Genomic DNA, 144,179 nt, shown 5'->3' on the forward strand with positions numbered 1-144,179 from the left:
ATCTATCAGAGGCAAAGGGTAACGATTCTTTACGGTGATCTTGTTTAGACCTCTGTAATTAATACACGGTCTAAGACCACCGTCTTTCATTTGTACGAAAAAGAATCCGGCCCCGGCCGGTGACCGGGACGGACGGATAAAACCCTTTGCCAGATTTTCCTTAATGTACTCCCGCATGGCCAATTTCTCTGGTCCCGACAAATTATAGAGATGTCCTCTAGGGGGCATACAACCAGATCTTAAGTCTATGGGACAGTCAAAACTCAGATGAGGTGGAAGTTTATCTGCGGACCTAGGGCAGAACACATCAGTAAACTCAGCGTATTGTATCGGGACTCCCTTTACCTCTAACTTGGTGGTACAAATAGCAATTTTCTCCAGACAATGGCTATGACAATGAGGTGACCAACTGAGCAACTGACCTGAGGCCCAGTCTATCTGTGGAGAATGGAGTTGTAACCATGGCATACCGAGGACAATAGTAGAGGTTGCCATGCACAGTACAAGAAACTGTAAATTTTCCTTGTGTTGAACGCCTATAATGCAAGACAACATCGGAGTCTGAGAGAGAGGCTGTCTGTACTGTAATGGGGAGTCATCAATTGCGGTAACTACTACTTGCCGATCCAAAGGGTGTAGTGGAATTCCCAGATCCTTCACAAACTCGTAGTCTATAAAGTTGGCCGCAGACCCTGAGTCTATGAAGGCCTCGGTGCAAGTAGTCAAATTCCTCCAAGAAATGGAACAAGGGAGGAGTAAACGATTATTCTTATTTAGAGGTAGACTCTGCTCGCCTAGGGTATTACCTCTGACTACACCTAGACGGCAGCGTTTCCCGACTTTTTGGGGCAATTTTGAGCAATGTGACCCTCCTCAGCACAATACAAACAAAGCCTCTCAGCCCTTCTGCGTTCTTTTTCAGCCCGTGTCAATCGGGAATGTTCGATTTGCATCGGTTCATCAGTAGGCGGGGTAGGTGAGGAGGACGCATAGGAGAGTGTCCTTACTGCATTCCTTCCTCTGGATTGACGCTGATAACGTAACCGGCGGTCTGCTCGCACCGCCAGTGAAATAGCGTCATCAATTGACTTAGGTTCAGGATGACCTAACATTAATTCAGAAACTGCGTCTGATAGGCCTGAAAGAAAGCAGTCTAACAAGGCGTAGGACCCCCACCTAGATGACACAGCCCACCTTCTAAATTCTGCCGCATAAACCTCAACCGTATCTCGACCCTGCTTGAGAGTTTTGAGCTTCCTCTTAGCAGTGATCGAAGCATCTGGATCGTCATAAATGATGGCCATTGCTTTAAAAAATTACTGGACTGAAGTTAATGCCACATCTTCAGGCGGGAGACCATATGCCCAGGTTTGTAAGTCCCCGGACAATAAGGTCTTTATAACCGTCACCCTCTGAGGCTCGGTACCCGACAAGTTGGGTCTCAACTCAAAATAAGACAACACTCGGTTGAGAAAGTTCTGGAAGTCAGACCTGTGTCCTGAAAATTTCTCAGGTACTGACAAACACAGATCTGTGACTGGAGGGGATTGCATAGTAGCAACAGCCGTCTGGAGGACCTGCACAGATCCAGACAGTTGAGTGATCTGGGTCTGTTGCGTATTAACCACCTCGATGAGGTTATTTACTGAGGTGGTTAAAGCCTCAACCTGGCTGCGTAATGCTTCCATAATATCTGGTCTGCTGTTCTGTAAGGATCAGTGTCAACAAACAGAGAGATATCGCACTAGAAAGGGCAAGCACCATCAACCAAACACCTAAAATAGGTAATCCTTGAGTGTGCAGAAGGGGAACTAAATTGAATACTACACAAAACAAGAACAGTAATTCCCTTAGAAAACCGCACCACTCAAAATGTAAATAAATGCAATTCAACTTTATTAAAAAAAAACCGATAAAAACACTTAAAAACAGATGTGGTGGATAGCCATGACAAAGGTTCATGTAATCAATATAGTTCCCTTACATGAGAAGGATCATAAATACATCATTGTGTGAATGCAGGGAATCATGGTACAATAAATAGTTCCTTGCAGGTAGCTCTGCCTAGCAAACTACAGTACTCAAAAACTAAGGTGCATTAAATATAGTGCAAATCAGTGTATGCATGAATAGCAACCAGTAAATGGAAAAGGAATCCAGAACGGATATAAAGTGACAAGTGCAACAGGGTGAGATATAAGGTGCAAGTAGTGCCAAAAGAAGTGAAATAAAGAGAGCACCGAGAACTTACCAGGGCAGAGAGCTGGATTAATGAGTCATGGCTAGTAACCGTGGGGCCATCGCGATTCGCCGCTCTGCACAATGGCGGCTTCCTCTGGGCATACAATACCCCAAGTGTCAGCGGCTAATAAACGCTCCGGCCGAGGAGGACAGGAAATAAGTGGGCGTGGCCTAATGTGATGTGCGCGGCCGCGCACAATAGGGGAAGAAAACTGCAGCGCTGTTCAGCGCTGCATCACTTCCCCTTCCTGGCACTAGGGAGCTTGGGAAATGTAGTTTGCCGCATTAAGAATAGTAAAAAGAATAAAGAAGAAATTGCTGGCTAAAGAAGCCAAAGTAGAAGAATATTTTGTACAAAGTATCAGATATTTAAATAAATTCAGCCAAGGCTGATCAAAAAAGGGGAAAATCTAACATGCATCAATAGTATAATCACAGAACTAGAACGTAAGGGTATATCGCCATCATGTGGTGAGAATTTATAGCAGTTGTCAACTACATGAGATATCATTAAATAAATAAAATGAATTGGAACTACAGGCTAAATGTTTGTTGGCACCTGTATAAACAAATACATAAGGAGACATCCCAAAAGGTAGGAGAGTCTCTAAACAAATACATAGACACATGCCACACATGAGGGAACAATCTATCTGTAGACAACAGAAGTGCACTCTTTGCACCCAAGATGAATAAATAAAATGTCACAGTTGCCACAGAATCTTCAATATGTAATCCGAAGCTCCATCCATGGAAAAGAGTAGGTTGTTCCATTTTTGAATGCAAATTCAAAAAGGGATGGATTACTGTATAGCAAAAGGAAAACAAACGATAGTGTGGTGAGGATGTGCACCCCATACAATTCAAATTGGAGTGATTTAAGGAACATTCTATCTAGACACTGGTCGATATTACGTACCGACCCAGTCTTGAGAAAATTTACAATGGTAAAACCTTCATTGACAGCAAAGAGAGCACCTAACTTAAAGGATCAACTTTGTAGGAGCCATTATCAGGGACCCCAACCATTAGGGCATGGAGTAAAAGGAAGTTATCCTTGTGGTCGATGTAATATCTGCCCTTTAATGAGACCTACGAAAGAAGTCCTCAGTCCCAAAACGAGTAAGATTCATCAAATTAATGAATTCATCAACTGCCAAACGGAGGCAGTGGTGTACTTGTTGAAATGTCCCTGTAATCTGTATTATGTGGGCCAGACCAAAAATAAACTCAAAACTAGGATACAAAAACATCTATCCACCATACGGTTGGCGGAAAGAGATTTTGAGGAGGGAAAGGCCCTGACACCTGTGGCTGAACATGGTCTGAAGGCACACGGGGGGAGTACTTATGGTTGGACCGTGTGTGGCCTCAAACATGTTGTTTTATCTTCCAGGGGAGGCAACGTAGTACCATCACTCTTGAGACATGAGACAAGATGGATCTATGATCTCGGCACTAAATCTCCAGCAGGTATGAATGAGGATTTTTCGTTTGTAGGCTTTCTTCATTAGTCACCTGGTATGGCACCCATGGAATCTGTGGTAAGGGGTTCCTGGGGATTTGTTGTATACATGTTTGTGTGGGGGGCTTTCTGCTGTGTGGTGACGGGCACAGCATCGGATATTATATCACCTCATCCTACCACAGTGGATTGGGTGAGTAGTCCACTGTTTTGTTGTTGTTGTTTTTCCCTCTCTTTAGTGTCTCATTTATCCGCGTACACATATATCCTCTGTTTTTTGACGTAAGATATGTGGTGCAGAGGATAGTGTGAGTAGTCCTCTGCACACAACTATCATTTTTATACTATATATGGTAGTTTGTACTTGTATGTATTTGTAATGCCATTGGTCCCCACACCTGAATTATCAGGTTGTGAGGTCTCCTGCTCCTGTTGATTTGACATACATTGTTCCTAACATATATTGTTCATAGTTTTCCGGGGGCTGTTTAATCAGTTATTGACTGTCAATGTCTATTTGTTGTAGTGGGCCATCAGCCTAGGTGTCCAAGTGCTCTGAGAGCTGTGTGCAGGCTGAAATGGAACAACCTACTCTTTTCCATGGATGGAGCTTCGGATTACATATTGAAGATTCTGTGGCAACTGTGACATTTTATTTATTCATCTTGGGTGCAAAGAGTGCACTTCTGTTGTCTACAGATAGATTGTTCCCTCATGTGTGGCATGTGTCTATGTATTTGTTTAGAGACTCTCCTACCTTTTGGGATGTCTCCTTATGTATTTGTTTATACAGGTGCCAAAAAACATTTAGCCTGTAGTTCCAATTCATTTTATTTATTTAATGATATCTCATGTAGTTGACAACTGCTATAAATTCTCACCACATGATGGCGATATACCCTTACGTTCTAGTTCTGTGATTATACTATTGATGCATGTTAGATTTTCCCCTTTTTTGATCAGCCTTGGCTGAATTTATTTAAATATCTGATACTTTGTACAAAATATTCTTCTACTTTGGCTTCTTTAGCCAGCAATTTCTTCTTTATTCTTTTTACTATTCTTAATGCGGCAAACTACATTTCCCAAGCTCCCTAGTGCCAGGAAGGGGAAGTGATGCAGCGCTGAACAGCGCTGCAGTTTTCTTCCCCTATTGTGCGCGGCCGCGCACATCACATTAGGCCACGCCCACTTATTTCCTGTCCTCCTCGGCCGGAGCGTTTATTAGCCGCTGACACTTGGGGTATTGTATGCCCAGAGGAAGCCGCCATTGTGCAGAGCGGCGAATCGCGATGGCCCCACGGTTACTAGCCATGACTCATTAATCCAGGTCTCTGCCCTGGTAAGTTCTCGGTGCTCTCTTTATTTCACTTCTTTTGGCACTACTTGCACCTTATATCTCACCCTGTTGCACTTGTCACTTTATATCCGTTCTGGATTCCTTTTCCATTTACTGGTTGCTATTCATGCATACACTGATTTGCACTATATTTAATGCACCTTAGTTTTTGAGTACTGTAGTTTGCTAGGCAGAGCTACCTGCAAGGAACTATTTATTGTACCATGATTCCCTGCATTCACACAATGATGTATTTATGATCCTTCTCATGTAAGGGAACTATATTGATTACATAAACCTTTGTCATGGCTATCCACCACATCTGTTTTTAAGTGTTTTTATCTTTTTTTTGAATAAAGTTGAATTGCATTTATTTACATTTTGAGTGGTGCGGTTTTCTAAGGGAATTACTGTTCTTGTTTTGTGTAGCAAACAGAGAGAATCTGATTATTGGTGATCTGCAGTATCACCAATAATACAGATGTCACCTGAATATTGATCATCTGCAGAATCACCAATAATACAAGTGTAACTAACCACCGGACACCTAATACAGTAAATGACAATAACGACAGTAATAATTCACAAGATCGTGGAAATGTCCACCACACGGCAATTCCTCAGAGGTGTGCTTACCTCTGAATGGGAACCCCGTGTGTGAGATCCTCAAACCAGGCAAAGAGAGGAATCTCGGCCCTTGGCAGTAATCGTCTGCTAGGGCAGGCGTCTCGGAGAGGCAAGCCTCAAAGATAACCCTACAGTGGGAGACGTTCCACTGAAGGGAGAAAGGTCAGACAAGCAGAGGTTCGGCAACAGAGAAGGCGGCAGCAGTACAGAAACGGAAGGCTGATTCAGAGTCGGTAAACAGGCAGGGTCGGCAACTTGAATCAGATAGGCAGAAGTACAAGAGCGATAAGAGTAAAGAGTAGTCAGGGATAGCCAGAGTCAAAACACAGGTAAATATACAAATACAATCCTAATCTATGGTGTGACGTCTTTGGTATCAACACCTAGGAAACTGGACTAAGGTCTGAGCGCTAACACAAATGTATTCACGACAGCAGACAAGGAGCAACTGACATTCAGCTCCTTACATGCTGAGAGTCACTCAGCCAGCCCGCCCAGAAGCCCAGCCAATCCGGAGACCTCCTGGGGTCAGCTGACTGGAGAGTCAGCTGATCCTCTTACGTAGGAGGTAAAAGTCCTGCCGCCTCGAGCGCGCGCGCTCGCGCGTGACCCTCTGCCTCTGTATACCAGAGAGGCCAGGCCCCAGGTCAGCGCACGAACGCGCACTGAAGTCTGCCGGCTGGGTTTGCGGGATCCGCCACCATGTCACCAGCCGCGGCGGCGGTGTCCCCACCGCTCTTTGCCACTAGCTCCGCATGTGTGACGGAAACCGCTGGCTGGGAAGCGGAGACCGCCGCCATGCTGCCCAGCGCGGCGGCGGTGCCTCCTCTAAACCTTACACTGCCGCCTTCTCTGTTGCCGAACCTCTGCTTGTCTGACCTTTCTCCCTTCAGTGGAATGTCTCCCACTATAGGGTTATCTCTGAGGCTTGCCTCTCCGAGACGCCTGCCCTAGCAGACGATTACTGCCAGGGGCCGAGATTCCTCTCTTTGCCTGGTTTGAGGATCTCACACACGGGGTTCCCATTCAGAGGTAACCACACCTCTGAGGAATTGCCGTGTGGTGGATATTTCCACGATCTTGTGAATTATTATTGTCGTTATTGTCATTTACTGTATTAGGTGTCTGGAGGTTACACTTGTATTATTGGTGATTCTGCAGATCATCAATAATCAGGTGACATCTGTATTATTGGCGATACTGCAGATCACCAATAATCAGATTCTCTCTGTTTGCTGACACTGATCCTTACACACATGCTCAGTAATTACTTGGAAACATACTTTTCATTGCCTGTATGCTCTACTGTATGCGACCGTAATGGGGCATTGTGTTGTAATTTGCGTTGCGACTTTAATGTCGCATCAAACCGCAAAGTCCTACTGTGAAAGAGGTCTTAATGCATTTTGACGGGAATAATACAAAAAAAATGGACCGTAATAAAAATCCACACATTTTATTTGCCCATTTGTTCTGGTTATTGCAACATTAACATTATATCCCTAGTAAAATGTATGGTTGCCACATCGTTACTAGCGAAGTTGCACAGATTTCAGTGGAAGCCTGCATCACAGGTGGGCTGCGGGAAGATTAATGTTCCCATTCATAAATCAGACAATCGGGTGGCGGAAATTATCGCCGGGAGGCAACGCGGCGGCTCTATTTAAGAATAAAAACTGTTTTCAAACAAAAATAGCGTTCATTCTCGGCGGATATGCTCGGATTGGCACAGGGTACTTTTGTCCCCTGAAGGCAATCCCCCCTGCACTCGGAAACATTGCGATCATGGGCATTTGCCCGCACGATCGCCCGCACAGCCCACCAAGCTGCAGGGACGTGACTATCGCAATCCTGCGGCTCTAGCAGCTGCCGCTGCAGACGTGAAGCTCACGTCCTCATGGCATAATTGGTTAAAATAACTTTTCAGAATTTTGCAATTAAAAAGTACCCAAAATTAAGGTAAAAAAATTATTGTCAAAAGTACTTTTTTGCTTGCTAGTGGCTTTTAAGACATTTTTATTTTTAGGATGTAAAATATCACCTAGAAGATCGGACCCAAAGAGTTTGTGGCATTTTTAACATGTCTAAAGCTGTGTTCATTAGTACTGAGCAAGATGTACACATAAATGTAAATGGGTCTATAAAGTATGATTTATTAAATATAGTAATGTCAAGATACAGTAGAAAAGAGGGCCCTGTCCATATAAGCTAGGTTAATTCAATTCCATCTTAACCTCCTTTAGGGTTGTACGACTGAAAAGGGGACATGATTTGCGGGTAGAGGAAAAACGTTTTTGCCATCTATTTAGAAAGGGGTCCTTCACAGTAAGAGTGGTTAAAATCTGGAACATCTTACCTCAGGAAGTAGTTATGGCAAACTCTATATCTGAGGGCTTGGATGTTTTCCTTGCATCGAAAGGCATCTAAGGCTATAATTTTTAGGTAATTCCCGGAAAAGTTCATCCAGGAATTTATCTGACTGCCATCTTGAGTCGGGAAGAATATTTTCCCTTTTAAGGCTAATTGGCCCAGGCCTTGTAAGGTTTTTTGCCTTCCCCTGTATCAACTGGGATATGTGCAGGTTCAGGATGGTGTTTTATTTTTATTTGTTTGTTTGTTTTCTGGTTGGACTTGATGGACGAATGTCTTTTTTTAACCAATCTAACTGTGTAACTGTGTGTCCTTAGCGGTAACCCTAAATCAGGCTCAGGCTCTAAATCCGCAACTCAGAGCGGTAAATACAAACTGGATCCATGGTAGGTGAGTAATGTGCAGGACTGCCGCAAATCTACCTAGCAGTATGATTTTTAGGATCTAAAAGTGTGTGAAAAAATTGCACTGCATTCACACACTAAAATCCAGAAATAATTATACCGCCAGGGAGGTTAATGGTGGTTAGTGATGGCCTGAACATCAAATTTTCGGTTAGCGAACTTCAAACGCGAATTTACGCAAAAGTTCATGAACAGGCGAATCTGGCGAACCACCAAAGACTTCAATGAGCAGGCACATTTTACAACCTATAGGGACTGTGTCTGGCCACAAAAGTGATGGAGATTGGTGAAGTTGTTTCAAGGGGCCTAGCACCTGGAAGAGAGATCCATGGCAAAAGTCCCACCAAGAGTGGTGTTTTAATCTCTAAAGGGCAAAAATCACAGTTCATTCCGAATTTGTGGAATTAAGTGCTTTAAAACGTCCGGCATGTGTACACGTCCATCAGGTAGCATACGAATTAGGCCCGGTTCACAGTGGTAGATGAAATGCCGCGTTTAATGCACCACAAACAAACGCAAAGAGTTTTAGTGATAACGTCAGGTGAGCAAATCATTGTTTTTGCTAGTTGACACCTCCAGGACATAAATGTTAGTCCTCTCAGTGGCAATCTTTGTGTAATGGTGTGTAGTGGCTGCCGCGCTTGTGCGCAGGATCATAGGAGTACAGGCGAAGGTGGTTTTCCAGCCTCTATGGTCAGGCTGAGGTAGTTCATTGACAGCTAAGTGACCCCAAAAAAACACAGATTCTGCACTGAGGCCTTATACAGGGGGCAGTAGTGGATACTAGATGCCAGTAGTGGTGGTGAATCATTATTGGGTTATGGTCAGTAGGGATGGTCGCTGCATTCCGGATGGAATTTGGTGATTCCGGTGCTGATTCGACGGAACGGAATTGCTATAGCCCTAAATCTGAATTTCCACGGAACAAAATGAAATTCAGCGGAATTTTACGGAATTCAATCTCCCCCCCCCCCCCCCCCCGAACTGATTTCTGCCTAATAAGAAGGATTTCTACTCGATAGACTCCCCTCGAGTCTCGTCTTCCAGGGAATTGTAGGATTTCAAAAGCCAGCTTACATACCTTGAATGGGTATTGAACCCAGGTCTAGTGCTTGGTATGCTTGGTAGGTAGCTCTCTTCACCACTATACCACCACCAACACTACATGCTGAAACCAGCCTAGCATGTACCATTATGATATATCCAAGAGAAAAATGTGGTAGCATCAAGAATCTGCACTGAGGACACAGAACACAGGCCTACCCAATGCTCTCCCTGTCAGCAGCACACTCTCCCAGATCTGCCTAGCACTGAAGCCAAACACAGACTGCAAAATGGCTGCTGTGCTGGCTCTGATAGGTGGGGGGAGGGGACCCAGGTGGGAGGGATAGCTGATTGGCTGCCATGTGTCTGCTGACTCTGGGGTGAGTGGTAAATTTTTGGCTCCATTGTATAGGGGGCAAATCGAACACACCAAATGTTCGTCTGCCGATATGAATGCGAACACCCCTTGTTCGCCATGAACTATTCGCCGGGCGAACAGTTCGGGCCATCTCTATTGGAGGCTTTAGTCACTATGCATAATTAAATTAAAATATAGTAATCAACAGTAAAAAATATTTTTTACGTAATGATGAGTAATATAATCGGAAACTCCTACTCTCTCTATTCCACTCTCCACTATCTGCCCTTTATTTATTTTTTCTTCTTTCTTGTTTCCCTTTCCATCTTTCATTCACACTTAAAATTGTCATACCGTAGGTTTCTTTTCTAACAGACATTTTACATATTCTACTGTGGAGTGATACATTTGAAAGTAAGTTATTTTTAAGTTATTTAAGTATATATATATTTCTTATGAGTTATTTTGATGTACAGTATGCAGTCTGTATATTTTTTTGTTTGTTTGCATGCATTTCCTTTGGGTGCTTTAGTTTCTTGTTCCAAACCTAAAGCATACCAGGAGGTTAACTGATGAGTGCAGTTGTGCTGGCCACACCTGTTATTGGGGTGGGGGGAGATATGCTGGCCACACTAGTTAATGAGGTAAGGTTGATATGCTTGCAAGTGGTTACACATCATACTTGTTATGTGAGGATATACTGGATCCACGCCTTATTGGGTATATGCTCGCTCATCATACTAATTATGGGAGTAAGATATTCTAGCCACACTAGTTATTGAGGGAGGGAATATGCTAGACAAACTTGTTGAAGAGGAAGGGGAATGATGACTGCACTTGTTATGGGAGGACTTGCTATGAAGCAGAAAGAAGAGGTTGGTCTAGTCCAGGCATGGGCAAACTTGGCCCTCCAGCTGTTACGGAATTACAAATCTCACAATGCATTTGCTTTTATGAGTTATGACTGTGGCTGGCAGACTACTGCAATGCATTGTGGGACTTGTAGTTCCTCAACAGCTGGAGGGCCAAGTTTGCCCATGCCTGTTCTAGTGGCTTATAGTAAATGTTATCAGTTCATTATTATCAAATATATATTTTTTTTTTTAAAAGTTCACATATTTCACCTTTTTTCAAAGTGGCACAATTCGATGAAAGATGGAACTATCTAATCTCGCTCACTCATCCATCCCTACTGAACACTGTGAACCCATTAAATTGTTTTATTTGCAACTGAGTATATTAAAGGGGCCCATACACCTAACGATTTTCCCGCCGATATACAGCAGATTCGATCACTGTGATCGAATCTGATGTAAAATTGTTGCGCAAACGCTGACAGAACGATCGATTTCCATCCGAAATCAATCGTTCTCATTGATTCCCGTTGATCCATCCGTGCGGAAGATTTTTCTCAATCGCCGGCGGGTCGGGAGTGCATTGATAGCGACAATCGAATGCCCAACGACCGACGCAGTACAGCAGAGATACATTAGACCTGTTCCAGCCGGCGCGACTCCCTGGTCTCCGCTGTCTTCTTCTCCGCTCTGGGCTCCAGAGCTGCAGCCTCCTTGAACTTCCTCTCCCGGCAGGAAGTTTAAACAGTAGAGCGCCCTATACTGTTTTAACTTCCCCTGGACAGGAAGTTCAGTGAAGCAAGCCAGCCGGACCAGAGACCAGCGCGGAGAAGACAGCGGAGACCGGGGGAGTCGCGCCTGCCAGATAAGGTAATGTATAGCTAGCGGGCAGGTGGGCGGCAGCAGCGGCAGCTTCACAGATTGTAATCAGTTTCATGCTGAAATCGATTCACAATCTGTTTGCAGTAAAGGCAGCCATACGATCCCTCTCTGATCAGATTTGATCAGAGAGGGATCTATCTGTTGGTGTGTTGCTATTAACTGCTAAAGTCGGCGGGTGATAACCAGCCAGCGTTATAGGGGTGCAAAAGTGCTGAATTTTGCCATTGGTTTTCATTGGGCTCCCTATTTTACTTTCAAAAATCTCAAATCTTTTCCTAGGCCAAAGAGGTAATAGCCTAGGGTCACAAAAGCTTGTGTTTTTGGCAATGATGGCGGTGACGAACGTAAAACGCCGCCATGTCCGTTAGCAAGCTCACGACATGTCGCATGCAGGAAGAAGGCATATTGTTGTACTTGCACTCCAACGTTGGGTTCCCTACATCTCTGCAAACCAAAGTTATGGGGGTGCAAATGTGCTGAATATTGCCATTGGCTTTCATTGGGCTCCCTGTTTCACTTTCAAAAATCTCAAATCTTTTCAAAGGACGATGGCTCAGCAGTGGAAAATGTTCTAGCATAGTAGGGACTTTTAGGGGGCTCAGGACTGGTGAGTTTGGGGTCCCTAGGCTGAAGAGGTCAGAGCCTAGGGTCACAAAAGCTTGTTTTTTTGGCAATGATGGCGGTGACGAACGTAAATCGCCGCCATGTCCGTTAGCAAAGTCTAAAGCTCACGACACGTTGCATGCAGGTAGAAGGCATATTGTTGTACTTGCACTCCAACGTTGGGTTCCCTACATCTCTGCAAACCAGAGTTATGGGGGTGCAAATGTGCTGAATATTGCCATTGGCTTTCATTGGGCTCCCTGTTTCACTTTCAAAAATCTCAAATCTTTTCAAAGGACGATGGCTCAGCAGTGGCACATTTCTAGCATTGTACGGACTTTTAGGGGGCTCAGGACTGGTGAGTTTGGGGCTCCTAGGCCAAAGAGTTCATAGCCTAGGGTTACAAAAGCTTGTTTTTTTGGCAATGATGGCGGTGACGAATGTAAATCGGCGCCATGTCCGTTAACAAAGTCTAAAGCTCACAACATGTTGCATGCAGGTAGAAGGCATATTGTTGTACTTGCAGTCCAACGTTGGGTTCCCTACATCTCTGCAAACAAGAGTTATGGGGGTGCAAAGGTGCTAAAATCCCCCACAGGCTTTCATTGGGGCCTAGGTATTGAGGGTACAAAAGCGCAGGTTTCTGCCGAATGATAAGGCAAGGGCCCGAAACTCACCAGCCCCGAGCCCCCTTCAACTCCGTGCAAAGCCTGAAAATTTGGGCCGCTCAGCCGTACCGTTCGGCAGAAACCTGCGCTTTTGTACCCTCAAACCTAGGCCCCAATGAAAGCCTATGGGAGATTTTAGCACTTTTGCGCCCCCATAACTCTGGTTTGCAGAGATGTAGGGAACCCACCGTGCAAGTACAAAAATATGCCTTCTACCTGCATGCGACATGTCGTGAGCTTCAGACTTTGCTAACGGACATGGCGGCGATTTACGTTCGTCACCGCCATCATTGCCAAAAAACAAGCTTTTGTGACCCTAGGCAATGACCTCTTTGGCGTAGGGGCCCCAAACTTACCAATCCTGAGCCCCCTAAAAGTCCCAACAATGCTAGAAAATTTGCCACTGCTGAGCCATCGTCCTTTGATAAGATTTGAGATTTTTGAAAGTGAAATAGGGAGCCCAATGAAAGCCAATGGCAAAATTCAGCACTTTTGCACCCTCATAACTCTGGTTTGCAGAGATGTAGGGAACCCAATGTTGGAGTGCAAGTACAACAATATGCCTTCTACCTGCATGCGACATGTTGTGAGCTTCAGACTTTGCTAACGGACATGGCAGCGATTTACGTTCATCACCGCCATCATTGCAAAAAAACTCTGGTTGGTTATCACCCGCCGACTTTAGCAGTTAATAGCAAAGGCCCCTTACATCCTAGCAACACCAAATTTGCAGGATATGTTAAAAAGATAGCAGGAAACAATATTTAAATTTTTTTAAAATTATTTGTATGTGCTGAGCGTGGGAAATCTGAAAAAAAAATGATCTGAGGTCCCCCTACCGAGCTCTCTGTAACCCCTTGTCCCCATGGCAGGCTAGGATAGCCAGAATGCGGAGCCCCGGCCGTGTGGGGCTTCGCACCCTGAGCTATACCAACCCACATGGTCCATGGTATGGGGGGCTCCGGGGGAGAGGGGCAGCCAAGCCTTCCCCTCAACCCCCTAGCCCTTGTCCAATCCATGGACAAGGGGCTCTTCCCAACCTCCGGTGCCCCAGGAGGAGGTGGGGGCGATGACTCCCTGGGGGGGTTCAGGGTGGCATCTGGGAGTCCCTTTTAAGAAGGAGACCCCAGATGCCCAACACCCCTCTCAGGAGAAAGGAGTATAGGGGTACAAAGTACCCCTTACCCATTTCCTCAAAGGGTTAAATGAAATAAAAACCCGACGACGAAAAAAATCCTTTAATGTTCTTAATTAACCAGAAATACTTACCTGTACCTACATACTTAAAAAATTCCCACGCCAATACAATATCCTCGGTAAATGATCCCACAAATACAGTATCCTCTTATCTTGCAATCTTCAATTAAGTTGATTGAAGATCTCCGCCGCCCCCCACATAGCAGAGAATGCGTCCTTTGGGACGCATAGCTGCCGGCTCCCACTGTCTCTCCCCAACTACATTCACCTGTCACCCTCACCTAGACTGGCACCTGGTGCACCCAGAGGGGCTGGTGAGGTACTATCGGTTCACTGACCGTATACTAAATACAACCCCAGCAAGCTGAAGATACTGAAAGTGAAGGGATAGAATCTCCCGAGGAGCGGGTGATTCAGATAGTACTGCAGCCTAGTGATCACCTGAGGGATAGGTTATTGAGACAGTACTGCAGCCTGGGAACAGGGGATACAACTAATGATCGCCTGAGGAATAGACGATTCAGACTGTACTGCAGCCTAGGAGCAGGAGCAATCAGTCACAAGCAAATAACTTCACCAGAGGAGCTGGTGAAGCTAACACCTCACCAGTGGTGAGGGCCCACTGGTGAGTAGAATGGTCATACAGGCAAGGGTTGGCAACAGAGAGGACAGTATCAGAATAGAATCGTAAGGCGGAAGAGCAATCAGTAATCAGGCAGAGGTTCAGCAACGTTAGGCAGATAGGCAGAGGTACAGAATCGATAAACTAGAGCAGAGTCAGAGTAAAGCCAGAGTCAAACACAGAATATCAATCACAATATAAATAATATCCTAGTCTAGGTGTGAAGTCCTTGGTTTCAACACCTGGGATCTAGTCTAAGGTCTGAGCGCTAACACAGGATGTATTCACAACAGCAGACAGGGAATCACTGACTCCTCTGGGCTTAAGAGCCCGAGGATATCCCGAGACACGCCCCCCTGCCGCCAGCCAATCAGTAGCGCCGGACGCACAGTGAGACGTCAGCCGACCCTCAGGTCAGCTGATGCATCTCCTGGTCGCATAAAGATCATGACGGTGCGCGCGTGCACTCATCAATGCGGCCCTATGTGCGACCGAAATACCAGTCCTCGGCGTGCTAGACGCCCGAGGCACGGGACCAGCCCTGGGCAGGAAGCTGGAAGCAGCTGCGGCGGCGGTGTTGTTCGCCGCAGCTGCCAAATTTGTTACACGAGAAACCCTCACTCGACCCCTCGCTACCCTCCAACTACCATCCTATCTCCCTCCTCCACTTTGCCTCAAAACTCCTTGAGCGTCTGGTTCACAAACGCCTGACCCAGTACCTCAATGCCAACTCACTGCTAGACCCACTCCAATCTGGATTTCGGCCTGCCCACTCAACCAAAACTGCTCTCACCAAAGTTGTCAATGACCTTGCCTTAGCTAAAGCTGAAGGTAAATACTCCATTCTCCTCCTCCTTGACCTGTCAGCAGCTTTTGACACAGTAGATCATCCCATACTCCTCCAGTCCCTCCAGTCCTTGGGCATTCACAATCTCGCCCTGTCCTGGCTTTCATCCTACCTCTCCAACCGCTCCTTCACGATTGCCTTCAATGAGTCCTCGTCCACCCCCAACCACCTCTCGGTGGGAGTCCCCCAAGGTTCGGTCCTTGGCCCCCTACTGTTCACCCTATACACATCCTCCATTGGCAAGGTTATCTCTTCCATGGGTTTTAACTATCATCTGTATGCAGATGACACCCAGATCTACCTCCACACCCCTGACATATCCACCACTACCATGGACAAGGTCTCCTCCTGCCTATCAGCCATCTCCTCCTGGATGTCTGCTAGGTTCCTGAAACTAAATCTAGACAAAACGGAATATATGATCTTCCCACCCCGTCCATCCACGAACCTCCCAGATGTGCATGTCACTGTTAACCACACTACCATTCGCCCTACCTCTCAAGCCCGCTGTCTTGGTGTCACCCTGGACTCCGCACTCTCCTTTACTTCCCACATCCAAAATCTCACAAAGTCCTGCAACTTCCACCTTTGTAACATCTGTAAGATTCGCCCTTTCCTGACCTCTGCCACCACCAAACTCCTCATCCATGCCCTCATAATTTCCCGCCTTGACTACTGCAATGCCCTGCTGTCTGGTCTCCCTATGACCCGAACAGCCCCACTGCAGTCCATCATGAATGCGGCAGCCAGAATTATCCACTGCTCCCATCGCTCCACCACGGCAGATCCCCTCCTAGAATCCCTCCACTGGCTTCCTATCCAGTCCAGAATCAGATTCAAGATACTGTGTCTGACCTACAAATCTGTCCACAAAACCTGTTCAATCTACATTTCCGATCTTACTCAGAGGTACACACCTAGTCGCTCACTCCGCTCTTCCAATTAACTTCGCCTAACTGCCACCCGCATCACCCAGTCCCATGCACGCCTCCAGGACTTCTCAAGAGCTGCTCCAACACTATGGAACTCCCTTCCTCCACCCATTAGGGCAGCCCCCTCCTTCAACATTTTTAACCCATTCAGGTTCCGTCGTTTTCACGTGAGAAATGTTCACCTCCCATTCATTAGCCTATAACTTTATCACTACTTATCACAATGCACTGATCTATATCTTGTTTTTTCCGCCACCAATTAGGCTTTTTTGGGGGGGTACATTTTGCTAAGAGCCACTTTACTGTAAATGCATTTTAACAGGAAGAATAAGTAAAAAATGGAAAAATTCATTATTTCTCAGTTTTCAGCCATTATAGTTTTAAAACAATACATGCCTCCATAATTAAAACTCGCGTATTGTATTTGTCCATATGTCCCGGTTATTACACCATTAAAATTATGTCCCTATCACAATGTATGGCGACAATATTTTATTTGGAAATAAAGGTGCATTTTTCCATTTTGCTTCTATCACTATTTACAAGTTTAAAATAAAAAAAATATAGAAATATTTCATCTTTACATTGATATTTAAAAAGTTTAGACCCTTAGGTAAATATTTACATGTTTTTTTGTTTTTTATTGTAATGTTTTTTTTTTTTTATACTAAACATTTTATTTGGGTACTTTTGGGAGGGTGGGAGGTAAACAATAGATTTATAATGTAAATGTGTGTTAATTCTTGTTTTTTTTTTCTTTCAGGTGTAGTATTACTTTTTGCCCACAAGATGGCGGCCATGAGTTTTTTTACATGACGTCACTCTAAGAGTAGCACGCGCTTAGAGTGACGCATCGGGAAGGAGACGGCCAGAAAAAGCTCAGCTTCCGAGAGAAGCTGTCGCTTTTTCAGCGGGGGAGAGGAATCAGTGATCGGGCTCCATAGCCCGATACATTGATTCCTTGGCTACCGAATCCGCGGCCAGGAGTGCGCGTGCACGATCGGCTGCGGGGGCGCGCGGCAGCGCGCATGCTTTCTGGACGTAGAAACTACGTCCAGGAACCAAAATAGGTTAAGAAAGCCCTCAAAACTCACCTTTTCACTCTGGTCTACTACCCCTCACAGGTGCTCTAAACCTACAGCTGAACTCTAGTCCCCTACAATTCGTGTCCTTACCTCTCCCTCTAGATTGTAAGCCTTTGGGCAGGGTCCTCCTCCTTTTGTGTCCTACCTGATCTTGCACCTCCATTACTGTGAACCCATGCTATGCATCTGAGTGAACCTAACTTGCCTAATCTCCATGCTCCATCCAGTCACTGACTAAGCATTACCTGGTACTCATATTATGGTGTGTGCTCTGGTTTTCTTGTATTCCTGTATTGTCATATTGCTGTATGTCACCCCTAAATATTGTATGTAACCTAAATTAATGTTCAGCGCTGCGTAATATGTTGGCGCTTTATAAATACAATAAATAAATAAATCTGTTATGGAGGGCAAGTCTGACATCCATTCAAGTGAAAGGTATGCACTGACTTGACTAATACAATGTGCAGTCACACAGGTGCAGTTAACAGGTATGCATGGAGTGGTATATCACACTCATGTAGGTATGTGGGTGCAATGAACACAACAGGTAGGTATATGCAGTGATGGGTATTACAATGTCCACCTGTCACACACAGACAGGCAGCTGACAGGCACAGTGACACTGCGTGCGCTCAACTCACGTAGGTAGGTGGGTGCACTGTGTACAACAGGTAGGTAGGTATATGCAGTAATGGGTATTACAATGTGCACCTGTCACACACAGACAGGTAGAGGACAGGCACAGTGACACTGCGTGCGCTCAACTCACGTAGGTAGGTGGGTGCACTGCGAACAACAGGTAAAAAGGTATATGCAGTAATGGGTATTACAATGTGCACCTGTCACACACAGACAGGTAGCGGACAGGCACAGTGACATTGTGTGCGCTCACGTAGGTGGGTGGGTGCACAGTGAACAACAGGTAGGTATATGCAGTGATGGATAATGTGCACCTGTCACACACACAGATAGTCACTGAATGTGCTGGGCCTGGGCACACACAGTATGAATTATCAAGGCTGTCTATGCAACACAAGTGTCAGTGGGACACACAGAAAAAAAAAAAGATCTCAAGAACAAGATTAGCTCTCAAAAGAGCTGTTGTGGGGTGCTATTTTAGCAATAAGAATCAGCGAGGAGCAAGCTAAGAAGCCTACAAGAGCCTAACTAATCTTTCCCTATGAGAGAGTCTGCAGCAGCTGTCCCTTCTCTATTTACTGCAGGCACACGAGTGAGTAAAATGGCTGGCGATGGCTGCTTTTTATAAGGGGGGGAGTGGCTCCAGAATGGAGTATAGCCTGATTGGCTACAATGTGCCTGCTGACTGTGATGCAGAGGGTCAAAGTTGACCCTAATGGTGCACTATGGGGGTGAAATGAACTTCCGGTAAAGTTCGCAGTTCTCCGTGATCGCAAACCCTTGGAAGTTCGCCGGCGAACCGTTCGGGCCATCTCTACCCCTAATATAAGTGTACCTGAAACCACTTTGTGTAGCTTGGTAAGGAAAGATGAGAGAAAGGATATTTGTTGTATATTAGGTACATATATATTAGCCACTAGCCAGAGTAAGGAGTTTACCAGCTAAATAGCCTATAAGTATCAGGTAGAGGCCTTTGGGGCCTTGGATAATTTTAGTGATGTGTAGAGGGAGCTTTTTTAAAAATATAACAACTACTCGGACTCCTGCGAGCTTAACAGATCCAGAGACCAAATAAACCTCAGAGTAGTGTTTATTTCCAAGCCTTATATTGTCTTGGGAATGGAGGTGTGTCTCCTGAAGCATGGCCAGATCGACGTCTTGTCTCTTAAGATCACGAAGAAGGGATAGCCTATTCTGAGGGATATTAAGGCCCTTTACATTTAGAGTCAGGATCTTAACCATGATCTACAGGAAGGTGATAGTTGCCATACGAGAGGAGAATCAAACAATGGACCCAGGGTAAAGCTACACAGTAGATAATAACAGTAAAACAACATGAGAATTTCAAAAAACAGGAACCAAAATATAAAATTGAGCAAAGTTAAGCCACTGTAAATAAGGAGGCCACATATAGAAACAACCAATAGGGGTTGTTTAGATGAAGTCATCCTGGGGGTACCTGGGCCTCTAAGGGTCCAGAAGGCCACAGGCATGGGTCTCAGGAGGCAGATACTGGAGCGACTAAGGGGTATTCGAGAGACTAGGGTCAGCAAGTAGCAAAGCAATAATCAGGAACTTAGTAGATAACATCTTAAAGAGATACAGTAGTAGGTAGTGACATCTAAAAGGATATTAGTATACGACTTAGAGTACAGAAGTGTGGAAGTCAAAATGTGGATGTTATGAGGGGGTGGGAGATAAGAGAGAGTTTATTGAATGATCAGCTGGGTAAGGCCTCCACATCAGCCGCTTCTTGAGGGTAGGTGAGGCTTCGGACCGGGACCCTTGACTACTCAGAAATGTGTCTCATCTTTCTCGGAGGGGAAAAAGCACTAGGTGAGCGGAGATGTTGAGGAGCAGGCAGAGGGGGCAACTTAAGGCCCATTTGCTTAAGAAACATGGGGGCATTGTCAATATAGCAGAGTGTAAAGGTCATGCCATTTCTGTTCACGATAAGGCGAAAGGAGAAGCCCCATTTGTAAAAAATGTGAAAGTCTCTGAGAAATTGGGTTACTGGCTTAAGAGCTTGCCGTTTAGCCAGGGTGATGAGAGATAGATCGTTATAGATATGTAGCTCGCCCCCTTTAAAAGTGATTAAGGGATTCTTCCGGAGAGCCTGTAAAATGGCTTCTTTAGCTAATGGAGCCTTATATTAATGTCCTTTGGTCTTGGGGGGTCGACTGGCGTTCACCCAGGGATCTGTGGGCTCTATCCATTCGCCATAGTTAATCTGGAATATCAGGAGCTACGGTTTTAAAGAGTTCAGTGAGATGTGACACAATCTGTTCTGGCTTAATCGTTATAGAGACCCCTTTGATTCTGAGATTTTGTCTTCTCTCCCTGTTTTCAGCATCTTCCTGGGCTGTGTGGAGAAATTTGAGGTCAGAAAGCCTAATCTGATGCTTGCCTTCCAAATCAGCCTGCTTTTGAGCTAATCAATCAACCTTTTCCTCTAATGCATTTGTGCTTTCTGCCAGCCCTGTAATGTCTGCCCTCAGCTCCTGCACTGCTGTCAGCATAAGCTGTTGTAAGGATTCGTGCATGGAGCGGTAGTGCTTTTCTAGAGTCAGTTCTAGTAGTGAGGCAGTGATAGGGGCATTAGGGTCTCGTATGTTACTGGCCTGTAAGACTGGAGAGGATTCAGCCTGGTCCTGGACACCGGTGCCATCTTGGGATCCGGCAGGGTGGACAAAGCGGTCCATTGTGCCTTTCTGCATAGCAGTTTTAACTGCTGGTTTGGGAGGCATCAGCTGCAGGGGGGGGGGGGGGGAGAATCGGAGGATGTTCCCGGTGCAAGCCGCGTGACAGACGCTAAGTAGGAGCGGAAAGCGGCTTGTTAAAGAGTGGATCGGGCTGGAGCTCCTGTCTCAAACAGCCATGCATGCGCCTCGCTGTCTATTTTTTTCCTTGTCTGCCAGTAGTAAAGATACCTACAGGCTTCATAGTGCATCAAACAACATGAACAAATTACATGGTGATTATCAATCATTTCTTGATCGCTCTTCTATTTTTTAACTTCTTACTTTGCAATGTATTGAAGGCTTGAAGTTTGGACATCATGGCATTGCTCTGACAACAGGGAAGGTCACGCCAAACCTGATTGCATAGGGTTAGGTGCATTGGGATTAGTAGATAAGTGGTGGTACCCTTTTAGACTTGCTAATTTTAGACCCTATAGTTTTGGTCTAATCATTACAGGTAAACTTCTTGCCTTCCTTTGGGCCCATTCACACTTGTGCGTTTTCAGAGTGATTTCAGCTTTGCTGAAAATCGCTAGCGATTTGAAAAACGTGTGCACAATGAAAGTGTATGGAAGTGTTCTCATCTAAGCGTTTAGCGATTTGCTGAAACGCAAACGCATTGCATGCAGCGTTTTCTGAGCGATTCTGGAGCGATTAGCGATTCAATAAAAGTATTTGAATTGAACTAGAAATCGCAAAACGTTAATCGCTGGAAAAACGCTCTCTATACAGTGAAAAATCACTAGGAAAAAACGCCAGAAAAACGCTGTTAGCGTTTAGCGATTTCTAGTGTGAATGGGCCCTTTCTGTTGATTGGTAGTGAGCATGAAATACAGAGACTGTACTCCAAAGGATTTTCACTGGTGGTGGAGGTGTTTGTGTGTGTGAATTATTGTTCCACTGAACCACAGTCCCCCACAACATATGATAAAGCAGAATGTACATTTTATTTCCTCTATCCTATTTTTTAAAAAGGTACAGACCAACCAGCAAGCTCATGGTGACCCAGAACTCATTGGAGTGTGGCTCTGTACAAATTAACAAGCTGACACATCGTTGCATTCCAGCGGTTCTGGAGGTGTGTTTAGCTTCTAAGGGTACAATGGTTAATTTGCATATATTCAGCAGTGGTGCTCTGGGAGACATCTCAAGCTCACTCCAACCTGAATTATCGCAAATTTTTTTCTGTTTTAGGAAAGCAAACTTTTGTTTTTCTATTTTTTAAACTTATTATAATTAGTCATTAGTGTGCACTGTTTTAACTAATACTGTTCACAAAAAAATTTAATTTTTTCATTAACAACTTGATCTGCTTATTAGTTTTCAAGCTTTTGCCTGTGAATATGAAATCATATTAGTTGTCTATACATTTGATTCTGCATTGCAAAACTTATACGGATCATACCATACGGATATGTTTAACAGTTTTGGACTGCTGAATGCAAGTTACCATATTTTATTAAGCATTATCTGGTCTGATTATAATTCCCTTATACTGTATGCTTTGACGGAAAGAGGGAAAGAACTTTTCTCTGCTGCCTTAAGTAATCCCAATTTGTTACATGGCATTTACAGGATAAAAGCTTTCCAAGCTGCACAACAGCTTTATATCTACGGCTGTCTTTTTTTCCCTTTACTTGCCCTACATGACTATGCTTCCATGAAGTACAAAATATTGATTGTAAATGTGCTGAGATTGCTCTGCACAGCCATCTAAATTATGGCAGACCGTACATGTTTAATTTTCTACCTACAACAATAAAAATGATTAATCCCGTAGTTTCAAGGCACAGTTTCCAGCAATCAAGTAAATAAATATGTTCCTCCGTGTAGCAGATTATAAATATATATATATATATATATATATATATATATATATATATATATATATATATATATATATATATATATATATATATATATACATACACATACATATATTATGAACAATATTAGTCCATTAGTCTACTAAAGAAGAAACATAGCAAACTGCTCATTACTTTGGCATATGATCTTTTGTTTTATTTCCCTTCCTCCACTTACTTTTTGTATTTTTATTAAGGATCTGCCATTCATTTCCACTTCTGACAGTAAAATCCCTTGGACGTAGTTGTTGTGAAGAGAATTATCTTTTAGATCAATGCTGAAATTGATTCCAAACCACATTATTTATCAGCCTGCAGCCAAACCACTCAAAGCTAGGAAGCATTTCCTGCCTTTCCAATCCATTCTTATTTCACTGATCGTAGGAATATTACTCTTCACTCTGGTTTAATAAAGGCTTTTTTTTTTTTAGATTTCTACTGCAGTTAGAAACTTTATTGTAAAATTCAGAAGTTCCTAAACAATAGTGTTGATTGAACTTGCATCAGTTCAATTCAGGGGCACAGAAAACCAATGTTAGCAAATCCTGAGCGCACGTATCATCCTGCCGCCGGTGAGGGTGCAGGGTGAGCTGAATGCTCAAATTCCCAGCAGCATTAAATATTATTCCCCCTCTGAATCATAACAACTCGGAGGGAGAAGTAATTCAGGTTCTGGAAATTGCTGGTACCCCGAATTACGCTTATGCATCCCACACACTATACCATTAGAGCTATAGTGGCACCCAGTATTGGTGCTCGTCGCTGATCGCCAAGTGCCAAACATCTTGCTTTGAAACCTGAACCTAATCTCCTTTTAAATCATTGGAAATCACAATCAGGCATGTGTTTTGACTTAAAGTACCCCTGAATCGGGCTAAAAAAATGAAAGAAGCCCATGGTGAACTAGACTACCTTCTTCTTAGTCTCCTAAAGCTGCTTGCGTTTTCTTTGAGGTTTCTTCTGGTCCCAGGTCCACTAAGTATTTTAATGGATCCTTCTATCAAATACTGTGAGAATCTGCTGAGCTGCCTGTGTAAACAGGCAGCTTTTTGACCACTGCAAAAAAGAAAAAATTCTGCAGGTCTCTTTAAGAGAGACTTTTTGTCTGTATTGCAGTTTGCTGCTGAGGAATTTGCATACATTCGTTATGCAAATCCCCTACCTGCCTCCTGTGATGACTGGCAGTATAAAGGTTGGGATTACCCACAGTCCTTTGCTGGTCATTCCTTCAGGGTTTGTAGTACACACTCCTAGAGAGTGTCAGCCATGCTCTTGGTTTGAAGATCAGCTTAGAGTAATTCCTGGAAACTGTGCTAGGCAGATTTCCCTAGTGCAGTTAGGATTGTTTATCTGTTTTGTTTGTCTGTTGTGATTGTCCTGTCCCAGCGGTGGTCGATAGGAAGTCGTTTTGATCTCTGTTCTTGGAGCATAGCTGGTGCAGCGGTTGCTACCAGCTATCTCTTCTGTTCTGCCTCTCTGGATCGCGCTAGCCACTTTTCGCTAGAGCTGTGGATCCTTCTGTTCTGTCTCCTGGGATCGCGCTAGCCACTTTTCGCTAGCGCTGGGGATCCTTCTGTTCTGTCTCCTGGGATTGCGCTAGCCACTTTTTGCTAGCGCTGGGGATCCTTCTGTTCTGTCTCCTGGGATCGCGCTAGCCACTTTTCGCTAGCGCTGGGGATCCTTCTGTTCTGTCTCCTGGGTTCGCGCTAGCCACTTTTCGCTAGTGCTGTGGATCCTATGGGCTTGATTCACAAAGCGGTGATAACCCAGTTATCACGCCTAAAAGACTTTAGGCGTGATGACCTTTTCACCACTGAGTTATCACCGCTTTTTCCTGCTCTTCGCGCGAAGTTACCGCGCGTACGCGCGTTCGCGCGTGAGAGCACGCGCAGAGTCCCATAGGGCTTAATGGGAGCTTCGCGCGAAGCGTCGGGTGCTGCGCGCGCACTTACGCGCGTACGCGCGGTAACTTCGCGCGAGTTTCTTCTTATCATGCCTAAAGTGAGTTTAGGCGTGATAAGGGCCTTTTCACCAGCGTGCAAACACTTTGCACCGCTTTGTGAATCAAGCCCTATCTCTCGCTTGTCCCTGTTTTCGTGTGTCTGTCTTGTCTGCTACAACCGCTTACTGGAGGCTCGGTGAGGTAACCGTTAAGCAAGCGTTCGCGTCCTCTGTTTCATGTTTGTCTGTCGATGGTTAGTTAGGCGTGCTTTTCTCTATTGTGCTTATCACGTGGAGACCGCGCATAACCGCGTGCACTGTTGCGAATGAGTGCGGTGTTCGCGGTTAGCTAGCGTTTGTTCTTTTCCGTATCTCCTCATTGTATGATTTGCTGTGCCTTTGCTACTCTCGTGCTCCGCCTTGCTGTAACCTTGTGTCACGTCTGGCGATCGCACCTCTCGCGATCACGTTCCTGCTTCTTATCTGCTGTGGTGTGTGCACAGTCGTGGGTTGGCGACTAATTTTATGCACACACACACACAATCTGTCTCTGTGCTCACTCTCAATCGCTTCTCTTGCGATTGCGTTTCTTCCCTTCGTACAAGTCCTGTCTGGTGTGCGTGGTAGGGCAAAGGAGCTGTTCCTCTGCACTCCACAGCTCCACCTGCCGACAGGAATTTCCCTCTGCAGGTGCATAGCACCTAGCCTGGGTGTCCTCTATTATACGCTTGTGGAAGAAATCCGCCGCGTCAGCGCACGTCTGGTGCGCTGACCACGGAGACGATTCCGCAATCGTTACAGAATGACCAGCCAAACCAAAATTCCCAGGGCAGAGGGAACCTTTGATTTGATTCAGATGTCATTGCCTGAGACAAAAGCGTATGTGGATCCTTTTATAGGTAGGATCGCACACTATATAAAAGCAGTTAAAAAATCGGTGCTCGTCCCTGATCCCCACCCATATGGGGATTATCTCAATACCGGGCTATTTGAACCGCCATTTGCCTCATGGGAAATTGGGGCCTTGGTGGAGGAATTTGATTTGGATTGGAAGGCCTTTTGCGATTTTTATATCGCAAAAAGCGAGGATATCCTGAATGATTGTCTCGACTCTATGTACCTTTTGATTGATTCTGGTGAGTGTGACGAATGTATTGTGGATCTGGTGATTTATGTGTGGGAAACCATTTTGGACGAATTGCACACACACCAACCAATTACTTTCAATAAAGAGACACCATTGTCACACGATCCTTCCTGTCTTCCTGGGGTAAAGCAAGTGAGTTTAAGCACTGTGCGACCTGAGATGAATGAGTGTGCCTCGTTTGTGGACACCTGTGTGAATTCTGATGAAGTTTCTTCTGTTTGTTTGGAGGTTGAATCTGTGCGATCTGATGCCTGTTTCTCAGATGTTCCTGCCGATTGTGATCGCCGTGGGTGTGTCAGTTTTGTCAATGATATGTGGGATCCCTTGTCTTGTAAAAACAGATCTTCTTCTCCCAGTACTACTTTAAGATCCTCCCTCTATGATCTTGCTATGGGGAAAATTCCCAAACTATGCAGTTTCAAGAGTAAGGGTAATGCGATTAATAAAGTTTCTCATGTTGTTGTCACAACTCCTTCTTCTAATATTGTTCAGTATGTATGCTCAGATCAAGTCAGGTGTGAATGGGAGCCCCCGTTCCAGAAAAAGCAGCTCGAATCGCTGGTGTACGAATTGGAAAACGATTCAAAGTCGTTTTGTGAGTACTACATTGCCAGAAGTGAGTCTGTCTTGAGAGCATGTATAAGTTCTGCTTCTGCCTTAAGAAAAGGAAAGGGGTGTGAATTTGACTTTGTGAGTCCGCTGATTTGTATGTGGAAAATGATTCTCAATGAACAACGTGTACTTCATTCAGTTGATGTTTGTAAAAGCACATTGTCAGCTGGCGTTTCTGAGATCCAGCAATCCAGCCTGGAGACCTTTGAATCCCTGTCTTCGAAATGTCCACTTTCGCAATCGACTGCGATCTTGGATTCGCAAATTTTGCGTTCTGACTCCTCGGATTCGACATCGTTAGCCGAGTCTAAGAGTGAGACAGCACTTTGGTTTTGTGAACCTGATACTGAAGCACCTTTGCTCTGTCCAGAGAAGATGTCTCTGAACCTGCCCTGTATCATGAATAAAGACATTATGTCCACTTGCATTGACATTTGCGAGTCTGATTCTGAAGAAAGTATTGACTCTCCACCCAGTACTCTGGATGAGTCAATATTGCCTTGTACAATATCTCCTGCAGTGTCCCTAGAGGCTCGTTTAGGTATTGCTGCTATTTTCACCTGTTTTTCTGCAGTTTTGGAATTGCAAGCTAGTTTGACTGCTACGCAGAATTCTGGGTGCAGTGAGATTAAAGTCAGGGAGTCAGTGTGTGGTCCAGTGAATATGCCTGTACATTCCCCTCATGATTATGAAATTCAATCCCAGTTGATGGTGGAACCTTCCTTGGGACATCTGCCCTGTCCACAAGATAAAGTTCCAGTTTTGCCCTGTAACATGGATAGTTCAGAATCCTTCCTAGAAAACTTGAAAAATGATGTTCCTGAGGTCTTGTTTGATATTCTGGAGGTCTCCGAGTTCCTCCCAAAGGGTGCAGAACTTGTAGGAGATGTCTCCTGCCCCCCAAGTCCTTCTGAGGTGTTACCCTCTTCCGTAGGCATTGCTGCCTTGCTGGCTACCTTTCAGCTCTGATGGAGCTTCACTCATATGTAGTCAATGATGATATTATTGTCACAGAAATGTCTGAATTTGTATCCGAGTCTTCTGTTGAAAGTCCAGTGCCTGTGACCTCCACTCATGATGATTCTCTGCCCGGTACTGGTTTTGGTCTTGTCGTGCCGGACTCTGAGGTTGGCAGTTCCCCAACATGTCCTGAGGTTTCTCCTGTGCTGGTGTACCCCAGTGTGCTCTGTGACCCAGAAAGCCCAAGTGTGCCTCGGTTACCAGCGTACTCAGATGCTTCCTCGGTGGAGACATGTTCTGATTTAGCCTGCCTGCTTGCATGCCCAGAAGTGGTCCCTGAAAGTCCTGATCTTGATGGGTGTCCTGCTAATTCTGAATCTGGAACTGTCATAGGTTCCATGGGTTTGCTTGGTAGCTCTCCATGTGAGCCTGGTGAGCATTCTGGCTTCTTGGAATCTCTGCGGAGCTTCAAGGCGTTCTGGGAGATTCCGAGAGAAGTTTTGCTTGGTACCCTGAATACGATCAACAGAGGCTTTTGTTTTGAAAGAGACACTTCGAACAGGTTTTGTGGCAGATTTGGTATTTTCGGACGCTCCTTGGAAGGTGGTGGGTATTGTCTGGAGGGTGTCGATGGCTTCTTCTCTGGGATCCACAGTCCTGATAAGTGTTACGCTAAGACTTGTAGTGCTGATAGCCATGTTTCAGTGGCTTCTGTTTCCGATGAAGTCGGTTTCGGGTGGACTGACTCTGGAATTGGACCTTGTCGGGCTGTCCCGACCTTCATGAGTCTTCTGTTAGAGTTGTTTGAAGATATCACTTTTGAGGGTCGTCTGGAATTCGACCCTAGAAGGGGGGGGTACTGTGAGAATCTGCTCAGCTGCCTGTGTAAACAGGCAGCTTTTTGACCACTGTTCAGGTCTGCATTCTGCAGGTCTCTTTAAGAGAGACTTTTTGTCTGTATTGCAGTTTGCTGCTGAGGAATTTGCATACATTCGTTATGTAAATCCCCTACCTGCCTCCTGTGATGACTGGCAGTATAAAGGTTGGGATTACCCACAGTCCTTTGCTGGTCATTCCTTCAGGGTTTGTAGCACACACTCCTAGAGAGTGTCAGCCATGCTCTTGGTTTGAAGATCAGCTTAGAGTAATTCCTGGAAACTGTGCTAGGCAGATTTCCCTAGTGCAGTTAGGATTGTTTATCTGTTTTGTTTGTCTGTTGCGATTGTCCTGTCCCAGCAGTGGTCGATAGGAAGTCGTTTTGATCTCTGTTCTTGGAGCATAGCTGGTGCAGCGGTTGCTACCAGCTATCTCTTCTGTTCTGCCTCTCTGGATCGCGCTAGCCACTTTTCGCTAAAGCTGTGGATCCTTCTGTTCTGTCTCCTGGGATCGCGCTAGCCACTTTTCGCTAGCGCTGGGGATCCTTCTGTTCTGTCTCCTGGGATTGCGCTAGCCACTTTTTGCTAGCGCTGGGGATCCTTCTGTTCTGTCTCCTGGGATCGCGCTAGCCACTTTTCGCTAGCGCTGGGGATCCTTCTGTTCTGTCTCCTGGGTTCGCACTAGCCACTTTTCGATAGTGCTGTGGATCCTATCTCTCGCTTGTCCCTGTTTTCGTGTGTCTGTCTTGTCTGCTACGACCGCTTGCTGGAGGCTCGGTGAGGTAACCGTTAAGCAAGCGTTCGCGTCCTCTGTTTCATGTTTGTCTGTCGATGGTTAGTTAGGCGTGCTTGTCTCTATTGTGCTTATCAAGTGAAGACCGCGCATAACCGCGTGCACTGTTGCGAATGAGTGCGGTGTTCGCGGTTAGCTAGCGTTTGTTCTTTTCCGTATCTCCTCATTGTATGATTTGCTGTGCCTTTGCTACTCTCGTGCTCCGCCTTGCTGTAACCTTGTGTCACGTCTGGCGATCGCACCTCTCGCGATCGCGTTCCTGCTTCTTATCTGCTGTGGTGTGTGCACAGTCGCGGGTTGGCGACTAATTTTATGCACACACACACAATCTGTCTCTGTGCTCACTCTCAATCGCTTCTCTTGCGATTGCGTTTCTTCCCTTCGTACAATTCCTGTCTGGCGTGCGTGGTAGGGCAGAGGAGCTGTTCCTTTACACTCCACAGCTCCACCTGCCGACAGGAATTTCCCTCTGCAGGTGCATAGCACCTAGCCTGGGTGTCCTCAATTATACGCTTGTGGAGGAAATCCGCCGCGTCAGAGCACGTCTGGTGCGCTGACCACGGAGACGATTCCGCAATCGGTACAAATACCTTTCCAAAAGGACTCCTGAGCAGCACTGCACAATTCAGAACTGTGCAGGTGCAATTTTGAACAGGGACGGATTTAAGCCAAGGCCACCTAGGCCATGGCCTAGGGCACCACAGGATGAAGGGTTAGTGGGCAACTGGGGTCACCTGGCTACCTATACTTATACTAGAGGGAAGGGGGGGGGATCATCGGGCTTCCAATACTGAAGGAAAGGGGGGTCATCAGGCAGTCTAAACTGGAAGGGGGAGGGTTATGTGGCTACCTTTACTCGAGGTGGGGGGAAGGGTCATCTGGCTGCCTATACTAGAGTGAAAGGTCAGTAGGCTACCTATACTGGAGGGAATAGTGGAGCGAGGGTGAAGGGTCATCTGGCTACCTATACGGGGGGGGGGGGGTAGTCAACTGTCTACCTATACTGCAGGGGAGCGGCTGCTGACAGTGGCCTTGGGTGGTAAAGAGTACAAATCCGGCCCTGATTTTGAAGTGCATGTGTACAGCAAAAGAAAGATACTGCATGTGGTTAGAAACTCGCACATGCAGTTTAGAATCATGCACTCATTGCAACTTCCAGGAGACAGGAGAAATCAGGACTGGGATGGGGAACGGGACGGACCCTGAAGACAGCAAGCAATTTCTGGAAACTTAGAAATAGATAATCTAGCCCACCATGGGCTTTATTCTGTGTTTTTTTACACAAATTCCAGGGGTGCTTTATGCACCTTAACAGCAAATACACTTCCACTGAATGGCCTTTTATGTTAGTAAGGGTGGTCCCTGAGTTATACAGAGCCTCTGGATGGCTGCCTCCTTGCAGGCGGAGCCAAGATCAAACGTTTTGCTTACTCATCAAAGGCAAGCCACAGGGTTGAGGTTTAGCTGCATCATTTATGTGGGCAATGAGTCTGTGACCACGGTCTGAGTGTAAAGAAAGGCTCAGTTGTTAAGTAGAGATGGCCCGAACCTCCAATTTTCGGTTTGTAAACCAGGTTCGCGAACTTCCGCAAACGTTTTTGCACACATTGAATGCTAAATTGCAGGCCTAAAGTGCTTTAACCACTTCCCGACCGCCTAACGCACAGAGGCGGCCGGGAAGTGGACCCCGCAAGGACCGTCGTATAGACAAATGGCGGCGGTCCTTGTAGGGGCATGGGCGGACGCGATCGCGTGACGCGATCCTCCGCCTGGCGCCGCTCACCCGCCGCAACATGTTAACCCGACGATCGCCGCATACAAAGTGTATAATACACTTTGTAATGTTTACAAAGTGTATTATACAGGCTGCATCCTGCCCTGGTGGTCCCAGTGTCCGAGGGACCACCAGGGCAGGCTGCAGCCACCCTAGTCTGCACCAAGCACACTGATTTCCCCCCCCCCTGCCCCAGATCGCCCACAGCACCTATCAGACCCCCCCCTGCCCACCCCCCAGACCCCTGTTTGCACCCAATCACCCCCCTAATCACCCATCAATCACTCCCTGTCACTATCTGTCAACGCTATTTTTTTTTATCCCCCTGCCCCCTACTCCCTCCTGATCACCCCCCCACCCCTCAGATTCTCCCCAGACCCCCCCCCCCCATGTACTGTATGCATCTATCCCCCCTGATCACCTGTCAATCACCTGTCAATCACCTGTCAATCACCCGTCAATCACCCGTCAATCACCCCCTGTCACTGCCACCCATCAATCAGCCCCTAACCTGCCCCTTGCGGGCAATCTGATCACCCCCCCACACACACCAATAGATCGCCCGCAGATCCGACATCAGATCACCTCCCAAATCCATTGTTTACATCTATTCTCTCCTCTAAACACCCACTAATTACCCATCAATCACCCATCAATCACCCCCTATCACCACCTATCACTTTTAGCTATCAGATCAGACCCTAATCTGCCCCTTGCGGGCACCCAATCACCCGCCCACACGCTCAGATTGCCCTCTGACCCCCCCTTATCAATTCACCAGTGCTTTAATTACATCTGTTCTTCCCTGTAATAACCCACTGATCACCTGTCAATCACCTGCCAATCACCTATCACCCATCAATCACCCCCTGTCACCCCCTGTCACTGCCACCCATCAATCAGCCCCTAACCTGCCCCTTGCGGGCAATCTGATCACCCACCCACACCATTAGATCGCCCGCAAACCCGCCATCAGATTACCTCCCAAATGTATTGTTTACATCTGTTATCTTCTCTAAACACCCACTAATTACCCATCAATCACCCATCAATCACCCCCTATCACCACCTGTCACTGTTACCTATCAGATCAGACCCTAATCTGCCCCTTGCGGGCACCCATCAATCACCCCCTGTCACTGTCACCCAACAATCAGCCCCTAACCTGCCCCTTGCGGGCAATCTGATCACCCACCCACACCAATAGATCGCCCGCAGATCCGACATCAGATCACAACCCAAGCGCAGTGTTTCCATCTATTCTCTCCTCTAAACACCCACTAATTACCCATCAATCACCCATCAATCACCCCCTATCACCACCTGTCACTGTTACCCATCAGATCAGACCCTAATCTGCCCCTTGCGGGCACCCAATCACCCGCCTACACGCTCAGATTGCCCTCAGACCCCCCCTTATCAATTCGCCAGTGCAATATTTACATCTGTTCTCCCCTGTAATAACCCACTGATTACCTGTCAATCACCTATCAATCACCCATCAATCACCCCCTGTCACTGCCACCCATCAATCACCCCCTGTCACTGCCACCCATCAATCACCCGCTGTCACTGCCACCCATCAATCAGCCCCTAACCTGCCCCTTGCGGGCAATCTGATCACCCACCCACACCAATAGATCGCCCACAGATCCGACGTCCGATCACCTCCCAAGTGCAGTGTTTTCATCTGTTCTCTACCCTAAACACCCACTAATTACCCATCAATCACCCCCTGTCACTGCTACCTATCAGATTAGACCCCTATCTGCCCCTAGGGCACTCAATCACCCGCCCACACCCTCAGAATGCCCTCAGACCCCAGCCCTGATCACCTCGCCAGTGCATTGCTTGCATCTATTCCCCCCTCTAATCACACCTTGAGACACCCATCAATCACCTCCTGTCACCCCCTAGCACACCTACCCATCAGATCAGGCCCTAATTTGCCCCGTGTGGGCTCCTGATCACTCGGCCAAACCCTCAGATCCCCCTCAGACCCCCTTCCGATCACCTCCCCAGTGCATTGATTGCATCTATTTTCCCCTCTAACCACCCCCTGAGACACCCATCAATCACCTCCTGTCACCCCCCTAGCACTCCTATCCATCAGATCAGGCCCAATACAACCTGTCATCTAAAAGGCCACCCTGCTTATGACCGGTTCCACAAAATTCGCCCCCTCATAGACCACCTGTCATCAAAATTTGCAGATGCTTATACCCCTGAACAGTCATTTTGAGACATTTGGTTTCCAGACTACTCACGGTTTTGGGCCTGTAAAATGCCAGGGCAGTATAGGAACTCCACAAGTGACCCCATTTTAGAAAAAAAGACACCCCAAGGTATTCTGTTAGGTGTATGACGAGTTCATAGAAGATTTTATTTTTTGTCAAAAGTTAGCGGAAATTGATTTTTATTGGTTTTTTTTCACAAAGTGTCATTTTTCATTAACTTGTGACAAAAAATAAAATCTTCTATGAACTCGCCATACACCTAACGGAATACCTTGGGGTGTCTTCTTTCTAAAATGGGGTCACTTGTGGGGTTCCTATACTGCCCTGGCATTTTAGGGGCCCTAAACCGCGAGGAGTAGTCTAGAAAACAAATGCCTCAAAATGACCTGTGAATAGGACGCTGGGCCCCTTAGCGCACCTAGGCTGCAAAAAAGTGTCACACATGTGGTACCGCCGTACTCAGGAAAAGTAGTATAATGTGTTTTGGGGTATATTTTTACACATACCCATGCTGGGTGGCAGAAATTTCTATGTAAATGGACAATTGTGTGTAAAAAAATCAAACAATTGTCATTTACAGAGATATTTCTCCCACTTAGCATGGGTATGTGTAAAAATACACCCCAAAACGCATTATACTACTTCTCCTGAGTACGGCGGTACCACATGTGTGGCACTTTTTTACACCCTAAGTACGCTAAGGGGCCCAAAGTCCAATGAGTACCTTTAGGATTTCACAGGTCATTTTGCGACATTTGGTTTCAAGACTACTCCTCACGGTTTAGGGCCCCTAAAATGCCAGGGCAGTATAGGAACCCCACAAATGACCCCATTCTAGAAAGAAGACACCCAAAGGTATTCCGTACGGAGTATGGTGAGTTCATAGAAGATTTTATTTTTTTGTCACAAGTTAGCGGAAAATGACACTTAGCGGAAATTGATTTTAATTGTTTTTTTTCACAAAGTGTCATTTTCCGCTAACTTGTGACAAAAAAATAAAATCTTCTATGAACTCACCATACTCCGTACGGAATACCTTTGGGTGTCTTCTTTCTAGAATGGGGTCATTAGTGGGGTTCCTATACTGCCCTGGCATTTTAGGGGCCCTAAACCGTGAGGAGTAGTCTTGAAACAAAAATGACCTGTGAAATCCTAAAGGTACTCATTGGACTTTGGGCCCCTTAGTGCAGTTAGGGTGCAAAAAAGTGCCACACATGTGGTATCGCCGTACTCGGGAGAAGTAGTATAATGTGTTTTGGGGTGTATTTTTACACATACCCATGCTGGGTGGGAGAAATACCTCTGTAAATGACAATCTTTTGATTTTTTTTACACACAATTGTCCATTTACAGAGGTATTTCTCCCACCCAGCATGGGTATGTGTAAAAATACACCCCAAAACACATTGTACTACTTCTTTAGAGTACGGCGATACCACATGTGTGGCACTTTTTTGCACCCTAACTGCGCTAAAGGGTCCAAAGTCCAATGAGTACCTTTAGGATTTCACAGGTCATTTTGAGAAATTTCGTTTCAAGACTACTCCTCACGGTTTAGGGCCCCTAAAATGCCAGGGCAGTATAGGAACCCCACAAATGACCCCATTTTAGAAAGAAGACACCCCAAGGTATTCCGTTAGTAGTATAGCGAGTTCATAGAAGATTTTATTTTTTGTCACAAGTTAGCGGAAATTGATTTTAATTGTGTTTTTTCACAAAGTGTCATTTTCCGCTAACTTGTGACAAAAAATAAAATACTGTCTTTTAAATGCGGGAAATGTCTGTTTTCTTTGCACAGGTAACATGCTTTTTGTCGGCATGCAGTCATAAATGTAATACATATAAGAGGTTCCAGGAAAAGGGACCGGTAACGCTAACCCAGCAGCAGCACACGTGATGGAACAGGAGGAGGGTGGCGCAGGAGGAGAAGGCCACGCTTTGAGACACAACAACCCAGGCCTTGCATGAGGACAAGAAGCGTGCGGATAGCAATTTGCATTTTGTCGCCATGCAGTCATAAATGTAATACAGATGAGAGGTTCAATAAACAGGGACCGGAAACGCTAACCCATCACAGATGTTCATTGTTCATGTTACTTGGTTGGGGTCCGGGAGTGTTGCGTAGTCGTTTCCAATCCAGGATTGATTCATTTTAATTTGAGTCAGACGGTCTGCATTTTCTGTGGAGAGGCGGATACGCCGCCGATCTGTGACGATGCCTCCGGCAGCACTGAAACAGCGTTCCGACATAACGCTGGCTGCCGGGCAAGCCAGCACCTCTATTGCGTACATTGCCAGTTTGTGCCAGGTGTCTAGCTTCGATACCCAATAGTTGAAGGGTACAGATGGATTGTTCAACACAGCTACGCCATCTGACATGTAGTCCTTGACCATCTTCTCCAGGCGATCGGTGTTGGAGGTGGATCTGCACGCTTGCTGTTCTGTGTGCTGCTGCATGGGTGTCAGAAAATTTTCCCACTCCAAGGACACTGCCGATACCATTCCCTTTTGGGCACTAGCTGCGGCTTGTGTTGTTTGCTGCCCTCCTGGTCGTCCTGGGTTTGCGGAAGTCAGTCTGTCGGCGTACAACTGGCTAGAGGAGGGGGAGGATGTCAATCTCCTCTCTAAAGTCTCCACAAGGGCCTGCTGGTATTCTTCCATTTTGACCTGTCTGGCTCTTTCTTCAAGCAGTTTTGGAACATTGTGTTTGTACCGTGGATCCAGAAGGGTATAAACCCAGTAATTGGTGTTGTCCAGAATGCGCACAATGCGTGGGTCGCGTTCAATGCAGTCCTAGGCCGAAGAGGTCATAGCCTAGGGTCACAAAACCTGTTTATTTGGGCAATTTCAATGGTGGCGAGTCTGACGTACATAAATCGCAGCAATGGCCGTTAGCAACGTCTGAATCTCACGAAATGTCTCATGCAGGTAGAAGACATATTGTTAGACTTGGGCTCCAAAGATGGGTTCCCTACATCTCTGCAAACCAGAGTTACAGGGCTCCAAATTTGGTAAAATCCCCCATAGGCTTTCATTGGGCCTCCTATTTACAGTTCCAAAATCTCACATCTTTTCAAAGGGCAATTACTCAGCAGTGGCAAATTTTCTAGCATTGTAGGGACCCTTAGGGGGAACATGACTGGTGAGTTTCGGGCCCCTAGGCCAAAGAAGTCATAGCCTAGGGTCACAAAAACCTGTTTATTTGGGCTATTTCAATGGTAGTGATGGTGACGTACATAAATCGCAGCCATGGCCGTTAGCAACGTCTGAATCTCACGAAATGTCTCATGCAGGTAGAAGACATATTGTTAGACTTGGATTCCAAAGATGGGGTCCCTACATCTCTGCAAACCAGAGTTACAGGGGTCCAAATTTGGTAAAATCCCCCATAGGATTTCATTGGGCCTCCCTATTTCACTTTCCAAAATCTCACATCTTTTCAAAGGGCAATGGCTCAGCAGTACCACATTTTCTAGCATTGTAGGGACCCTTAGGGGGATCATGACTGGTGAGTTTTGCCACTGCTGAGCCATTGCCCTTTGAAATGGTGTGAGATTTTGGAACGGTAAATAGGAGGCCCAATGAAAGCCTATGGGGGATTTTACCAATTTTGGACCCCTGTAACTCTGGTTTGCAGAGATGTAGGGACCCCATCTTTGGAATCCAAGTCTAACAATATGTCTTCTACCTGCATGAGACATTTTGTGAGATTCAGACGTTGCTAACGGCCATGGCTGAGATTTATGTACGCCACCATCACTACCATTGAAATAGCCCAAATAAACAGGTTTTTGTGACCCTAGGCTATGACCTCTTCGGCCTAGGGGCCCGAAACTCACCAGTCATGTTCCCCCTAAGGGTCCCTACAATGCTAGAAAATTTGGTACTGCTGAGTAATTGCCCTTTGAAAAGATGTGAGATTTTGGAACTGTAAATAGGAGGCCCAATGAAAGCCTATGGGGGATTTTACCAAATTTGGAGCCCTGTAACTCTGGTTTGCAGAGATGTAGGGAACCCATCTTTGGAGCCCAAGTCTAACAATATGTCTTCTACCTGCATGAGACATTTCGTGAGATTCAGACGTTGCTAACGGCCATTGCTGCGATTTATGTACGTCAGACTCGCCACCATTGAAATTGCCCAAATAAACAGGTTTTGTGACCCTAGGCTATGACCTCTTCGGCCTAGGACTGCATTGAACGCGACCCACGCATTGTGCGCATTCTGGACAACACCAATTACTGGGTTTATACCCTTCTGGATCCACGGTACAAACACAATGTTCCAAAACTGCTTGAAGAAAGAGCCAGACAGGTCAAAATGGAAGAATACCAGCAGGCCCTTGTGGAGACTTTAGAGAGGAGATTGACATCCTCCCCCTCCTCTAGCCAGTTGTACGCCGACAGACTGACTTCCGCAAACCCAGGACGACCAGGAGGGCAGCAAACAACACAAGCCGCAGCTAGTGCCCAAAAGGGAATGGTATCGGCAGTGTCCTTGGAGTGGGAAAATTTTCTGACACCCATGCAGCAGCACACAGAACAGCAAGCGTGCAGATCCACCTCCAACACCGATCGCCTGGAGAAGATGGTCAAGGACTACATGTCAGATGGCGTAGCTGGGTTGAACAATCCATCTGCACCCTTCAACTATCAGCCATTGACTTCCATTATGTTCGGAGTTCGGGTCGAACACCCGAACATCGCGGCCATGTTCGGCCTTTTCGGCCCGAACCCGAACATCTAGATGTTCGCCCAACACTACGCTCATGTAGGTAGGTGGGTGCACTGTGAACAACAGGTAGGTAGGTAGGTAGGTAGGTATGCAGTGATGGATATTACAATGTGCACCTGTCACACACAGACAGGTACCGGACAGGCACAGTGACACTGCGTGCGCTCACGTAGGTGGGTGGGTGCACAGTGAACAACAGGTAGGTATATGCAGTGATGGGTAACGTGCACCTGTCACACACACAGGTAGTCACTGTGCTGGGCCTGGCAGTGGCACACACAGTAGGAATTACCAAGGCTGTCTATGAAACACAAGTGTCAGTGACACACACACACAAAAAAAATAGATCACAAGAACAAGAGCTCTCAAAAGAGCTATTGTGGGATGCTTTTTTAGCAATAAGAATCAGCAAGGAGCAAGCTAAGAAGCCTACAAGAGCCTAACTAAGCTTTCCCTATGAGAGTCTGCAGCAGCTTTCCCTTAAAGAGAACCCGAGGTGGGTTTGAAGAATATTATCTGCATACAGAGGCTGGATCTGCCTATACAGCCCAGCCTCTGTTGCTATCCCAAACCCCCCTAAGGTCCCCCTGCACTCTGCAATCCCTCATAAATCACAGCCACGCTGCTGACAAACAGCTTGTCAGAGCTAGCTGTGTTTATCTCTATAGTGTCAGTCTGCTGCTCTCCCCGCCTCCTGCAGAACTCCAGTCCCCGCCTGCATCCCTTCCCTCCCTGCTAATTGGAGGAAAGGGACGGGGGCAGGGACCGGAGCTATGCAGGAGGCGGGGGAGCAGCTGAGACTGACACTACAGATGTAAACACAGCCTCACAACACGGCTGTGATTTATGAGGGATTGCAGAGTGCAGGGGGACCTTAGTTGGGTTTGGGATAGCAACAGAGGCTGGGCTGTATAGGCAGATCCAGCCTCTGTATGCAGATAACATTCTTTAAACACACCTCGGGTTCTCTTTAAGTAATTAATGCAGGCACACGAGTGAGTCCAAAGCTTGACGCTGCCTGCCTTTTATAAGGGAGGGGGAGTGGCTCCAGGAGAAAGTGTAACCTGATTGGCTACAATGTGCCTGCTGACTGTGATGTAGAGGGTCAAAGTTATCCCTCATGATGCACTATGGGGGCGAACCGAACTCCCGGAAAAGCTTGCAGTTCTCCGCGATCTCGAACCCCGGAAGTTCGCCGAGAACCGTTAGCCAGAGAACCGTTCGGGCCATCTCTATTGTTAAAGCAATTTAGGAAATCCTGGTAAAGGAGAGATTGAGACAGCCCCTTCACATAGTGGAGGCAGTTATCTAGGAGCCCCCCAATCTTTCTTTTGGCTTCAATAATAGGGAGGACCAGGCAGAATTCCTGAACTTGATTTTGCAGTGAATATGACCGCGAATATGAATTTTTTCTTAGCGAAAATCTCACAAAATTGCAGCCAACACGATATCGACACCAAATTTGATATGTATATCTAGGACAACCCATGGAAATGTCCCTGTGAACTTAGCCTTATAGTTTTTTGAGAAAATAAAATACGGAAAAACGCATTTAAAAACCAAAACACAGAGCCAAATATTGTGTAGTATGTACTGGTAGTTGAAATGAAGTATGATAGAGTAAAAAAGCTATACTCACAAAGTAAACCCACAAAGGGAACCACTGTATAGGCAGGTGGGGAGATTAGACCTGAATGCACTTAGTATTAAGAAGTCGTTCTTCGTAGAGAAGGAAAAAAAGGGGTAACACCCAGGGCCGGGCCAAGGCATAGGCTGGAGAGGCTCCAGCCTCAGGGCGCAGTGTAGGAGGGGGCACAGAATTCATTCAGCTGTCATTCCTAATTGTGTTTGAAGCAGAAAGAAATAAGAAAAGGGGATACATGGCAGTGACTGCAAGCCATATAACTAGATATTAAGGTGTTGGGGAGGTTGTGGGCCCTGTGGCCCTCTTAGTCTAATAGCAATCAGTGTTTGATGGCTGGTGTGGCAGGGATGGAGGGGTGCACTTTGGTGTCTCAGCCTTGGGTGCTGGACAACCTTGTCCCAGCTCTGGTAACACCCCTCCACCAGAGGTGGACTTGATATAGCGTAGTATGGATATAGAGGCAGCAAAAGGATAAAAGTATCTAAAAAGTTTATAACACGAGGAGGCAGTGGTGGACTTACCTATCCCAAGCAGACACAAACATTGCTAATGTGTTTGTCAAACAGAACAAGTTTATTTACGTACTCCAATGGACAATGCAACGCATTTCGCAGGTTTGATCCTGCTTTATCAGGCAATAGCAACAGAGTAATAGCTGTAAACAGAGATAATTGGCTTATAACCCATGTGTAGTAATACAATCATTAATGAAAAAATAAATAAAGTTATAAATATTAAACATTAGTGGTAAACAGGTAATAAGGTATTAAAGGGGGGGGGGGGGGGGCTTGAAGAGTTTGAATATGGTTACTAGTAATGAGGATACAGACACTGGAAAAGGTAATTGTGAGCTGTGATGAGCAAAGCTGCTACTATTATTTTCGCATTAATTTACGCAAAAATAATGTTATATTCGATTTTCAAGCGAAAATTCCAGCGGAATAAAAGTCCCGTAATCTTGTGTGGTTTTAGCGTCCATTGCGAATTTTCACAATAAAAACACCAATCTTTCATGCTAAAGTAGACACTGTAAAAATATAGTTTTACATGTTCTCGCAATAAAAATATTGATCTCCCGCATTTTTGCAAAAATTCAAGAAAGCCCTCGCAAAAAATTCCTTGCATTGAAAACTGAATTCTTGAAGCAAACAGTGACAGTAATCGATGAAATTATCATAAGGAAAGCTGGGACTTACCATATGTGGTCAGTAGAAGAGCCAGGCACCTCTGTGAGGGCTCTCTTCCAGGAGTGCTTATTTATCCTACTTTAGGGGTTGATTGACCGATCCCTGTGCTTGGTAAATGTGCGGAGTCATTCTGCACATGTGCAAAAGCAACTAGCAGTCACTGGCACCATTTTGGAATAGGGCAAGAGTAAGGGCAAGTTCATTTTAGTGATGCGGTGTAGTGTCCTCTAGTGGTGAATTGTGATATATACACAAAAATGATTGTATGATAAAGTGCATAGCAAAGTGTAAATAAATGACAACAAAGTATGCCAATAAAAATGTTAGTAAAAGCAAAAAAAAAAAAAAAAAAACCCATACAAACACATTGAACATGTAAATAATGAATATGAAAATAAAATAAAGAATCTTTAAAAAATAAATAAATAATGAATACAAAGATAGAAGCAAGCTTGAACAGAATATAATGATTAAATTAGGATTATAAACCTGATTGCAAGAGTCTTTTAGGTACAACCAAAATGTATGTGTGTATGTAGGGGGACTATGGATAGGTGTATTAACAGAATATGAGACCTAAAAGGTGGGTGTGAATGGTGGAGGTGATTGTGGGGAAGTGTATAAGGGAATGGTGTGCAATCTGGTGTGTTAGTGCCATCTAATGGGTGCAATTGGAATTGTTGGAGTAATTAAATTGAACTAAGCATCTTGATTCAGTTGTTAGTACATAAAATCACAACAAGAAGCAAGGATAAGTAAAAGATACATGAGGTATTATAAGAGAGTACGTTACAATGGAGTTGTACATAGATTACAATACAATAAAAATAATCATAACAAGATGATAAAATCATATAGTGTATAAAAATGATGATGGTCATAAAACAATAAAATGAAAAAACATCACGATAATAACAGTAATAATGAAGAAATAAATAATAATAAAAATTAATAATAACGTGGATAAAAGAGAGGATAAAGATAAAATCATATTGAAAGTAATTGTATTTAGTAAATCTTTTCCAGCTGTTCATTCAAACCGCCTGGAACCAGTGTTTTGAGTACCTGAATCCAGTACATCTCACGATTTTGCATTTTGTGTAGTTCTAGGTACCCCATGGCTAGGTTTGCATAGGAAGCCACAAACTAGCTCCCCATTGCAGTCCCACTGGTCTGTAGGTATACTGTATCTTGAAATGTAAAAACATTGTGGTTTAGGAAAAATTTGGTGCACTGTACTAGGATGGTTTGTTGAGAGGGGGGCATAGCTTTTTTTCCGCTGGAATTTTCACTTGAAAATCAAATTTAACATCATTGTTGTGAAAATGAATGCAAAAAGAATATTTGCAGTTTCGCTCATCCCTGCTCACAATTACCTTTTCCACTGTCTTTATCCTCATTACTAGTACTCATACTCAAATTCTTAAACACCCCCCCTCCCCCCATTTAATAATACCTATTTTACTGCTAATGTTTGATATTTATTTATATCTATAAGTTTATATATTTTATACTTAATGATTGTATAACTACACATGGGTTATTAGCCAATAGTCTCTGTTTACAGCTATTACTCCGTTGTTATTGACTGATGAAGCGGATCAAACCTGCAAAATGCGTTGCATTGTCTCCTGATGTATGTAAATAAACTTGTTCTATTTGACAAACACATTGGCAATTTTTGTGTCTGCTTGGAGGAGGTAAGTCCACCACTGCCTTCTCATGTTGTAAAGTTTTTAGATACTTTTATCCTTTTGGCGCCCCTGTTTCCATACTACGCATTTAAAAACCAGTGCAATTTTGGATTGCAGCAAATTCAGCCTCAAAAATTTTGCTATGGTTTAATCAGTTTTCACACTTATCCAGGTGAGTTCCACATGCATTCCACTGAACCATACATACAGACTGGTGACAGCGCTCATGGATGCATCCGTTTGCAAACCTACAAACCCGTGAACCAACCCATTAAGTTAATTTACATGAAAATTGCATTTGCATTTTTGCTAAAAATAGGATTTTTCTGCATTTCCATTGACTTGCATTAAATGTGATTTTCACTTCACCCACAAAAAAAGCAGTCCTGCAGAGCTATTTTAAAACACAGAATAAAAGCAAAATGTCACTGTAACGATTGGTGTCAGCACAAAGAGAGAATCTGATTATTGGTGATCTGCAGTATCACCAAGAATACAGATGTATACCTGAATATTGATGATCTGCAGAATCACCAATAATACAAGTATGACTAACCTCTGGACACCTAGTAATGTGTAAGTGTTTTGGTGCAACAGTAGGCTATCTCCCGTGGGGCGGGAGACGCAGAACTATGAGCATGGACCACCTGAGGAGCAGGTGGCCCTTGGCTGTGTGGGAACTATCTCCTAGGAGAGGGGATAGAGATAACCTGGGAGCCAATGATTCCCTGCTATACTGGGAATCAGACTATACTGCAGCCAGAGGACTCCTAAGGGATAGAGCCCTTGGCTGTACTGCAGAGAGGACTCTCTGAGGAGCAGGAGGTCCCTGCAGCTAACTGACACTTGGTTGAATAGTGCCACAGGTAGTACAGAGAGACTGGACACTCCAGGGATGAGTGACAGTCAGAAGGGTCAGCTAGGCCAGGTCGTCAACACACAAGCAGATAAGGTACAGAGACAGAAGGCTGATTCGGTAACCAGGTACAGGCAGGGTTTGGCAACAGGTAGACAGATATGCAGAGGTACCGAATCAGAAAGCGAGAGAGGTCGACAGAGCAAATGGTCATAACAGATATAGCACAAGATTCTAATCTAGGGTGTGAGGTCCGTGGTCTCAACACCCAGGAACTGGTCTAAAGAATAACACAGCAATGGCACAGTATTCCTAAGCTTGGGTGTGAGGTCCTTGGTCACAACACCCTGGAACTGGTCTAAAGTATAACACAGCAATGACACAGTATTCCTAAGCTTGGGTGTGAGGTCCTTGGTCACAACACCCCGGAACTGGTCTAAAGTATAACACAAGCAATGACACAGTATTCCTAAGCTTGGGTGTGTGGTCCTTGGTCACAACACCCCGGAACTGGTCTAAAGTATAACACAAGCGTAATCTGGCTAAAGTGTGAAATCCCAGGTCCACCTGGTTCTAACACACTGTGGGATCTGACTATGGTCTGAGTGCTCACACGTATGTATTCGCAACGGCAGACAACCTGAGACTGACCAGCGAGATCTATATATAGTGCAGCGCTCCTCAGCGCCACCCAGCGCCACTCAGCCAATGACATTCTGCGCTGGGATCAGCTGACCAACCTGATCAGCTGATCCCTCTTCTCCTGGCATAAAGGCCCTGCCTCCCAGCGCACGCACGCGTAGCTCTCCATCTGTGTGCACTAGAAGGCTCAGACAAACCAGACGCATGCTGCTGTGTGGAAACCGCCGGTCTGAATGCGGAGACAGCTGCCCCGCCGCCAGACCGTGCGGCGGCATCTTCGCAATCCCTTACAGTACCCCCCCCTGAGGAGTGGACTCCGGACACTTCCCACCAGGCTTCCCAGGATGTGAGTCATGAAACTCTCTTTAATTCTTCCGCATGCATGCGACAATCTGTCACCCAAGTTCTTTCCTCTACCCCATATCCTTTCCAGTGAACCAGATACTGCACCGAATTCTGTACTAACCGAGAGTCCAGAATCTTCTCAATCTCATATTCAGGTTTGTCATCAACCAACACGGGGGGGGGGGGGGGGGAACTACGTGCACTGCCGGTTTTAACAGAGACACAGGGAATGATCTCATACCTCGCATGCTGGCTGGGAGATCAATCGCATGAGTGACATTATTAATTTTCCTGGTCACTGAATAGGTCACTGGCCTATGAATCTAGGACCCAGTTTGGGTGACAATTGCTTGAGGGCCAAATGCCGAGTGGACACCCACACCAAGTCCCCTGGAGAGAATTTCCACTCTACGGACCGTCTTTTGTCTGCCTGTTTTTTCTGGGTCTGGAAAGCTTTCCCCAAGTTTCTCTTCACCATTCCGCAAATCTCCTTTAAAGCCCTCTGCCAATCCTCCAGGGCCGGGAATGGTGTAGACGCCACTGGCAATGGGGCAAACTTGGGTGATCTTCCCGACACCACCTGGAAAGGGAAAAACCCTGAAGAGGAACTTTTCAGGTTGTTGTGCGCAAATTCTGCAAACGGCAAAAATTTTACACAATCGGATTGCGCATCTGCAACATAACATCTAAGAAATTGTTCCAGGGATTGGTTAACTCTCTCGGTCTGGCCATTGGTCTGTGGGTGGTAGCCTGATGAGAATGCAAGATCCATGTCCAGCTGATGGCAAAAAGCTTTCCAGAACTAAGATACAAATTGGACTCCCCGGTCTGACACTACATTTTCCAGAATGCCATGCAGCCGGAAAATGTGCTGGATGAAGAGATCAGCTAATTCCTGGGCCGAGGGGAGTCCTTTCAAGGGGACAAAATGAGCCATCTTACTGAATCTGTCTACTACCACCCAAATGACCGTCTTGCCCTCAGACCTGGGGAGTTCTTCCACAAAATCCATGGACAAATGGGTCCAAGGTTCACTCGGGACTGGTAAAGGTTGCAAAGTACCAACAGGAGCCTGACGAGAAGGTTTACTCCTAGCACACACCGCACACTCTCTTACAAACTTCTTACAGTCTGTTGCCAACGTAGGCCACCAAGCACATCTGGCCAGTAAATCCTGGGTTCTGGTGGCCCCAGGGTGATCAGCATTCTTGTGAGAATGAAACAGCTGTAAAAGTTGCAGACGGAAAAGTAGTGGCACAAACATAACCCCATCAGGCTTCCCCTCTGGAACATCCTGTTGGTAAGGACTCAGAGTGACTTTCCAATCCTTCCAGGTCTCAGTAGCGGCCAAAACCACCTTCTGAGGTAGAATGGTCTCAGGGGCTGAGGGCTGTACTGTCTCGGGCTCGAAACACCTGGACAATGCGTCGGCCTTGATGTTTTCACTACCAGGGGTATACGTAAATACAAATCTGAATCTTGAAAAGAACAAAGACCACCGGGCCTGACGGGGACTAAGTCTCTTGGCACCCTCTATGTACTCCAAATTTTTATGATCTGTATAAACTGTGATAGTATGTTCTGCACCTTCTAGCCAATGTCTCCATTCCTCAAAGGCTAACTTGATGGCTAAAAGCTCCCGGTGCCTTTATCGTAGTTTTTCTCTGCGGGTGAAAACCTACGAGAGAAGTAGGCGCATGGGTGGAGTTTACCCTGTAAACCCGAACGCTGAGACAATACAGCCCCCACCCCCACTTCTGAAGCATCAACCTCCACGATGAAGGGGAAGGTGACATCCACATGTCTTAATATGGGTGCAGAACAGAACAGTTTTTTCAGTGTGGAAAAGGCAGTATGTGCCTCTGCTGACCAGTGGTAAGTATCAGTTCCCTTCTAGGTGAGACTGGTGAGGGGCGAGCCCACTGTAGAGTACCCCTTTATAAACCTCCTGTAGTAGTTGGCAAAGCCCAAAAATCTTTGGAGCGCCTTCAGACCCACAGGCTGAGGCCACTCCAAGACAGCAGAAACCTTTCCAGGATCCATAGAGAGGCCAGACGTAGAGATTATGTACCCCAGGAAGGCGACAGTGGTTACTTCGAAAAGACACTTCTCTAGTTTAGCGTAAAGCAAATTCTGTCTCAACTTCCCTAGGACAAACTTGACATGCTTTCGGTGTTCCGAGAGATTGGACGAAAAGATCAGTATATCGTCCAGATATACTAGGACAAAATTCCCCAACACCTCCCTGAACACCTCATTAATCAACTCCTGGAAGATGGCCGGGGCGTTACACAACCCGAAGGGCATCACCAGTTACTCGTAGTGCCCGTCGGGTGTGTTAAAGGCTGTCTTCCACTTGTCACCGTCCCTAATTCGAACAAGGTTGTATGCACCTCTCAAATCCAATTTTGAGAAAATCTTGGCGTTGGTAACCTGAGTGGACAAATCGTCAATCAAGGGCAAAGGATGATGATTTTTCACTGTAATCTTGTTTAAGCCTCAGTAATCAATGCAAGGACGAAGGCCTCCATCTTTTTTTTTTCACAAAAAAGAATCCTCCCCCTGCTGGTGAACGAGAGGGGTGGATGAAGCCCTTAGCCAGATTTTCTTTGATATATTCCTGCATTTCCAGTTTCTCAGGCCCAGATAGATTATAGAGGTGACCTCTAGGAGGCATACAACTGGATCTTAAATCGATGGGGCAGTCGAAGGCACGGTGGGGGGAGTTTATCTGCTGATTTGGAACAAAACAAGTCTGCAAATTCTGCGTATTGGCTTGGCACACCTTTAACCTGAATCTTGGTGTTACCCACGGTTACTTTCACTAAACAGTGATGATAACAATGGGTAGACCAGCTCGTTAGCTGACCTGAAACCCAATCTATCTGAGGTGAATGAAGTTGTAACCATGGCATGCCAAGAATGACGGTGGAGGTTGCCATTAGAGGTGTAGCGAACGGTTCGCCGGCGAACGGTTCCAGGCGAACTTCGGGGGTTCGCGTTCACCTGCACCAGGCGAACTTTTACGGAAGTTCGATTCGCCCCATAATGCACTATGAGGGTCAACTTTGACCCTCTGCATCACAGTCAGCAGGCACATTGTAGCCATTCAGGCTACACTAAGCCCTGGAGCCCAACCCCCCCCTTATATAAGGCAGCCTCCGGCGGCCATTACAGTCACTCGTCTGCCTGCTATTAGACAGACTAGGGAGAGCTGCTGCAGACTTGTTCTTCTAGGGACAGATTAGTTAGGTTCTTGGCTGCTTAGCTTGCTCCTGGCTGATTGTTATTGCTTTTATAGCACCCAGCAACAGCTCTTGTCAGAGCTCATCCTGTACTTTTGTTGCATGCACAGCATTGCTAATTGATAGTGTGTGTGCCTGTAACGATTGGCCATGCAGATCGTGGTCGTGACTGGAACCTGACTGGCAGATCCACGATCTCTGCATGGCAATCGTTTTGGTTTAAACAAAACCAGAAGATCACAATGGAAATACTGACGTCTGCACAACAGAGTAGAATAATAAATGTGTTTTATTTACAAAAATGCAAGTGAACAAATGCAGATCACCATACACATACAATATACAATCAAACAACGCGTGGTGCACCACAAATACCAGAACCCTGACTATCTAACTATCTATCTATACAGCAACACACACAATATGAGAATATATACAATATATACAGACACGTCTCAGCAGAATCAGCACACGGAAGAATAGTCATACAAGCCAAGATCAATAACCAGAGAATACAAGGTACAAGGGCAGAAGACAGAGAATAGTCAGACTAGCAAGGATCAAATACCAGGAATACAGAATATCAGAGCAGAGTTCAGGAGCACAGGACTGGATGGCCAAAGTCACAACTGCAGCGAGCAGACAAACGGAATGACCTAGCAATGTGCTGCTAGGAAGTCCGGCCTTAAATAAGCAGCACATTGCTCAGGTGACTGGCCAGAATCTCCCACAGTTCCATCTGCTGGTGAGCCGAGGAATTGCCCCGCTCCCAGCAATATGAGAGCCATCTGCTGGCAGACAGCGGAAGTCCACCTCAGTGCTGCCACCAGCAGGATGACACAGGCACAGATCCTCACAGTACCCCCCTCTTTAGGAGCGGGCTCCGAAACGCTCCATACGATCTCCAGAGTTAGCCCCACCTGGGTCCCAATAGAAAAACCGAGGCTGGGTGGGCAGGGAGTTAGAGAAATCGAAAAACTTTTGGAACCCATCAGGATCAAGAAGAGCCAGAGCAGACTTGAGATCCGCAGGAACACCGGACTTGGAAGCAACAACTGGAACCGCAGACTTGGAAGCAACAACTGGAACCGCAGACTTGGAAGCAACAACTGGAACCGCAGACTTGGAAGCAACAACTGGAACCGCAGACTTGGAAGCAACAACTGGAACCGCAGACTTGGAAGCAACAACTGGAACCGCAGACTTGGAAGCAACAACTGGAACCGCAGACTTGGAAGCAACAACTGGAACCGCAGACTTGGAAGCAACAACTGGAACCGCAGACTTGGAAGCAACAACTGGAACCGCAGACTTGGAAGCAACAACTGGAACCGCAGACTTGGAAGCAACAACTGGAACCGAAGACTTGGAAGCAACAACTGGAACCGAAGACTTGGAAGCAACAACTGGAACCGAAGACTTGGAAGCAACAACTGGAACCGAAGACTTGGAAGCAACAACTGGAACCGAAGACTTGGAAGCAACAACTGGAACCGAAGACTTGGAAGCAACAACTGGAACCACAGACTGGGAAGCAACAACTGGAACCACAGACTGGGAAGCAACAACTGGAACCACAGACTGGGAAGCAACAACTGGAACCACAGACTGGGAAGCAACAACTGGAACCACAGACTGGATACCCTCAGAAGCGGCAGCAGACTGGATACCCTCAGAAGCGGCAGCAGACTGGATACCCTCAGAAGCGGCAGCAGACTGGATACCCTCAGAAGCGGCAGCAGACTGGATACCCTCAGAAGCGGCAGCAGACTGGATACCCTCAGAAGCGGCAGCAGACTGGATACCCTCAGAAGCGGCAGCAGACTGGATACCCTCAGAAGCGGCAGCAGACTGGATACCCTCAGAAGCGGCAGCAGACTGGATACCCTCAGACGCGGCAGCAGACTGGATACCCTCAGATGCGGCAGCAGACTGGATACCCTCAGAAGCGGCAGCAGACTGGATACCCTCAGAAGCGGCAGCAGACTGGATACCCTCAGAAGCGGCAGCAGACTGGATACCCTCAGAAGCGGCAGCAGACTGGATACCCTCAGAAGCGGCAGCAGACTGGATACCCTCAGAAGCGGCTGCAGACTCGATATCTTCAGAAGCGGCAGCAGACTCGATATCTTCAGAAGCGGCAGCAGACTCGATATCTTCAGAAGCGGCAGCAGACTCGATATCTTCAGAAGCAGCAGCAGACTCGATATCTTCAGAAGCAGCAGCAAAGTCACCAGACTTGGAAGCAACCGCAAAGTCGCCAGACTTGGAAGCAACAGCAGAGTCGCCAGACTTGGAAGCAACAGCAGAGTCGCCAGACTTGGAAGCAACAGCAGAGTCGCCAGACTTGGAAGCAACAGCAGAGTCGCCAGACTTGGAAGCAACAGCAGAGTCGCCAGACTTGGAAGCAACAGCAGAGTCGCCAGACTTGGAAGCAACAGCAGAGTCGCCAGACTTGGAAGCAACAGCAGAGTCGCCAGACTTGGAAGCAACAGCAGAGTCGCCAGACTTGGAAGCAACAGCAGAGTCCTGTGACATCTGAGCAGTTAACTGGAAAACTTCAGGTAGTGCTGCAGGCAGATTAGCAACAGACTGAATAGTCTCGGACAGGGCAGCAACAGGCTGGATGGTAAACTGGATGCCCTCAAGTAGTCCAGCAGACCAGGCACTACCAGGAGAAGCAAGAACAGTAGCAGGCCGGGCACCATCACGAACATCAGTCTGAGCACCATTAGGAGCAGGATCATCAACAGACTTGGCACCTACAGGAACAGCAGCAACAAAAGTCTGTGAAGGCTGGGCAGCAGCTTGCATAACCTCAGGCAAAACAGAAGACGGGATAACTTTAGGCAAGTTAACAGGTTGGGATGCTTCAGACAGGACAGCAGGCTCAGTAGTTTCAGACAGGACAGCAGCCTGTGTAACCTCATGGATCTGGACCGTTGGCTGAGCGCTTGGCTGGACCGTTGGCTGAGCGCTTGGCTGGACCGTTGGCTGAGCGCTTGGCTGGACCGTTGGCTGAGCGCTTGGCTGGACCGTTGGCTGAGCGCTTGGCTGGACCGTTGGCTGAGATCCCGATACAGTTTGTGCGGACTGGCACTGAAACGGTGTGAACTGAGCCTGTGCGGACTGGGAGCAAAGTTCCGCAGGCAAGGAGCAAAGTTCCGCAGGCAAAGAGCAAAGTTCCGCAGGCAAAGAGCAAAGTTCCGCAGGCAAAGAGCAAAGTTCCGCAGGCAAAGAGCAAAGTTCCGCGGGCAAAGAGCAAAGTTCCGCGGGCAAAGAGCAAAGTTCCGCGGGCAAAGAGCAAAGTTCCGCGGGCAAAGAGCAAAGTTCCGCGGGCAAAGAGCAAAGTTCCGCGGGCTGGATGCAACACTCTGCGGGCTGGATGCAACACTCTGCGGGCTGGATGCAACACTCTGCGGGCTGGATGCAACACTCTGCGGGCTGGATGCAACACTCTGCGGGCTGGATGCAACACTCTGCGGGCTGGATGCAACACTCTGCGGGCTGGATGCAACACTCTGCGGGCTGGATGCAACACTCTGCGGGCTGGATGCAACACTCTGCGGGCTGGATGCAACACTCTGCGGGCTGGATGCAACACTCTGCGGGCTGGATGCAACACTCTGCGGGCTGGATGCAACACTCTGCGGGCCTGGCAGGCTGACCCACTGTCAGCAAACCTAGTCCATGAAAGAGTCCACAAAGAAAGGCGAAGGACTGCTCAGGACAGACTGGAGATTGCTGAGGACACAAATCACCTGGAGTCTGCATGGACTTGGTTGAAGTCTGCATGGACATGGTTGAAGTCTGCATGGACATGGTTGAAGTCTGCATGGACATGGTTGAAGTCTGCACGGATCGGGGTGAAGTCTGCACGGAGCTGAATGAAGTTTGTATGGAGCTGCATGGAGTCTGCACCGACTTGGATGGAGGCTGCACACGACTGGAATCGGCTGGAGGCTGCACATGACTGGAATCGGCTGGAGGCTGCACACGACTGGAATCGGCTGGAGGCTGCACACGACTGGAATCGGCTGGAGGCTGCACACGACTGGAATCGGCTGGAGGCTGCACACGACTGGAATCGGCTGGAGGCTGCACACGACTGGAATCGGCTGGAGGCTGCACATGCTGAATGGAGTTGGTAGGAAAGAATTTTTTCTTTTTGGATGATGACTTGTTTTCTAATGATTTTTGCCAGGACCAAGGTGTGGTTCTGACTGCAGTTTGCAATGGAGTTTGTACAGATAACTGACATGCAGGTTGTGAACTCTGGACATAAGGGTTATCAGAGAGAGGATGAGATTGAAATTTAGAGGAAAGAATTTCTTGCCAGATGGCAATCAAAGCAGAGGCAGATTCATTCTCACACAAGGCATTAACCATCAGAGATCTTACTCCACAGATACAATTCCTAATAAACTCCTCATTTTGTTGCGAATAGAATGACATAAACTGTTCCCTATCATTCTTCAAATAGCCATAATAAGCATTGATCTCTTCTGCAGTAAAATCAAAACTGACTCGATTGCTGCAATCTCTCCACTCATTTGATTCCTCAATCACATGCCTGCATGCATCAAATGACAAGATTTCCTCCCAAACTTGGATCAGGGCAGAGGCGGCTTTCTGCGGACACAATTTGTAACCACTCATCCTTTTCACAGCATGCACATATTTCAGCAGACAAGAACTTTCCATTTTAGAATAGTGGTTTACAAAACTTTTCCTATCCTTCTTTAAATGATCAAATAGATAGTTAATATCTGCTGCACAAAAGACAGGCTCTAAACGAGATTGGTTCCTAACTGGCAGAGAATTTATTTGTCTATTAATAGAACTTGACTGAACTACCTCAGAAGCAGAATCAAGACTGGACTGGGTTGTAACAGACAAAGAACCAGTTTGTATTTTATTCTTTGCTGTCACAAAACAAGGTTTGCATTGGGAAAACAACATCTCTTCCCAGGCAGACATTAACAAGGAGGTTTTTTCAAATTTGCATACTCTTAAATCAATTAATGATTGAAGGGATTGGACACAAGCTTGCATAATATTTTTGTCTTTCTTGGAGTAGAACTTAAAGAAAGATTCCCTGTCATTTTCCAAAATAGAAATCAAAACGGTAATATCAGATGGACTAAATGGAGGATCAAGAAAATTATCCTTGGATAATTTACTTTTAAACAACCATTGAAGGACCTGCAGCAAGTCCTGCACCTCTTCTGCAGACAAAATTTTCTGATTTACATAGTTTTGCACTAACTCCAATAACTGCTGAAGCTGCTTTCTGGAGTAAGCTGCAAAATACATGAAGGAATAACTTTGTTATCCTCAGCGAGCAAGACATAGTAGTACACATCATCAAAATTCCAACTCTTTGTACAGATAGATGAATCTGCAGTATTTCTGTGATCAATATATGGGTAGGCTAGGTCATTCTGTAACGATTGGCCATGCAGATCGTGGTCGTGACTGGAACCTGACTGGCAGATCCACGATCTCTGCATGGCAATCGTTTTGGTTTAAACAAAACCAGAAGATCACAATGGAAATACTGACGTCTGCACAACAGAGTAGAATAATAAATGTGTTTTATTTACAAAAATGCAAGTGAACAAATGCAGATCACCATACACATACAATATACAATCAAACAACGCGTGGTGCACCACAAATACCAGAACCCTGACTATCTAACTATCTATCTATACAAATCTATACAGCAACACACACAATATGAGAATATATACAATATATACAGACACGTCTCAGCAGAATCAGCACACGGAAGAATAGTCATACAAGCCAAGATCAATAACCAGAGAATACAAGGTACAAGGGCAGAAGACAGAGAATAGTCAGACTAGCAAGGATCAAATACCAGGAATACAGAATATCAGAGCAGAGTTCAGGAGCACAGGACTGGATGGCCAAAGTCACAACTGCAGCGAGCAGACAAACGGAATGACCTAGCAATGTGCTGCTAGGAAGTCCGGCCTTAAATAAGCAGCACATTGCTCAGGTGACTGGCCAGAATCTCCCACAGTTCCATCTGCTGGTGAGCCGAGGAATTGCCCCGCTCCCAGCAATATGAGAGCCATCTGCTGGTAGACAGCGGAAGTCCACCTCAGTGCTGCCACCAGCAGGATGACACAGGCACAGATCCTCACAGTGCCACTGCCAGCAGCCCAGTACATTCAGTGACTACCTGTGTGTGTGACAGGGAGCTGCACATTGTACTACCCAGTACTGCATATACCCCAGTACCTGTTGTGTATACTTAACCCACCTCATCACTGCATATACCTAGCGTTGTGTTGAGTGAACCCAGCTCACTGCATCTAAATACCTGTTGTGTTGAGTGAGAACCCACCTGGCCACCTCACTGCATCTAACTACCGGTTGTGTTGAGTGAGAACCCACCTCACTGCATCTTAAGTACCTTTACTGTTCAGTGGACCCAGCTCACTGCATCTAACTACCCAGTACCTGTTTTGTATACTTAACCCACCTCATCACTGCATATACCTAGCGTTGTGTTGAGTGAACCCAGCTCACTGCATCTAAATACCTGTTGTGTTGAGTGAGAACCCACCTGGCCACCTCACTGCATCTAACTACCGGTTGTGTTGAGTGAGAACCCACCTCACTGCATCTTAAGTACCTTCACTGTTCAGTGAACCCAGCTCACTGCATCTAACTACCCAGTACCTGTTGTGTATACTTAACCCACCTCATCACTGCATATACCTAGCGTTGTGTTGAGTGAACCCAGCTCACTGCATCTAAATACCTGTTGTGTTAAATACCTGGCCACCTCACTGCATCTAACTACCGGTTGTGTTGAGTGAGAACCCACCTCACTGCATCTTAAGTACCTTTACTGTTCAGTGGACCCAGCTCACTGCATCTAACTACCCAGTACCTGTTGTGTATACTTAACCCACCTCATCACTGCATATACCTAGCGTTGTGTTGAGTGAACCCAGCTCACTGCATCTAAATACCTGTTGTGTTGAGTGAGAACCCACCTGGCCACCTCACTGCATCTAACTACCGGTTGTGTTGAGTGAGAAACCACCTCACTGCATATAGCTAGCATCCCCCCGAGATGGACAAAATGGACAAACCAGGTAGAGGAAGAGGTAGAGGCAGGCCCAGAGGAAGGCCACCAGGCACTGGCAGGTCTGTGCGAGGTGGTGTTTCTCTGATTTCATGCGGACCTGCCCCAAAATATAGTGCTCAGAAGAAGGCACGTGCCATCACTTCCCAAAATCGTGAGGAGGTGATTGAGTTTTTAACACAGAACACCTCATCTCCCGCAGCCACCAGCACTACAACAAGCACCACATCCACTGCATTTGACACTTCGCAGGAGTTATTTGGTGGTGGTGGTGAAATCACTGATTCCCAGCCACTACTGCCACAACAACAAGAAGGCGCAGGTACACCACTTCATACGTCTGAGTTAGGTGGCGATAATATGGACGTAACGTGTGTGGATGGGGATGATGGTGGACCACCTGAAGTTGGTGCACTTGAGGAGGTGTCTGAAGAAAGCACAGCTGGCCAGGAGGATTATGATGATGATTATACGGATACCACATATGTTCCCGGTAGAGGAGATGACCAGGGAGACAGACCAGGGGGACAGGAGTCAGAGAGGAGTAAGAGGAGACGACTCCAAGATAGAAGCAGAGGGAGCTCGTCCTCAGAAACAGCTGGGGGCAGTGTCCGGCGCCATGTATCGCCAGCTATGGCCAGCCAGCACACATGCCCTTCAACGTCAGCTGCTGATGCCACCGTAGCGCCATCAGCCCAGGGGGGCTCAGCGGTTTGGAAATTTTTTCACGTGTGTGTCTCAGATTGGAGCAAAGCCATCTGTTGTCTCTGCCAGCAAAAATTGAGCCGTGGAAAGGCCAACTCTCACTTAGGGACAAGTGCCTTACGAAGGCACCTGGAGAGAAGGCACAAACAGCTATGGCAAGAACACCTGAGGAAAAGCAGCACCCCTCAAAAGACAAGCCACCCTCCTTCTCCTCTTCCTCCTTCAGGTGCATCGTCTTCATCCACTTTCTCCCTTGCACCTTCACAGCCACCCTCCTCCACACCGCCTCTTCCCTTGAGCGGTTCCTTCTCCTCTGCCCACAGCAGTAACCAGCTGTCCGTGAAGGAAGTATTTGAGCGGAAGAAGCAAATGCCTGCCAGTCACCCTCTTGCCCGGCGTCTGACAGCTGGCGTGGCGAAACTATTAGCTCGCCAGCTATTACCATACAAGCTGGTGGAGTCGGAGGCTTTCCGTAAGTTTGTGGCCATTGGTACACTGCAGTGGAAGATACCAGGCCGCAATTATTTTTCACAAAAGGCCATACCCAAACTCTACCGTGCAGTTGAGAGGCAAGTGGTGTCATCTCTGGCACACAGCGTTGGGTCAAGGGTCCACCTGACCATGGATGCCTGGTCTGCCAAGCACGGGCAGGGCCACTACATTACATACACAGCCCATTGGGTCAACCTGGTGACCGATGGCAGCAAGCAGGGAGTACGTGGCTGCGCAGCAGACCGACTTGTCACACCTCCACGGATTGCAGGCAGGCCTCCAGCCACCTCCTCTCCACCTGCTACCACCGCTTCGCTGTCGTCATCCTCCTCCTCCTCCTTGGCTGGTGCCACGATCTCCTCTCCAGCTACACAGCCCCAGCACCCCAGGGCCTATGCTGCATGCCAGATACGACGGTGTCATGCAGTGGTAGACATGTCTTGCCTGAAAGCGGAGAGTCACACTGGAGCAGCTCTCCTGGCTGCTCTTAACAAACAGGTGGAGCAATGGCTGACCCCGCACAAGCTTGAGATCGGATGAATTTGGGAAAGCTGACACACATACCCTGCATGGCACATGTGCTGAATCTGGTCGTGCAAAGATTTGTGTCCAAGTACCCAGGCTTAGAGGACGTCCTGAAGCAGGCCAGGAAGTTGTGTGGGCATTTCAGGCGCTCTTACAAGGCCATGGCACGCTTTGTGGAGATTCAGCGTAGAAACAACTTGCCGGTGAGACGCCTGATTTGCGATAGCCCGACTCGCTGGAATTCCACCCTGCTGATGTTTTCTCGCCTGCTAGTCCAGGAGAAAGCCGTCACCCACTACCTGTATCATTACAGTACAAGGACACAATCTGGGAGGATGGGGATGTTGTGGCCCAACAACTGGACACTGATGCGAAATGCATGCAGGGTCATGGAGCCCTTTGAGGAGGTGACCAAACTGGTGAGTCGCGATGAGGGCACCATCAGCGACTTGATCCCCTACGCCTACTTCCTGGAGCGTGCTGTGCGTAGAGTGGTGGATACAGCTGTGGAGGAGCGTGAACGAGAAGAGTTACGGCAGCAGGAGTCGTGGGAGCCATTTACACACGAACCCGATGTTCCCACAACACCTGCGGCAGCACAGAGGGGGGAGGAGGAGGAGGAGGAGGAAGAAGAGGAGTCGTGTGGGGAAGGAGAGGAGTCAGACTCTGATGATGGTGATGATGAGGAAGGTGTTTCTGTGGAGGAGGAAGAGGCGGCGGAAGAAGAACAACCGCGGCAGCCGTCACAGGGGGCTTCTGCTGCTCCACGTTCCCGTGGTATTGTTCGTGGCTGGGGGGAGGAAGAGGAGTTGCGTCCCATCACTGAGGAAGAGCAAGAGGAGATGGAGAGTACGTCTGCATCCAGCTTTGTGCAGATGTCCTCTTTAATGTTGTCCAGCCTGTTGAGGGACCCCCGTATCAAAAAACTCAAGATGAATGACCTGTACTGGGTGGCCACGCTACTAGACCCTCGGTACAGGCACAAAGTGGCGGACCTCTTAGCAACTCAACAAAAGGCGGAAAGGATGCAGCACTTGCAGAACAAGCTGTCGATGATGCTTTACAATGCATTTAAGGGTGATGTGGCTGCAAAATGCAATCAAGGTACCACTGGCAGTAACCCTCCTCCTCCCAAGTCCACGCAGGCAAGGACAGGACGCTCCAACGATCTCAGGGTGATGTCGGACATGCGGACGTTCTTTAGTCCAACTCCTCGCCATAATCCTTCCGGATCCACCCTCCAACAACGCCTGGAGCGGCAGGTAGCTGACTACCTGGCCTTGAGTGTGGATGTAGACTCTGCGAAAAGCGACGATGAACCCTTGGACTACTGGTTGCGCAGGCTTGACCTGTGGCCAGAGCTGTCCCAATTTGCCATACAACTTCTCTCTTGCCCTGCCGCAAGCGTCCTGTCAGAAAGGACCTTCAGTGCAGCTGGAGGCATAGTTACTGAGAAGAGAAGTCGCCTAAGTCACGACAGTGTTCAGTACCTGACCTTTATCAAGATGAATGAGGAATGGATCCCGGAGGGCTACTGCACGACCGAAGACTAAGTCAGTCCCCACACACAGCATCTCTGCCTGCAGGCCGCTTGACTGCCTTCTCCGCCACCACCAACAGGGTCCAGGACTCTAGGCGGATTCCTGAATTTTTAAGCGGCCGCTACACTAATTTTTCTGGTGCGTGTACATGCCTGCCTAATTTTTCTGGCTGCACTGCGGGCGGCTGCAACAACAAAACAAAAGGCATGTACATGTGCCCATCCCCCTTCATGATCATTACCTTGCCGCGGTGAAGGGGCTTGCGCATCACAATGAAGCAATGACCGCCGGCTATTTGAGTGTCTCGGGTGGAAGTGGCACACAAAAGATAATAAGGTCGTTGCTTCATTGTGGTCAGACCAAATTTGATCAGCTGGACAGTCACTGTTGTTCTATCATTGAGATACCACAGCCCGGCGACCATATGGGCTTGAAAAACGCCACGGCCTACACTCTGGCCATGGTGCACACCAGTCCAGTACGGCCGTCACTACGCAACTGTTTGCGCTGCGTTACACAGTGAGTTTGGTGTGTCAGTGTGTAGCAGAACTCTAATTACACTCCCTGATTGATGTATACCCATGCAAGACGTTTTAAAGCACTTTAGGCCTGCAATTTAGCATTCAATGTGATTTCTGCCCTTAAAATGCTGCTTTGCGTCAAATCCAGATTTTTCCCCGGGACTTTGGGCATGTATCCCACTCCGCCATGCCCCCCTCCAGGTGTTAGACCCCTTGAAACATCTTTTCCATCACTTTTGTGGCCAGCATAATTTTTTCTATTTTTGAAAGTTCACATCCCCATTGAAGTCTATTGCAGTTCGCGAACTTTTCCGCGAACCGAACCTTCCGCGGAAGTTCGCGAACCCGGTTCGCGAACCGAAAATCGGAGGTTCGTGACATCTCTAGTTGCCATACGCAGGACCAGAAACTGTAGACTCTCTTTATGTAGTACCCCAACACTGAACCCCAACTCCGGGGTCCGAGACAGGGGATGTCTACTTTGCAGAGGAGAGTCATCTACTGCAGTGACCAAAACCTGCTGGTCTAATGGAAGTATGGGAATCCCCAAGTTCTTTGCAAACTTGTAATCCATAAAGTTGGTGTAACGATTGGTGTCAGCACACAGAGAGAATCTGATTATTGGTGATCTGCAGTATCACCAACAATACAGATATATACTTGATTATTGATGATCTGCAGAATCACCAATAATACAAGTATGACTAACCTCTGGACACCTGATAAAGTGTAAGTGTTTTGGTGCAACAGTAGGCTGTCTCCCGTGGGGCGGGAGACGCAGATGACAATGAGCATGGACCACCTGAGGAGCAGGTGGCCCTTGGCTGTGTGAGGACTATCTCCTAGGAAAGGGGATAGAGATCACCTGAGAGCCAGTGATTCCCTGCAATACCGGAAATCAGACTATACTGCAGCCAAAGGACTCCTAAGGGATAGAGCCCTTGGCTGTACTGCAGAGAGGCCTCTCTGAGGAGCAGGAGGTCCCTGCAGCTAACTGGCACTAGGTGGAATAGTGTCACGGGTAGTACAGACAGGCTGAACACTCGAGGGATGAGTGACAGCCCGAGGGGTCGGGCAGGCCAGGTCGGCAACCCCCGAGCAAATGGTAATAACAGATATAAATCACAATCCTAGTCTGGGGTGTGAGGTCGCGACACCCAGGAACTAGTCTAGAGAATAACACAGTAATAGCACAGTGTTCCTAAGCTTGAGTGTGTGGTCCTTGGTCACAACACCCTGGAACTGGTCTAAAGTATAACACAGCAATGACACAGTATCCCTAAGCTTGGGTGTGAGGTCCATGGTCACAACACCCTGGAACTGGTCTAAATTATAACACAGCAATGACACAGTATCCCTAAGCTTGGGTGTGAGGTCCTTGGTCACAACACCCTGGAACTGGTCTAAAGTATAACACAGCAATTACACAGTATCCCTAAGCTTGGGTGGGAGGTCCATGGTCACAACACCCTGGAACTGGTCTAAAGTATAACACAGCAATGACACAGCATCCCTAAGCTTGGGTGTGAGGTCCTTGGTCACAACACCCCGGAACTGGTCTAAAGTATAACACAAGCAATGACACAGTATCCCTAAGCTTGGGTGTGAGGTCCTTGGTCACAACACCCCGGAACTGGTCTAAAGTATAACACAAGCGTAATCTTGCTAAGTGTGAATTCCCAGGTCCACCTGGTTCTAACAAACTGTGGGATCTGACTATGGTCTGAGTGCTCACACGTATGTATTCACAACGGCAGACAACCTGAGACTGACCAGCGAGATCTATATATAGTGCAGCGCTCCTCAGCGCCACCCAGTGCCACTCAGCCAATGACAGTCTGCGCTGGGATCAGCTGACCAACCTGATCAGCTGATCCCTCTTCTCCTGGCATAAAGGTCCTGCCTCCCAGCACACACACACGTGTAGCTCTCCATCTGTGTGCACTAGAAGGCTCAGACAAACCAGACGCATGCTGCTGTGTGGAAACCGCCGGTCTGAACGCGGAGACAGCCGCCCCGCCACCAGACCGCACGGCGGCATCTCCGCAATCCCTTACAGTCATTAGATGTGTGACATATGCAACACTGCAAAAACACACAGTGCACAAGTCTCCGCAGTTGTTCTGCACTTGTACACATTTTTGTTTTTGCAAGAAAAAAATGGTTTCCTGCACCTATTTTTCACATGCAGCAAGCAATCCTAATTCTTCTATATTTTCCACAATTTACAAAAATAGCATGACATTTCATTTCCAAATCAGAGATGGCCCGAACGGTTCGCCGGCGAACTTGTTTTCGCGAATCTCAGCGAACTTCTTCGCGGCGAACCACGAACACATAGCAAGTTTGACCCGCCCCCTATACCACATCATTGGGCTAAACTTTGACCCTCTACATCACAGTCAGCAAACACATGGCAGCCAATCAGGCTGCACTCCCTCCTGGACCCCCGCCCCCCTATAAAAACGCTGCAGCGTCGGCCACGCTCTCACTCTGCTGATCTTGCTATAGTGAGAGGAAAGGACAGATCTTGCTGGAGATAGGGAAAGCATTAGTTAGGCTGTTGTTAGATTGCTCCTGATATTTGTTGCTGAAAGCACAACCAAAACAGTTGCTTTGAGAGATAATGTTCTTCTGATGTGTTTTTTTGTGTGTGTGTGTCACAGTAACTGACACTTCATATACTGTATACAGCCCTTTCTGTCACAGCTGGCCCTTGCTTTACTGTGCCAGGCCCAGCACACTGTATTATACCAGTCACTGCATACCTTTCACTGCATCTGTGTGACTGCACACTGTATTATACCAGTCACTGCATACCTTTCACTGCATCTGTGTGACTGCCACTGTATTATACCAATCAGTATAACCAACTTTGGTTTAAATATCTGTAAAAAAAAAAAAAATTAATTAACCACTTCACCACTGAGGGGTTTTACCCCCTGACCACCAGAGCAATTTTCACCTTTCAGCGCTCCTTCCATTCATTCGTCTATAACTTTATTATTACTTATCCCAATGAAATGAACTATATTTTGTTTTTTTCGCCACCAATTAGGCTTTCTTTAGGTGGGACATTATGCCAAGAATTATTTTATTCTAAATGTGTTTTAATGGGGAAATAGGAAAAAATGTGGGAAAAAATTATTATTTTTCAGTTTTCGGCCATTATAGTTTTTAAATAAAGCATGCTACTGTAATTAAAACCCATGAAATGTATTAACCCATTTGTCCCGGTTATAAAACCATTTAAATTATGTCCCTATCACAATGTTTGGCGACAATATTTTATTTGGAAATAAAGGTGCATTTTTTTCAGTTTTGCATCCATCCCTAAGTACAAGCCCGCAGTTTATAAAGTAACAGTGTTATACCCTCTTGACATAAATATTTAAAAAGTTCAGTCCCTAAGGTAACTATTTATGTTTGTTTTTTTTGTATTTTTTTTTTTTTAATTACAAAAAAAAAATAAAAATTGGGGAGTGTGGGAGGTAATGAGTTAATTTATTGTGTAAATGTAATGTTTGTGTATGTAAAATGCTTTTAGGGTGTAGTTTACTATTTGGCCACAAGATGGCCACAGAGTGTTTGTTTACATGCGACCTGTAAGCGTCCGGAAGGACGCTTACAGGAAGCAGGAGGAGGCTGGGAGATTCACAATGATCTCGCTGTTTCTGAAAGAAGCAGCAGATCATTGCGGGGGCTAGATCAACGAACGGGAATGGATTTTCCCGTTCATTGATCTCCGGGAGAGCGGGCGGCGGCGTGCACGAGCGGCGGGTGCGCGCGCACGAGCGGCGGGAGCGCGGACATCGGCGGTAGCGCGGAAGGTACGGATTTCTCCGTCCCTGGTTTTTTAGGGGGGAAAAAAGGGACGGAGAAATTCGTACCGCCGGGGGTAAAGTGGTTAAACATATCAAATAACAAAAATAATAAAAAAAAAAAGTAACATGTCAAGTTTTGATTGCTTAAAACATGTTCAAAGATTATGATGCCAAAATGTTAGGTGTTTCCATTATTTTGTCCAACCCCTGTAGATTGTTTCATTGTGATAAGTAGTAATAAAGTTGTAGGCAATTGAATGGAAGGTGCGCTGATAGGTGACGATTGCTCTGGTTTTTAAAGGTAAAGAACCCTTCGGAGGTGAAGTGGTTATTACCTGAGATCATTTTGTTGGTTTTATGTCGGTAGATTTGCTTTTTGAGTAAATCGGAACAGACCTCACTTAAGGTTTTTGAGTCCAATGCACAAGCAAAAAGATGTGATGCAACAATTCCAGTTCAACTGTGTGCTTTCTCAGTAACAGCCATCATTGATTTTTATGGAAAATTTGTGCTTTAAAGGGAGCCAGAGGTGAGAGTGAGATACAGAGGCTGCCATATTTATTTCCTTTTAAACAATGCAAGTTTCCTGCCTAATTGTAGTGATGTTGCTGTCTAGGAGAACTCATGTGATGTGTTTGATTAGCTGATAGATTTGCAAAGCGCTGGTTTGCTGTTCTCCCGCCCCCTCCCCCCCCCCCCTTCAGCACATGATCATGACTAGTAAATCAGAGACTTACATATCTATCAATTGACTAAACTAATTACATCCTTTTTATGAGTTCTTCTAGATATGATCATCAATACTGACTGCATCACTACTGACCCCTGATCTTGTGTTTCTAATAATTTTAGCCACAGCCCCTGAACACACATACAGATCAGGATCCCTAACTTAAGTCTAACTAGATAAGCCACATGCATGTTTCAGGGTTGTGATACAAACACTACTGATGCCATAAGATCAACAGCACTAACAGGCAACTGGTATTGTTGGTACGGTACACGTCATTAGAAGCCCGGCATTAGAGGAAACCGCACACAGAAGACAGAGGTCTGCAGTCCCAGCATGATGGAGGAGGTAAACAGCTGCCGCTAAACACCGGTGGGGGGTCAGACAACACGCGGGGGTAGCCGTGCACGCAGCACAGACATGCGGGAGACATAGTGGAGGAGACAAGGGGAGACAGGAGGATGCACACTGGTAGGAAATCCCCGAAGTGGTGGCCGTTCGTATTGGCGGCGTTTGGAAGTCAGGGATTCCCTGACTTTGCTGTATAAGACAAAGGGACTTTTTCCCCCATTTTTGGGGGAGAAAAAGTGTGTCATATATGGCAAAAATATGCTACTTTTTTTTTAACTACTCAACTAATTTTACACTGTTAAAATCTTCCTGTTAAACTGCTGTTGAGGAAGATGGCACCTTAATTGGCAGCCATGGCCACAGGATTCTGGCTTCTTCTTGTTTTTCCCTTTTCCCTACCAATTCACCCCCCCCCCCCCCCCAGAGGTGTGCAGGTTGGTCCAGTGTAGCCTGGTATATTGGTGCTGGTCGTGGGGAGTCTGGGACCTGGAGTTTTTTCCACCTTGCTGCAGCCTGGGTCTGTTGTCTGTGCTGATACAGGCTTTGTGGAGTCCACCGCTGCTACCCAGGAGATCAGGGCTCCAATGAGGTAGGATGACACCATGATGATCAGGAAATTTTTGGCCTCACTGGATGCCGGCTCCATCCATTGGCTGCTGCTACTCGACCGCAGTAGGGATGCCTCTGGTTCAGCCCCTTCATGATGCCATCTACTAAACCGAAGGTAAAGGCCACCACAGCCAGACACTTCTGTGACAGACAGATTATCTTGACCAGCCCTGCTGAATGCTGCCCAGTAGTAGGGACCCATCACAGAAATTAACACTACTGCACCTTTTGAACTGTAACACCTTGGCCAGCACTGCCAGATGTCCGCAATCGTAATCTTAAGCAGCGTCAGCCATCACCGCAGGTTTCTTTCATGAAGAACTGTGTCATCACTGCTGAACCTTCACCTCCCTCTGCCCCCCATGTCTCCTTAGGGATGACAGATTATTGCCAGGTGCGACTGGTAGTGCCGAAGTATGACAGCCTCAGCTCTTGGATTTTGGACATATTCCCCCCATCCTTTCCATTCCAGGTACAACCCAGTTTGTACTTGGTGCAATAAATCTTCTCTTCACTGCTGCCTCCCGACGCTCTTTCCACTGCCACACCAGGATGCCACAGCAGGACCAATGCAGCCCCAGTCCGCACATGGAGGGTTCCAGTGCAGCACAGAGCAATCCAGGAGGACTGCACTCACGGGAGCCACCATCACAGCATCAGGTCAGACTCCGCTATTCAGGCTCTGGGCCTGTACCACAGCCCAGCAGCCACCACATGGCATCCAAGCACTTTTTCCAACCACGTGCGGGAGGCAGTCACAACTAGGCCAGCCTGAGTGCTGCAGCTCTCCCACCTCCTTTGATGCCAATTCCATCCGATGGCAACCCTGTGCACCACTAGTATTCGCAGTAGCCATGGAGCAAAATCGACCAGACCAGCCAAACAGGACTCTTAAATGGCCAGGTCATGCAGCAATGTTTAGAGGACTCATTTTTTTTCACCTTCTCTATCTGTCTTGTTTTTCTTCCTTCTCTCTACTTCCCTCTTTCCCACAAACGGATTGGGGGCATCTGATTCAAGTATCGCTGAAGAAGCGTTTGAGTGCCACAGACGGCAGCATATAACCCCCCTGGTCCTTTCCTGGGTCCATCTTTTACATATCCTTCAAGCTAAGCTTTCTGTATCTATGCCTTGTATATGTACTGTATACGCACTTTACTGTATATGCACTTGTATGTGTACTGTATCTACTGTATGTACTGTATGTATCTAATGTATATCTGTTGTATCTACTGAAGCTTAACGCACCACTCTGTTTTTACTGTACCACCACTGACCCTGTTGTGCCAAAAACAATTCCGGGTACAACCTCCATTGTACTTGGCAAAATAAATTCTGATTCTGATTCTGAAATGATACTGATTCATTCTAGTAGGCGCCGTAGTAAGGCAGCCTCGGCTCTTAGCTTTCAGACATTATCCCCCATCCTTTCAATTCTGGGTACAACCCCCATTTGTACTTGGTGCAATAAATGATTCCGATTCTGATTCTAATTTTCCTAGGATTAGTAAATCTACTCTTACTTTATGATTAACATCACCCTTAACTATCAATTAAATCCTTATTTTAAAACCTAATCATTTACCTAGCCCATCACTTAATGTTACCCCAAAGCACCCCTAAATTTTGAGTTTCAGCTTTTCATACTTGAATGCATAAAGTATGTATCCCATATCCAGGTCTATTTATATTCAGAGATACAGAGGTATGATCCAACAGTTTACAATCAAAAATGTTATGGTGTGCTCATGGTTCATGAGAACACACTTACATTTGTATCCATTATCTGTCTAAAACATTTTACCCTATGTACTAGGTTTATTTGGAAAGATTTCTCTAAAACTCTGATAGGGTGATGGTTCATCTAAATGTACATGTATCAAAACCTCCCTCACCCATTTTTTTCCTAAAAGGTTAACATTGTCTTTATAATATTTTATGGTTCATTGAATTTTACAGATTAGTGGCATGCATTTAGGAAAATTATATACTGAGGGTAGTTTTAAAGCAATCATAAATAATAGTTTCACTTTGCTGAAACAGCCTAAATGGAGTGTGCTGTTCCGTGGCCATTTCTATCGAGAGTGTGATGCATGATTTGCATGATTATAAGAACATGAATCATATAACCTTTATGCATATGTGTGTTGTTCTGAGTATGTAGAAAAATCAACATGTTTTTTGCCTGGTTCCGGAAAACTAGTTTACATCAATGACGAATCATCAATAAATGCATAAATGAATATAGTTCAGCAAACCTGATATTTACTACCAGCAAGAAGTGAACAGACTCTGTACACCATCACGTTGTATGGAACTCAAGGTGCTGAGAACACATTAAAAAGTAGATGATGACATGCAAAATATTCGGACACCCCTATCAGGCATCAACTCCCAGGCCCTGCACAAACTCATATAGTCATTAAAGACATATCAAACGTGTCTCAATCCCATAACACACTGCTTGCTTGCTTATAGGGGTATTACAGGGTTACTAGGGAGTCATATCTCCACCCCATAACACAACCCTAATAAGGTATCACAGCTATCACAGCCACCCTAATTCATAACCACAAACAGCGCCAGAAAGCCCTAATATGAATACATGAAGGCTAAAATTACAAGTAGGGGAAAAGGGCAGAGGACAGAAAAGATAAATGTTTATCTTTTCTGTCCTTTCCCCCTGCTTGTCATTTTTATTTCTGATCTCAATGGATTGGATGATTGTGTTATGGAATGGAAATGTTATACCACTATCAGCGAGCAACATTTTATTGGATCGGAACTCATTTTATTTGTTACATTTCACTGTTTATGTTTCCAGTGAGAGCGGCTTTTCCTATGTGTATGCTCATTGTGCCTTCATTGGCTGCTAACCTGCAGATGGGCAGTTATAGGGAGGAGCCAGTGGACTCTTCCAAGTTTCCATTCAGGTTCATAAAACCCAGTGGCTATCCCACTGGTCACCTGGCCTAGGAAAGGTTGTGACGAGCTGGAAGGGGTGGATTTCTCAATGTAGACTCTAGGACTGTGGCTAACTTTCTAGTTTCCAATGGATCTGCTTGACTCATTATGAGGAGACAGGTTTATTGAGACAGGAGGAGGGTTTGGTGGGCAGATTTGTTTCCCATTAGGTCTGCCAGCTGTATTTCAGCATGTTGATTGGTCTCTCACTCCCAGCTTGCTCTTATTAGTCCATGATCTCATGGACCGGAGTGTAAAACGTGATATTTGGGAACTGATTAGTGAGAGAGCTATTCAGTTTCAAAAAGGACCTTGATCTGAAACAGTGGGCTTTCGCTGCTCCTAGTTACCTCTCATATGTAACTTTTTAAATAAAGAGCTATAACTTTGAATGTGGTACTGCTGGACTGTTGTAGGATTTCCCACCTTTATGACATTTGACTTTTACCACATGAATTGCTATACATAATATGAATGTCTCTGTAGTAGTGTTTGTACTTGCACCTTGCACTGCCGATGAAACCCTCATTATAGGCGAAAAATGTAGAGTCTCTTAGTGTATACTTACTTCCTATTAATAGGAGATACACCTATCTCTTGCAGGGGTTTCTATGTGAGGGTTTCACTAATAGCCATGACCCTAGGTGTCCTCCATCCTTTATCTGTGTGTATGTGTCATTAAACTACTAGAGGTATTTAGTATCTAGTCTACTGCTTTTATTCAAATATATTAGTAAAAGTTGCATTTTAAATTTAGTCCTCCTGATTAAGGGTCACCTTTTTTCAGTGGCTTAAATCAGTGAAAAACAAGTGTTTAGTTACTTTGACACATTTTACCAGCAAGATGAAGAAAAGGCATACTACTACTACTACTACTACTAATAATAATAATAATAAAGCCACCCATGAGGAGTCACAAATGTAACATCTATCTGCATAGCAGACAATTGTGCAAGAAAACATTTCAAGTTAAGTTTATTTCATAGAGACTATACTTAGCTATCACTTAGGATATTACAACATGTATGGGTGGAGGGAATTGAGTCCTCCTGAATGTAGAGTATTAAGGTTGTTTCTCCATCTAAACTCTATATTTAGAAATGCCTTGTTCTAGTCAAATTTGTGATGAGGTCAAACACTTTGCCCATAAAGAACCAATATTGTGAAAAATTGTTGAATTTAAAATAGGGTAATATACATTTTCCTTTCATTTCTACACACATCCTGTTGTGGTCCCTGACAAAAAGATGGACTGAATACTTAAGAGTTCTTGATGCACGAAAGCTGCGGTTATATTGCTGTGCACAAACAGCGCACAACAATATTACTGTTACTACCAGCAGTAGTGTACCGCAATGACGCTATTAGTGAGACCCGCAAGGGCCGCAATATTCAAGTAATGTGAACATTGCTACAGTAATGGCGTTACATTACTGTAGCAATCCTTGCAGTAATCGAATACAGTGGGTCACGCTTATAGCATAGCTTACAGTACACTACTGCTGGTAGTAACAGTAATATTGTGCACTCAGCAATATAACCTCTGCTTCATGCATGAAACCCCAAGTACTCAGTTCATCTTCTTGTCAGGGACCACATGTCTTCTGCACACAGCAATAATACCAAAGCTTCATGTATTAACCCCTTAAACACTAGCTGCAATTGTGGCAGTACGCACCCCCCGTCAAGACTGTTCTCATTCCAGGGGTGTAGATACTCATCTGTGTTTTTCTATGGGTGGTGTAGCCAACAGCAGAGATAATTCATTAAACTTTTTTTTAAAAAACTTCGCTTTTGTTAAAAGTATAGAAAGCTGCGATTCAGTTTTCTATACTTGACATCGCCATCCACAACAAGAAAAAAAACCCCACATAAATAGAAATCCCATTAACCCCTTTCTGTCCCCACAGTTTGTTTATATATATATATATATACTTGTAAAATAATAAAAAAAAAAAGTGGCAGAATATAAAATATAAAAGTGAATACATAAATTGTTATGTTAGGGGATGCCATGCGGGTGTCTTATTTTCTTTTACTATGTCAGTTGCTATGATTTTATAACTGAAGCAGCGCAGCTCAATGTGAAGTAGCGACCGATATGCATAGCATACATAGTAGTGCATGCTGCTATGTAAGGCGTGTTCCTTAGTTGTGTGCATTTATTACATAGCGTTGCACATCACATTAAATGCGGGTGGTCTCTGTGAAGTATCGCAACCGTGGTATTTCAGTAAAGTATTGTGGTTGCAATACTTTACAGAGACCACCCACATTTAAAGTTACGCACAGTGCTATGCAATAAACGTGCGTACCTAAGTAAGGCACGTTCCTTAAATAGCAACGCACACTGCTATGTAAGGCGTGCATAGTGGTCGCTCCTTCACATTAGGCTACAAAGGTTAATGAATCAAGCCCCTATGTCATCATTATGGGGCACAATTGTATGTTGGACATTTATAAGATGGGGACTCACTGCACTGAAGATAACATATAGGATTATTATAAAATGAGAGAACCATTGGTTTGCAGGGTGGTTGGGGCTGGGTGCAGGCTGGGTATGGTTGGAGGCTGGCTGGGGCTGGGTGCAGGGTGGCTGGGGCAGGGTTGGTGCAGGCTGGCTGGGGCTGTGTGCAGGCTGGGTCTAGGAGCCTTGATAACAGACCTCTGATCAGCGGTAACAGGTGTAATATCAGCCCTTACTTCTCTCCCTCCCTCCCTCCCTGCAAAGTGCGAGCAAAGCGTTAAACATGAGAAGACTCAACGGGATTCGACGTGTCAGCAATGACCACTTCTCTCCCCTGCAGCGCGTCCAGCATCATCTCCTAGACAACAGCGTGTCTGCTTACTGTTGACAATGAAGAGAAAATGGAGGCACAGTTGAAAAAATGGAAATACCTTTTAATCCACGGTGTGCTGACACGCGGGGTACAGTGGGGGTGAGGGGATGCCTGACAGCTGTTTCGCTAAAAAAGCTTCCTCAGAGGCAAAGATTGGGAACCAGTTCACCGTGGATTAAAAGGTATTTCCATTTTTTCAACTGTGCCTCCATTTTCTCTTCATTGTCAATTGCTCAAGTGTATGCTCTGGAGAGCACGTTGATTATGGAGTACGCAATCCGGTGAACCCAGTGCCCACCCACCCACATCTGGTGCCAGTCTGTCTCTCCCTTATACAAGTGTCTGCTTACTGTGATGTGCCACCTCTCCGCTCTCACTTTGCAGGGAGGGAGAGAAGGGCACTTTGACGGCTAGCGAGCTGCCCCTCATTCATGGTTCCGCCTGTAGGCACCTGCCTTTTTTGTGTATGGGTAAATCAGGCCCTGATCAAGCCCAATATATTTATTTCTATATTCTCTTCTACAGCAGTAATGTGAGGATAACACTGTGCAAAATATTAATGCATGTTTTATGTCTGACATATGTAAATCTTTTTTTGCTTTGGTCACACTTAAATGCACTCTTGGTGAGACGGAAAAGATTAACTTTGTAAAAGCACAAAATCTTCTTTCAACTCTACCACACAAGCAATTACATGTGAAAAATTTCTTCAATATCTCATGGATTGAAAATGATACTAAGATTAATCAAGCACATCACAAGTTGGGAATACATCTTTACTCATCCATGGTTTGGAAAGATTAGTGTTGGAAACAAAGAAAGCAAAGCAAATCCATTTTTAGAAGATAAAGGAGCCTTCTGCAAACTATTGTATCTAGAAATGTTTTCTCACAACGTGATGGATTATAGAATCAAATAGTCTGAAAATGGCTTGTCACCAGGCAAACAGAACAAGACATCCTATCTTTCCAAAACCCAATACTAACAATCTGTGACAAAGAAGAAAAAGATATCAAGTTTGTTGGGATGAAGAGTTTTCAGTAAGTGAAAACCCTTTATTTTGTTCATGAATGTTTATTGATAGTTTTGTGTAACTGAACTCAAGAAGATTTTGCAAACAGAAAGTATGACTAATTTCCACTTGCAATTACTATTGTACAAATATTCCGCCAACCATCCCTTTTTTTTACCTGTAGACTTTCTCTGTGAAGAAATCATAAGACTGCCAATGTGCTTGACCATATCCTGTCTCTGTAATGTAAATAAACTCCCATGAAGGGAGCTCCAGAGGCAGGTATAACCTTTATTTTTTGTATTTGCAGCAGTTGTAATTTATCATTTAGGAATATCAGGTATACATATTTTTCTTTTGACATTTTAAAAATATGCTAACATTTGTTTCCAATTACAAAAGAACACAGGCTCCCTGTAATAGAATACTCAGAAATCAGCTTCACCAGTCTGGAGAGCCATGTGTGGCTCATTGATACACACCTCGTCGACTGATAAGGCTCCCAGGGGAAATAGAAAGTAATTGTGTTATATTTTTACGCAAGAGTTTGTTATTGGAAGTTATAACGGTGCCTCTTATCTATTGGTACAGATAGGGAGTTTTGCCTGTGATACTGCTTTAAATATACAGTATATACCCTAGTAGATTATGTAGAATGTAATGTTATTTTTGCATATGATATAAAGTTGTAAAAGTTATCAACACATGGGATGATATTGACATATTGCAGAAGGTTCTGGATGGGATGACTATATGGGTAAGTAGGTGACAGATGAAATTCAATAGTTTATGACAGATGAATTTCACACGAGGTATGACCCTCAGTATTAGGTAGGCAGAAGTAACCTCCCAATGTTAGGTGTTCCCCCCTCCTCCAGTATTAAGTAGCAAGAGGTGCCCCTTTATTAGTTAGCCAGTATTGGGTATTTAGAGGTTACCTCCCAGGATTAAAAAACCCTGTGCCCTCCCCCCATATTAAGCAGCAAGAGGTAGACTCCATATTAGGAGCTCTCCAGTATTAGGTAGATAGAAGTACACCCCACATGAGAGTGGCGAGGTGAATGGTGAGCAACGGTAACTCCAGCATTGCATCTTCCCTTCATGCTCTTCAGTTCCGGTTGCTCCTGGGCACCAGAGATAATTATGTACTATTTGTCCATAACACTGGGCTAGGTACTATGCAAGGAGAAACCAGTCTTTGTTGTCACCCTTTTTATAGTACCTCTTAGTCATATAAGCCATGTGAGCTGGTATTGCTCAGAGGGTGTAGTACACATTTGAGGCATCAGAATTTCCTTGCCAATATAAGCTTGTATGGTGGATAAGAAATTAAAAGTGCTTTAGAGGGGGACACCACACTGCCCATGTTTTAAATGTGTGCTGTCACTTTAAATGATAACAATTTCACCAGTTGACTTGCAGGAAAAAAACGACTGTAGATGAAAGCATGGGGATGCTAATGAGCTAAAAACGGCTGCAAAGCCCTCCATCTAACCACCCATCCTTCTAAACCCCCACTTGGTAAAAAAAAAAATCGCTGCCTATATATTTATTTTTTGCTACTTATTCAGAAATGAAATTTGCTTTGTAAAGTTATGATATAATTAATACTCATTCATTTTGCTTTCCAGTGTTATCAGCTATTTAGCATTTGTTTCTAAACACGTCTTACTTTCCCTTTTACTGGGGTTTCTCCTTCTATGGGGATTTGCCTCTTCAACAGATTTTGAATCTTGAAATAGCAATGTTTATTTTATCCAGTTCACCCCCAAGGGTTTTTACTCTAACGGACCAGAGCAATTTTCACTTGTCAGTGCTCCTCCCTTTTATTCCCTAATAACTTTATTACTACTTATCACAAGAAAATTATCTATACCTCGTTTTTTTCACCACCAATTAGGCTTTCTGTGGGTAGTACATTTTGGTAAGAATTTTTTTATTCTAAATGCATTTTAATGAGAAAAAAACAAAAAAATAGAAAAAAAATCATTATTTCTCAGTTTTCAGCCATTATAGTTTTAAAATTAAACATTCTCCTGTTGTCCCGATTATTAAACCATTTAAATTATGTCCCTATCACAATGTATGGCGACAGTATATTATTTTGAAATATAGGTGTTATTTTTCTGTTCTGTTTTTTTTTTTTGTTCTAGCCATAATTACAAGCCCCAATGTAATAAATTAAAATTAATTTTCCCCCATAAAATATAGATTAAAAAAAGCTGAGTCCCTAAGGCAAGTATTTATTTATTTATTTTAAGCTGATTTTTTTTTTTTACAAGTGTTTTCTTTTGGAGGGGGAGTGTTGGAAGTGGAATTTTATTAATTTTATTACTCATGTGTATGTACTTGTAAATGTATGTGTTTTGTACGTGTCATATACTTTTTGGCCACAAGATGGCGCTAGTGAACACTCGTTATAGTAAGTGTTCACTTTTTTTTTTTTTTTACACTTTATTTAATTGTTACATTTCCTGTTTTTGTGAATGGACGTAGCCGCTGTTCGCGGTCACGTCCATTCACTCCAGGCACTGCGATTGGGTAGAGGACCGTTTGGTCCTCTTCCCCAATCCCTCAGCACGGGATCCTGATGGAAACGGCGGCCGTAGCGGCACGCACACGGCGGTAGCAGCGGCGGGAACGCGCGACTTATTAATACGTCATGTTGCCGTTAATAGGGTAAAGCATGACGTATTAATGCGTTAGGATGCCACTAAATGGTTATACTAGTTTTCCTTTATGAATTTCAGTTGCATGTTTATATAAATTTAGTATGGTTTTATAATCATACATTCTTCCCAAGCACTAAATTATTCTTGTTGAGAATTAACTCATACGTGTATGGTCATCTCTTATAGGCATAAAGTATACAGGCATTGCTATGGGCTGTTTCCATTTGTGCGTTATTTTTCTTGTGGTTTGCAGTTATAAAATCCATCTGATTCTTGATATGTTTCTGAGTTTTATAAAATTACTGGTTAAATGTATTTAGTTTCAAATGTAAAACTTAAGCATACAAAAGTAAACAAACAAACAAACAAACAAACAAAAAACCCTTTTTATTGTCTGCTGTATATGATTTTGGATCTGCTTTAAGGCGAGAATGATGCTGCTGTGAATAGTCTGTAGCATGAAAATAAAAATATAAAATAATAAATATTTAAATTGTAAAAAGATAAGTCATTATTTACTTATTTAAGGGCCACTTAAAGTGATAGAAGGTTGCCATATTTATTTCCTTAAAAACAATACCAGTGTTCTGGAGTCCAGCTGATCTTTCATACATCAGTACTGTAGTGTCTGTAGATGTAGATTTCAACACCTGTAACAAGCATGTGGCAAATCCAGTAAACTAGTTAAACTTAAGTCAAACATCTGATCTGCAAGCTTGTTCAGAGTCTATGGCTGGAAGCATTCGACTAGAGGCCCACTCGTGGCAATGTTCGGCAATCGCCAAACACTGCAGCAAGTGGGCCCTTACCCTAATACTCTCCAAATCACCAAAGTACTGCATTTTTTGCAGCAATTCTGGACCTCATTGGCACAATTTGGCCCTCATTGGCTTGGGTGCAAATGCACTGGATCACTATTTCTACAATCAACCCCTTGCTGTTGTGGGATTACTCCCATAGCCTTTTAGTAGCAAAGCACTTACTTGAGTCCTAGAAAGCACAAACTCTACTGAAGGCACATTAGTGGGCCCTTAGCCACAGGGGCAGAGGATCAGCAGGACAATCAGACAAGTTGCATGGTTTACCAACAAAGGTTATACAAACTGATTAACATGTATAAAAACATCAGAGGGCAATACAAAAGCTTTGGAAATCAGGTTTTTGTCCCCAGGGTTGTACAACTGACAAGGGGACATGACCTGTGTATGGGGAAAAAGTTTTCACCATATATTTAGAGAGGGGTACTTAACAGTGTGAGTGATTAAAATCTGGAATATCTTATGTCAGGGAGTAATTATGGCAAACGCCATATCTGCATTTAAAGAGGGCTTGGATGCTTCCCTTGTATTGAAGGGCATACATGGTTACAATTACTAGGTAATTCCCAGGAGATTTGATCCAAGAATTTATCTGACTGCCATCTGGAGTTGGGAAGGAATTTTTCCCTTTTAAGGCTGATTGGCCCAGGCCTTGTAAGGTTTTTCACCTTGCCCTGGATCAACTGGTATATGTGTGGGTTCAAGATGGAGGATATTTTCCTTTGTGGTTGAACTTGATGGACGGATGACTTTGTTCAACCAAACTAGCTATGTTACTAAAAGGAAATAAATATGGCAGCTTCCATATCCCTCTCACTGCCAGTGTCCTTTAAATACAGTTTGTTACTAAATCAGCTTCAGCAATTTAAGATGCCAAAAATTACTAATAAAGTATTACTACTTTAATCTTGTTAGCCTTCTTCTAGATAAGTAACATAAACAAATGTTTTCTGTATGATGATCCATCTTTATTAATGACTACTTGTTTTGTTTAACACAACAACATTTGTTTCCATTACTCATCAATTAGGCAATGTGTTCCATAATTTGGCCCACACCCAGATTTTCCACCTGGTTACATGATGTATGAGTTTATTTCTGCTCAGCCATATAAATGAAGTATAATTAAGACAAACACTTCTCAACTTCTCAATGAAAAAGGCAACTATGTCACTTGTTTTAAATGTTTGGCCTGTCACTTTTGTACTCCCAAGATATGTCCCCAGTTTTAACTTACTCAAATGTTAGACAAAGTGGTAATCTCACCACCAGTGCAAAATATAAAGATACATTTTAACAACAGCTGGAAATATGTCATGCAGATATGCATACATAGATGTTTAAATGTTTATATGTCAAATGTTACATAAACAGGTTAGTTGGACAATATTGAAATGTGAATAACTGGTCTACAAGAATCAACTAGATGTAAGGAAACAGGGTTTAATCAAATATATTTATACATACAATTTACCGTATACACACACACACACACACACACACACACACACACACACACACACACACACACACACACACACACACGAATATATTATATATTGTACATATTATATACTGTACATATGTATACTTCACGCCCTAACCTTTGGGGTACAGTGGGTGGAGATTCAGGGCACTGCCCGGATCTTCAGCCCTAACAAGCATAACTAAGAAGCTTGGGGCCCCAGTGCGAGTTTTACATGGGGTCCCAAGCACTATTGATAGGGAGACACAAAACCTATCAAAGACAGTTGTAGTGCCAGACAGAGAAGTGTATTTAGAGTAAACAGTTTGTTAAGGATTACCACTATACAATGCACATATAGAGGTCTTCATTACAAGCATAGCACCAATGAAAAGCTACTAAGATAGATAAAGTTGGCCCCTTTGGTCCAGGGGCCCCGGTTCAGCCGCAACCTTTCCAACCCCTATTACTATGCCTCTGTTAATGATGCGCCTGCTCTGGATGATGCAGAAGCTTCTCCACTCCTCTCTCAGCCCACTGCTACACATAGGCACTCCTCTTCTTCATATACTGTATGCAGAACATGTGCTAATGTGCGACAATTGGGCGCCCCGGTGTATTGGATATCATCCGAGTTGAGCCAACTGCCACATGTACAGCGGAGTTTACACCACATTGGTGTACACTGAAGATCCCTGGAGGTTCCTCGCTGTGCCTAGCTGAGCGACACAAGCCTGTACAAGGCATACATCTATATAAGCACTGACAAGCTGAAGGACCTTGGGCGGTGAGATCCAATTTGTGCATAACTTCATACTGCAAGCTGATACTAGCAAAATCCCCTCCATCTCTCCACACTGTGAACAATAGCTCACCAACCCTCTTTTTATGCCAGATTCTGGCTATTGAGCGGTTTTATAAGTGGTTGTGTGTGAGTGGATGAATGGGAGTGCTCCACAAGCAGGGAAGATTTTAATTGGTCTTAGATTGGACGATCTGCTCACGGTCAGGCTTGTCTGGTCAATGACTATAGGTCAGCCTGTAATGCCCATATGACTGACCTATAGCCCAGCCCTTAACACCTGCACAAACTCCTACCTAGTACAAACTACAATACACCCTACAGGTAGATGTAGCATACAGACTGACAGGTATCCACCAAACAGAACTAATAGCAACAATACAAAGCACAGTATCACAATGATATAGTCACCTGAGGCCTGAAGGATGAGGCAATCCAGATGAGAGTCAAATGACTGCAAGCAGGAGTAATGGTATGTAGATCAGAGCCTTTAGAGATGGCGTGGTCAGTTCTTAGCCACATGTCAGGGCAGGCAACGTTCATACAAATCCTTGTGCAGTCAGAGGTCAATCCAGGTGGCAATCAAACAGAGTCCAGGTACAATGGCAAAGTTAGCAACAGGTGATCCAATAGAGCGTAGTCAGGAACGAGCAGAGTCAGCAACGAGTGATCCAATAAAGCATGGTCAGGAACAAGTAGAGTCAGCAACGGGTAATCCACTCTAAAGTAAGCGTGGTCAAGATACAAGGCAAATCGGCAACAGGAGTCAAAAGGTTTTTGTGAGCGCATACCCAGCAACACGCCAAAAGCTAATGCTATCATGGGCGATGTCTGGGGGTGCTCACCTGAGTTAAATACAAGGACTAACCAATCAGAAAGCAAAGGCATCCAAAACAACCAATGACATTGTGACGTGCCAGCAAGTCAGCTGACACGCCATACACACACGTGGTTTACAGTGGCGGAGCGTGTACTGAGAGTGCGTCCACCGCCTATCCAATGAGAGCTGAGCGCTATGCTCTCCAGTGACGTCAGCGGACTGCCGAGACCCAGAGGCTTACGCCTCAGCGTGGTTCTCGGCATTCCACCACCATAAATGCCCCGAGGATCTTACACTCACGTTTTTGATACAATTGGTGCAATAAAGATGTTTTTGTCATTTCCTATGACATGAGTGACATTTTTGTCACATTTTTGCCATGAATGACATTTTTGTTCCATATTGCTATTTGTACATTTTTTTTTATATGATTGTCACTCCCCCTAAATGCGGGTAACTGCAGGAGCTAAAACTGTGCAGTCGAGTCAGGCATATTTACTTCATGTTATTGATAGCAAAGAAGGTCCCATGCCAATATTTTCTGGATACCTTGATTAAAGATTCTCGATGAACAACGCCGCAAGCATTGCTCCGCGCTGCCAACACTCGCTATACTAAAGTATAGCAAGCCTTGACAAAGCATCTTTAAAAGTGACACCAGACCTGAGTCCCCCACTCGTCCCATGGCAGGCATTCATTTACAAAGGGCGTCTAGAAAAAAAGACGCCTGATATAGTCGAGATTTCAACTATAAAAGGGTGTTGGATATAGCTGAAATTTTATTTAGCTATAAAAAGACTCTGGATGTAGCCAAGATTTTTATTTTTTGGTTGCAAAATGGCACCGGATATAGCCGAGAAAAGTGATATAGCCAAGGAAAGTGATTACTATGACTTAACTTCTTCCCACACAGAACCCTCGCCTGGTGGTGCCTAACCCTCAGACCTCCCTGGGGGTGCCTAACCCTCAGACTTCCCTGGTGGTGACTAACCCTATGACCCTCACCTCCCCGGTGGTGTCTAACCCTAAGATACCCCCTGGTGGTTCCTAACCATAAACCTCCTCTGGTGGTGCCTACCCTTAAGACCCCCTCTCTTGTGATGCCTTATCCTAATTCCCCTGGTTGTAGCTTACCTTAATTGTGCATGGTGGTGCCCAATCTTTGTCGCATTTTATGTCAAACATATATGTTATTTTGAACTGATATAACAAAATTAACTGAGATAACCGAATTTAGTCCCCTGCTGATATAACCGATCTTGTAGCTGCAATTATATAGCAGAAAAAAAATTCTCGCCTATATTCAGCACCCTTTCATAGCTGAAAAAAATCTTGGCTGTATCCAGTGCCCTTTTATAGCCGAAGAAAAAATCTTGGCTTTATCCAATGCGCTTTTATAGCTGAAAAAAAAATCACGGCTATAAAAGGGCACCCTTTTATAGCTGAAAAAAACCTTGGGCATCCTTTTCACAATCTTATAGCTGAAATCTGCAGCAAGCAACGATGAACTCTATGGCAACGCCCTTTTTACACAGATGGCTCAGGCACCCTTTTCAACTGATACTCCATAACACACCAGTGGGATTTCTCATACTTTTTTCAATAGTGCAATTTTTAATAAACTGTGCATACTTTTCATGCAAAGGATATCCGAAAAGTTCTATCTGTTCATCACAATGCATACATTTACATATTTGGATTCATTGTATGAGCCACTTGCAGCCAAAGCGGTGTGATTTCCAGCAATCATTACAAGCATGTATACAGTATTTCTATATTAATTGTAGACAGTTAGTTGTGGCTTATTAAGTGCAGAAAGCTCTGACATTTTGTGGTATTCTGCATATCATCACCACATCCCACATAACAATTGCAAATGCCTTTACCTTTGTGTACTAAGACAAATGTTGGCTATTAGAAACGTGTTATCGTAAGGCAGGAATCACACTTGAGCCCACAGAAAACAGCTGCAGCTTTCTGTGGACGATCCATTGCAATTTCCGCACACTTCAGCCGACAGTCAATAAAAATTGCATGCTGGCTGTGTGTGAAAAAAGCAACAAGCTGTTTTTTTTCTCCCTCAAGTGGAAATATGCACATTGTATCACGGAAAAATGCATGCAATGCCCCCAAGTGTCATTGGTGCCTTAGTTAATCATGCCAAGGAGCAATTTTGATAATGGATCGTAAATAACGGCTACGATCGATGTGCATATATACATACAAATGTATATATATTCAGCCAAGAAAAAAATAAATAAAAGAAATATGTGTGTGCCTGTCTATCAATCTATTTATCATTATGTATTATTAACCATATGTATGCCGGGAGAGGAAGTTTAGTGAAGCTGGAGGAGCCGAGCACGGAGAAGGAACAGCAGAGACCAGGGGACACGTGCCGACTGGAGCAGGTCATGTATTGCCGCTAGCGTCGGTCGTTGGGCACTCAAATGCCGCTATCGACACACTCCCGACCCGCCAGCGATCGAGTGAAATCTTCCGACGGATCGACGGGAATCGACAGGAATGATTGATTTTGGATGGAAATCGATAGTTCTGTCAGCGTTTGCACAACGATTTCACAACAGATTCGATCACAGTGATCGAATCTGCTGTATATCGGTGGGAAAATCGTTAGGTGTATGGGCCCCTTAACCTACTGCATCTGCTCCCACTGCAGAAGCCAGCACACAGAGTGTTGTTTTGCCGGTCATGTTTTGCTCCAAGAGGTACTGGGACACGGCCCTTCTGTGCTGGCACAAGTGCTCTGACATTGACAAGGTGGAGTTCCACCGCATTGGACAGTCACCTATGAACCTGTGGAGTGGTAGACCCTGGAGCTGCTGCAGGTCATACAGCAACGCCGTTGCAATGGGCGAGTGGTGGACATAGGCCATACGTTTATGTGCCCTTTGCAGCACAGCATACATCCCCATATGGTGATGTAGAGATGCCTAAATGCATTGAGTTGCTGCTATGTGATTGGCTGATAAGCTATTTGTGTTAATAAAAAGCAATTGAACAAATGAACATAGTAAAGTGGCCAGTTAGCAGTTAGTGTATATACAGTATATAAAGCACAGCTATTTAATGTCAAATAGTTTATGTGCGTATTGGAATTTTAATTTACATGATGCACTTTCGGAACTCAATCTGACTTAAATGTAGAACCCCTGCAGTTTAAAGAAAATGTAATTTAACTGTAGCAGTTTTAAGTTTCTTAACTTAATAGTCAGTATTCATCAAACTTCCTCCCAACTGGAACATTCACAGTACATAAACTTCATGTGAGCCATGGAAAAATTCCAAGTATTACAAGAAAATCTAATAAATATTAATTTTAATTTAAGCTGATTAAGCTGATTTATATCTGAGACATTTTCCTTGGAGCATTTGTGAACTTAATAAATGAGTGGAGATTTGCAAATTGCAATATTAAAAATTGCGTTTTTTAATCAAAACACGTGTAACTAATATACAGCTGTAGTAATTCTCTGCTTTATTTGTAAGCCCTTCTTTAGCAAATTATAGTTATTCAATCATTGATCATTTAGTGTGGGTTATATATAAAATGTCGGTAGAAATGAATTGAAACACTGCCCTATACAGGCGGTGATAAGAATAAATCAAAGATATGAAAGATGTACATTGGACTGGGTTAAGAATAAAGCACGTTTATGCCTTTACTGAATAATAAATCCTGAAACAAATGCTTAAAACACAAAGGAGATAGTCACTTCTGCATTTATCAGCAATGACAGGTTGTGTGTCTCGGGAGATACATCTGAAAAGGCAGGATAAATTCATGTTATCAGTATCAAACTCCCCCATGTTACATCAGTCAGAAATGTAGCACTGTGGTACGATGCACTTTGAAAATTGTATATTTATAAATATTTCTTGGGAATTTGCATAGGTACAGATACAATTATTATAGGGTAGTATTTATATAGGTGTAATTGCTCATAATTTACGAGTAGTCATAATAATGAGCCATAATTATGCACTACAACATCGTTGTCATAGTTCCTTATTGCCCATTGCCCACAATAACAAATTACGACTACGAGTGCATTCGTAATTACAGGTCATAATTATGATTACGAGTACATTACAGAAGTGCATTTTTAAAATTTATTTGGACAAATCACAATGTCCCTAGCAACCAATTGTAATGAGCTGAGCTCCAGGCCCACGCCATTTTGGTTTAACTCCTTTCTGTTACTCAGTACTGTGTGGAGAGGTTGTGTTGGAGAGACCAGTGCTGTGTATTTGCGATTGATTTTCAGTCTTGCTTGCAACTTTTTGTCAAAGTCATTTTTGCATCGAAAATGCTATTTGTGATTTCGGGAAAATTTTCGCAAAAATAGCTTGTATTTGTTACCGCAAAATGCGCAAAAACACAGAAAACTATATTTTTACAGGGAAACATTTGAATGCAAATACTTGATATTTTTACCAGCAAAATTTGCGAAAAGCGTGAAAAACATGAAAAAAATATATATATTGTTTATGGCATTTTCGCTCGAAAATGGAATTTAACATTATTTTTACAAAAATGTATGCAAAAATAATATTGGCATTTTCACTCATAACTGTTTAATTGTGCTAAATTGAGACTAAAGGTAGCCATACACATCAATTTTCTTATTCGATTCCTTGCAGATTTGATTCCTCAGCTGAAAATTGATCCCCCCAAAAATGTATTCATTTTTGTTCCATTGTAAACAAAAATTAATTAAAAGAATCGAACAGACAGGATGAAAAATTTAAAACAATCAGAGGCCGGGCAAGAGCATTGCAGATTGATAGCCTATAGCTTTGTGCTGCATTGAACAGTGCAACTCTGCAGTTCGAAAGATTTTCAATAGATTCCCTGCTGGAATCTATTGGAAATTGATGTGTAGTGTATTATAGGAATCAATTCCTTTTGAATTAATTCTTTTTGGAAAGGAATCAATCGTTTTAGAAAATTGGGTAGAAATCTATAAGTGTAGTAACTTTACTGTACCTGTTATGCTGGGGATACAGCGGCATGATCGGGCCAGCTGAATATTATCAGCTGGCCGGATCAGCTGGTCGATACACGGTACAGAAACGTACCGTGTATCCCCAGCATCAGTTTTTGACTGAGTTAGCTTAGTTAATAATCTGTAAAGTGTGCTATTGTTTTACACACTTAGGGCCTGATCCAATTAACTTTGGCCCATATGCAATTCATTTTTTGCCCTGAGTTTTCTCCTAGGTGAAAACTTTCAAACTTGTCAATAAAATGCATTTTAAACCACCAGCAAGCAAACAAATACTCAAAATAATTTTGATGGTACTTTTCCACCTACTTTTTGGTACTTTTCCATTGCAAAGTGCTAAAAATATAAAATAAATAGAAGCGGAAAAATTATCTCCTAGGGAACAACTCAGGAGAAAAAGTGAATTGGATATGGCCCTTTTTCTCCTAGGTTTTCTCCTACTCAATATTTTCACATCTCATAAATAAGATGCCTTTTAAGCCACCAGCATCAAGCAAGAAAACACTCAGAATAATTTTCATTAGTTTTTCACCTACTTTTTGGTACCTTTCCAAGTTATTTTAAACACCAGATGAAAAATGATCTCCTACGAGAAAAATTAGGAAAAAAATGGAATTGGATCAGGCCCGTATTACAAGTTGCAGCAGTAGTAGTCACTAGTCAGTGTGTGTCACTCAGTATAGTTATATTTCAGATACTTGTTTAACTATTACAGTTGTATCTAGAAATGTTCATTGTTTTTCTGAATCAGAGTTAGCTTAGTGTACTAGCGTAGTTTTTTGTGATTGTTAGTTTACCTTATAGAGAGTTTTCCTAGGTTTAGCTGTAATTAGGGGTCAGGGACTTACTTAGCTATCAGAAGCAAGTTAGTACTAGTGTACTTAGTGTAATATTAGTTTAGTCTAGCTATTATAGTCAGTGTTCACGTGATAGGCAGGCACTGTGTGCTATTTCATGTTTGTGTTTTTTTTTGTAGTTTGTCATTGCACTTGTGTTTTGTAGCTGCTGCCTTTTTATTTTGTCACCATGTATTTGTCACTTTTTATTTTGTCACCATGTATTTTGTCACCATCAGTCCACTTTTTGTCTGACAGTGTTTTTTGTAAAGAAAAAAAATATATATATTTTCTGCTTTCTTGTGCTAGGTGTTGATGAGATGCTGATTTTCAAACACCAGAGTACCAGAATGAGGAAGAAAGGAGATTTAAGTCACTTTGAATGCGGCATGTTGTTGGTGTCAGAGGGCGGGCTTGGGTATCATAGAAACGGCTGGTCTACAAGGATTTTTATGCACAACCATCTCTGGGGTCTACAGAGCATGAATAAAAATATAGAAAATATCCAGTGAGCTGCAATTGTGTGGATGGAAATACCGTGTTGATGTCAAAGGTTGGAGGAAAATGGGCGGACCGGTTTGAGAAGATTGATTAGCAACAACTATCCTTATGTCAACTGATCAAGCTGGTGGAGGTGGTATAATGATGACAGGACATTTTTGGTACATTCTTGCTTCTTTAGTACCAACTGAGCAATGTTTAAACATCACAGTCTTGTTGCTGACCATGTTCATCCCTTCTTGACCGCAGTCTACCCATCTTTTCATGGCTACTTCCTACTGGGTTTTGCACCATGTCACAAAGCTCTCACTCAAACTGGTTTATTAAAGATTACCTTGAGTTCACCATACTCCACTGGTCTCCACAGTTACCAGATCTTAAAACAATAGAGCACCTTTGAAATGTGGTGGATTGGGAGATTCGCATCATGGATGTGCAGCTAGCAATCCTGTAGCAGCTGGGGGATGCTATTATGTCGATAAGGACCAACATCTCTAATGAATAGTATGGCAGTATTGAAGACAAAAAGAGATCCAATCTAGTGCTAGCAAAGTGTACCTAATAAAGTTGTCAGTGAGTGCATGTTGATCAGCATTTTTTGCACCATAATCAATAAATTGAATTCTCAAGTTGCCCAAAGACTGTGTTCTATGCACACCCTTGCAATTCATATTTTACATAGAATAACACATTCCTATTGTAGACAGTGGAAACTTCCACAAGGTAAATGATGAAAACGTTAATGTCTCTCTCTGTTGTGTATGACAATAAATATAAATCAGATCTTAGTAAGCAGCCCTGCAAAGTACTGCTAGCACTGGTCCAACCTATATTTCAGAGCATCAAACTGAAATTAATATTTGTAAACACAATATGGCACTGTAATGTCATGAGAAACAAGATCTTTTCCCCACATTTCAACATCTTGTGTTATTTAAAAGAACTTACACCAATCAAACATGTTGTTTTGTTTCAAATTTGTATAAATAAAATACATGGAAAATGACAACTACCCCATATTGCTATAATCATACTGTATACCAATCTCATTAAAGTTTTTTTTTTTTAACGTTAACATTGTTGAACATATTGGCCCATAAGCAATTAACTTTTTCTCCTGAGTTTTCTCCTATGTGATAATTTCACAACTTGTCAATAAATGCATTTTAAACCACCAGCAAGTGATAAAATACTCAAAATTATTTTGATAGTACATTTTTACCTAATTTTTTTTCTACTTTTTCATTTGCACACTGCAGAAAAGTTATTTTAAGAGAAAATGAAAATGTACCTCTATAGTCCATTGTATTTCCATTTGACAGACTCAACTGCCATGCCAGCACAACTCCTCATCTTCTTCTGTGTCTGGACTCTTTTTAAATTGCCACCACAAGCACCTGTAACATGTAACACCAATGCATGCAGCGATGTCATCTGGTACAGGCACTTGCAATGGCAATTGAAAAAGATGCCTGATACAGGAGGCCAGGAGTTGCGTCAGCATGACAGGTGAACCTACAACTCTCAACATGGGCCCGGAGGGTGGGACACATTACATGTGGGGGGGCACTCAAGATATAACTGCGTAACTCATGTTACTCAAGTTACTCACTCAAGATGCTGAAACTGATGTTAATCTCATTACCACCTTTTGCAGGGAATCATCGTAGTTACAAGACACAGCCCTGAAATTCTGACCAGTGCAATATTCTACTAGCAGCTTCAACCCGCGCCCACATTTCTGGATGCCTTTTCATATACACCTTAATACTGTGACTTAGTAGTGGTTTTGGTGTTTGCTCAATGTTGTAATAGCGCTCTATGGGTGTAACATTTGCGGGTTACTATTTCCGAGGTCAGCGCACAAAATGCGCACTGACACAGCGGAAATCCTCCACAAACGTGTAATTAGGAGAACCCAGGTTAGGTGCAATGCACCAGCAGAGGGCAATTCCCACCCGGCAGATGGAGTCGTGGAGTGCAGAGGATGGAATGGAAATTGTACAGATAAAGGCAATGCAGGGCTGAACAGCCCTTAAAGAGAAAGAGCACAGAAACAGGACGAATGTGTGTCCACCAATCTAGTCGCCACCCAGCGACGGTGATCACACATCAGCAGAAGCAAAGCAAAAACGCAATTGCAAAGAATGGCGATTGCCTACAGACACCAGACAGAGAAGGACAGAACACGAGAGTAGCAAAGGCACAGCAAAAAAAAAAATGAGAAGATAACGAAAATAACAAACGCTAGCTAAACGCGAACATCGCACTCATTCGCAACAGCGAACGTGTTTACGGCATGGTCTCCGCACGAAAAGCGCAACAGAGACAAGCACGCCACCCTGACTAACCAAAGACAGATGAACACAAAATAGAGAATGTGAACGCTTGCTAAACGGTTACCTCACCGAGCCTACAGCAAGCGTTTGTATAAGACAAGACAGACAAACGGAAAACGGGAATATGGTAGATAGGATCCATCGCTCTTCCACCAGTGCGATCTGGGTTCAGGAATAGGCTTAGCAGGATCCACTGCTCTTTCTGCCAGAGCGAATGCAATCCCGACACACAAACAGATGGGGCTACCAGTAGCACTGGTTAGCACCGCTGAGGCAAACCACAGAAGGAGGCACTGCCTCTACCACTAGGGCAAGTGCGATCCAGACAGATGAACAGAAGGGGCTACCAGTAGCAACCGCTGCTTTGGTTAGCACCCCCAAACAAACAGAACGATTTCCTGTCGACCACCGTTGGCGACAGGACAATCGCAGCAGAGAGGCAACACCTACAAAACAGATAAAGCAACCTGACTGCACTAGAGGAGCTGCCTAGTGCAGTCCCAATAATTACTCTAAGATAAGCTTTAGCAAACAAACAGGGCTGATACTCTAGGAGAATTCATCAGAAACAAACCATGAAGGATGACCAGCAAAGGATTCTGAGAGAACATGGCTTTTATACTGCCAGCCTTCAAAGGAGGCAGGTAGGCGATTTGCATAATGTATGCAAATTCCTCAGCAGCAGAACAGGTCTGAAACCTGCAAAGCAAAGACAGGTCTCTTTTCCAGAGACCTGCAGCCTTCAGACTTAAGGAATGGTCAAACAGCTGTCTGCCCGTGCAGCCAGCTGAGCGGATCTTTACAATGGGCTTGATTCACAAAACGGTGCTAACTGTTAGCACGGGCATGTTAAAAATTTAGCACGCGAAGTGCCGCTCGCGGACTTTTTCACACGCAAAGCCCCGCGATCGTGCGCATTTGCATGCGATAACATGGACTTTTGCGTGCACGATTGGGCATAGTTAGCACCATTTTGTGCATCAAGCCCTATATGTTGTTGGCTGCTTTACATTTTTGTAGATTTTGACAGCATACACAGGCTTAGAGGTTATCACTTCCATCTCAGTAGCAGTTGGCAACCATGCAATCAGGGTCATAAATGTCTCACAGGTTCCCCCTGTGAGAATTGTATGGGCCCTCTCTTCCTACATTCAGTCCATCGCTTGTAGTGCCTCTGGACTTCCTCCTTCCTCCTCCAGCAGGGCCCCTTCTCGTGCTTCCCTGGCTGTCTCCTCTAGTGATGCTCGGTTACTCCCGATCACAGATTCGAATAAATCCGGCCAAGGCAAAATCGAAATCTGGATACGCTGTGATCGTGATCCAGATTTTAATCAGAGCTCCGAATTCGACTCGGATTTTAGCCATGATTGCATGTAGACTGTAACATTAATAGCAAAGCCCCCATACGTGCTATGCTACAATCACCAAAATTGCATGGATTATAAAGGTGATCAGTGGCTACAACTTAAAAAAAATTTTTCAAAGACCTAATAATTTTTGAGAAAATTGATTTTAAACTTTCAAAGGAAAAAGTATCTGTGATTAAAAACCTCCAAAACCTGACGAATTTAACGTTTAATAGCACAGCCCCCTTACTTGCTAGAAGCACCAAATTTGCAGGATATGTTAAGTAGAACAGTGGAACTTTTTTTTTTTCAAAAAGACCTTATAGTTTTTGAGAAAATCGATTTTAAAGTTTCAAAGGAAGTTTCAAAGGAAAAAGTATTTATGTAAATGCAGTAAATTGATTAACTGTCATTTACCGCATTTAAATGTATACTATTTTCCTTTCAAACTTTCAAATCAATTTTGTGAGGAAACGTGGAAAAGCCGCCGCAAGGGCTCAGAGTGAGGTGGCTGTTTCCGCGTCTAATATGGCGGCACAACGCGAAGGTACCGCCGCATGCCGCATGGGCAGAGCGGTGGAGTCCGCGTTGGATGCAGCAGATTGCACGCATGGCAAAGCTGCTGACATTGTGGTTGGACGCGGGGAGACCACCGCTTGCTTGGAGAGCGGGGCAGCGGCCCCCGCGCCTGAATCAGCGGATACATTGCAAGACATATCTGGTGTGGCTGGGACTGCTAGTCCACACAGGTTCAGAAGGACACGCGCGCGCTGAGAGGCGGAGCTTATATGACAGCCAGAGAAGAGTCAGCTGACCAAGCGGGTCAGCTGACATTTTCACCGCCTTCCATTGGTCCAGCTCTTAGGGGTGGCGCTGGTGAGCACTGTAGTATATATACTGGATGCTGGTCATTTCTCTGGTGTCTGCCGTTGCGATCACTACGTGGTAGCACTCAGGCCTTGTCTGTATCTGTGTTCTAGCATAGTTTCCAAAGGTGTTGATGATCAAGGAATATTGAACTGTATTATTTGTTATGACCTTCTGCCTGCCTGACTATTCCTCTGAACTCTGATTCTGTACCTTGCTATTTCTGATATCCTGTTACCAAACTCTGCTCGTTCCTGGACTCTGTATTTGCCTCCTGATTCTGTACTTTGCTATTCTGATACTCCGTGGCCAAACCCTGTCTGTTTATTGGATTACGTATCTGTCTCCTGAATCTGTACCTTATCTGTCTGTGTGTTAACGACCTGGCTTGCCGACCTCGAGAACTGGCCTTACTGTTAGAGGCAGTTCCCAGATCTGTTAGTGACACCCTCTCCCTCTGGTGTCACTCACGCTCTGTCCTTCCTACACTCAGCCTAGCTCCTCCCCCGGGAGAGTCTAGGCCATCGGAAGGAACATACTTCTGTAGAAGTACTCAAAGTATACTGTTGCATCTAACACTCACTTGTTCTCTCTGGTGTCCAGAGGTTAGTAGATATATCTGATTATCGGTGATACTGCAGATCACCAATAATCGGGTATATTCTGTATTCCCGGTGATACTGCAGTTCACCGGTAATCAGACCCTCTCTGTGTTACACCGATCGTTACAGAACGGCAGACCAAAAATGCAAACGAACGCACACACTGACCGTCTGGGCGCACTTGCCACTTCGGTGGAAAACATCAACCAAGTGCTGGGTAGTCACAAGACTATGATTGAAGCCTTGTCTGGTTCTTTACAAACCCTCCAGACAGCAGTGGATGAGGTGCGATCCCTTCCTAGCTCTGACATACGTTTGCCTGTACCTGAGAAATTTTCTGGTCACAGATCTGACTTCCGAAATTGTAGAAGTAGAATGTTATCTTACTTTGAGTTGAGACCCCGATCTTCTGGAACTATGGCCCAAAGGGTCACATTTGTTAAGACTTTGTTATCAGGCGATTCTCAGACGTGGGCATACAGTTTACCCACCGGAGATTTGGCCCTCTCCTCAGTGGATGAATTTTTTAAAGCTATGGCGGTAATTTACGACGACCCAGACCTTGCTGCGACCTCTGAGCGGAAGCTCAAGCTTTTGTGTCAAGGCAAGGGTCCGGTCGAAGATTACGGAGCCGAATTTAGGAGGTGGTCAGTTTCAGTCAGGTGGGACACCTATGCTCTCTTAGATTGTTTCTTATCAGGGTTGTCAGATGAGGTCTCAGATCTCATGTTAAGTCTGCCTGAACCTAAAACAGTCGATGAGGCCATTTCATCGGCCATTCGAGTCGACCGCAGACTGCGCTATCAGAAACAGACCCGGGGTAGTAGTCATGTAAGAATGGTGTCCTACGCTGCGCCTCCAGTAACTCCACCTCCTCCTGTCTCGCCTCCACCCGAACCAATGCAAATTGGTCAGTCGAAACTATCCCAAGTGGAGTGAAGACGTAGGATGTCTGAGCGGCTGTGTCTTTACTGCGCAGAGGGGGGTCATAGAGTACGTAATTGTCCTAACAAGCCGGGCAACGCTATTGCCTAGGAGTTGTAGGGGGTAACACCCTAGGCACGCGACTTTTACCCCTAGAAGATAAACGGTTACTTCTCCCTTGTACTGTCACGTGGGAAGATAAAACTGAGGTCTCTGAGGCTTTTGTTGATTCAGGCTCTGCAGCTAATTTTATGGATTTCGAATTTGCAAAGAAATTGGGTATTCCGCTCACCCCGGTAGAACCACTCATTCAGGTTACAGCAGTAGATGATCCCCCCCTGCAAAGTAATCTTCCGCTGTCTCAGACACCAGAGGTGGAAGTCACTATAGGGGTGCTAAATAAAGAGAAACTGCAGTTTTTTGTGTTACGCATGACCACCTCCACAGTCATCCTTGGCATGCCGTGGCTGCACTTACACTCTCCACAGATTAATTGGGCTACCGGTCAGCTAACTAGCTGGTCAACTCACTGTTTTCAGCAGTGTTTAGGGAGGGTGACACTGGGCCAGACCAGGGTTCATTTAGAGGGGGTACCAGTACAATATTCCGAGTATTCCGATGTGTTCTGTCCCAAGGCTGCTGATAAATTACCTCCACATCGCCCGTTTGATTGCCCCATCGATCTCCGATCTGATTGTATGCCTTCTAGGGGTCATCTTTACAATTTGTCTGGGCCAGAGAAAGTGGCCATGCAGGAGTACATTCGTGAAAATTTAGCCAAGGGGTTCATTCGCCCTTCCCGGTCGCCCGCTGGCGTAGGGTTCTTTTTTGTTAAGAAAAAAGACGGAGGCCTGCGGCCATGTATTGATTACCGGGGCTTGAATAAAATCACAGTGAAGAATCGCTAACCTTTGCCCCTGATAGATGACTTGTTTACACAGATTACCGACGCTAAGATCTTTTCAAAGTTGGATTTACGGGGTGCATACAACCTGGTGCGGATCAGAAAGGGCGATGAATGGAAGACGGCCTTTAACACGCCCGACGGGCATTACGAGTACCTAGTGATGCCCTTCGGGCTGTGTAACGCCCCGGCCGTCTTTCAGGAACTGATTAATGAGGTATTCAGGGAGGTATTGGGCAAATTCGTGTTAGTATACCTAGATGATATACTTATCTTTTCAAACAACCTCTCTGAGCACAGGACACACGTCAAGTTTGTATTGGACAAACTAAGGCAAAACATGCTTTACGCTAAATTGGAGAAATGCATCTTCGAGGTAACATCTGTCACCTTTTTAGGGTACATAATTTCCACCTCGGGCCTGTCTATGGATCCTGCCAAGGTCTCTGCTGTGTTGGAATGGCCTCAACCAGTGGGGTTAAAATCTCTTCAGAGATTTTTAGGCTTCGCCAATTACTATAGAAGGTTCATAAAGGGGTACTCCACTGTCATTGCACCCCTCACCTGTCTCACTAAGAAAGGGGCAGATACTACCCACTGGTCTCCAGAGGCTCTGCATGCATTCTCCACTTTGAAAGATTTGTTTTGCTCTGCACCCATTCTAAGACATGTTGACACCTCCTATCCCTTTATTGTTGAGGTGGACGCCTCGGAGGTCGGGGTAGGGGCTGTGCTGTCCCAGCGGTCAGGGTTGCAGGGTAGATTGCACCCATGTGCCTATTTTTCTCGTAGGTTCTCTCCGGCAGAGAGAAACTACGATATAGGCAACAGGGAGCTCCTGGCCATCAAATTGGCCTTTGAAGAATGGCGTCATTGGTTGGAAGGAGCAGAACATATGATTACAGTTTACACTGGTCACAAAAATTTTGAATACATTGAGGGAGCTAAGAGATTAAGCCCCCGTCAGGCTCAATGGTCATTGTTCTTCTCGAGATTCAGATTTATAATTACGTACACTCCAGGGAGCAAAAACATGAAAGCAGATGCCCTGTCTAGATTCTTTGAGCCGGAGACAGCACAGCCCTCCGCCCCAGAGACCATTGTCCCACAGAAACTGGTACTGGCAACAACTGAGACTTGGGAAGATTGGACAGAGACTTTAGGTCCCTTTCAGCAGGTTGTCCCGGAGGGGAAGCCAGAAGGGGTTATGTTTATTCCACTGCCATTTCATCTTCAGATTTTACAGATGTTCCACTCACACAAAAATGCGGGACACCCTGGGGCCTCCAGAACACAGGACCTTGTGGCCAGATGCGCTTGGTGGCCTTCTCTGGCAACTGATTGCAAGGAGTTTGTTAGAGAGTGTGCGGTGTGTGCGAGGAGTAAGCCCTCCCGGCTGGCACCTGTGGGAACGTTGCAGCCCTTGCCCACCCCGAGTGAGCCATGGACCCACTTGTCCATGGATTTTGTGGGTGAGCTCCCCAGGTCTGAGGGCATGTCGGTCATTTGGGTGGTAGTCGACCGCTTTAGTAAAATGGCCTATTTTGTGCCCTTGAAAGGACTCCCCTCGGCCCAGGAATTGGCCGATTTGTTCATCATCCACATTTTCCGATTGCATGGCATTCCGGAAAACATAGTGTCAGATAGGGGAGTCCAATTTGTTTCTAGATTTTGGAGGGCATTTTGTCACCAAATGGGCATGGAACTGTCATTTTCGTCGGGCTACCACCCACAGACCATTGGTCAGACAGAAAGAGTCAATCAATCATTGGAACAGTTTTTGAGGTGTTACGTTGCAGAGGTGCAAAATGATTGGGTCAAGTTTTTCCCCTTCGCAGAATTTGCGCACAATAATTTGAAAAGTTCTTCCTCGGGATTTTGTCCATTCCAGATAGTGACCGGGAAGTTGCCTAAATTCTCCCCATTGCCAGTCGCCTACACTCCGTTTCCAGCTCTGGAGGCCTGGCAAAGGTAATTTAAAGACATGTGGTGGATCGTGAAAAATAATTTGGAGAAGGCGTTTCAAAGTCAAAAAGGTCAAGCTGACAAAAGACGTCCCTTAGAGTGGAGGTTTTTACCAGGAGACTTAGTCTGGGTGTCCACACGTCACTTGACCTTGAAACAGCCCTCAGCTAAGTTGGGGCCCAGGTATGTGGGTCCATTTCCAGTAACTAGAAAGATCAACGATGTCACTTATGCCATTGATCTTCCTGCCAGTATGCGTGGCGTGAGATCCTTTCATGTGTCCCTGCTTAAGCCAGCAGTCCATGTGGGTCCCACTCCTCCTCCTCCTGTGATGATAGATGACCAACCTGAGTACGAAGTAGAGAAGATTTTAGACTCTCGCATAGTTCAGAACTCAGTACAATATCTGGTTCATTGGAAAGGGTATGGTATTGAGGAGAGACCATGGGTACCTGAATGTCGCATGCATGCTGACAAATTACGAAGGGAGTTCCACGCGTTGCATCCTGAGAAGCCTGGTAGGAGCTGTCCGGAGTCCACTCCTCAGGGGGGGGGGGGGGTACTGTGAGGAAACGTGGAAAAGCCGCCGCAAGGGCTCAGAGTGAGGCGGCTGTTTCCGCGTCTAACATGGTGGCACAACGCGAAGGAACCGCCGCATGCCGCATGGGCAGAGCGGTGGAGTCCGCGTTGGTCGGATGCAGTGGATTGCACGCATGGCAAAGCTGCTGACATTGTGGTTGGACGCGGGGAGACCGCCGCTTGCTTGGAGAGCGGGGCGGCGGCCCCCACGCCTGAATCAGCGGATACATTGCAAGACATATCTGGTGTGGCTGGGACTGCTAGTCCACACAGGTTCAGAAGGACGCGCGCGCGCTGAGGGGCAGAGCTTATATGAGCCAGAGAAGAGTCAGCTGACCAAGCGGGTCAGCTGACATTTTCACCGCCTTCCATTGGTCCAGCACTTGGGGGTGGCGCTGGTGAGCGCTGTAGTATATATACTGGATGCTGGTCATTTCTCTGGTGTCTGCCGTTGCGATCACTACGTGGTAGCACTCAGACCTTGTCTGTATCTGTGTTCTAGCATAGTTTCCAAAGGTGTTGATGATCAAGGAACTCACACCTTAGCACTAGGAATATTGAACTGTTTTATTTTTTATGACCTTCTGACTATTCCTCTGAACTCTGATTCTGTACCTTGCTATTTCTGATATCCTGTTACCAAACTCTGCTCGTTCCTGGACTCTGTATTTGCCTCCTGATTCTGTACTTTGCTATTCTGATACTCCGTTGCCAAACCCTGTCTGTTTATTGGATTCCGTATCTGTCTCCTGAATCTGTACCTTATCTGTCTGTGTGTTAACGACCTGGCTTGCCGACCTCGAGAACTGGCCTTACTGTTAGAGGCAGTTCCCAGATCTGTTAGTGACACCCTCTCCCTCTGGTGTCACTCACGCTCTGTCCTTCCTACACTCAGCCTAGCTCCTCCCCCGGGAGAGTCTAGGCCATCGGAAGGAACATACTTCTGTAGAAGTACTCAAAGTATACTGTTGCATCTAACACTCACTTGTTCTCTCTGGTGTCCAGAGGTTAGTAGATATATCTGATTATCGGTGATACTGCAGATCACCAATAATCGGGTATATTCTGTATTCCCGGTGATACTGCAGTTCACCGGTAATCAGACCCTCTCTGTGTTACACCGATCGTTACAAATTTACTAAAAAAAAAAAACTTGTTCCCACTGTTTCACTTAACTAGTGTTGGGCCAACAGTGTTCACCACTGTTCGGGTTCTGCAGAACATCACCCTGTTCGGGTGATGTTCGAGTTCGGCCGAACACCTGATGGTGTTCGGCCTTTTAAGTTCGGGTTCGCCCCGAACTACTAAATGGCCGCCAAACAGGGCCGAACAGGGCCCCTGTTCGGCCGAACAGGGCTCTGTTCGGCCGAATACTGCCCCCCTATGGGGTCGCAGGCATAAGGGGGGAGCATGCCCCGATCGCGGGGGGGGTCGGAAATTCCCCCCACCCCCTCCGCTAGCGCTCCCCCCTCGGCCCGCTTCCCCATACAAAAGTTTGGCAAAAGTAAAATAGTACCGGTGGTGGTGGTGGCCTTGCACTGTGAAGTGAGTGAGGAGGAGGAGGAGTCCGGAGAGTGACGCGTTGAGGGAGGCCGGGCAGCGGGCGGTTCAGCCGTAGTACCCTTGTGGTACTTCCGCCCTTTCTCTGACCTCACGTCCTCTGCGTGATGACGCATACGAGGGAACGCGTGACGCGTACCCTCGTATGCAGAGGACGTGAGGTCAGAGAAAGGGCGGAAGTACCACAAGGGTACTACCGCTGAACCGCCCGCTGCCCGGCCTCCCTCAATGCGTCACTCTCCGGACTCCTCCTCCTCCTCACTCACTTCACAGTGCAAGGCCACCACCACCACCGGTACTATTTTACTTTTGCCAAACTTTTGTATGGGGAAGCGGGCCGAGGGGGGAGCGCTAGCGGAGGGGGTGGGGGGAATTTCCGACCCCCCCGCGATCGGGGCATGCTCCCCCCTTATGCCTGCGACCCCATAGGGCCCCCAAAAGCGGGATGTTCGGGGAGTTCGGGGTTCGGCCCGAACATGCCGAACATCGCGGCCATGTTCGGCGAACTTTCCCGAACCCGAACATCCAGGTGTTCGCCCAACACTACACTTAACGTATCTTGCAAATTTGGTGTTTATATCATGTAAGGAGGCTTTGCTATGAACCGCTAAAGTCGGCGGGTTTTGGGGGTTTTAATCACGGCCGTGATAATGGCTAAATCCGTGAGCATGAGCCGGATTTGGACCACGATCACAAGTGCATTTGGAACTGAATCCGTGATCGAGAGGCGATCACGAATTCGGATCACGATGTTGGATAGTAAAAAAATGCTTGTGAATCACGGCTATTCCGTGATCACGAGGTCGTGATGAGCATCACTGGTCTCCTCTGCTCATTCTTTATATACTCACAGATAAGCGCGGAAGCAGTGACAGCCAGTGTTTACCTCTTTTACTGTCAGATCTCTCTGTCACTCCCACTGCAGCCCCTAGGTGTCCTCTGGCCTTTGTACTGGTATCTATCTCAGAATCAGAATCAGAATCAATTTATTTTCGCCAAGTAAGTTTGCACCTACAAGGAATTTGTCTTGCCAGTTGCTTAACAAACACAAACAAAAACAATACAAGGACAGACAGTGTGAATATTACAAGTTAAGGACGTTATAAGTATAGTGGCAGTAAGCAATGTGAGAATTGTTCATGTTTAGTTCTGTGCTGATTACTTTCAGTCCTAGCAGCTCTAACGTTGTTCAGCATTAAGTATGGCTACCGCTTGAGGAAAAATAACTGTTCCTGTGTCTAGAGGTTTTGGTAGCGATTGACCGGAATCTTACTCCTGAAGGCATGCGCTGGAAGATGGAGTGAGCTGGGTGAGAGGGGTCATAGGCAATTTTGGTTGCTCTCTTTCTGCACCTGCTAGCGTAAAGATCCTGCAGGGAAGGTAAACTACAGCCAATTGTCCTTTCCGCTGATCGGATGATGCGCTGCAGCCTCCCCTTTTCTAATGCTGAGCAGGAGCCGAACCATACAGTCATAGATGATGTTATGGTGGATTCGATGATTGCAGTGTAGAACTGCACCATTAGATTTTGAGGTAGGCCAAACTTTTTCAGCTGCCGTAGATGGTACATTCTCTGTTGTGCTTTCTTGACAATAGTGGCAGTGTTGTTGTCCTATTTTAAGTCGTTTGAGATCGTGGACCCAAGAAACTTGAATGACTCTACTTGGGTTATTGGGGTATCTGCTACATGCACGGCATGCATTACTCTAACAAGCTTCAAGTAACCCAGGTAATAGGTCAAGCTAATTGCACGGTGCCTGCTATATAGTCAGCATAAGCAATGGTAAAAAATGATCAATATTTAGTGGATATGGCTCAATTAATCCTGTCTCCCTAGATGCTTTTATTTTCTGGTAGGAAATTGCATTTTTATTACACATACAAAAAAGTCACAAAGCGATTTTCTCATAAACTTTAATGGGGATCCCCTAAGGATTTGCAATGCTGTGATAGGGGAGGGGGGGGGGGGGTATGTGCAGCACTGCAACCGCTTGAGTTGGGCACCGAGTGCCTCTAGTAAAAATATTGGCAATTTATACTGCCATTATTTAATTACAGCAAATGCAACCTGTCCCTCATTCTGACTAGAACCCTCTCCTACTAGGGTCTAACACTAGGCTCTGACTTGATGCCTAAAACTAACCCCACCTAGTGTCAACACTAACCTCCCCCTCATTTTACCGAACACTAATTCCAGTGCCCAACAACAACTGTATGTGGCCGATTATTTACAAATCGACAATCGGCTACAATCACTGTTCCCTATGCAGTAGGAGAATGGCTGCAATCTGCATCGGGTGCTCAACTCACTGCCTGGGCCATTTGTATCTGAAACAGTAAATATTTTCTTTGTGCATGTTTAATAGAAATAATGCCCGCTTTCCCTTAAAACAACATATTTTTGCAGTCTGTAAGACAGCAAGAGAAATATAACAAAAATATATTGAATGAAAAGTTATTTGTTTTCCAATTTAAATGACTTTTCTTACATGTCTGTTCTTCAACTAAATATTCATATTTATGGAAGCAAATGGCAAAATCACTTTAAGTAAAAAATGTGAAAGAGGATCACCTTCAAGGAACCGGTGAAAAAAAGCTCCCTTTTTCACAAGAAAGGATTCTATCTATTTTCATTCCTATTGAGATTTTTTTTCTCTACAGCCAAAAGTATGCAGAACTAAAACAGAATGTGGAAATATATTCCACATTCTCTATAATAAAATATTGGGTCTAAAATGTGTTTCAGTTTGTGGTGTTATGAAGATCTGTTAGATATTCTGGAGCACATATAGATAAACTTTAATAATGGCCAACTCTGTACAGTGGATGTATAGCCGGCTCTCTGGTTTCTTAACTTATGTGAACTTGCTTTAATGCAGTGTAATACATTTCTAATTGGCCAGAAATAAGTATCTTATGGCATAGTGACTGGCATTCCGAAGTGTTTTCATGAAGCCAATCATCACAAGGCTACTGCCATTCAAAACTATTGGCTATCATAAATGAATATAGGCCTGATGCACAAAAGACTGATAAATTTGCCATGCAGGTAGCCCACGGGCATTTTACCGGTAATGACCGGTACCAGGGTAACACCGGTCGTTACACTATTTGTGCACGGGTGATGTTAGATAATGCATGCAATGTTATGGTAATGCATGGTGTAATGTGTATTGCTGTAGCATGTTACCCAGGTAATGCACGTTGCATAGTGTAATGGGCAGTGTTTCCCTGGCGCTAGTACCAGTAAAATTGCAATGCACAAATTTACCAGACTTTTTGTGCATCCGACTCATAATTAGGAGCTCTGAACAAATTGTACAGAGCTTAAACATTAGTGCTGCAAAAGGTCTAATGCACCTTTCCATCACTAAATAGTAGACATCCGATTCAAAACTACCATTGAATTAATGAACAGTGCTAAAAGAGTACTTTTATTTTACCTATTGCCACATAAGGTCAAATTCACATAACTGACAGTGATGGATTCACTCTTTGTAAGCCATACCAACATGTATAAAGGCAGTTATTTTAAAGGAAATAAATTGGCAGCCTCCATATCTTTCTCAGTAAAGGTCACTTTAAAGTGTTAATTTTTAAATAGAGCAAAAATAAAATAAAATATGTAAAACCATAGGTGCACGCCTATAATGGCCCATACTCATGGGCAACTTTTTGGCCTGTCGCCAGCACACGTGAGCGTGTGCGCGACAGGCCGGCGACAGCTCGTCGCCAGGTCCCTCCGCATACACACGGCTGAGGGACCTGGCAACTGATACGGCGGAAGCTGTCGCTGTTGCGCCTCCCCCCGCCGGAAGCCCAATGTGTTACTTATCTTGTTGCTGTAGCTAGTCCGCGTACTCACGCGGACTAGCGACAGTTGCGACGGAGTAGCGGTGGCAGCTGTCGCCAGGCGATTGAGCGGTTCAATCACCCGGCGACATCAGTGACGAGCGACAGTTCGGGATGCGCGCCCGTGCAACGCCGCATACTCACGGGAGACCTGTCGCTGCAACACACACGCGCCGCGTGTTGCGGCGACATTTGTAGCCCGTAAGTATGGGCCATAAGGCTATGCAAAATAAAAATGGAGATTAACAAAACAAACTGCTATTGAATTAGATAGTGGATGTACTTGCTCATGAAAGGCAAATTGAAAAATATTAAAGTATCTCTATTTTAAGGAGGAGAGGCTCTGGGTGCAAGGCACCGAAATGATAAAAGGATAAGGAAGAAAAGTGTCATGAAAATGCATACAGTATAAGGCAATACATAGGTAATTATTAAAAAGAACATAACAATCACATTTATTTTAAATAAACATGCCACTTAAGTACAATATTTTAAAATAATTTGTAGATCATAAATAAACTGTAAAAGGTCAGAGATTTATAGTTCCAAAACACAAATCAAATCAAATTAAATCAAATATAGCTTTATTGGCATGACCAAGATTCATACAGGCATTGCTAAAGCAGGGAGGAATGGGGACATGGAACAGGGTGGGGTGGAGGTACAATAGGTAAGCACTGGACATTTTTAGGTTTATAGTTCATTTATGCTCCTCTCAGCCTGCTAGTGTGCAGCGATTGTGACTGTGGATTCTTCGTCACATTTGAGGATGAGAGTTTTCGCTCATCCTCAAATGTGTGAAAGTCTAGAAAAAGTTCCACCAATTTCTTGAAGAAGGTTTCCCTGGTTGCAGTATATTTGGGTCAGTGTAGCAGTAAGTGATTCATCCTCGTCCTCGAAGGGCTTCTGCTCACAGTGTTGGCATAGTCTCTCTTCCCTGGGTTTATATGTCTGTCTGTGTCTCCCAGCCTCTATTCGGAGGTTGTGAGCACTCAGTCTTTAGATGCTCAGTAATTTCCTCTTTTGAGAGTTTTGGAGATTTTCCAGGTATGGGGCCATTTTTTATCCTCTCTGTAAGGACTGGTATATGGTTAGCTTTTGTGACTCCTCTTGGCTGTGGTGTGCTTTATCTGGGCCCTTGATAGAACCTGTGTATCTGGGTTTGGAGGAAGCAGAGAGTTGACCACTTCTTTCAAGGCACATGGCTTTTCTTGGTCTTCATTGTGCGACATGGCTTTGTAGTGTGATGAGTCAGGGCAGCTGTTCTGTAGGTGGGCCCACTATGACAGCACTCTCTTCTGTATCTCAAGCAGTAGTGGGAATCTACCCAGCTCAGCTCGGCAGGCATTGTTTGAAGTACTCCAATGGACATGGAGGGGGTGTTTGCAGAATTCCAATATTTCTGAAGGTCTAGATTCCCATTTTGATCAATCTGGGTAGGTGATGGTTCCCCATACTTTGCTTCCGTAGAGTAGGATTGGGGTGATGACACTGTCTGTCAAAGACTTTGAGCTAGACCTTCACCACTGGTTTCGGGTCATACAGTTCTTTCTTGATGGCATAGAATGTTCGACAAGCTTTGGCTTTTAGGGCCTCAATGGCTGATTTAAAGCTTCCAGATTGGTTGAATTCCCATACTAAGGTAGGCATATTTGTCAGTTCTGCTAATTTCACATCCATTGAGTGTAAAGGATGGGCTCTGTGCTGACTTTGTGTTTTTTTCTCTGAAACACCATGGTGTTGCTTTTCTTCAGATTTATGGGGATTACCCATGTTGTGCTGAATTTCTCCAAGATTTCTAGGCTGTCTTGTAGACCCTTTTCTGTTGGCGATAGCAGTAAGAGGTCGTCTGCTTACAGTATGAACTTCACTTTTGTGTCATGTAGGATGAGTCCTGGTGCTGGTGAGGGCTCTAAGGCAAAGGCCAATTTATTGATGTATATGTTGAAAAGAGTTGAACTCATGGCTGCAACCCTGTCTAACCCCCCAACCGTGGGCAAAAAATGGTGTTCTTTTCCCATTCACTTACACACTGCACTTGTTCCCAGTGAATGAGCTCTTTATGACATTGTATGTTTTTCCACCTATTACGCTCTATAGGAGTCTCAGGAACAACCCTGGGTGCCCCCAGTCAAAAGCCTTTTTAACCACTTGCCGACCGCCCACTGCACAGAGGCGGCCGGCAAGTGGATCCCGCAAGGACCGCTGCATGCACAGAGGCGGCGGTCCATGTACGGGCATGGGCGGAGCGATCACGTAATTCGTGACGCTATCAGCCACCGGAGCCTGGCTCCGCCCCCTTCGCGCTGTAACTCGCTGGTCGTTCGGAAGCGCCGACGGGTTACTAACACCCGGATCGCCGCATACAAAGTGTATAATACACTTTGTAATGTATACAAAGTGTATTATACAGGCTGCCTCCTGCCCTGGTTGTCCCAGTGTCCGAGGGACCACCAGGGCAGGCTGCAGCCACCCTAGTCTGCACCCAAGCACACTGATTTCCCCCCCCCGCCCCCTGATCACCCACAGCACCCCTCAGACCCCTCCCCCCTGCCCACCCCCCAGACCACTGTTTGCACCCAATCACCCCCCTAATCACCCATCAATCACTCCCTGTCCCTATCTGTAAACGCCATTTTTTTTATTCCCTAAACTGCCCCCTGCTCCCTCCTGATCACCCCCACCCCTCAGATTCTCCCCAGACCCACCCCCCCTGTGTACTGTATGCATCTATCCCCCTGATCACCTCACCTGTCAATCACCTGTCAATCACTCATCAATCACCCCCTGCCACTGCCACCCATCAATCAGCCCCTAACCTGCCCCTTGCGGGCAATCTGATCACCCACCCACACCAATAGATCGCCCGCAGATCCGACGTCAGATCACCTCCCAAGTGCAGTGTTTACATCTGTTCTCTACCTTAAACACCCACTAATTACCCATCAATCACCCATCAATCACCCCCTATCACCACCTGTCACTGTTACCCATCAGATCAGACCCTAATCTGCCCCTTGTATCAAAATTGTTAAAAGACACCAACCTCAAGCAAGATAACTATAGGTCAGTATGTTCCCCAGACAATCCCCATAAAAACAGTTATTGCGGATGACATATATGACGCTGACTGCGTAGCAAACAATGACAATTCAATGTTTTAAGCATAAACAAGACTGTATCTGGCCAGAAATATCAATCCTGCTGCACATAACCACGTCCGCGCAGTCATTCACCACACATACACGTGCCTTGATATATAATATTGGGGGCCCCCTTAAAGTTGACTTGGATCCCACTTTAATGGTTCAGTTCATCCGAATGTCACCAGAACTTAAACACCACTTGGTCAAAAAAATGTATCAGCGATTCCGTGAGCGTGGATATCCGCATTCGGTATTACGGAATGCTTTGCGGCGGGCGTGGGATTTGGACCGGCAAAATTTGCTGGCCCCCAGGGGGATGCCGCATAGGGCGGAGGGAGGTGGACATATGCGCCTCGTGACCGGCTTCGGGGCCCACTGGAACAATTTGCGTGATTTGTTGAGCAGATTCTGGCCAATACTTACCTCTGACAAAGAGGTTGAAAAAATAGTGGGTCCAAGACCACTTTTAACTGCCAGAAGAGCGCCTAATTTAAAAGACCGACTGGTACACAGTGAACTGCAAAGGAACCCCTCGACTTGGCTTGACAGTAGGAGGCCTACAGGGATGTTCAAATGTTCCAAATGTAAGTTATGCCCGTATGTTGATCATGCCAATGTATTTTTTGATAGCAGTGGCAACAAAGAGTTTGCCATTAGATCATTCATAAATTGTGACACTAAAAAGGTAGTGTACATGATACAGTGTCCGTGTGGACTAAAATATATTGGCAAGACTAAAAGGGCATTAAAAGAGAGGGTCCTGGAGCATTTTGGAAAGATAACTAAAGGCAAATCGACAGGGATCATTTATGACCATTATAGAGAATGTCATCGGAATGATTTGAGGGGAACCACAGTTAAGGGGATTTATAATTTAAAAATATCAAATAGACGTGGTGATTTTGATGAGATACTCTATTGCAAGGAGGCGATGTGGATTTTCAAACTAGGCACGGTAGTGCCTGGGGGGTTAAATGCTGAATTAGATCTGTCCCCCTTCCTCCGAGCCAATAGATATTGACATATTGACCCAATGATGTTATTTGGCATTAAATGGGTGCTCATTGCGGGATGTCCCGTGATGAGTATGTAGATACATTGCGTAACTTTAATGAAAAATGGGTAAAGTATGTGCATGAATGGATCCGCAATGAATGACAACTGTGCCTTTAAGGACAATATCTTCCTCAACAATAATCAATCTGATGGGAATTGCTATATAAATGTACAGCGTGAAATGATCGATCTGGTGAAGTCTAACATCCTTGGATGATGAACTGTGCTATGGCTTACATGCATGGACTTCCCCTCTCTGTGACCCTTTTTGTGCTATGGATATCTGATGTGCTGATATACTACTTTCACAAAATTTAATTGTTGCAAGTAAAAATGCCTCTGAGAATGGTATATATATGGACCATAAGATCAAGCATAGACACGGTTTGCTTGTCATGTAACAACATAACAAAAGGCTGACTTACAGAGTGCTTTACATACAGGCCGCACCGCATACATACTATGCACGCAAAATGAATGGTAAGCATGGCAACGAAGATGCGGTGGGCGGAGCCTGAACCACTACATAGGTGGAGATGTTTGCTAGTGAAACCACACCCTGATGAAACGTCCAATTGGGACGTGAAACGCGTCGGTGGGCGGAGCTGACGCGGCTGCGTGCAGTGCAGCATCATCCACACACGTGGGGCACGGAACTCCGGGCTGGCGTCTTCCGTGTAAGAGAGTTGCGGCATGGTGGAGCCAGCAATATTACGCTCCCAGGCCAACTGATAGGGGTCTGCCACACGGACCAACGGAAGTTTCCTAGATGCGATACTTACATCTGACATGGGTGAGATCTACCCCTTCTTGCTTTGACCAAGTGGTGTTTAAGTTCTGGTGACATTCGGATGAACTGAACCATTAAAGTGGGATCCAAGTCAACTTTAAGCGGGCCCCCAATATTATATATCAAGGCACGTGTATGTGTGGTGAATGACTGCGCGGACGTGGTTATGTGCAGCAGGATTGATATTTCTGGCCAGATACAGTCTTGTTTATGCTTAAAACATTGAATTGTCATTGTTTGCTACGCAGTCAGCGTCATATATGTCATCCGCAATAACTGTTTTTATGGGGATTGTCTGGGGAACATACTGACCTATAGTTATCTTGCTTGAGGTTGGTGTCTTTTAACAATTTTGATACAATAAACGTACTTGGTATACTTTATGAGGCTGTGTGACCGATTTCAATTGTTTAGTGTATGTTCATAGCTCCGGTTGGCCCCATCTCCATACCTGAGGGAGCAATAAGTCCCAAGTAAATAATGACACCGCTTATGCATAAAAGTGATTAGTCCTAATCTGCCCCTTGCAGGCACCCAATCACCCGCCTACACGCTCAGATTGCCCTCAGACCCCCCTTATCAATTTGCCAGTGCATTATTTACATCTTTGTAAAACTTAAATTGAGTATGCGCTTCAGGATATAAGGTAACACTAGATGGTTCGCGTAATAAAATAGTGTGATACAATGCAATAAAAATTTAAATTATATACGCGCTCTCTGTCTCAAAGAAACACAGGAGTATACAGTCTCACACCAAGTGGCCAATAAAGTCCTTAGACTGGTTCCTCAGGGTAAACCGTATTCCAGAAAACTGGCTCCTTAGTCCAGGACAATCATCACCATGTAAATAGAAAGAAATAAAGAACATAGCATAATACTGTTTTCCTCCAATCACTCCTTCACCCGGAGAACTTTACACCATGTGCCTTTAAGGATCACCTTCCAATCACCAGTGCCGGGACACAACCCCCCAATGTGCCCGCACTCACCCTAGATATCCTCCAAAGTCTCCGGAGGCAGGATTGATCATATATGGGGGTATGTACCAGGAAACAGTCCGTTTCAAACACTGGCAAGGCTTCCAACTTTACTGAAACGTCAGCTTACAGCCTCGTCCCTCTCCCCGGGTCTTGCAGTGACTACAGAGGCCGCGCTCCCGCTGATGACACACGGCGCCGATGGTGAACTGTGCGCGGGCACGACACTCAATTGCAGTACGAGAAGTGGGATCGCAAGGTGTATGATGAGTTCATAGATTTTATTTTTTGTCAAAAGTTAGCGGAAATTGATTTTTATTGTTTTTTTTTAAAGTGTCATTTTTCACTAACTTGTGACAAAAAATAAAATCTTCTATGAACTCGCCATTCACCTAACGGAATACCTTGGGGTGTCTTCTTTCTAAAATGGGGTCACTTGTGGGGTTCCTATACTGCCCTGGCACTTTAGGGGCCCTAAACCGTGAGGAGTAGTCTAGAAAACAAATGCCTCAAAATGACCTGTGAATAGGACGTTGGGCCCCTTAGCGCACCTAGGCTGCAAAAAAGTGTCACATGTGGTATTGCCATGCTCAGGAGAAGTAGTATAATGTGTTTTGGGGTGTATTTTTACACATACCCATGCTGGGTGGGAGAAATATCTCTGTAAATGACTATTGTTTGATTTTTTTTACACACAATTGTCCATTTACAGAAATATTTCTCCCACTCAGCATGGGTATGTGTAAAAATACACCCCAAAACACATTATACTACTTCTCCTGAGTACGGCGATACCACATGTGTGGCACTTTTTTACACCCTAAGTGCGCTAAGAGGCCCAAAGTCCAATGAGTACCTTTATGATTTCACAGGTCATTTTGCGACATTTGGTTTTAAGACTACTCCTCACGGTTTAGGGCCCCTAAAATGCCAGGGCAGTATAGGAACCCCACAAATGACCCCATTCTAGAAAGAAGACACCCAAAGGTATTCCGTTAGGAGTATGGTGAGTTCATAGAAGATTTAGTTTTTAGTCACAAATTAGCGGAATATGACACTTTGTGAAAAAAAACTATTAAAATCCATTTCCGCTAACTTTCGACAAAAAAAAAAATCTTCTATGAGCTTGCCATACTCCTAACGGAATACCTTGGGGTGTCTTCTTTCTAAAATGGGGTCATTAGTGGGGTTCCTATACTGCCCTGGCATTTTAGGGGCCCTAAACCGTGAGGAGTAGTCTTGAAACAAAAATGACCTGTGAAATCCTAAAGGTACTCATTGGACTTTGGGCCCCTTAGCGCAGTTAGGGTGCAAAAAAGTGCCACACATGTGGTATCGTCGTACTCAGGAGAAGTAGTATAATGTGTTTTAGGGCGTATTTTTACACATACCCATGCTGAGTGGGAGAAATATCTCTGTAACTGGACAATTGTGTGTAAAAAAAAATCAAACAATTGTCATTTACAGAGATATTTCTCCCACCCAGCATGGGTATGTGAAAAATACACCCCAAAACACATTATACTACTTCTCCTGAGTACAGCAATACCACATGTATGGCACTTTTTTGCAGCCTAACTGCGCTAAGGGGACCAAAGTCCAATGATCACCCTTAGGCTTTACAGCGGTGCTTACAAATTAGCACCCCCCAAAATGCCAGGACAGTAAACACACCCCACAAATGACCACATTTTGGAAAGTAGACACTTCAAGGTATTCAGAGAGGGGCATGGTGAGTCCGTGCCAGATTTCATTTTTTTTTGTCACAAGTTAGCAGAAATGGAAACTTTTTTTTTTCTTGTCACAAACTGTCATTTTCCGCTAACTTGTGACAAAAAATAATATCTTCTATGAACTCACTATGCCTCTCAGTGAATACTTTGGGATGTCTTCTTTCCAAAATGGGGTCATTTGGGGGGTATTTATACTATCCTGGAATTCTAGCCCCTCATGAAACATGACAGGTGGTCAGAAAAGTCATAGATGCTACAAAATGGGAAAATTCACTTTTTGCACCATAGTTTGTAAACGCTATAACTTTTACCCAAACCAATAAATATAGGCTGAATGGGGTTTTTTTTTTATCAAAAACATGTTTGTCCACATTTTTCGTGCTGCATGTATACAGACATTTTACTTTATTTGAAAAATGTCAGCGCAGAAAGTTAAAAAAAATCATTTTTTTGCCAAAATTCATGTCTTTTTTGATGAATATAATAAAAAGTAAAAATTGCAGCAGCAATCAAATAGCACCAAAAGAAAGCTTTATTAGTGACAAGAAAAGGAGCAAAAATTCATTTAGGTGGTAGGTTGTATGAGCGAGCAATAAACCGTGAAAGCTGCAGTGGTCTGAATGGAAGAAAAGGGTCTGGTCCTTAAGGGGGGTAAAGCCCGCGGTCCTCAAGTGGTTAAAGTCCACAAAGCAGGCAAATATTTTTCCTTTCCTTCGTCTGTGTACATGGTGCTTGATAAGGGTGTGCAGAGTGTAGATGTGGTCGGTGGTGCGATGGTTTGGCACAAAACATGCTTTGCTTTTAATAAGAACATTGTGCTGTGTGGGAAAGGTGAAGATTCTCTTATTCAGGATGCTGTTGAACAGTTTTCCCAGTGTGCTACTCACACAGATGCATCTGTAGTTGTCTGGATCATAGTGATCTCCAGTCTTGTAAATGGGAGTTATAAGTCCTTCATTCCAGACTTCAGGAAAGTAACCAGTGTACAGGACCAAATACAACGAGTTTATACTGCGCTCTAATAGGATAGTTCAACTTGTTAGGGGAACGCAGTAAGGACAAAGTCACTGCACCTCAGTTTACTTAATATCACAAAAAATTCACTGCGATTTCTCATACCCTGTAAATTAAAATATGCACATAGTGCACAGTATTGCCGTTAAAAAGCTACAATCAGCACTCCGTGCTGCACTCCAGGGGGTAATGCCTTCACCAGACGAGGGATAAAATGCTCCCCCGTTGCATGTACACTCACCAGAGCGTGTCTTGAATATTAGCATATCACACTCTGTACAGTCAGCCAGAGAAGAATTAAGTGTACATGACCAGGTTGAATAGTTTCCACATTGCAGCATGGATTTCTGGGGAGCCAGATCTGATCATTTCTGATAGGATTCCATCTGTGCCACTAGCTTTTTTTTTTGCCTTGCATCAGTGTTATCTTCTCTTTTATTTCCTCCAATGTCAAAGGTGTGTCAAGTGGGTTTTGAAAATTTTCCACCTTCTCCTCCATGTTATTTAATTTGCTGATTATTTGTGCTTGTTCTGGGCTGAGATCTTTTATAGCAATATCTGTATATAGTAAAGTATTGTAGCCAGACTTGGCCATTTTGGATGTGCTGATTATTTTGTTTGGATTGTTTTCCAATTTGTTTCCAGGTCTCCTAAAAAGAGTCATCTTTCAGAGATTCTTCAAGCCATGAGAGTTGACTTGGTTTTGTTTTTTTTAAGAGTCACTTTATATTGACGTTCTATGGTGTCATGTGCTGTCATCAATTCTATATTATTTGGATATCTGGGATTGTGTTTGATATGGCTTGTAGGTTGTTTCTAAGTGACTTGCATTGACTGTCAAACCATTTATTTGAGTTTTTCTTTGATGGTCTCTTTTGGACAGTCTTCCTTATTCAAACAACATGGTTAATGATGAGGCATTTAAAACAACATAAACTACTAGCAAAACTATCCAAACTGCAGTAAAAAGAGGATTCATTAACTTAAAAATGTACAATGTGCACAAGTAACCGATTTCTGGAGAGATGTTTTTATATGTTAACCCAAATTCTAGATATAACACTTGATCCAATGCCTCAAGCTGCTCTGCTGGGGATATTGGATGAGGAAGTATGGTCCAAACCCCATAGAGCCCTAATATGCTAGGCGTATTATTTTGCTAGTAAAAGTATTGTACTAAACTGGATGAACCCATGACCTCCTACCTTCAAGAAATGGAAAAGCTTCATGAACTCCAACCTGTCACTGGACCGCATCACCTACAAAAAAGGGGTTGTTTGGGTAGATTCCTTCAGACCCGGACAGTGTGGCTGGGTAGATCCTTCAGACCTGGACAGTGTGGCTGGAAAGTCCTCTTACAGTGGAGGGGTAATGTCTTAGGTAGATCTGCTGTGCCGATTTGACTTATTAATATTGTAATACTTTCACTAGCTAACTTCTGATGCTCTTAGATGTCCACAGTGCTGAGTTAATGTTTAATGTTTAACGGATAATGTAGGGAATTTTCTAGATTTGCTTGAATATTGCGCCTTACTTACTGCTTCCATCTGCATTTTTTGTATCATTTGGAGATGTTTATAAACCAGAGGAATTCCATTTTGCGGTGTATTATGTGTTTCATTACAAATTTGGTATTAAATGTATAATATTCTTAAAGGGAAGGTTCACGGTGGATAAAAAATAAAAATGCTAATCCACTTACCTGGGGCTTCCTCCAGCCCGTGGCAGGCAGGACGTGCCCTCGGCACAACTCCGCAGGCTCCCGGTGGTCTCCGGTGGCGCGTCTGACCTGGCCAGGGCGGCTGCCAGGTCATGCTTCTTCTGCGCTCCAATCTGCATCTCACTGGTGCGCGCTGACGTCATCGGACATCCTCCGGGCTGTACTGCGCAGGTGTAGAACTACTGCCCCTGTGCAGTACAGCCCGGAGGACGTCCGATGACGTCAGCGCGCCCTCGTGAGGCACATTTTGGAGCGCAGAAGGCCAGGTCGGGTGCACCACCGGAGGAGACCGGGAGCCTGCGGAGCGGCGCCGAGGGCACGTCCTGCCTGCCCCGGGCTGGAGGAAGCCCCAGGTAAGTGGATTAGAATTTTTTTTTTATCCACTGTGAACCTTCCCTTTAACATGATTGTATTTGGCATTATTACTGTGTGATTATTCACGCTCTGCTAATTGATGCTATTGTATGGAATATTTAAATAAACGAGAAAAAAGCAACAACAAAAAAAGAAATGTGCCCAGAAAAGTGGATTTTTGCAGCACCGTTAATTTTAATATATGAGGGTGTATAATGGTTGAGTAAAAAATGTAGTGACCCGCTTATGTGGGTTGTAATTTTTCACACTTCTGTGTGTGTAGGGTCAGAAGAAACAAATATGTATTAGCTGCTCCTTTTTGCTCCCTTCATTTTACATTTATGGCTGGAGTAGCTCTTCTTATTATGTAGGATTCCCCACCCCCACCTCAACTATTCTGTCCTTATTAAATACAGGTTTATTCCTTGTAAACACTTGTGAGTGCTTTCCACTCATGGCTTCTACTTCTCCTACTTTATTGATCCATGTGTGTCCCTTCATCCTCATTTCCTCTCCCTTTCTCCCTCCCCTCCATCTCCTTTCTCTAAGCCCACCTGAACAGCCTTCGGTGCCAGTAGCTGCACTGCACTAGCATACTGGCTGTTCTAGATTGGGCAATGGTCTAGTCATTTATATGCACATTTAATTAACATACCCTGCAAATTTGATGTTTTTAGCACATATGTGGGCTTTGCTATTTGCTATTAATTGCTAATTATATATTTAGTTGTGATTTTGACTCATCATTAAGGATACAATGCGTAATTCTGACTTGTAATCGAATCAAAACTGCTATTCGATTCATCATTTTGATTGTGGTCTAATCAAAAGCGCATGAAGTCGTAATCGAAATAATTCAAAGTCGAGACCGGCCCATTACAAGCATCACTACTGTCTACCTGTTCTACATCCTTTCTCCATTCCATATTCCCCATTATTTTGTCCTTCCTCCCGCCTCCTTCCTTTAGAAGTATTCATTTACTAATATGTATTTACAATCCACCCTCATTATGCATTCCCCTTTCCATCAGGAATCTGTGCTGCTATACCCATTGTGTTCCATGCACCATGCATCATTTTGATAGCACATAGAAAATACTGCAAGGATGAAGTTAGTGAATATCCTTTTTTTTTAGTATATTTTATATGGTAGTTTATTAGCACTTTGGTGAGGCTTCTTCATTTGCACTACAAAGCAATCTTTTAAACAAGCATTGAAGAATGGAACAGACACAATTATTCTGTATTTAAATATTGTAGTTCCAGATTTAATCTATTTTTAAAGCAGTCTCTGAATACTTTAGTGGACCTATGTAAGCTTTATTGAGGACTCACGGAAACCTGTTATATTTTATTGGCAATTGGCTGGACTAAATCATAGATCTTTCACAAATTCCAAAACATCTTTAAGAGGTCTTTATATTTTCATTGCAAGCTGTTTGTATTGAAGTGTTCCAACCAATTTTCATACAATGGGAGAAGGAGACAGTTGGAGAATGACAGTTATTGACCACACCTGATTATCTCCTTCTTTTTCCATTACTATCCCAGGAACGTAGAAAAGTAAATGTTTTCCTGTCAGTCACTATGGCATGTGCTGCATGATTTAAACAAGAAAAACAATCAAATTGTGTGAATGCTTTGAATACATGAATCTTCTTAATAATGTTGTATTCAGATTCCAATATCTGAAGTAATGAGAAACAGGACATAATACATGATAATGGTGTTTGCTATGGCCTTCCATGCAAATGTAAAATAATGTTTTGTTTTGGGTTTTTTTTTTTGCATTCGTTTGCATATAAACTAAAGTTAAATAAACGATTAATAATGAAAGATCCTGTATTTCTGCAAAATCACCAGACAGTATAGAAAAAGTCACCACATTTTGGTTTACTCTATAGAACTTTTATTTTCAAATTTTTAAAACAGGATGATTTCTCCTCCTCAACTGAAGCAGGGATGGTCATAGTCAGGCAACTTCGCTACGCCGGAACTACGCGTAGTTTTACACAATTATGTTTTGCCAAACTACGGTTTCGAAAACAAATATTCGCTTCGTATTCATTTCGTAGACTACGCGTTAAAATACGCAATTACGCATATTGCGAAGTGTAGTGTATGCGGATGCTTATGCCTGTATGCAGAAAATTTTAAGCATTAATTCCTCCTTAAATGCTTATACTGGGAACTCTTCTGTGCGTACATTCCCCTTTGTAAGCATACAATCGCATGCGGAAAATTAGACGCGAGTAACGCAATCATAGTTCACTACGCAATACACATGTTAACTATGCATAGTGGACATATTTCGCTACGTGTAAATTCGTAAGTGCAGTCTTGAAACTTTGTCTATGAACTACGATGCAAAGATGCAAACTACAATGCGTAAATTCGCCCTGGCATAGTTTCTGCTCATCCCTGAACTGAAGGTAATAAATAATGCTCTACTGGTATCAGACAAATCAGACGCATGGGGCTTCTGGACAAATTGGTTAGGGTGGTTAGGGTTAGGTTTTGGGAAGGGAGTTTGTGCAGGGGGGCAGTTACGGTTAGGTGTCAGGAAGGGTGTGTGTGCAGGGAACGGTTAGAGTTAGGCACCACTAGGGTGGTTTTAGGGTTAATTACCACCAGGGGGGTCTTAGACTAAGGCACCACCACCAGGGGGTCTTAAGGCTAGGCCCCACTGGGGGGTAGGGTTAGGCATCGATAGTGGAGTGTTCTAAGTAGGATTGGGTGTAGCTATAGCAAAATATCAGTAACAATGACTAATATTTTACTAACAAAAATTAACACTTAAATAGTAGAGTATCTGTAAATTTACTGATATGATGGCCTGTGCATTTCCTAGTGGAAAATCCCCACCAGAGACTACTTTGCTTGCAAAGCTGTCCCTGCTCTGCCCCAGCATGTGGTGGAGAACATTTCCCTGGCATTAGGCTATTCTATTGCTACAAGGGTCTACACAACCATGGACATCTAGACAACTTGGTATGGAGCGAGTTACTACCTCTAATTTACCGTTCAATGTTTAACCCTAAATCACTATGGAACACTCTCTGCAGGACACTGTAAATAACCTTGCACCTCCACCTAGAGGGGTGGGGGGAAGGCATGAGCTATGTCACTCCTTTCCTGCCTCCAATCCTTCTACTGCCCCCACCTACATTTGTATCACTCCTCATGAAAGGCCACAAGAAGACGCTCCACCACTATGGATTACTAAAACCTACACATTGCCAGGAAGTGTTGAATCTGGAGTCCTGATGAAAAATAATTGACATTGCCTGAGAAGTCCTTATTGCACTGCCAAAGAGGTTGAAAGCTGACACCCTTCCATCTCACAGCGGGAAATGTGGTTCGTGATAATGGGCCCAACCTACTTGCTGCATTGCGCCAGTTCACATCACTTATGTCCCGTGTTGTTCAGTGCACATACATTAAATCTAGTAGTGCAGGGATTCTTTTGTACCTACCCCAATTTCGAAAAATTGCTGAGACAGGCTCACACCTTATGCAGCCATTTCCACAGTTCCCTTGCTGCCACAGCTGCGCTCTGGGACACATATGCATGACAGCTTCTGCTACTACAGGAATAAAAAGTCACCTGAATGAAAGATTGAATTTGAACGCTAATTATGCCTTTTTTATACCAGGCACTACCAGTCAACTGGTATTGCTGAAAAGGAAATACATATGGCAGCCTCCATATCACTCTCAGTTCAGGTGTCCATAAAGAGAATCTGTACTGTCCGATTTGTACAATAAAAAACATGCCAATCAAGTCACTGTGATCTCTTGGATCCCTCTTTGCCATTTTTCGCTGCTTCCCGCCACGATCCTGGCTTTTAATCGCCAGCTTTAGGCAGTGTTTGCAAACAAAAAACATGGCCGCTAACCAGGAAGTGATGTTTGTGTATATATATATCATGTTACAGTATACTACAAGTTTTTATTACATAGTGAATTATCTGCACTCCAATCAGGGATTCTCACAGTTTCTCAGCATGGGCAGCTCCCTCTCCCCTCAGACAAGCTGAAACTTAAAACAGAGACCTGTCTGTGAGAGATAAACAAAGCACACACACACAGAGCCTGCAGGTGGTGAGGAGGGGGCATGCACAACTTCTCCCTATCACAGCAGAGGCAGTGCATTCCTCTCTGGGTCGACAAAGCTTGACAAAGAAAAGAGGATTAGATATATTACAGAGACAGTGCAATTAGAAAAGGCTGCAGTAATCCAGACTACATTAGAACAGGTATAGGAACTTATAGGATAAAATAAATAAGGCTGAAAATTTTGTTACAGAGTCTCTTTAAAGTGGATCCGAGATAAACTTTTACTCACTGCATAATTGTGTTCCTTTCTTTCATATAGTTTATAGGGCATTCCTCAAACTAAATACTTTTTTTGTTTTGTTTTAATTCTCTAATTCCCTATAAATTAAACAAGCCTCACCCACAGCTTCTCCAGAGTGCCTTGGCACTTTGAAAGCCATGTAGCAAGGGCTTATGGGAGCTTAGTCTGGGCAGGAGGAGGATGAAGTTACTAGCCAGAGGAGAGGGGAGTGAAGTTTTCACAGGCCAAGGGTTGGAGATACAGATCAGCTTGCCTGTGTGTAAAGTGACAAACAGAACATGGCCGCTCTCATTGTATCACAGGAATAAATATTCATAAACTGTTGAAGCTGTTTGCAGCTAGATTTGCTGTGTAAACTATCTAAACTTTAGATGAGATATCTAGACAAGTTACTTGTTATAGTTCGTTTTTCATCTTGGATCCACTTTAAATCAAAGCTGCTGTTGTTTCTGAAAAAAAATAAGCATACAGTTACATTTTTTAAACAATTTCAAAATGTCTTCTATAGAGTGATCTGAAGTGTCAAGAGCTGCAAAATAATTTCCTGTGTGAAAATTATTATTTCCAATCAAACCAACTCCAATTTTATTTAATTTAACAAAATTACCGCTTGATATCAATGTTAAAATGACACTGTTGCAATTTGAGTGTTTTTTTTCTTTCAAATATGCTTTTGAATTTGTTTTTTCAACTTAAAGGTTTATAACAAACAATTCTGGGAAGACAGTTCACCCAAATAAAGCCCTGTTTGACCTATAAACAATAATATATCACTAGAGATTCATAGGCGATGACAAACTTATTGCCAAATCAATAGGAGCATAGTTGGGATGTGAAATTGCTCTGATCCATAAAGGGGACACAACCACTAGAAGTGAAGTGGTTATGCATTCAGCAAACCCACATCAATCAATCAGTCTGCAATCTTTTATTATTGTTCTGGCTGCTCTAAGTTGGTGAAATATGACTGATTGCAGGAATTGCTGTGACAGGTAAACAATGTGCAAGTAATGGTTTAAGCTTCTAACTGGTGGTGTTCTTGGATCAAAATAATGTCATAAGAGGCATTTTGTATTTTTCATTTAAGGTACTTGCAGGCTTACGCGTCTTTTTTATATAGATGATTAATTTTAGATGGGGCTCTATTATTTGATATGATTTGCCCAGTATAACTTATTGAGATGGGACTGCCTTTTTCTATAAGTGCATTAAGTTTTTTATTACAACAGAATAACACTGTCAGTTATTTGTGGCAATGCATTACCTTATTATACCATTTTTTTAATACTATCAACAAATCGTGTTGATATAATGTTAAAGCATAAAGATAATATGTTTTTTTTATTATTATTATTTCTGTGGTGTGTTTAAGTGAATCTTTCACATGCCACATTTTCACTGTGACTTGGTTGATTGATGTGAACACAGGCAGAGGACTGAATTATCTACAAGACTACTTTGAACAGGACAAATATAATGGATTTTTGCACAATGTGTAATGAAGAAAAAAAAAAGCTATTAGCTAAAGAAACTGAGGCAGTGTTGTACAGCCCTCCCTAAACCCACAACCAAGGATGTGAATCATTACTTTATCTCCCTGCCAATGGTTCCCTTTGTGCCCCTCTAGCTCTCTCCTCAGTAGCCTAGTAGTTTCCTTGTGCTTCTATAGTATTATCTCCCTGCCATTGGTCCCCCTGTGTCCCTTATGCATTTGGATCTGGGTGCTGCAATAGGCTCCCATGTTAATAGCTGTAAATAGTGGCTACAACAGGAAATAATGGCGCCAAAAAAAAAATAGTGAGTGCCTCACAGTGGGCGCCAGTGGTGCCCGCTATTTGTAGCTGCTGCTTTAGAGGTGACTGCTATTTTTTTCTAGGTTCCCAAATTTCCTGCAATAGCCACTATTAGCAGCTATTAATATGGCAGCACCCTAACTTCCCTGCCTACAATTAAGGATAGTAGATGGAGGCAACCATAACATTGTGAGCGGCTATACAGCCACTTGCTGGAACCAGTAGTGCACTTGAGTTTGGCTACACACTATTTGGCACGCTTTTTTCTGAGCACATTTTTGTATATACAGCACCTGTGTCCTGATAGCTTTCTCCCTCCCTGGTAGTCAAGTGGTCCCCCTGTGTGGCAGTGGTAATAGGCTGGTAACAGGTCTTAATAGATACTGGATGACTACCTTGTAGTATACCAGTCATAATGAAAGTTTCCCCTTTTACTCACCTGGGGCTTATTCCAGTACAGGCACAGAGTAACAGCTTATACACGTCCATTTGAAAAGGGCGCTTGGAAAAAAGTGTAGCCCATATATGCCAAATTCAGCTACAAAAAGGGCGCCTGGTGTAGCCCATATGCCAACTTCGGCTACAAAGGGCGTCTGGTGTAGCCCATGTATGTCAAATTCAGCTACAAAGGGTAGTATAGGCATAGAGTAACAACTTATACACATCCATTTGAAAAGGGCGCATGGAAAAAAGTGTAGCCCATATATGCCAAATTTGGCTACAAAAAGGGTGCCTGTTGTAACCCATATATGCCAAGTTTGGCTACAAAGGGCGCCCGGTGTAACCCATATGCCAAATTCAGCTACTAAGGGTGCTTGGTGTAGCCCATATATGCCAAATTCGGCTACAAAGGGCACCTGGTGTAGCCCCTAAAAAAGGTTTTTTTTTTTTTTTGTAACTCTGTTTTTTATTGAAATTAAGTAAGTGATAGTACAGGTACAATCATTTCTGTTAAAGATTGATCAATACTAAGTTACAAGGCAAAGCCTAGAAAGATTGTTATTACACTTAAGTATAAGGGTGAAAGATGGTATGCTCATCAAAGTGTGTATTAGCCATGAAGGCATCTAGGTATTAGTCCATCAGTCCATTTCCTAGAAAGGGTTAAACTTTTTCCTTGTACCTGTTTAGCTTAGGGGAGAAAAAGGAACATTGTAAAAGCTGTACAACTGTCAAAGTACGTTGAGAGTGAGGGATAAAGGGGAGGGTGAACAGATAAACATATAAGTTTTGAGCAGCATAGTATGTAAGGTTTGACCTAGGAATGCCTAGAAGGCGATTCAATATAACAGTATCAGGTTGGTTCCTACTCTTAAAAGACAAGATGTACAATATAGTTATGGTAGTAGAAGATGAGCCCTAATAGAATCCAGGTTGTTCATGAGGAGGGGCGGAAGCTAGTCAGTTGGGGTCGAAGTGACTTTCCCAGGGACCCCATATGTTGTCGAAACGAGCCTCGGTATCTCTCAAAGAAGCGGTGAGTTTCTCCATTAGTTTGACCCACTTTATTTTATTAATGACTTCAGAGAGTTCTGGAGGTGCAATATTCTTCCAATTAGAGGAAATAGTTAGCCTAGCAGCTGTTAGGATGCGTATGATTAGAATCCTCTGAAATTTATGGGTTTGAGGAGCTGACTTGCCCATTAACATAAATAGAGGGTCCAAGGGGATAGTCACCTCTAAAATTTGGAATATTAGTTTCTGAATTCTCAGCCAGAATGGAGTCAGAGCAGGGCAGGACCAGAAAATATGGTCTAGTGTTCCCTTGAGGCCACAACCTCGCCAACATAAATCCGATGTACCTAGATAAATGCGGGAAAGTTGGTCGGGTGTTAGGTACCATCTGTATAGAATTTTGTAAATATTTTCTTTGATTTGTACGCACATTGAGGAGTCCTTGGCATTCTGCCAGATGGAGTCCCAGTCAGAGGTAGAGATAGATTGTGCCAAAGCAGATTCCCATTTTGCCATATAGGGATGATTTGGAGTGTTAGAATAGGAATTTGTGGAAAGGAGGATATATATTTGGGAGATCAGACCCTTCTGGTGTCCTTTGTGCAAGCAAAGATTTTCAAAGGTTGTGGCACGATCTATGTCCGTCTGAGTGGGTAAGAGTGATCTTAGAAAATGGGAAATGTATTTATATTCTAAAAAGAGACTCGCGGAAGGGGGAAATTTTTCACTTAATTGAGAATAAGTTATGAAGGATGTGGACGTTGGTTGTAACCAATCCTGAAGCCTAAAATATCCCCTGGAGTACCATTGTCTCATGAAGTTATAATCCATACCGGGTTTGAACCTGGGATTCCCTAAGAAGGGTTGTAATCTATAGGGGGACCTGCACCATGAGCTATTTTAGACCAAATGCGTAGCATGAACCTGGTTGAAGAGAGACCTAAAGAGGCTTGGGGGGGGGGACGAATATCATTGGACCAGACACAGGAGGCTAGAGAGATAGAGAGGACTTCAGTAGATTCGATAAGAGCCCATTTAGTCCTAGCTGTAAAGTCTGCACATTCAGTTATTGGACGGAGGTGAGTGGCTTTATAGTATAGAGCAATATGGGGAAGACCTAGGCCTCCCTGTTCCTTTAGAGCCGTCATAACAGACCCTGCAACCCTGGGTTTGTTGTGATTCCAGACAAATTTATTGATTTCCTTTTGAAGGGTGGTACGTTGGGAGGAGGGTACAGGAACTAGGAGGGTTTCAAAAAGGTAGAGAAGGCGAGGGAGTATATTCATTTTAACAGAGTATAGGCGCCCTATCCAGGAGATGTGGTACTTTGTCCATTTATGGAGGTCCTGAATGATAGAAGTAATAACTGGGGGAAAATTATGTTTGTAAAGAGAAGTATAGGAGGTGGTAAGAAAGATACCAAAGTATTTCAAGGTATGTTTTCTCCAATTATAGTGATAGTTCTCTTGTAGGTTAGTGAGTAGGGAAGGGGGGATGTTGATAGGCAAGGCCTCCGTCTTATCACGATTAAGCTTGTAGCCGGAGAGATCTTCATATTCTTGGAGGACTTTATGCAATACTGGGAGAGTGGTCAGAGGTTCCACCAGGCTCAAGAGGACATCGTCTGCAAATAATGAGATTTTGTGTTCCCATTGGCCCTGGGTAACTCCCCTGATATCTGAGTTCTGGCGTATGGCACGAGCCAGGGGTTCTATGCTAATGGCAAATAAAAGAGGAGGGAGTGGACACCCCTGTCTTGTGCTATTGCGGATAGGAAAGAAGAGAGGTGGAGCAGAGGGAAGTTTGACTGTGGTGGAAGGATTGGAGTATAGAAAACGTATTAGATTGTAGAAAGGGCCCGAAAAGCCCTGGTGTTCTAGTACCAAAAAATAAATGGCCAAGATAGCCTGTCAAAGGCCTTCTCTGCATCCAAACTCAGAAGCAGAGAAGGCCTCCGAGATGCTCCCATTAATTCTACTAAGTCGATTACTTTTCTGGTATTTTTGATGAAGGAAGCTGTTTAAACACCTCTTCAAACTCATCTGAGGAAAAAGGTGAATTAAGAGCCGTTTGTTGGATAGCTGAAAGCTTAGGTAAGTCTAGTGAGGCGAGGAAAGTGGAGATACGGGAATGGAGTGAAGTTTCATTTTGGTGGCCTGGGAGGTTGTAAAGGCCCTTATAGTAATCAGTGAAGATTTTTGCAGTTTGAGAGGGGTCATAGTGTATAGTACCCTCAGAGTCTTTCATAGAGTATATGTGGGCCTGAGAGCTTTTAGGATTGAGCTTCCTAGCCAATAGGGTGTGGGGTTTATTACCCCGTTCAAAGAATAATTGTCTAGTCCAGCGGAGACTTTTTTCTAACTTAGCGGATTGGAGCAGTTTAATTTCGAGTTTGATGGATTGAATATGTGTAAAGTTTTCAGAAGTAGAGGAATTCTTAAATAGATCCTGAGCTTCTGAAAGTTTCTTATAAAGAGCCTGCAGCTGATAGTTGGATAGGCGTTTTCTTTTAGTTCCTTCTTGTATGAGAAGGCCTCTAATATAAGCCTTATGAGCCTCCCAGGCCATACCATACGATGTAAAAGAGGGAATGTTAGTATCAAAAAATGACTGAAGGTCCCCCGATAGTTTAGATACAAGAATTTTGTCTTGCAGTAGGGATTCATTGATCCTCCAATGAAAGGGTTTGTGGGGCGAGAGGGTCCACTGGAGGTCTATTGAGACTACTTGGTGGTCTGTCCAAGCTAGAGGATGTATGTGGGAGTCTGACAAAATGGAGACCATTGGGGCAGGAGCGAAGAAGTAGTCCAGCCTAGAGTGGGAAGCGTGTGCAGGAGAGAAAAAGGTGTATTCCACTGAGGTAGGGTGAACTATTCTCCAAAGGTCTAGAAGACTATATTTTCTCATAAGGACTCTAAATTGCCTGGAGTTTCGGTGGTGAGAAGGGAAAGGAATGGAACCAGGGGGGGGGGGGGGGGGGTGATCTGTCTAGATGTGAGGAGAAAGCTAAATTAAAATCTCCTCCTAGAATTAGGGGACCTTCAGTCACCTTCCGCACTTTAGCTAGAAAGGAGGAAAGCCATGATGTTTGGTTTACGTTAGGAATATAAACATTTGCCAGGGTTATTGGTTTACCTGCTAAGTTACCTATTAGTATCAGGTATCTCCCTTGAGGGTCTGAGATTGTGCGCGATACCCGGAGAGGGACCCCTTTTTTGACTAGGATTGCGACCCCTGCCTTCTTATGGGGGCCAGATGTCTGGAACATTTCCGTGAAGAGTACTGTAAATCCGTGAGGGATCAGCTTTCCTGAAATGGGTCTCCTGTATCATGGCCAGGTCCACCCCAAGCCTCTTGAGGTCTTTTAAAAGGGCAAATCTTTTTTGAGGGGTGTTAAGCCCCTTAGCATTAACAGTTAGACATTTTACCATTGTCATAGGGAACATTTGAGTTGTGGAGAGATGGGAGGAACCAACCTGAATAGAAAAGAGGGGGGTCAAACCTTGAAGAGAATAACAATAGAAGAACAACCATTTGTATATAAGTAACTATTATAAGAACCAAAATATTGCCACTGTAAAAAGTGTGGCTCAACACTAGGGCGGCAAAAATAAGTCACCAGGGTGAGGGACCCTAATAGAGGGGGGCCCCTAGGTATAGGGAGACCCCTGGATTGGAATACCTCCCGAGGAACATACCGGGTAGCCCGTAGACCGCCCAGAAGAGGGAACTTCTCAGTGAGACCTCCTGGGATATCTTAGTATGTTAAATACAAAAGTTAACGGGGGAAGAAATATGAGGGACTTAAGTCACTGAGTGAAAAATGCCTCATGATGACTCCGGTGATAACGAGGAGCCGGAGACTACCTATACAGGGTAGTTGAGAGACTTGGAAAGAGGGTGAGTTCAGGTTTGCTGAGCTTCCATATCCTCTTGGGTGCTTTGGGAAGAGAGACTACGCAAGGGGACCTTGGTCCATTCGGAGATGTGCCGAACCTTGCGAGGTGGGGAAGCTTCCGGTGATCTGTGCCTGGACGATGAGGATTGGAGAGGGAGTCGTAGGCCCATTTGTTTAAAAAAAAAAGTCAGCGTCATCAACATCTGTAAGAGTGAATGTCACCCCTTTCCTAGTAACCGATAGTCTGAAAGGGAATCCCCACTTGTAAGGAATCTTCGCTTCCTGTAGAAGCTGAGTGACAGGTCTAAGAGCTCTACGCTTAGCCAGTGTTATTAGGGAAAGATCATTGTAGATAGCAATGGTGTCTCCTTTAAAGACCACCGAGGGAATGTTGCGGAGAGCTTTGAATATGGCTTCTTTAGCCTCGTAGTAGTGTAGCCGTATTACTACATCTTTCGGTCTGCCCGCAGAGGCCTGCCTTTCACCCAGCGCCCTGTGGGCCCTATCCATTCTCCATAGCTCTTGTGGGAGATCAGGTACAATTGTTTGAAAAAGTTCCAGAAGGTGACAGTTCAGATTCTCATTAGAAACTTGCATAGAAATGCCCTTTACCCGGATATTTTGCCTGCGTTCTCTGTTTTCTATGTCCTCATGTCCAGAGCGCAGGCTCTTCAGGTCTGAGAGCATGATGCGTTGATCATCCTTCATGTTTGCTTGCTTTTGCGCTATAGAGTCGACTCTGGATTCAAGAGCATTAGTGCGGTCACCTATGTCAGTTATTTCAGCTTTCAAATCTTTCACAGCAGTGAGTATTAGAGTCTGGAGGGAGGTGTAAAGCGCGTGGTAATGCTTTTGCAGGGCAGAGTCTAAGATTGCTGCTGTCACCAGTTCGGTCTGAGTGTTCGTACCTGATTGAGTAGTGCCATCCACAAGGGGCTGGGCGGGCAGGTTGGCGCCATCTTGGGAAGTGGGAGGGCAGAGGAATTTGTTCATCACGCCAGTCGTCCCTGTTTTGCCTGGAGCTTTAGTGGTCATATCTGCCGGTGCCTGGGTGTTTAGGCAGGAGGAACGGAGGGTAGCCGCGCTGTGGAGTGGACTGGATGCGGAGATGCAGCCGGTATAAGCGGCGGTGTTACAGGAGCTCTTCTCCTAAGCGGCCATCTTGGCGAAGCCCGCGCATGCGCCTGTCGCCCCTAAAAAAGTTTTAGTTCATAAAAAGGATACCGTTATAGGCAAAATTTGTTGGGCTATAAAAGAGCTCTAGATATAACTGAGGAAAGTGATTACTATGACCTAACGTCTCCCTACTCTCACACAGAACCCTCCCTTTAACCCTGCCCCCCTGGTGGGGCCTAACCCTAAGACCCCTAACCCTAAGACTCTCCTGGTGGTGCCTAGCCCTAAGACCCCCCAGGTGTTGCCTAACCCTAAGACTCCCCAGGTGGTGCCTAACGCTAAGACCCCCCAGGTGGTGCCTAACCCTAAGACTCCCCTGGTGGTGCCAAACCGTATGTCCCCCCTGGTGGTACCTAACCCTAACCCCCCCCCCCTAGAGGTACCTGAACTCAAGACCCCCCCCCCCGCTTGTGATGCCTAATCCTAACCTGCCCCCCCTCACCCCTCATCAAAAATCTCAACTATAAAAGGGTTCCCTTTAGTAGCAGAATCAAAAACTTTTTAGTTGAAAACCGTGTAGCTGAAGAAAAAATATGGGCTACAAAGGGGCGCCCTTTTGTAGCCCATATATGCCAAATTCAACTACAAAGGGCGTCTGGTGTAGCCCAAAAAAGTTTTAGTTTATAAAAAGAATGCTGTTATAGGCAAAATTTGTTGGGCTATAAAAGAGCTCTAGATATAGCTGAGGAAAGTGATTACTATGACCTAATTTCTCCCTACTCTCACACAGAACCCTCCCCTAACCCTACCCCCCTGGTGGTGCCTAACCCTAAGACTCCCCTGGTGGTGCCAAACCCTAAGACTCCCCTGGGGGCGCCTAAACTTAAGACCCCCCAGATGGTGCCTAACCCTAAGACCCCCAGTTGGTGCCTAACCCTAAGACCCCCCAGGTGGTGCCTACTGCCACACCCTAAGAATCCCCTGGTGGTACCTAACCCTAAGACCCCCCAGGTGGTGCCTACTGCCACACTCTAAGACTCCCCTGGTGGTGCCTAACCCTAAAACCCCCCAGGTGGTGCCTAACCCTAAACTAACCCTAAGACCCCCCAGGTGGTGTCTAACCCTAATACCCCCCAGGTGGTACCTAACCCTATGTCCCCCCTGGTGGTGCCTAACCCCCCCAGTGGTGCCTAACCCTAAGACCCCCCGCTTGTGATGCCTAAACCTAACCCCCCCCTGCACCCCGCATCAAAAATCTTGGCTATAAAAGGATGCCCTTTTGTAGGAGAATCAGAATATGGGCTACAAAGGGGCACACTTTTGTAGCAGAATCAAAAACCTTGTAGTCGAAAACCGTGTAGCCGAATAAAAAATACGGGCTACAAAGGGGCGCCCTTTTGTAGCAGAATCAAAAATCTTGTAGCCGAAAACCTTGTAGCCGAATAAAAAATATGAAAATTGCTCAAAAGGTGGATCAGCGCATCACCAGGCCGCCTCCGTTTGGCCTCGAATCAGAGGTGCGCTGAGCCCCCCCAGAAACTGCAAACGCACCTTGAACCCAAACAGAAGCTCTGCATATACACCAAAAGCAAAGCTGTTAAGTGGGAGAGCTGACCAAAAACGAATTAAATTAGTACATGGCAAGGAAATGAACAGCGCTACTTAAAAACAGACAAGTGTCTACCTGCAAAAGAGTGCAAGCCCCACTTGTGGCCTGGTGATGCGCTGATCCACCTTTTGCGCAATTTTCCATTTTCGATTTTACTTGATTAGCTGTACCCAGGCTATGCATATACATAGGTTAGGATTTAGTTAGATTTAGGTCCCCTCCCATGGAGGATTGACTTCTTCGCAGTGGGAGGGACGAGTACTTAATAGGTTGCATGCAAGCTGTTACGGAAACCAACATCCTCCAGTGGTAGACAGATCATGTGTATGCTAGGTGTGTATTTTATCCCACAAGTGGGGCTTGCACTCTTTTGCAGGTAGGCACTTGTCTGTTTTTAAGTAGCGCTGTTCATTTCCTTGCCATGTACGTATAAAAAATATGGGCTACAAAGGGGCGCCCTCTTGTAGCCGAAAACCTTGTAGCTGAAAAAAAATATGGGCTACTACGGGGTGTCCTTTTGTATCTGATAACCTTGTAGACGAATAAAGAATTATGGGCTGCAAAGGGGCGCCCTACTCTAGCTGAAAGCAATGTAGCCGAATTAAAAATATGGGTTACCAAGGGGCGCATGCTTGTAGCCTATATCAAAACTTGGGTGCCCTTTTCACCACCTTGTAGCCGATATTTGCCGAAATAACACTGATGTCTATGGAGGTGCCCTTTTCAACTGATCCTACTTATACTGTAAGTACTGAAGGTAGCAGAAATCAGCACACACTGCAGCTAGTTTAAGTGTAACAGCTAATACTGTACATACTGGGGGCAGCAGAGATCAGCACATGCTGCAGGTAGTTTACTATCAGTACAAACAGTGGCGTAGCTATTTTGTAGAGGTGTCCAGAGGCTTTTCTAGGGGCCCAAAGCTTCATAGCTACGCTTTCTAGTGGCGTAGCTATGAAGCTTTGGGCCCGGTGCGAGTTTTACATTGGGCCCCCACTAAGCACTCTATATGTAACACTTGATATGGCGCAGCAAAACTTGCCAAGGTCATCCACAGTATTAGTGGTGCAGCAAGGGGATGGGGAACAGTTTGTTATTGATTACTACTATTCAAAGCATCTATAGAAGTGATTATTACCCCCGCAGGACCAATAGAAAGCTAATACTTTGGTTGAGGAAGGACCCCATGGGGACCCTCTGGCCCAACGGCCCCCGATGCGGTCGCTACCTCTGTAACCCCTATTGCTCCACCACTGAGTACAGGCACAGAGTAACAGCTTATACTGTACATACTGGAGGCAGCAGAGATCAGCACACGCTGCAGCTAGGTTACTATTCTAACAGGCACAGAGTAACAGCTTATACTGTACATACTGGAGGCAGCATAGATCAGCACACACTGCAGCTAGTATATTATCAGTACAGGCATAGGATATCAGCGTATATTGTACATACTGGAGGTAGCAGGGATAGTAGCTAGATCTGTGCCCCCAACACTTCCCCCCCCGATGCACACACAGTATAGTAGCTATATCTGTATGCCCCTCCCCACCAGTATAATACCTAGATGTGTCCCCTGATAACTTCCCCCCCAAAAAAGATGTACCTAGATGTGTGTCCCCCCCAAAAAATAAATAAATAAATAAATCAAATAAAAAAATAAATAAACCAAAACACACACACACACACACACACATTGTAGTAGCTAGAAGTTTCCCAGCCCCCGCCCCAGTATAGATGCGTGCTCCACCACCCCTTCCCAGCTTTACTGACCTACAAAATGCGGGGGACAGGCAGGCAGCACACTCATCTTCTCCTTGTTGTTCCAGAGGCTGCAGGTCCTGTCTCTCTTCTGTATAGTGTTAGTGTAGCTCTGCACTTCCTGCTTCAGACAACGGACACTAGAGCCAAAACGGAGGAGCAGGAAATGCAGAGTAGCTACACTACAGAGGAGACAGATGGACCTGCATCGCCTGCAACAAAAGTAGAGGTGAGTGAGTGCTTGCCGGGAGACTCCATCCACAGGCTGCCAGCTGCAGCTCTCCCACTAGCAGCCGCAATACGTTGATAGCCACAGGCCCCTTCCCACACCTCATACTTATGGGCTTGCAGTCAGTGAAACTGGCAGCCTCAAGCCCTCAGCACAAGGAGTACATTACCCTCTTCTTCTCTGCCGAGGACCAGCAGAGGTCGGACTGGGCGGGCGCCATCCTGTGATGTCACTGAATGTGCAGCAACAGCTACTTCTCCCAGGCCAGCCAGAACTACAGATGAATTGTCGGGCAGGCCAGGGAGAATGGTGAGAAAATAGCTCCCCCTCACCGTCCTGCTGCTTGTGTCTGGGGGTGGCGGATACTTTCTAGGGGGAAGGAGGGGGAGAAATAGGAGAAATAATAATAAATGCTATAATTTTATTTTAAAAAAGTAGTGACCTGCTGCAGGGACTGCCTCCCCCCCCCCCCCCCGACTATGGGCCCCAAAGCAGCCTCTTTGGCTGCTATGGTTATTCCTATGACACTGAGCAGTGTACATGGCACAGTAAGTAATCATATATAAAATATAAGAGCAGCGATGCATTGGATTCATGAGTGTACAAAACATGAAAGATAAATACAAGATCAGAAGTGATCATAAACATTTGTAAAACAGGTATATTCACATGTTAAACTAGACATGAGGACTAGAAAGCCATCTATACCATACACGGAAGGATTTAGTGGGATAGTTTCTGTGTTTAAAAACTAGCTTTTTATATGGTAGAGAAGCCTTTACTTTAGTTTTCCAATTAATCAAAGAGAGACTTACCAGGGACAGCCACCGGAAGGCAATGCACTGTTTGGCTGAGAATAGAGTTTCAATCAAGAAGGCCTTTTCAAAGTTAGACAGACCCTCTTCTGTGAGGTTTAGTATACACATTTTGACATCTAGCACCACAAGTGAGCCCATGGTGTCGTGCAGAAAGGAAACCACTTGGCTCCACATGGCCTTCACTGGGGGGCATTGCCAGAGCAAATGTATGACAGAGGGATTAGGAAGTGCACACTTGGGGCAGCAGGGGGACACAGTAGCGGAAAATGTAGCTAATTGAGATAAGATTAGATAATATTGCTGAAGAAGAGTATAGAGGAGGGTTAATCTTTCTCTGTGACAAGGAGATACATGGTTTACAGTTTATAGACAGTCTTCCCACTCCTTCTTATCTACCTCCACTTCCAGGTCAGTCTTTTGGCACATGAGCTCTCCATAATTTTGGAAGACTGATGTACCACAAATAAAGCGTAACTATCCATCTTTTATGTTTTCAATATGTCTAATTCAGCAAGTATGGGATTGTCTCAGAGTGGTGTGTAGTGCTTCCAGTAGGGTAAAGGCATAATTTTAGATACTTGGTACCAAACCTTAGAGGCCGGTTTTAGAATAGTACTGTCTGAATTGGTTTGTGCGAGAATCCCCTTTAGCCGCGCAAAAGGGAGGTTATGGGTTCTATCAGTGGCTAAAAACACAGCAGTTCAAGGGCTTGAGAGGAGTCAGCAGTGAACCAATGGGCCACATGCTCTAGCTGAAAAGGGAAATAGTATAACTGGGGGAACAGTAGAGCCATGGGCATCCGCAGAAAATTTTCCAGGGGGGGGGGGGGGGAGTGGGGAGCAAACCTGGGTTGGTGTATGGAGCTATGTCATGCTACGCGCGCCGCAACGAAAAATGGGTGTGGTCATGAACCAGAATGTGGGTGTGGTCGTGGGTGGAGACAAGTTTACATAAACTAAGCAATGGTGGGACATTAGATTAGGACAGTGGTGGCGAACCTTTTGGAGGTCGAGTGTCCAAACTGCAAAGTCACTTTACTATCACAAAGTGCCAACAGCAATTTAAACTAAATACAAACGTTTTAACTCATACATGAACATTATGGAAAATTAAGTTGAAAATAAACTGTGAAGATAAACAATTTCATCCATCGTACTCCTGAAAAAATTATTCATTTTTTTTAGAACCTCCCAGTTTCATTTTCAGTTTTAAAAAGCGGAAAAAGTAGGTTTAATGCTATTGTCTCATATGATGATGATTCAGCTTTTTCCATAGTCTCGCAGTTAGCAATCATGTGACCCCCAACAAGACAAATTCAGCAATCATGAGGTCCCCCCCCCATCAAGACAAATTCAGCAATCATGAGGCCCCCAACATGACCAACTCAGAAATCATGAGGCCCCCAACAAGACAAATTCAGCAATCATGAGGCCCCCAACAAGACAAATTCAGCAATCTTGAGGCCCCCAACAAATCATCAGGCCCCCAACAAGACAAAGTCAGTAACCATGAGGCCCGCAACAAGACAAATTCAGCAGTCATGAGGCACATAAATAGACAGCTTTTCACATAAATAGGCAGAATGCCCCCTTAATATGTAGACACCTCTCACCTGGCAGCAGTTCCCCAAAATACACTCAATCTGACAGCAGTGGTTCCACAAAAATAGGTAGCCCCAGGTCTATAGGTGTCCCCAGAATAGGTAGCCCCAGGTCTATAGGTGTCCCCAGAATAGGTGGCCAGCGGTATAGATGTCCCCAGAACTGGTAGCCAGGGGTAGAGATGTCCCCAGAACAGGTAGCCAGGGGTATATGTGCCCAGTATATGTAGTCAGGGGTATATGTGCCCAGTATATGTAGGCAGGGGTATATGTGCCCAGTATATGTAGGCAGGGGTATATGTTCCAGTATATGTAGGCAGGGGTATATGTCCCAGTATATGTAGCCAGGGGGATATGTCCCAGTATATGTAGCCAGGGGGATATGTCCCAGTATATGTAGCCAGGGGGATATGTCCCAGTATATGTAGGCAGGGGGTATATGTCCCAGTATATGTAGGCAGGGGGTATATGTCCCAGTATATGTAGCCAGGGGGATATGTCCCAGTATATGTACCCAGGGGGATATGTCCCAGTATATGTAGGCAGGGGGTATATGTCCTAGTATATGTAGGCAGGGGGTATATGTCCCAGTATATGTAGCCAGGGGGATATGTCCCAGTATATGTAGGCAGGGGTATATGTCCCCAGAAAAAGTAGCCAGGGGGATATGTCCCAGTATATGTAGGCAGGGGTATATGTCCCAGTATATGTAGGCAGGGGTATATGTCCCAGTATATGTAGGCAGGGGGTATATGTCCCAGTATATGTAGCCAGGGGGATATGTCCCAGTATATGTAGGCAGGGGTATATGTCCCAGTATATGTAGGCAGGGGGTATATGTCCCAGTATATGTAGGCAGGGGTATATGTCCCAGTATATGTAGCCAGGGGGATATGTCCCAGTATATGTAGCCAGGGGCATATGTCCCCAGAAAAAGTGGCCATGTGTGCCCCAGCAGGAGGGGAGCAGTGCAGAGAAGAGGGAGAGCTATGGGCACTCACCTTAGGGGGCTCTCCCTCCCTCTCTCGCTCTCCGGAGTCCGGAATGAAGTGTGCAGCGGCTGGGCAGCGGGCGGAACTTACCTCCTCTCGTCGCACGCGCCGGATGGATTAGCCGCTACTCTGGTCTGATCCAGACCAGAGTGCGGCACCAGAACTTCCGGCGCAGGAGCGAGACGAGGTAAGTTCCGCCCGCTGCCCAGCCTCTGCACACTTAATTCCGGAGGGGACAGCGAGGGAGAGAGAGCCCCCTAAGGTGAGGGAAGGGGGGGGGGGGAGACGTCCGCCCTTCCCCATTGTGCCCATAGCTCTCTCTCTTCTCTGCGCTGCTCCCCTCCTTCTGGCTGCACGGGCACGCGGCCAGAGGGGGGCAGCGGGCGGCCAGGCTCAGGCAGATGCCCCGTTTTGCCGTATGTGCGGACGCCCATGACTGAGATGGGGAGTTTTGTCCAAGCGGTGAGTTTGCTATAAGTAAGATGCAGTGGTGCAATGTTGTCAGGGAATTAGGAATTCACACCACATGGTAACCCCAAGATATCTAAAGGACTGTACAATCGGAATTGGGCACAGCAAGGTGGAGGATGAAACACTGGGATTGTCTAGGCCAATTATAGCAGATTTATTGCAGTTGATTGTGAGTCCTGAGTAGGCCCCATCTCTGAAATGAGGTTGAAAGCAATCTGCAGGGAGTTTTGGAGGTCAGCTAGATATAGAATGGTATCATCATATTGGCTGATTTTTTTTCTCTATCCTGGTAATTTGCAGGCCTCAGATCTGTTCATTTCTCCTAATCATACAAGCTAAGGTTTCTGAAAAGAAAGTGTAAAATGGGGAGGGGGGGATGGGGGGGGGGGGGGCTGGAGGCACCCCTGTCTCCTTTCCATGTGGATCTCAAAGGGGTTGGATATCAGGGGATTAGTGCAAATTTGGGCTAGCAGATTTGTATATATGCATTAAATTATCTCCAAAACCAAATCTTGCCAATAATGCTAAAAGTAAGGGACACCCAATAGCAATAAATGCCAGGGTAGCATCCAGAGAAACTATGGCTCTTTGCCCCTTATTGTCATGATTGACTTGAATGTTGGCAAAGAAATCAGAAATTTGTTTTCCTCAGTAATTTTAACCCAATCAAAACGCAAAAGCACTGGACCAATCAGAGAATGTAGAATTTTTCAGCGAAAATTGAATTACCGCAGTATCTTTAGACCAATTACAAGATTTGGATCATATGCAATTCACTTTTTCACCTGAGTTTTCTCCTAGGAGATAATGTTTTATCTTCAATTTAAAATAACTTTCCAGCACTTTTCAACTACAAAAGTACCAAAAAGTAGATGAAAAAGTATTATCAAAAGTATTTTGAGTATGTTCTTGTTTTCTGGTGGCTTAAAAGGTATTTTATTGACAAGTTTAAAAATATCACCAAGGAGATAACTCATGAGAAAAAGTTAATTGTATAAGGGCCTTGAGTCTTACTTACTACCTTAGTTGTCTTACTACCGAGTATTGATGAGTCTAATGATTGGCCTACATTTTCATGGTATTCCAATAACTGTGCCAAAATTCTGCATTCTCTAATTAGTCCAATACTTCCGAGGCTGTAATGAATAGCGGAGATGCCGCTGCATGGGAGAGCGGCATGGCGGCCATCTCCCCGACCCAGCCGGCGGCTGCTGCCACGCAGCAGCGTGATGCTGCCTTGCCTGGTCCTTCTAGTGCACACAGATGGAGAACTACGCGCGCGCGCGCGCCAGGTGACAGGACCTTTATGCTGCTAGAAGAAGGGTCAGCTGATCATGCCAATCAGCTGACTCCAGCTGTGCTCCGGATTGGCTGAGTGACTGGGGCGGCGCTGTGGAGCGCTTTTAGTATATATAGGACTCGCTTGTCACTTGCAAGTTGTCTGCTGTTGTGAACATATACGTGTGAGCGCTCAGACCTGAGCCAGATCCCACAGTGTGTTAGAACCAGCCGGAGCTGGGAATTCACACTGAGTCAGATTCCATTGATAGATTTAAAGTACTATTGCTTGCTACTGTTTATGTGTTAGACTAGTTCCCAGGTGTTGAGACCAAGGACCTCACACCTAAGACTAGGAGATTGCTATATTGTTACTACCATGTGTTAGACTAGTTCCCAGGTGTTAAGACCAAGGACCTCACACCTAAGACTAGGAGATTGCTATATTGTTACTACCATGTGTTAGACTAGTTCCCAGGTGTTGAGACCAAGGACCTCACACCTAAGACTAGGAGATTGCTATATTAAGACTAGAATTGATATATATTCTGTTCCCTGTTATGACCTCTGGCTTTCCTGACTACACTCCTGTTCTCTGATTCGGTACTTCCGCCCATCTGATTACCTGTTGCCAACATTGCCTGTACCTGGATACCGAATCAGTCTTCTGCTTCTGTACTTTGTCTGTCCGTGTGTTGCCGACCTGGCTTGTCTGACCTTTCTGGCTGTCACCTAGCTCCTGGGTGATCAACCTTACTGTATACCTGTGACGCCTGCTCTTCAGGTGGTTATTAGCTGCTATATCAGGCCTATGGTCACCAGCTCCACTGGAGACCATCGTGCAGCACAGTCAGTGGGTCTCTTCCTATCCAAGGTCCACTGGCTGCAGTACAGTCTGATTCCCTGCCTCTCAGGGAATCCATGGCTGCAGTACAGTCTGATTCCCTGCTCTTCAGGGAATCCCTAGCTGCAGACCAATCATCATCAATATTACTCCAGACAGTGATTCCTGCTCCTCAGGTATCCACTAGCTGCAGTACAGCCTGGTTCCCTGCCTGCAGGGAATCCTTGGCTGCAGTAGTGTCTGTATCTCCTGCCTCACAGGAGATAACTTCTTTGATTACTGTTGCACCAAACACTATATCACATTGGGTGTCCTGTGTCTAGCTATACTAGCATTATTGGTGATTCTGCAGATCACACATAATCAGGTATAGCATCTGTATTATTGGTGATACTGCAGATCACCAATAATCAGAAAAAATCTGTGTTGCTGACACCAATCGTTACAGAGGCAACTTGGAAATATTAGGCCAATCAGAGGATGCAAAAAATGACAAAAACCACTCTTCTGAAATGCGCAGAATCGGTAATCGGCATTGGCAGAAATTGGAATTTCCATGGCATCAGAAATCGGCATTTTTAACAATCCCTAATTTGAATAGCAAATGGAGTAAATGTATTGGTCAAGGCCGGGAATCATTGTTCATGAAATTAAAGGACACCTGTGAGAGGTATATGGAGACTGCCATATTTCCAATACTAGTTGCCTGGGTGTGCTGCCGAACCTCTGCTATAATACTTTTAGCCATAGACCCTGAACAACCATGTAGCAGATCAGGTGTTTCTGACATTGTCAAATCTGATAAGATTAGCTGCATGTTTGTTATTGGTGTTATTCAAACACTACTGCAACCAAATTGACCAGCAGGGCTGCCAGACAACTGGTATTGTTTAAAAGGAAATAAACATGACAGCCTCAATATACTTCTCACTTCAAGTTCCCTTTAAAAATGATAGATCTTTTTAAAGCGGGCCTGAACTCAAAACTGCTCTAAAGGATACACAACAGCATAATAACCTTTAAAGTAAAACATTTCTTTGTTACAGCTGCAACATCTGCAATGTATCTATTTCCTGCTTTCATGGAAGCAGACATATTGTTAACATCCTGTGTTTTCCAATTAGCTTCTCTGCCATGGCAGTCAGCTGACACAAGTGAAAGATCAAATAACAACTTGTGATTAGCCCAAGATGAGGGGAAATTAGACAGGTTAAACTCTCTAAATACATACAATGTGCATTTCTCTATGTTTTTCTTCTGTCCTGTTCAAGAGTTCAGCTCAACTTTAAAGGATCATTGAGTCCTCTTTTGTGCCAACAGGTTATAGTAATACATTTAGCATTTGGAGCCATGTAGTGACATATGCAGATATCTGTTCGAGCAAAATATAGTTAAAATAATACATTAATGGAAAAAAGGCGGCTTGAAAAAAAGGCACGGGGTTTGCTGGTAGTAGAATGGAGCTGTCAATAGCGACATTCTACTACTGAATTTCCATAGTAGAATATCGGTAATAATATTTAGCATAACCTAGTGTGGCTGCTATTTGTAATATTTAGGCAGGTAACTGCGCAATTTTTCAGGGCACACCTAGTGTGGCTGCCGTTTTAAATAATTAGGCAGGTAACTGTTCAATATTTCAGGCCCCAAACTAGTGTGGCTGCTATTTCAAATGTTTGGACAGGTAGCTGCTCAATTCTTCAAGCCTTACCTATAGTGGCTGCTATTTCTAATTCTAATTTTCCTCTGAGGTACTAGGTACCTAAGAGGTAAGATGTACTAGTGGTCATGATGGTGCATCATCCCCTGGCCATGGAATATGTGATCTTCTGCAGAAGAAAGCTAATAGTTCCCAGAATGCAGAAGAGGTGGTTGATTGGCTCACTCAGCATTCCACCTCTGCAAACCACGGTAGCAAATACAAATTCCACCCCTGCATGCCAGAAGTAATATAATTTGTTGAATGAAATTACTTATATAAAATTTAACAACTCTGCCTGATACACCTGGCATCTTGCCCACCTTGGCCACAGAGATAGCTATTTAGCAGCACATTTAGCACTAGCCAGCACTTTGTTTGTTTTTACTTAAATTGCAATCCGACAACAAATTATTTGCCTAGCGCCTACCAGTACTATACATTTTTTTCAATGAAATAACTCATGTAAAATTTAATAAATTGCCTGTTTCATCAGGCCTCATGCCCCACTTGGCCACAGGAACAGCTATCCTGCACCACTTTCAGCACCACTTTCAGCACTACCCAGTATGTAATTTTGTACTACTTAAATTGCAATCTGACAACTTATTTGCATGGAATATGACAGTTTTGATTTTAAAAAAATTGTGAAAAATTAAAATGTTAATATACAATGCCTGATATATCATACCTCTCATACAGTGGACACAATGGGCTTGATTCTCAAAACAGCACTGTTAGCATGGGCGTGCTAAACAGGTAGCACGTGAAGTGCCGCTCGCACAAAGTCCACGAGCGGCACTTCGCATGCTAACTGTTTAGCACACCCGTGCTAACAGTTAGCGCTGTTTTGAGAATCCAACCCCATATCCACCCTGAGTTTTCCATTGGGCAGAAAGGATGGTGTGGCTGTAGAGTGGATATTTCACACCACCAATTTTGCAAGCCTCTCATATAGTGGATGCAATTGCGATGCTGTACACTAGTTGACATGATACACTAGAACTTTAACATTTTGATGACATACAATTTTTAAAAATAATACATACATTTGGAATGACACATATTTCGGAGTTCTTTTCCATTGGGCAGGAAGCATGGCGTGGCTCTAGAGTAGAGTTTTTTGATCTACCAATTTTTCAAGCCTCTCATACAGTGGATGCAATTACAATGTTGTACACCAGTTGACATGCCATATTTGAAATATAACATTTTGATGACATACAATTAAAAAAAAGTGTATTCATACATTTGGAATGACACATATTTCAGGCTGCTCTGAGGACTGCCGTTCTTTTCCATCCAGCAAGAAGGATGGTGCGGCTGTAGAGTGAAATTGTTGGCAACATGGCATATTGAGCTGGAATATTTTAAATGTTGAAATTTCAGGTCACAAAAAGATTCAAAATGTAAATCAGTTTGCAATGTCACACATTTCTGGTCTCTGGTTAAGTGGCTGAAAATAACAATTTTTAAGCAGGTAACCAAGGCTGCCATTCTAAAGACCTTTATTTGAAAAATCTAGAAACTACTTTATTTGTGATTTTTGGCATCTACACATGAAAAAAAGTCACCACTAGATCCCTTCCCTTTTAAAATTGGTTCACAGGGCAGTATTCCAACATAATAGCAACCCCAAACACTGCCTTGCTAAAGAAACAAAGGGTAAAGATGCTGGACTGGCAAAGCATGTCTCCAGGTTTACACCCTGTTAAGCATAAGGGTATCCTTAGAGAGAAGGTGGAGGAGAGCAAGGTCTCTAACATCCATCAACTTCATCATGAAGGAGTTAAAGAGGATTTCAGTGACAACATGTGAAGCTTTAGTGAACTCCATGACCAAGAAAGAGTTAAAGGAGTTATCAGCCAAATTAGAAGACTTTAGCTTTACTCACCTGGGGCTTTCTCCAGCCCCTTGCAGCTGACTGTTCCACTCTGCACCGCCGTCCCTCTCTCTGTGTACGGTGCAGAGTCCAACCCCAAGGTCGTCCGCACTGTGCCTGCACGAACCGCCGCTGTCAATCAAGCCCACGTTGTACGTGGCTTACTGCGCAGGGGCAGAACTACTTGATTGACAGCGGCAGTTTGCACAGGCACCATGTGGATGACCTCGGGGTCGGCCTCCGCACCATGCATGGAGACCGGGACAGCGGCGCAGAGCGGAGCGGTCAGCGCGGGACAGTCAGGTGCAAGGGGCTGGAGAAAGCCCCAGGTGAGTAAAGCTCATTTCTTCTAATTTGGCTGATAACTTCTTTAAGGCAGCACTGGAAACTTATGGTATGCACACAAAATACTGTCACTTTCAGCACAGTTTTGACATTTTTCACTTAGGGGCATAGTCAGTCTTGTTTTCAACAGTATAAACAATAATGGCCGTGTGTTGAGTTATTTTGATGGGACAGCAAATTTACAGTTATAGAAGCTGTACATTGACTACTGTATTGTTTGAAAGTGTCATATCTTCAGTGTCATGACATGAAAAGAAGAATATAAAATTATAAATATATTGAGAGATATACTAACATTTGTGAGTGATAGTGTACCCTATATGGCTGACTTAAGCCTTTCAGTTGCAAGTTTTAAGATTGTAAACATCATATTATTTTTTTAGACCTAAAGTTAGACCTGAAGCAGTGAACATATAATAAAACAAAATGTCATTTTTAAGTATGCTTGCTGAACAAGAAATCTCCCCACTACAGTACAACTATGCAGCATTCAGAGCCATGCCATTTTTACACAATGTATTGGATTTCATTCAGGATGAATATTTCAAAGGCTTACACAAATAGGTCAAGAGCCTTTCTGTAAATGTTCCATCTTAGAATAACAAAGGTTTTTGTTTAGCAAGTAGTATTCCAAATACAAACAGTACAGTTTCAAAATAAGCAAAATACAAAGGTGGAAAAATCACATACAACTTTGTAAACACATCACATTACTATGAAAGGAAAACAATAGTGTGTTGTACTATGTTAGTCATCAGTAAAAGTAAAAGTAAAAAAAAAGTATCATCCTAAAAACTTTTTAAGGCTTTTAGGACTATTGTAGCCCCTTACACACTCCAATGAGTTCTGAGTCACCATGAGCTTGCTGGTTAGTCTGTACCTCTGGTTGTTTCAAGCCCTACTTCATAGAGCCAAAATAATCTATGCCATGCACTGATGAAGATCAACCAATCCGAAACAGTCTGTATGCATGTTGGATTATTATGGCTCTGTACAAATTAACAAGCTGACACATCACTGCATTCCAGCGGTTCTGGAGGTGTGTTTAGCTTCTAAGGGTAACAATGGTTAATTTGCATATATTCAGCAGTGATGCTCTGGGAGACATCTCAAGCTCACTCCAACCTGAATTATCGCAAATTATTTCTGTTTTAAGAAAGCAAACTTTTGTTTTCTTAAGGAAAACAATAAAAGCCTGATGACACGTGCATGAAAAAAGGGCACAGTGAAAAAAGAGCCCGGCTGGATGACGAAATGGCGCCGGTGGATAACGAAATCTGATAATGATAAATATTGGCAAACTTGGTTAATGATAAATACCGTTGTAAAAACAGACGAGAAATAATAACAAAAAGATATTAACGTTAAATATCGTTGAATAATTCAACAATACAGCTTAACCCAACCCTACCCTCATACAGAACTCTCCCCTGGTGGTGCCTAAAACTAACCACTCCCCTGGTGGTGCCTAACCCTAACCACCCCCCCAGTGGTGCCTAACCCTAGCCACCCCCCAGTTGTGCCTAACCTTAACCACCCCCTGGTGGTGCCTAACCCTAAGCACTCCCTGGTGGTGCCTAACCCTAACCACCACCCCTGGTGTTGCCCAAAAGTAACCACCGCCCAGGTGGTGCCTAACCCTAACTACTCCCCCTGGTGGTGCCTAACCCTAACCACTCCCTCTGCAGAAATTCCCTTTTACACATAAAAATGATAATATCTTTGACATAAAATCTGTACATACAAATAAAATAATATGACAAAAACTATAATGTTGCAAGTTTCTAAAACGATAACATACTTCAGAAAACTCTAATGTTGTTAACGATATTTATTGCAGAGCGCTTTTTTTCGCCGTATTAACGATAATTGCATTCAAGTCTATGGTGGCGCCCTTTTCGTCCACCCTCAGCCAGCACCCTTTTTCCTGCTACCCTGACAACATTGTAGGTGATGCTGCAATGAAGAAAATATATAAACGATATTTACTATACATGAAGTTGAGCTATAAGTTGTGAGCACCAATACTCTACTGTGACTAAAGCCATACTGCACAGGCGCAGACCTGTGAATGCGTGCACAGATCCTCGAATGTGTGCGTGCATGTCCTGGCACATGGTGCAACCTAGCTTAGTCTGCATATGCAACAATATATATTGTTACTGCCTGTGTCTTGTAAACCAGTCCAATGGAACTCCATACCAAAACTCAAATCATGGGTCCAAAATCATGGAACCCATAATCCAAAAGTGCATAATCACTCAAATATAATCAGTAAAAAAAAGGGCATGGCAGTCCCCTTCCAACCTGACTGGTTTCAGTTATTAGCTTCATCAGGGAAATAAAGGGAACCCTGAAATCTTCCATATGGAAAAAGACTAATCCAAAACCCATCCAGACATCTCACATTTGTACTACCTGCTGTAAAATGACAGCCTGATTAGAATCCAAACAAATAATAATAGCCAAAGGAAATGGGCATTGCCTTGTGAAATTTTAGTATGATTCTCCCTACATGATATACGCTTATGCTTGCTGGGATACCACTATATTTGGAGAAGGGCAGGGGAGTAACTAGAAATGGAAATCTGCCTCCATTAAAGTGTATATGACCTTGTGAAACAGGTCCACATCTTGGGATAAGCCTATATTTAACTGATAGTGGGCACTACTGAAATGTGAAGATTCCATTTATGGAAAGTGGTTTTGGACTTTATGTATTAGAGCTGGTCTATTACTGTGGCTCTGGATTGAGATGAACTATGGACCAGTTATATTTGTCCATTTTCAAGCTGCATCAATGTGCATACAAAATTTGCATAGTGTTGCAGCAACTCAAAATTATTTGCATCTCACTGCATCCTTATAAGTGACAGCAACATATTAAAAAAAAAAACATATTTTAGAATGCATTTTACTCTGGGACAGACTTAAAGTTCAACATTTTTCATGATAGTGAACTTACTTATGTGCAGTAATCATTCTATCCAAATGCACTGATTTTACCTGCAAATACTCTTGCATGTAAATTGTAACTTTACTGTTTTTGACACTGACACGTCCATTCTAAAAGTAGATAGCTTTCCACATACAGTTAAGGCTCTTGACCTTTAAGTGTGTAGGTAGTCCAGGAGGGTTAGGCTATATCAGTTCTCCATATCATGCCTTATGATCTCACTTAAACTCCAGAGGGGCTTTGTCAGACTGACTTCCCACTTGGCAGACAACCCTGGAATAAGTTATAAATCATCTTATTCTGTGAAATGGGGTGCCAGGGCTCAAATTCTCAGAAGACTGTCCTGGAAGCTGCCAGGATCCATATGAGTATTTGGTGATTGGTTCTCAGTCAAAATATTTGTGAAGTGAAAATAAAAGTTCCAGCAGTTCATTGGCTACATCAGTAACCAGAGTAGACAATTGGTTGTTCAACTACAACATTATTAACCTTCCTAACATTATGATTATTTTTGGATTTTAGTGCCTGAAAGTGGTGCAAATTTTTTTCACACACTTTTAGACCCTAAAAGGCTAAAAATCATACCGCTAGATAAGTCTGAGGCTAGTGATGTAGCAAACATGACATTTTCGGTTTGTAAACACGAAATTTTCTGCAAAAGTTTGCAAACAGGTGATTCTGGCGAACCGCCATAGACCTTAATGGGCAGGCGAATTTTAAAACCTATAGGGACTGTTTCAGGACACAAAATTGATGGAAAAGTTGTTTCAATGGGCCTAACACCTGGACCGTGGCATGCCGGAAGGGGATCCATGGCAAAAATTAAGTCGTTGATGCAGACTGCACTGAGGCCTTATACAGGGGGCAGTAGTGGAAACTAGATGTCAGTAGTGGTGGTGAAAGATTATTGGGTTATGGTCGGTGCACTACTAGGACCAGCAGACCTGTCTCCATCAGCTAACGTGCGCACTACACACACAGGATTGCAATATAACAATAGCAAGAAAAATAGGAGGTGAAGGGTGAACTACTGTAGCACTTAGCACTGACTGCATCTATCTGCAACAGCTTAAGTGCACTCTGTGGACACACTGAACATTAATATCAAAACTGAGCCTTTAGAAGGGCTCTGGGGTTATGTAGATGCTGAATTGGTATTATAGCAGCAATAAACTCCACTGGGGGCACAGAACACAGGCCTAACTAATGCTTTCCCTATCTGCAGCACACTCTCCCTGATCTGCCTATCACAGAAGCCAAACACAGACTGCAAAATAGCTGCAGTGCTGGCTTTTTGATATTTGGGGGGAGGTCCAGGTGGGAGGGATAGCTGATTGGCTGCCATGTGTCTGCTGACTCTGGGGTGAGGGGGTCGAAGTTTGGCTCCATTATAATGTATAGGGGTCAGGTCGAACACATCATGTGTTCACCTGAGAGGGTGAATGCGAACACCCGTTGTTCGCCGCAAATTATTCACCAGGCAAACAGTTTGGGCCATCTCTATCTGAGACAGCCCTACACATTTCACATCTACCAAGGATCCAACTCGGGGTTACCACTTTGAGCTGTGGACTTCCAGCCCAAGCCTGACTCGGGATTACCGCTATGGAGGTTAACTAATCCCCTTTGGCTGCACTGACCACTAATGCCACACCCACATATGTGGGTGCTCTTTTGTGCATGTACACACTTAAGCAAGGCCACTGTCAATGCTGCATGGTTGTGAAGTAACCCAACCACACCATCAAGAGAAAGAAGTTGGCTGTCAGAATTGGTTCTTGGAAGAGCCAGCGGCATACAGCCAGTGTCTGCACATGATGACTATTTCAGTCCTAATCAGCACGAGTTGTTGGTTTGGGTCACCAAGTGAAGTAGCAAGCAACACATTAACTGGTCTTGTACACGAAAGTTCAATAATAAATAACACTTACCACACTTATAGAATGTAGTAAGGTAGAGCATAATAATGATGATTAGAGATGGCCAGAACCTCCGATTTTCGGTTCGCGAACCGGGTTCGCGAACTTCTGCGAACCGGGTTCGTGAACTTCCGAGAAAGGTTGGGTACGCGCAAACTTTTGCGAACCGCAATAGACTTTAATGGGGAGGCGAACTTTGAAAAATAGAAACACTTATGCTGGCCACAAAAGAGATGGAAAAGATGTTTTAAGGGGTCTAACATCTGAGTTTTTGCATGGGATAGATGCCAAAAGTTCCGGGGGAAAATCTGGATTTGACGCAAAGCAGCGTTTTAAGGGCAGAAATCACATTGAATGCTAAACTGCAGGCCTAAAGTGCTTTAAAACATCTTGCATGTGTATACATCAATCAGGGAGTGTAATTAGAGTACGTCTTCACACTGACACACCAACCGCACTGGGTAACACACCGCAAACAGCTGTTTGCATAGTGACGGTCGTGCTGGACTGGTGCGCACCATGGCGAGAGTGCAGGCCGTGGTGGTTTTCAAGCCCATATGGGCGCCGGGCTGTGGTAGCTCAATGATAGAACAACAGTGAATGTCCAGCTGATCAAATTTGGTCTGTCCACAATGAAGCAACGACCTTATTATCTTCTTGTATGTAGGTAGGCATAGGTAGATGCCCCAGTATAGGTAGGTAGGCATAGGTAGGTGTCCCAGTATAGATAGATAGGCATAAGTAGGTGCCCCAGTAGTTAGCTAGGCATAGGTAGGAGTCCCAGTATAGGTAGGCATAGGTAGGTGTCCCAGTATAGGTAGATAGGCATAGGTAGGTGCCCCAGTAGTTAGCTAGGCATAGGTAGGAGATAGTTGGGCAGGGCCTTGCTGGCATAGTAATAGCAAGTATCAAGGTCCAGATGCAACAGATAGGGCTGTATAATTCAGTGTCAGTGGGCAACACACAAAAAAACACATCAGGAGAACATTAGCTCTCAAAAGAGCTGTTGAGGGGTGCTATTTTAGCAATAGCCAGGAACAAGCTAACAAGCCTACAAGAGCCTAACTAATCTTTCCCTATGAGAGTCTGCCAGCATCTGTCCCTTCACTAATTAATGCAGGCACACGAGTGAGTGTAATGGCCTGCGCTGCCTGCCTTTTATAAGGGGGAGTGGCTCCAGGAGAGAGTGTAGCCTAATTGGCTACAATGTGCCTGCTGACTGTGATGTAGAGGGTCAAAGTTGACCCTTATGGCGCACTATGGGGGCGAACCGAACTTCCAGAAAAGTTCGCGTTACATGGCGAACGCGAACCACCGGCAGTTCGCCTGGAACCGTTCGCCGGCGAACCGTTCAAGCCATCTCTAATGCTAATTAAAAAAAAAAAAGAAACATGAAAATCAGAAGAATATAGATAGCAGCATTGTGTCACTAATCAGAACATAATAGATATTAGGTGTTTTGTTATATTCTGACACCTCTGTCTTCATGCTTGTTGGAGGTATGTGGTTCAGAAACTACTCAAGCTGAAAGATCAGCAGAACAGCTAGGCAGTTTGCATTTTTAAAAAGGAATGCAGATGAAAGCCTGTGTATTTTTTCTCACTTCAGATATTTTAAGTCAACTAAACAAGGATTCAATTAAAAGCGCACACAAATCAAGATAATAAGGTAATCAAATCAATGTTGACATCTCCCCTAACCCCACAGACTTGGTTGCAAAAGTAATTCAAATTAGCCAAAAATTCAGCAGTTCAATTCAGCAGTTCTAGCTATAGCAGAAACACACTTGAGAAATAACAAGCTTGAAAATGATCGTTTGGCAAGACAGCATCACTGAAAGTATAATGACTTCCTGAAGTTTTTCTTTTCAAGGGTCACACATTACAAAGTAAATAACAGTATCCAGGAAATTACTGAGTAAATTGTCAACATTTAATACATGGAGACAGTCTGGGTGTCTTTGGAGATACCCCTGGTAATTATTAGAGCAGCAATTAAGAACAGATCACTTTACTAGACAGTCTTGCTGCAATTAAAGTTTGTTGGATTTGCAAAAGCTTATATATTGAATATCACTGCAGTATTCTGAGACTGAGGTACATTTTAGTAGTAAAACATATGCGTTATATGTGAGAATGCTAGGAAAAATTGTTATGTATTTAAATGCAATAACTCAGTTTCTATTTCTATGCAGTTAATTCTTTCTCACACATTTTATAACACGTTTTAGCTGTTTTAATGATTTTTGGCTGGTTTAACAATTATCACAAAAAAATAAATTTTCAAATACATGCGTATATATAGGACTAGCTGATGGCCCAGAGTTGCTCAGGTATGTATTTGGCTGGTGTTGGCTCCGCCCTCTTTTGTAACCCTAACACACGATTACTCAGTGTTTGGCATCAATAATTTGCATTGCAATGAAACAAATCTGATTGGCTGTTTTTGGCTCTTTGCCTCTTTTCTGAATGTGAACCCCAGTCACCCAATGACCAACTGTACCAGGTTTAAAGCTTGTGTCCTTAATAGTGCAAGAATGGCAGCAATTGAATATTCTACTTGAAAAACAATACATTAATTTGGATTGGTTTTTGTAGGCTCCACCCTCTTTTGTGAATATCAATCCTAGTCACCCAGTGACCAACTGTGCAAAGTTTGAGAACCCTACCATTAACAGTGTAAGAATGGCTGTAGTTTACATTTTCCCTGTGAAATTTGTATTTGTCTCCACCCACTGATGACCTGGCGTTGCTCGAGGATGTAATTGGCTGGTGTTGGCTGTGCCCAATTTTTCTAACCCTAACACTCAATTACTCATTGATCAAGTTTGTGAGCTTTGCGGTCTTTGGCATCAATAATTTGCATTGCAATGAAACAAATCTGATTGGCTGTTTGTGGCTCTACCCCCTTTTCTGAATTTGAACCCCAGTCACCCAATGACTAACTGTACCAGGTTTGAGGCTTGTGCCATTAACAGTACAAGAATAGCAGCAATGACATTTTCCCTTTGAAAATTATTAGGTGAATTTTGATTGGCTTTTGTAGGCTCCACCCACTTTTCTGAATATTAATCTCAGTCACCCAGTGACCAACTGTGCAAAGTTTGAAAACCCTACCATTAACAGTGTAAGAATGGCTGATGTTTAAGTTTTTCAGTGAAATTTGTATTTGTCTCTGCCCACTTTTTAGTTATGGGAATAAAAAGTATCCTATATGTTATTCCAGGTAATGTACTATGTGTGTACCAAATTTCATTCAAATCCGTCCAGCCATTGTTGCGTGATCAAGTAACAAACATCCAAACATCAAAACATCCAAACATCCGAACTTTCCCAATATTAGTAGGATGCCCCTTCAGGGTAAAAAGTACAGTACTTTTTTTCCCATATTGCAGGCAATTACAGTAGGTAGTCCATCTCCTCATGGGGGATTATATTTCTTTTATGCATTACAAAAGATTTCTCTGGAAAGGATCTATACAAAAATTGTCTACCTACTCACTGCACACTATTGTTAATACCATCGTACTGCCATTGCTGAAAAACACACAAGGCAGACTGAAAGTGAATAGGGTAAAAATGACTCTGGACAAGTGCTGCTAAAAATGGTGCAGCCATAAGCGGCAATAGTAAAAGCCACGATTAGCGGCAATGAACGGTAATTATGGCACCTGATAAATAGTGGGTGTCTGCTATTTATTGGGCACGAGCATTACCAGTGGCGGCGCCAGGGGGGTGCTTGGGGGTGCTCGAGCACCCCCTAGA

The sequence above is a fragment of the Hyperolius riggenbachi genome, chromosome 4, assembly GCF_040937935.1.
Source record: "Hyperolius riggenbachi isolate aHypRig1 chromosome 4, aHypRig1.pri, whole genome shotgun sequence".
NCBI classification, from domain to species: Eukaryota; Metazoa; Chordata; class Amphibia; order Anura; family Hyperoliidae; genus Hyperolius; species Hyperolius riggenbachi.